Here is a 121,896-nt window from a genome sequence, read left to right as displayed (position 1 = left end):
TTTGCTCCCTCGAAATCAACAGCACCTGTGATCAGGTTCAATCAGGTAAAAAAGGTCTCACTCTGCTGACCTGAGGTCAACTGAACCACACCGCCCCCTAGTGGCACGGGGTAAAATTACACAGACAAAGCACATTTGATATGGCTCCTACACAGGTAATTAGGAAAATGTTTACTGAGGTAATAAATCAAGTGAGAAGTAGGCTCATTTTCTCATTGACTTCTATACAATCTGACTTCTATTTGGAGCCAGTGGAGTCGCCCCCGGCTGGACATTAGAAATAATGCAGGTTTAAAGTACTTCGACATTGGCTTCACTTTTCAGGCCCAGGAGGCTACGTCCATCTCTATTACAGTCTATGGTCTCTACCAACTCCAGAGAGAAATATCTGTTTCTTTAGCTGAATGCTCCACTGTGTTCTTCCCTGTATCTGGGGCATGGTAGAGGACAGTGGGTTGCTTAGAGCGTTTAATTTGGAAAAAAATATTGATTAATGGAACCTAAATGCTAAAATGCATCATGTAGCACCTGTAAGCAGCCAAGACGGACACTAAACGAAATATCATTAATGAATAAATAAATAAAATTTATAGGCTGGTATATACCGTAATCATCCACTGCATCTTCATTGTTGAAGCCACAGGTGCTTTGTATCCCTTCAGAAATAAGTCTATATACACAGTCTTTGAGACTTTTGTTCAATTTGTTGAACTTTGTTCTCATTGCATATGTAGTGCAAATATTCCTCTGTATATGCAACAGAAGAAAGACATTCAGGTGTCCACCAGCTCCAACTCTGAGACTATTTTTTGTCAGGATGACCATACCTATCCTGTTCCATGTGTGTATACATTTGGCATGGTAATCTACATATTGTGCATAGTGTCGTTTAGTTTCTTTAAAAATGTCCTCTCACTTTTGAAAGATGCTGAAGTTCTTCTACTGGTGTGAGTCAAAGAAAATATGTGTGAGTCCAGAAAAGATCAAGGGTAAATTCTTTCAATGCATACTGTTCAGTTAATAGTTTCTGGCAAAATGCTGGTTTCTGCACTGAATACAACAAACTGTGAATTCTATTCATACTGGGCAGCTGTGAGTCAAGAGGTAGTGGGTCGTCAATTAACTGGAAGATTATCGATCCCCGGTTCTTCCATACCTTGTGTCAGAGTGTCCTTGGGCACTCATCAGAACACACACACACACACACACACACACACACACACACACACACACACACACACACACGATACTGAACCACAAATTACTCCCAAAGGCCATCAGTGTATGAAAGGTTGAATGTGACATGTAAAGTAGAAAAAGGCGTTATATATCATTTACTGCTACAATGACTTCACACATTCATTTGATGGGAGTAATTAAATCATTTGTCTGCAAATCATTCAATTTAAGGGAGAAATTTGAACTTTAGTGAGCACAAATGATTAAATGTGGTGGTTTTGGATGTCTAATCTTCCGCCAGATTCTGCACCTTTGCCAAATTAAGATAGTCTGGCTCCAGTAACAAGGATAGCAGTAACACTAGAGACGAGGCTTTGAAACTCTTCTTCAGATACCTGCCGTGTAAGAACCATGTTTTTATGTTCTTCTAATGTATGTGGGACTACCAGCCATTTTAGTTGTTTTATCTACAAACGGTGCTTTATTCTCTGGGCCAATGAGTACAATGTAAATCGAATATGGCCATAGGCACTGAGTGAATAGAGCATTCTGCCTTGTCCTGTGTGCTTCCTAGCTGGTGACCTTCTTGCGGGGCAGGTAGGAATTGGTGATCTGGTTCATCACCACCAAGGCAGGGAAGAGGGGAAGCAGGAGGAAGGCCCACCAGGCCACCCCTTTCACCATGGCCTGGAACCAGTCTGAGAACATGGCCGACACCATGGTCACCGTGGCCAGCAGGTAGACCACCAGGCCGAAGGTGGCGTGGTACAGCTTCAGTTTCAGCCTCAGCAGAGAGGAGGACAGACACAGCAGATTGGGAAAGCTCAAGCAGAAACCACAAGCTGCTTGGAGCATGGTGGCAGCCAAGGTGCCCATGCCCAGCAAACTGTGCCAGGTGACCAGGTGGGGGAGCTCTGACACATTCTTGCTGGCCACGATAAAGCCCAGCCCAGTGGCCGCAGCTATCAGTCCCAGAGACTGACAGAACCAGTGGAGACGGACTTTACCCTTCCGAGATTTGAAGCAAAAGGGGGATCCTTCAGCCGAGAAGAGGAGGATGCCTTCAGTGATACACAGGCAGTACTGCAGAAGGGGAGAAAAGAAAGATATTTATTGACCTAATCTATTTTCTGTTTTTAAAAGCATGCAGACATTGTGTGTGTAAGAACCCCAAAAGAGATGTTTTCCTGATGTAAGAAAATTAAGCATTAGATGGAGGACCCATCCTGTGCATTATGGCAGTTACATACAATGGCCACTTATCAAAGGAGAAAATAGATACTGTGTTTAAATCATGGTGCATTTTTGTTGTAGTAACTTCTGCTCATATTTAGGTTACTATAACCCAACTGAATTCATGAATAATTTGCCAGTTTATTACAACCTGGCTCTTGTTTTCTAATTTTTTTCTTGTTTGTAATTTATATCGGTTATGATAAAATACCGTTCCCACTAAAGTATTAATAAGATCTGGGATATGCTGCAACAAAGACTGATAGAAAGTGCAGACAGGTTGTTCACAAACCAGTTTATCCAGATGATCTAATCCACTTTATTTTGAGGTCAAACTGAGTGCAACTAAAATGTAGGTAATAATCCCTTGTACAGGAAAACTATGGTAAGTAAGTTAGGTCATAGTTGAACCAGGAGAAACGAAGCACCAACAGCGTAGTTAACAAATGCAGAGTTTACTAAAAGAGTGTTTTTAAAGACTACACGAAAAAAACTGTCTCGATGGCTTATTTGATGTGTGTAAGATGCCGCTGCGTGAGTGGCAGCCTGTTACAGCAGCTCTCGCTCACTTTTGAGCTTTTTCCTCTTTTTATATTTCTTTTGCATTTTGTTTAACTATTCTTTCTTAACACCCTTTTGAGCTCTCTCTTGGGCAGTATGGAGACCAGACTAGCGTACTTCGTTCTGGTCTCAATACTTATTTTTTCAACTTTTTCCGTTGTGTCCGGGGAGCCTGTACGCAGCCCTGTTGTTTACAGTAGGGATCAGCTGTTGGCCCTCAGTAGCGCTGCGGTGCAGACGCACGAGCGGCCTGATGTCTCCCGCGAGCTGAGGAGGAGGAGACGCGGGGGCCGTTCCGGAGCCGCTCGCCTTCGCAGGGAGACACACTACAGACCTGTCCTCCCGTCTGTCATCATGGGGAATATACGATCTCTTCCCAACAAGATGGACGAGCTAACGGCGCTGACCCGGCATCAGAGGGACTACCGCGAGTGCAGCATCATAGTGCTCACTGAGACGTGGCTAACGGAGCAGACCCCCGACACGGACGCTAACCTGGACGGGTTATGATTATGGCGGGCAGACAGGACGGCAGAGAGCAGTAAGAGGAAAGGAGGAGGGCTGGCTGTGTTTGTTAATGACAGTTGGTGCAACTCTGGGCACATCACTGTTAAAGAGCAAGTCTGCAATAAGGACATCGAACTTTTAGCTGTTAGCATGAGGCCGTACTACCTCCCGAGGGAGTTCACACAGGTGATTGTGTTAGCTGTGTACATCCCCCCCTCTGCTAACGCTGATGCAGCTTGTGATGTTCTTCATTCAGTCTCAAGCTCACTGCAGACACAGCACCCACAGGCCCTCTTACTCATCTCTGGGGACTTTAATCATGCCTCTCTGTCCTCTACTCTGCCCACATTCACACAGTATGTCACCTGCCACACCAGAGACAATAAAACGCTGGACTTATTGTACGTCAACATCAAGGAGGCATACAATTCATCCCCCCTAGCTCCCCTGGGAAGATCTGACCACAACCTGGTGCATCTTCTGCCTGTGTACAAGCCCCTCGTAAACAGGCAACCAGTGGAAGTCCGCACAGTTAAAGCATGGACTAAGGAGTCTGAGGAGGCTCTGAGGGACTGCTTTGACTCAACTGTGCGGGAAGAACTGTGTGTTTCTCATGGGGAGGACATTGACAGCTTAACAGACTGCATAACGGACTACATAAACTTTTTGTGTTGATAACACTGTACCACTACCTCATCAAGGCCGTGCCCCAGGGCAAACAGGGAGCATGGATTCGCTGGTAGGATACCATCAACAGAGTCATAACCTGGGCCGACATCTGGCGAACCCCACAGTCACGGCTCAGTTTCCTCGTAAGGGCTGCGTATGACACCCTACCATGCCCTCGAAACCTCGCCCAATGGTTCGGAAGCAAGGGCAAGTACTTCCTGTGCAGCAAAGACAATGCAGGTCTCCAACACATGCTGTCAGGGTGCAACATCGCGCTGTCGCAGGGGCGCTTCCGGTGGCGACACAATCAGGTGCTGAGGAAGCTGGCTGAGCAGCTGGAGAGATGCAGAGTCGGGGCGAACAACTCCTCGGATCCCCGTCGCCAAAACATCACCTTCATCAAACCAGGGGAGGCAGCGCAGAAGACAAAGGCGGGGAGGTCGGCACGTCTGCTTACCCCTGGGAAGAGCTGGGACATGTGCGTCGACCTGGACAAGAGATCACACAGACAACCCTAAGGCCAGACGTTGTGATGTGGTCCACAGCTGCCAAGAAAGTTCTAATCATCAAACTGACTGTGCCCTGGGAGGAGGGAATACCAGCAGCACATGAGTTCAAGCAGGCGAAGTACAGCGACCTGGCGGAGGAGTGCAGAGGTGGAGGCTGGTCTGCGACCATTCACCCGGTGGAGGTCGAATGCAGGGGCTTCGTGGGGGGGTCTGCGATCCGTCTCCTCCGTGCTGCGGGAATGACCGGATGCAGCCTGAAAAAGGCCATAAAGGAGTTGGCGGAGGAGGCCGAGAAAGCAAGTTTCTGGATGTGGTTAAGGAGGAGGGACAGTACTTGGGGCTCAACACCCCACTGAGGCCAGTTGCAGGGAGTGGCGTGGGGAGACGTCCCCACAGTGCCACTGCCCCCCTTCCGCGAGGTGTCCTGGCTTTGTCCCAGTGTTGGGATCAGGAAGCAGAGTCGCAGTTTAATACACCTCTCTGCGCTGCCCTTATCGCAGGTGCCCAGGAAGCAGAGTGGCAGTCTTACACACCTCTCTGCGCTCCCTGTGGAGCATTTTCCAGCTCAGTTTAGTATACTAACACTGTCTGCCCCACGATCATTTAAATTAAACAGATCAAAAATGAACAGAAGAGGAGCTATAAAGAAAAACTTGATACAAATCAACGCAAAATCTGCGACAATGCAACAATATCAGAAAATAAAATGTGGACTTTTAAACATTAGATCTCTGTCATCTAAAGCTGTATTAGTAAACGATCTGATATCAGATAACCATATTGATTTACTCTGTCTGACTGAAACCTGGCAGTGTCCTGAAGAATATGTTAGCCTAAATGAATCCACTCCTCCCAGTCATATTAATACTCATATTCCTCGAGGCAGTGGTCGAGGAGGAGGCGTTGCAGCTATTTATGATTCAGGCCTATTAATAAACCCTAAACCTAAACTAAATTATAATTCATTTGAAAGTCTTGTTCTTAGTCTTTCACATTCAACCTGGAAAACTGTGCAGCCAATTATACTTGTTATAGTGTACTGTGCTCCTGGTCCGTACTCTGAATTTCTGTCTGAATTCTCAGAGTTTCTGTCAAATTTAGTCCTTAAATCTGACAAAGTAATCATTGTAGGTGATTTTAATATTCATGTGGACAGCGATAATAATAGTCTCAGTATCGCGTTTATCTCTCTATTAGATTCGATTGGTTTTAGTCAGAGTATACATAAACCTACTCACTGTTTTAATCACACCCTCGACCTTATTTTGGTTTATGGTGTGGAAATTGATGACTTAATAGTCTTTCCACAGAATCCTATTTTATCAGACCATTTTTTAATAACTTTTGAATTCATATTACAGGACTACTCACCTCTGGGCAAAAGTGTCTACACTAGATGTTTATCTGATAGTGCTATAACTAAATTTAAGGAAGCGATTCCATCTGCATTTACTTTAATGCCTCATCCTAATATTCAAGACTCCTGCACTAACGTTAGTTTCTCTGAAATTGATCACCTTGTTGAAAGTGTTGCAGGCTCTCTAAGAACAACACTCGACTCTGTTGCTCCTTTAAAAAAGAAGATAATGAAACAGAGGAAGTTAGCTCCATGGTATAACTCACAAACCCGTGAATTAAAACAAACATCGCGAAAGTTGGAAAGTAAATGGTGCTCTACTAAAACGGAGGAATCTTACTTAGTTTGGCAAGAAAGTCTTAAAACCTATAGGAAGGACCTCCGTAATGCCAGAGCAGCATATTACTCATCTTTAATAGAGGAGAATAAGAACAATCCTAGATTTCTTTTCAGCACTGTAGCCAGGCTGACAGAGAGCCACAGCTCTATTGAGCCATGTATTCCTATAACCCTGAGTAGTAACGACTTCATGACCTTCTTTAATGAAAAAATTATAACTATTAGAGACAAAATCAACTCGCTTGGCACTATTTTTTCATCAAACCCAGGAACCTTACAAACTGTACGACCTGATATATTCTTGGACTGCTTTTCTACAGTCGACCTTAACAAATTAACCTCTACTATTTCAGCATCAAAACCTTCTACTTGTCTCCTAGACTCTATTCCAACTAGGTTACTTAAAGAAGTGTTACCTTTAATTAGCACTCCTGTATTAGATATGATTAACATGTCTTTATCAGCAGGTTATGTACCACAGTCTTTTAAAGTAGATGTAATTAAACCTCTTCTTAAAAAGCCCAGTCTTGATCCTGAGGTACTAGCCAACTATAGACCTATATCTAACCTTCCTTTTCTCTCTGAGATCCTCAAGAAATTAGTTGCCAATCAGCTGTGTGACGTTTTACATAATAATGAGTTATTTGAGGATTTCCAGTCAGGATTTAGAGCAAATCATAGCACTGAGACAGCACTGGTGAAAATTACTAACGACCTTCTAATAGCTTCAGACAAAGGACTTGTCTCTGTACTTGTCTTACTAGATCTTAGTGCTGCCTTCGACACTATTGACCATCACATCCTGCTACAGAGACTGGAGCATCTAATTGGCATTAAAGGAACCGCACTGAGCTGGTTTAAGTCATATTTATCAGATAGATCTCAGTTTGTACATGTTAATGACAAATCCTCCATGCACACAAAAGTTAGTCACGGAGTCCCACAGGGTTCTGTCCTTGGACCGATTCTTTTCACCTTATATATGCTTCCCTTAGGAAATATAAGGAAGCACTCCATAAATTTTAATTGTTATGCTGATGATACACAATTATATTTGTCGATCAAACCAGAAGAAACCCATCAGTTAGATAAACTTCAAATGTGCATTAAGGAAATAAAAAGCTGGATGACCTGCAATTTCCTGAAGTTAAACTCAGACAAAACTGAAGTTATTGTACTTGGCCCCAAAGGCCTCCGAAACTCAATAGCTAAAGACATTGTTACTCCGGATGATGTTGTGTTGTCCTCCAGCACCACAGTAAGGAATCTGGGTGTTATTTTTGATCAGGATATGTCCTTCGGTTCTCACATAAAACTAATAACAAGGACTGCATATTTTCACCTGCGTAATATTGCAAAAATTAGGAACATTGTGTCTCAGAAAGATGCAGAGAAACTTGTTCATGCATTTGTTACTTCTAGGCTGGACTATTGCAATTCCTTATTACCAGGCTGCTCCAATAAGTCTGTTAAGAGTCTCCAGTTTGTCCAAAATGCTGCAGCTCGTGTACTAACTAAAACAAATAGAATGTGAGGTGTTGGTTCACCCCTGGTCGGTCTCACACTGTCCTCCCGGACCGAGACCCGGACTTTAGGGTACTTGTCCCCCCTCCCTCTCCCCCCCGCGCCCCAGCCCCGTTTGTACTCACACTGCCAGGGCCTCGGCCAATACTTTTTGCTGTCCATACGCCATCACGCCGTAACACGTCACACGCATTGATCGCGTGTGTGTGGCTTTGTTTACAAATCTTTCAATAGACTGTTTTTGAATATTTTCATCCGACCAAATCTGCAGTAAACACTCCACCTCCGCACCACACCAACGTGAACCTTTCACCACCATTGTTGTTGTTGTTAAATGTCCGCGCATGGTCCGTCCTTCTATTTACATGTCCGAACAGGCGGACATAACGCTACTGCCGTAGGGCTCGTGCTCGTGCTCGTACACGTGCGCACGCTCGTGCTCGTACATGTGCAAACGGCTCCGCTAAAGCCCACCTCTTTCAAGCGGGCCGTGGACGGTCCGTTGGCCGCAGTTGAGCGCGGAGCGGGTGCACTCACATGGCTTAAAGGTACTAGACTTTAGCTGAAATACCGGTTTTGGCCGCGGCCAAAAGGACAGTGTGATCACGCCCTAAGGGCAGAGGACACCAGGCTCCCAGGCTGCGGGGGATCAGACGTGGGTGAACAACGTGAACCTGTTTTTCAACAGGTTTGATCAGACAAGGGCCACCCCTCCCCCGGCCCAGCCATCTCTGCTACCCCCCACCACCTCTCCCATCCCTCCTGTTTATTGCCCCGTTATCACCTCTACCTCCCTCTCCACGGCTTTCATGCCACAGCCTCCCCCCACCGCCCCCAATGAAATTCATCCTCCCCCCATATCCGACACTCACTGCCCCGTTATCACCTCTACACCTCTATCCCTCTCCACGGCTCTCATGCCACAGACTTCCCCCACCGCCCCCCCTGACATTCACCCTCCCCCCATACCCGACACTCAGCCCCCCTGCTCCACTCTGTCCCTCTCGTCTCTCCAGGTGAGGAATGACCTGAGGAAGATGAAGGTGAAGAAGGCTACGGGTCCAGGTGGGATCAGCTCCAGGCTGCTCAAGTCCTGTGCAGACCAGCTGTGCAGGATTGTAGAGCACATCTTTAACATGAGCCTGAAGCTGGGAAAAGTGCCACTGCTGTGGAAAACCTCCTGTGTGGTACCTGTACCAAAGATCCCTCACCCAAAAGACTTCAACAGCTACAGACCAGTTGCTCTCACTTCACACCTGATGAAGACCCTGGAGCGGCTGGTCATCATCCATCTCCGTCCTCTGGTGGGCCCCTTTTGGACCCTCTCCAGTTCGCATATCAACCCAGCATTGGAGTGGACGACGCCATCATCTTCTTCCTGGACAGATCACTGTCTCACCTGGAGAAGGCTGGAAACACTGTGAGGATTATGTTCTTTGATTTCTCCAGTGCCTTTAACACCATCCACCCTGCACTTCTGGGGGAGAAGCTGGAGCTGGCAGGGGTGAACCAACACCTCACATCCTGGATCCTGGATTACCTCACTAACTGGCCACAGTATGTGAGGACTCGGGACTATGTGTCGGACACAATAATCTGCAGTACGGGGGCCCCACAGGGAACGGTCCTGGCTCCTTTCCTGTTCACCCTGTACACCGCAGACTTCTACCACCAATCCCCTCACTGCCGTCTACAAAAGTTCTCTGACGACTCTGCTATCATCGGCCTCATCAGGGACGGTGACGACGGAGCCTACAGAGAACTTATTCAGGACTTTGTGGACCGGTGCCGGCGGAACCACCTCCAGCTCAATGCCGGGAAGACCAAAGAGCTGGTGGTGGATTTCCGCAGGCTCAAACAACCCTGCACACAGATGAACATCCGGGGAATGGACATTGAGATGGTGACATCTTACAAGTACCTGGGAGTTCACCTGAACAATAAACTGGACTGGTCTGACCACACTGCAGCAACATATAAGAAAGGTCAGAGCAGACTGTACCTTCTGAGGAAGCTCAGGTCCTTTGGAGTGCAAGGGGCACTCCTGACCTCCTTCTATGACTCTGTGGTGGCATCAGCCATTTTCTATGGAGTAGTCTGCTGGAGCAGCAGCATATCAGCCGCAGACAGGAGGAGACTTGATAAACTTATCAAGAAGGCCGGCTCCATCCTGGGATGCCCTGTGGACTGCAGGTGGTGGGAGAGAGCAGGATGCTGGACAAGCTGTCATCCCTGCTGGTACAGGAGTCCCACCCCCTGCAGGTCACTCTCACAGCACTGGGCAGCTCCTTCAGCAACAGACTGACTCACCCTAAGTGTGCGAAGGAGAGGTATCGCAGGTCCTTCCTTCCTGCTGCTGTCAGACTTTACAATCAGCACTGCTCCCAATAGACTATTGACCTCATCCTGTACCCTGTACCCTGCACTGTGCAATATGCCTGTACTATGGGCACTTCTGTTTTTTGCACTATTTGAACATATTTAATCATATTTATTCACTCCATATTACATTATTACAAACAAACAAAACAAGAACAACTGCACTATATCATGTGAATATGTATATATGTCTATTTCCATTTCTTCCCTTTTTAAATTTAACTTTATTGCTTATTTTTGCTATTTTTTTATCTTATTTTGTCATATTCTGTTGCTGCTGTGACAAAAGAATTTCACCGTCTGCGGGACATTAAAGGTTTTCTGATTCTGATTCTAAATGCTGAAAAAGACCATGGGCTGATTTTGCGCCAAAATTACACTTTAAGTTTAAAGTAAATCATTCCAGTCAATCATAGTACTGACTGCACATTATGATGGAACAACATAACAGTTCAAAACTCGATAAGAGTAGCTGGTTGTAGTCTGGGGAGGTCTCAAAAAGCATGCCTGAAGTCAGACAGCTCAGAGTTGGCTTGCCTTGACTTGCAGTGGTGGAAGTATTGATCTTCGTTGCAGTTGAACAGGCGAGAGCAAACTATTAGAGTCCCTTCACATCTGCAAACATGAAAGGCAAACTGTCAACACATTGTACCAATGAGCTTTACTGACTAGTGACACACCAGAAGTCTACTAGTTGCACTGTTCAGAATTGACTGCTGCATATCTCCTTGACAAAACAACAGTCTATGGTAGGTGTTTTTCAATGTCAATTGAAAAACATTTTCATATTGAAGAGGGCAGTTAACATTGCTGACCAGACGTAATGTTTCGAGTCTGACATCAGGCTGAACAACACTTTAATCACACTTCATACTTCTGAGTTGACAACACCTACTTAAGGAATTGAGCTCCAGAGTTGTAGATGTGGCTGGAATAAAGTAACATCCTATGCAGGCCTGAGAAGACACCAAGACTTGAAAAATGCTTGATGTCAGAGCAACAGGGAACTCGCATTGACTGCTTATTCTTACGTAGCAGATCGAGTAAGTCAAGTGAAGTTCCACTTCACGTAAAGGAGCACAACCAAAGTCTGCAGAGCGTCAATCCCCCTGTTTGAGAAGAAGAGGATGATCCAAGCATTGCTGTGCCTCACAAGCCCAACCAGTCACAGCCTGCAACCGAGAACAAGATCCAAGGGCAAAACCACAAATCAGGTGGCCAAAAGCCTGTTAGAAAAAGGAGTGGGAGACGAGTGACACAGACATCAGCAAACTCCTGGGACAACTGAGGGGAACTGCAGTCAAGAAGTTGGAGAGAATGGGAGATCTGATTTACAACTATGGTGCAGAGTGCTTTGGAACTGCAGAAAGGAGGAAGACATCATTAATCATTGAAGTCCAGGAGACAGCGGAAGATTTAATGGTTAGTGAAGCAAAGACGGCGGCTCAAAAAACAATGGAGAAAAGCTCCAGAGGAGGAGAAGGAGGGAATTAACCTGCTACAGGCAGAAATCAAGAACTGACTGTTAACCTTGAGAATCTGAGAAAGAGGCGTAAAAGGCAGGAGCAAACAAGATCAAACTTCTTCAAAATTCAATTCAAGTTCAAGTTTGCAAAAAGCCTTTCCACAAAGGACAAAAACGCACATAATAACAGAAAGATCTCGAAGCTTACCTTAAACGGAACCACACTGACAGCGGTGCGGACTGACAACTCTTCCACATAATATGCCACCAATACAGTCCCCAGAACATCAGCTGGACACCAGTCCCCCCCAAGTGGAGCGAAGTTAAGAGAATTGTAAGTGGGGCAAGAGCTTCACCCTCCCCTGGGCCCAGTGGAGTCCCATATCGGCTTAAAAGAACACAACAGAGGTGTTACGCTTTCTAAGAGGTTAATGAAGGTGGTGTGGCAGAAACAAGCAATTCCAACTGCATGGCAGAGGGCAGGAGGCATCTTAATCCCCAAGAAAAGGACTCCATGGACGTCAACCAGTTTGGCCAAATCCGCCTCCTAAACGTTGAAGGCAAAATCTTTGTCAGTGTAGTGGCTCACAGGCTGGCAGTCTACTTTGAAAAGAGCCACTACATTGATACCATGGTGCAGAAAGATGGGATTCGAGGCTTCTCTGGTTGTTGGAGCACACGGACATGAAGGATGGAACAGATGTCCAAGTTGTGTCCCTGGACCTCGCGAATGCCTTTGGGTCAGTTCTGCACAATCTCCTCTGGACGTCATTCCACTATTTCAGTGTTCCAGAATCAATCACCAGCCTCCTCGGAACCGACTTCCAAGACCTACAGCTCTGCGTAACAGCCATAGACTGTATAATGAATGGAAGGAGCTACAGTGACGTCACTCAGATTTGCGAACCACCGAAAAGAAACCTACTCGGACGCTGCCATCTTCTTTTTTCTATGTCCACGGGCACTGCCATCTTTAAAGTTTCAGGAAAGAGAGGAACTTGGGGGGACGAGGGTGCATCGATTGGATCCTGAGTTGAACCTCACGAGGGGTCCATGTGCACGCCCACTTCTATCAGCAACCTGACGTGTCTGAGCCGCTGCTGCTGCTAACAACATTAGCTTGGATAATCAGAGGTAAGCTCTGCTGCTAACTCAACCTTCATTACTGAAGTAGAACTACTTACTACTCACCATGGCATGTAATTCCGCTCTATGTGAGTAATAAGTTACTTTTCTATTGCTATTTAATGTAAAACAGTACAGCAGACATTTTACTTTTTATAACTAAGGCTTTTCCTCTACAGCCTACAATATGATCCATTTGTCACCATTACAATGTTTTCCATCCATCCAGCCAGTGTGTGGATTATAGGAGACTATGTCCGGTGATGGGCTGACAGAGCTACAGAGAACAGGGGAACAGCCTTGGCATTGAGGGAGCTGACATACTGCATATTGTATTTACTGTATGTATTTTTACATAGATACACTTGAATGTAAATTTTGCACTGAATTTATTATTTATTATATTCTTCTGTACACATTTAAGTATGATCTTTACAGGGCTTACATGGATAATATACTGTAATTGTTGAAATTAATTCAGATTTTAATGTCTAATAAAAGTTCTTATGAAGGTCTTGCCAAAAGTTTGTTGATGTTTTTTTATGGTGCAGATCTGGTATGAATTGTAACATTAGCAACATGTACGGTATTGTAATCAGACAAGAACACATTGATCAAAGTTTTTGCCACAACTTGTAATCAGTTACAATGCTCTTTATACAGTATGTTAGCTTTTATCAACATTATAGAAAAGTGTCTTGTGATTAACCAAGCAAGAATATTCTGCAGTTCATGTTAATACACTCAGTACTGTAAAATCACAGCAGGAAAACAGAAAACTAGGATCATCATTTATTACATTTTTCATTTACAATAACTGTGGATATGAATAAAAGTATTGTGCACATTAAGGACAGAGAATAATAAATAAATTGCAATAACTGCAGTGGGTGATTTAAAGGGTTAAACATTAACAGAGCCTGGTGAGCATCAGTGATTTGGTGATAAACCTCCTTCACAATAAAAAATATTTTCTCTTGTGTAGCATAAAACGAATACAATTTGCATTTAATTGTGCAACCCTGTGTCATAGAATCACATATAAATGACCATCCATTCATCATAACCACACATTTGAGAACTAAAAATGTTGTCCATGCAGTCGCCCTTCTCTACAACCAGATGACTGACACCAAATCTGCTCCTCCACAGATGAGCTTTTCCTTCTGTTGGCACCAGTCACTCTCTGTGTGGAGACTCTTTACAGATGTAGCAAAAAGACATTAAATCAATAAATTAAACCATAATAATTAAAGAGAAAACCTCAAACATTACCAGATGTTAGTTTTTACATTAACCACTAAGTATTGATACATTTACTGTGTGATCAGTGCATCATAAAGCATCTGTCTACCTTCTTGTCTAAGGAGCACTCATCCTCCTCAGAGTGTGTATTGCACAGACCTGACGTGTCTGATGGGTCCAGTTGTCTCCTCATGTTCACCAACCACTCCATCAGCCTGCCACCATCACCTGAAGGAAATCTGTTTGAAAAAACATCTTTACTGTTGGGCTTTCAGACTCTTCATTATAGTATAACGTGTATATTCACATTAGGTTTTCCCACTAACATGACCACATCTGCAATATGCATCTGCAATGAATATGAGGATTGTTTATGACAGCTGCATTTTACAAAAACATGTGCAAATAAAATGTATAAACTAACAACTTACTTATCTGCAATATGCATCTGCTATTAAACTGAACTTGTTTATGTTTATTTAAGACGTGAAAATTCATATCTGTAAATTTGTTTAAGCACTTGAATAAATCATATAGATGTGAGAGATTCAGCTATACAGGCTAATTTTAATTTGCAAAACATTAACAGCGCATACTCACAGAGAAACAGCAAAACTATGCTACTAAGCGTTACTGGCAACAAGCAGCTATTGGCACATAAATGACGAAGCTAATATCTAGTTGACATTAATGTGCTTCCATGTTAACTGTGATATTAGCTGACATGCTAACTTCGGTTAGCGAGAGTTAAGGCTTAAAATAATATGTAACGTTACTTACCGGATAAACTGCTTGGAGTGTCTTTAGTTCAACCGGTTAAACTGAAAACAAACTGCGAACACTGAAGAACAACATCACAGCTGCAGGTTTCCACAGCTGATGGAACTTTAGGTTTGAGTGTCAAGATCTCTGAGACCTGTCAATCACAAGTAAGCCACGCCCACAGTGCATCCCCTGCTTTATCGTCTATTTGTCTCGAACTGGGACTGAATTTGAAAAAACGAACACCAGTGAGTATTGTAAAAGGCATTAAACTAATGATAGAGACAATAAAAACCTCTGTAACTGGCTTACCGTAGCCACGGAGCAAGTTAGAAGTATCTCCCCCTGCTGGCCACTGGCTAGAATACAGGCTTAAGGCACTTCCGCGTTAGTTAGTTTCCTTTTTCCGACCCGGTCGCTCCGTCCATTCATTTATACTGTCTATTGTAACAACTGGAAATAGGAATAATGGCAGGATGCACCATCTGGCCGCTAGCTTTCATGATGGCTATGGAGGTCATTATCCGGGCCTCTCGTGGGTGGTAGGAGGTCAGTTGCTGAAATCTGGTTTTCGTCTCCCTCCCATCAGAGCCTATATGAACGATATGACCATTCTTACCACAACCAAAGCGTGTATCAGGCGGCTGCCGAACAAGCTGCAGGAGACCATCCAGTGGGCCCAGATGGAAGTAAAGGTGAGCAAGTCCAGGAGCATTTCAGTCGTTAAGGGGAAGCTGTCGGAATATCGGTTTTACATAGGCAAGGAGTCTATACCAACAGTATCAGAGAAGCCAGTCAAGAGTCGTTGAGGACGTCTGCCGCAGGCAACGTGGTGTGCAAAGGCTGTTTCACAAGGACAGTGAATGAGATTGGAGGGAGTTGAGGGGAGAAAGTTCTCTTGGAGGAGGTTGTTGGGCATGGAGGCATTTCACGGTTTGTTGCTGGTGAACTACCGAACACAATAAACACAGACATGATGGGGATCGCCATCTTTACTTCTCATTCACATCCTCTGTTCACCTCATCTTCTCTGTTATGAACACAACATTTTCCCCTTTTTAGTAAAGCTAACTTCTTCCATAACATAACATTTCAAAACTACTCATTCAGAATAACAACATTCTCAATGCTGCACTGGGCCTAACACAGTAAATAGTTTAACCAGCCTTTTGAATCAAGAGCATACATGAACATCTATCAGGAGTAAGGAGTTATGTAATAGCTGTCAACAACTGAGCAAAGCTAATGCATAAATAATAACAATATTAGTAACCAACAGTATCAATATGTAAAATTATCTTCTGTTCTTTTTTTCTCCAACATTTCAACTGAAACAGCTCTTGGCCTATGTAGGCAGGTGGCCCCTGTTAGGTCTACCCCAGAACATAGTCTTTGGTCCAAGCAGGGGAATTTCTATCTCTGTCAGGTCTACATTGTTCAGTAATCTCTAGGCGAGCATGGGCGACCTGCTGGGGATTTCCCTTGTCTCTGTCCATGCTCACTGCAGTGTCTAACGCTGGTATTGCTACGCATTCCACGTCCTCCCATCATCAAGCAGATATGTGTTAGGGCCTTTCTGTCTCACCAAAGTTCGTGGATGTGTGAACTTTTGTTCTCCTTTCCTTACTTCCCAGGGTTTTCTGACCCGAACCTGGTCACCTGGGTAAAAGTGCTGGTGTTTTGCACTTCTCTTCACATCGGTGTATTGTTTCGATTGTCTCGAAGGGCTGACTCCTGTAGTTGCATGAGGGGTTGCTCTGTAATCCATAAGAAAGGATTGTAAGAATGATTTCCAAGGTGAATCTTATATTGAAGCAGTCTGCAAAAAAGTCTTTCAGCACTCTGTTGAACAGTTCCACTCCATTAGCACGGGGATAGTACACAGATGTTCTGGAGTGCACAATTTCTCTTTGCTTGAGAAATTCCTTGAATTCAGCAGAGGTTAACTATGTACCATTGTCACTCTCTAGCTCCCTTGGGTTCCCATCTTGTGAAAATATGGCTGTCAGAAACTGGATAATTGTTGTTGTATCAATGTGTGTGGCAAAAGCAACTTCTGGCCATTTGCTGTAGTAATCCACTAGTGTGACCATAAACCTGAAGTGTCTCGGTGCTGTCTCAAAAGGACCAACGATGTCAATGCCAACCTTCTCCCAAGCAGCTACTGGTAATGGAATTGGTAGTAGTGGTGCATTGTGGGTCACAGCTGACTTATCATTATTTCTACATGTAGCACACACCTTGATGAGAGCTTCCACCTGACTGCCCATTCCTGGCCACCAGTACAGTTCTCTCAGGCGTTGTTTGGTGCAAGCAATTCCCTGATGGGTCTCATGAGCAATGTCAATCAGGTGTCTCTGGAGGGACTTTGGTACAACAAGACAGTAAGTGCCTCTGACAACACACTCATCCACAATAGACAGTTCATCACGCATCATGTAATAAGGCTGTAAGTCAGGATCAACAGCAGTCTTTTTCACTGGCCATGTTTTTGGAATTTGTGCACGGAGCTTGGTAAGAACAGGGCAGGAGTGGCATTCAGCTTCAAAGTGTTCCATAGAAATTGCATTGGTGTCTGTCATTATTGCTGCAACTGACTCCACAGTTTCTGTGTAATCCATGACAGGTGGTGTGGGGGCATCCAGGATTGCTTTGAGATGGAAATCATTAGGCTCCAAGCCATCAGGTGAGAGTCTATAGCCAAGGGAGTCCAGTGTAGTCTGGCGGAAGAGGCATTTTTCTGTATTTAATTTCAGACCAGCATCCTGAACGCGGCGTAGGACAGCCTCCAGATTGACATCATGATCTGCTTGTGAGGAGCCATATGCGATGACGTCGTCCAAGTAGCATCTTTTGGAATGCAGCAGGGGTGGAGCTTAGACCATAGGGCACTCTGCGGTACTGATATAGACCTTCATGCGTAATTAAAGCTGTGAGCCCTCTACTTTCCTTGTGCAATTCCAGTTGATGGTAGGCACTCTTCGGGTCCAAAGTGGCGTACATTCCAGATCCACACAGCTCTGACAGCAAGTCCTCAATCAGTGGCAGGGGGTGGCTGTCAGGCACCACTGCTTTGTTAGGTTCCCTCATATCCCCGCACATGCAGATCTTTCCATTTCTCCTACTGGTGACAACATTGGGGGACACCCATTCAGAAGAGTCAATTTTATCAATGATGCTCTCTTGCTCTTCTAGTTCATTCAGTTCTTTGGTTACAGCCTCCCTCACTGAAAGGGGCAAGCGCCGGAGCTTTTGCTGTACAATTGTCACCTCTGGCTGGATTTGTACTTTATGCACAAAGTTCTTGGCGTGTCCAATTTCCTCCTCCACTCTGCGAGCTGTTGATGAGAACAGTGGTTCTGGTGGGGAAATCATTGCACAATCCATTATGGAGTCAGGTGGAGGTCCCACCAAACGTCCTCCTTTTATCTCAATGTCAAGGGCTTCACACAAATCCAGCCCAATAAGTGGTATGCCAGACTTGACAACATTGAAAAATCCAGTGACACGTTTATTGTGGTAAGTGACTGTAGCTTTAAGGCGTCCAAGTACTCACAGTCTGTGTTTTGAGTATGTCTGCAGTTGTGGGTGGGCTGAGTTCGCTTTTCTTGAAGTGTGCCATGTATATGTGTTTGGGAATTATTGAAGCACCAGATCCAGTGTCAACTAGCACATTACAAGTATAGCTTTGAGACTGTAATGTGGCTTCAGTGAAATTTCCACACAATTTCCTTTTAACTGCCTTTCTGTTGACACATAGTACTGTCACTTCAGGTAAATCCACTTAATTTACCGATATAGTAGATGATTTGCAAATATGAGCAAAATGGCCTGTTTTCCCACACTTTTTGCATTTGACATTCCTTGCAGGGCAAGACTGGTCATTAGCAAGGTGACTAGGTGAGCCACATCTGTAACACTGGCTGTTCTCCCTTTGTTTGTCCTCCTTCTGTTTCACAGGCATCTTATTCCCTTGTCTGTACACTGCATTAACATGCTTCGTTTCAGCATCCATGAACGTTTTGGCATCAATCAGGGCAGTTTCTATCATTCTGGCCACGGCAAGTGTTAATTCAGGTTCTATTAACATTCTTTCATGTATACAAGGTGTGCATGTCTTCTCAACTATTTGGCCACGCAGCATATTACCTTCCATAGCGCCAAAGTTGCATGTTTTGGCAAGCTCACACAGCGCTGCCAAATAGTGATCAATTTACTCACCCACAGCTTGAGCATGCTGCCTAAAACGGTACATCTCAGCAACGACGTTGACTTTTGGAGTGAAAAAAGGTCTCTAGAGCCAGTACGGATCCATCGTACGTATCAGCAGGAAGGGGTAAAGTATTATAAAGTATCTGTCCCTCTGTTCCCAGACAGTGAATTAGGAGCCCTCTTTTCCTCTCTGCAGAAAAGGCAGATCCACCGATAGCGAGCAGGTAGTTATCAAACAACTTTTTCCAAGCGCCGAACGCTACTTTCGGCTCTCCCGGGCACTCAAGGAACGCATGAGGGGGTTGTAGTCGGAGCAGAGCCATCTTCGCTTGCTTTAAAAAAAAATGTTTTATCCTCGTCGCCACTTGTTATGCTGGTGACTTACCGAATACAATAAACACGACACGTACGGGGATCGCCATCTTCACTTCTCATTCACATCCTCTGTTCACCTCTTTTTCTCCTTTTCTCCCTTCACCGTCCCTCTAGCGCCTCTAACGGCCGGATGTTATAACTATTGATCACATTCTGTTTGTTATGAACACAACACCAATGGCTGCAAGACGAGCCTGTCACAAGGCCGTTACACCTGGCAGCACAACCACTTCCTGAAGTGCCTAGCAGCTTCTTTGAAGACCAGACAGGTAGAGATCAATGGCCTGCTTACTCCATCATTCCATCCTACAGCTGCATCCGAGAAGGTGCAAAGTCAGCCAAAGTCCATACAACATTGGACATCGGCCAGCTCGGAGGGGCTTGTGACTGGAAGCTGGCTGGATCTGAACCAAAGGCTCTGCTTTCCTTCTGAGATTGCTACAACAAACGTCAGACCAGACCTTGTGCTTTGGTCCTCCTCACTCCATACCATGTAAATCATAGAGCTTACCATTCCCTGGGAGGCTGCTGTGGAGAAGGCATTAGAACGTAAGAGCTTTAAGTACACTGAGTTGGCAGCGGATGCTTGGCAGCGGATGCTAGGCAACGCGGAGGGAGAGCCCTGGTTTGCCCAGTGGAAGTTTGCTGCAGAGGCTTTGTAGGCAAGTCAACCATCAGGCTGCTTAAGGACTTGGGAGTTCGAGGCCAATCCATCAAAGCCCTCTCGGGTGCAGCAGGAGAAGCAAGTCGGTAGTTATGAGTGAAGAGGCGAGACAACACCTGGAGCGCTACTAACACCTGCAGAACATAGGGGTTGGAAAGCAGAGGGGGGCACCCCCCATCTAACTCAATCAGACCCGTCACCATCACATTGCTGAAACAGCTTGATGGATGCATCTCACCATCATGTTGTTATTGGCATTCAATTTCTCTTAGGGCGTACTCACACTGTCCTTCTGGCCGGGGCCAAAACCGGTTTTTCAGCTAAAGCCTAGTACCTTTAAGCAGTGTGAGTGCACCCGTTCCGCGCATAACTGCGGCCAGCTGGCCGTCCACGGCCCGCTTGAAAGAGGTGGGCTTTAGCGGAGCCGTTTGCACATGTACGAGCACGAGCGTGCGCACGTGTACGAGCACGAGCACGAGCCCTACGGAAGTAGCGTCATGTCCGCCTGTTCGGACATGTAAATAGAAGGACGGACCATGCGCGGACATTTAACAACAACAACAATGGCGGTGAAAGTTTCACGTTGGTGTGATGCGGAGGTGGAGTGTTTACTGCAGATTTGGTCGGATGAAAAGATTCAAAAACAGTCGACAAGACGCACAAAAACTCAGAGGTCTGTGGAAAGATTTGTAAACAAAGCCACACACACGCGATCAATGCGTGTGACGTGCTACGGCGTAATGGCGTATGGACAGCAAGAAGCAATGGCCGGCCCTGGCAGTGTGAGTACAAACGGGGCTGGGGCGCGGGGGGGAGAGGGAGGGGGGACAAGTACCCTAAAGCCCGGGTCGCGGTCTGGAAGGACAGTGTGAGTACGCCCTTAGAGCCTCCATGTCCGGGGCCTAAGCTGATTTTGCTATGCTTACTTCTGCTGCTATAGGCCTAGTCTGCCAGGGGGTGGGCCAATCATTGAAACACCAGTGAAGGAGGGTGCCCACCTGATGACCCCAATGAAGCTGCCAACCACCCTATCTAATTCAATGAGACCCGTCACCATCACATTGCTGAAACCGCTTGATGGATTTATCGCCATCATTCGTATCTCAGGGTTAATTTTTTAAAAGGGGATTGTTTCATCTAGTCCTAAAATCTAACTTACTAACCTAATTACCACATCAATCAAAGATTTACAGCTCAAAGGGAAGGGTTGTTTCTCGAGTTTGTACAGTAAGTTCATAGCTGACAGATGGTGATGATGCATCCACATGCTGTACTGCCATTTGCCGTGACGAAGAAAACCTAAATATCAATCTGTAAACTGTTCTCACCTACATATTCTAGGTCAGTCTGTAACAAAATAGCTGAGGCAGTGATGTAACACAGTTGTTTGTGTTAGCATTTCCTCCTCCCAACCCTGTTATCTATTATTCACAGTGGAAAGAAGATGGAGACACAAAGACAAGCGCATGTGAGGATAAAGGTATGTTGAGTGTTTATAGGAGGTTAATATTCAATTTACACTAGTTCAATAATTTACTGTATTCATTCATTGCATCCAAAAAACTCAACTAATTTGAAAAATAATATTATGATTTGATTAAAAGAATAGCCTAGAGTAGGTCCTAACTTGCTGATTTAAAAAATAAGAGGCGATTCACTCCTAATTTTAGGAATCCTAACTTTAAGATAAATGTAATTCATAAAGCATTTCAGCGCTTAAAGTAGTCTGAAACACATTTGTTTTGGTTTATAAAAAATAGAAACAGTGCTTAGTACGATATATTCAAGAACAGTGGAAACCTAACATTGCAAAAATAATTAGAATAATATCTTTGGCATAAAATAAACAGTTTAACATAGAGTGCTTTTTCTCCATGTTTTCAAAAACAAAGAAACAAGGAGCAGGAGCTTTGTCTGTGCTAACGTTAGCTGCAGTCTGTGCTAACTTTAGCTGCAGCATGTTCAGCCTTGTCTGTGCTAACATTAGCTGCAGCCTGTGCTAACTTTAGCTGCAGCATCTTCAGCGTTGCCTGTACTAATGTTAGCTGCAGCATGGTCAGCATTGTCTGTGCTAACATTAGCTGCAGCATGTTCTGTGTTGTCTGTGCTAACTTTAGCTGCAGCATGTTCAGCGTTGTCTGTGCTAAAGTTAGCTGCAGCATGTTCAGTGTTGTCTGTGCTAACTTTAGCTGCAGCATGTTCAGTGTTGTCTGTGCTAACTTTGGCTTCAGCATGTTCAGCGTTGTCTGTGCTAACGTTAGCTGCAGCATGTTCAGCGTTGGAGTGGAGCGGAGGCTGAAGAGCTCCGGTGGGAGGTGGATTTTTACACAGCCGTGCTCTTGTCCATGTTTCCACTTGGTTGTTTCTTGATATACACCTTAATTAATGAATACACAATGATTTTAAACAACAAAATGCCTTCATTTTTTATCAGTGAGCACTAACTTTTTGTAACAGTGTTCTATACTTAGTCTGTAGTGAAGTGTCCTGAGATAACTTTTGTTATGATTTGGCACTATAAATAAAATTGAATTGAATTAAACTTTAACGTCTGAAACACATTTGTTTTGGTTTATAAAAAATAGACAGTGTGCTATATTGTGATATATTTCATTATTGGGATATGCAATGATTTTGGTCATATCACCCAGCCCTACGGTGGAATCAGGAGTGACTAGAAGGTGACAAAAAATTTTGAAGTCTTGCGAATGTTTAGGTTTAGGGACCTCAAATGTTGAAGATTAGATGGATTGGGTTAGGCATCGAACTCAAATAGTTGTGGTTAGACAAGGTTAGCCATCAAAATTGAATGGTTAAGGTCTGTATAGGTGGTTGGGAAGAAGGTTTTTTCGAGTTTTCGATAATCTTGGGTTACCATCTACACACAACCCCTCTTCCCCCATCACCTTCAACAGGATGCTGACTAGTTCACTAATGGCCACCAATGTCACAAATAACAAACCTTTAATGGACCACAGTGAGGTCAGAATCGTCCAACCCATTACCATGGTCATTTCGCAAATAAAAATAAATGAAGACCATTTATTTATATTTTCATGCTTTTTTTGCAATCAAAATCTACATTTTTTTTAACAGTAACTTTGTGAAGGTTTGACTAATACCTGGAACAATCATTCACATTCCATAAGGTTCTTATACAATACAAATGCTGTTCACTGCTCCAGTAAATAGGACATACCTTAGATTGGACTTGGCAACAGGAGATATTTCTATTTGGCCATTTTCACAGCATTTTCCATATGAAGATATGACCTAAACATACAGACTAGAATGTTTTTATACCAAAACAAGGTATTTGATGACACTGAAAAGAAATGTCACAGAGTCGGTTGGAAGTTGGAACTGGTGAAGAAATAAGACGTCACTGATAGAAGCTGCACACATAAATACACCATCATGCTTATTACAGTGAAGAATGAAAGGGCAGCCAACTGCATGCAAGCTGAGACAATCTTAACTCATGATCAGATCACACTAATGAAGAAAGACTTTTCACTGTGTGTGTGTGTGTGTGTGTGTGTGTGTGTGTGTGTGTGTGTGTGTGTGTGTGTGTGTGTCTGTGTGTGTGTGTGTGTTTGTGTGTGTGTTTAGGAAAGAAGGGGAAGTCAATATGGACTGCAAACTTACTGCAACGGACATACACACTGGATGCCAAGAAAAGAGACCTGGAAGAAGACAGAGAAACAGCCGTGAGCATCGTACTACTCAAAACTATCCAGAGATAATTAATGGATGTTGGAAGTTTATTCATGTAAAAACTGTGGAGCAAGTAGTAGGCTTCAAGTTGGCCCAGCTATAACCTTAGTTAGTTTGTATCCAGTCTCTATTGCTTCCATGCAAAGTGATTATATATTAAACTGAAAATTATCCAATATTCAGAATCTGAGGACACAGCTGAAGGAAACAGCAGGAGCAGATACTACTCAACTGAAATTAACTGGATGACAGTGCTGATCGTTAAATTGTTTGTGAGGATTTCAGAAGCTGTTTCACCTCATTTCAAATATCACAGTGAGCATTTATCATTAGACATTTTTGAGATGGAACAATCATTCCGTTTGAAAAATTCATAGATTTATTTGTTAAAACATCACTATGTGCTACCCTAGTATATATTTCAATAGTAATATTACACAAATACACAAATGTAGTAGTATAAGTATTTTAACTTCTGTAATATTTACAGAACATACACTGCTCCGGTAATCCTTAAAATCGTTTAGGTATCAGGAGAGTACATTCATTTTACATTGTTCTTTAAGAATGACCCCTTATGTTCAGGTCGGACACTTGACAAATAAAAGCCGTGTTACATATTTTAAAATGCTCCTGGTCTTTTCCCTAAATTATAAAACATTAGTACATGCATTTACATTAGTAACCCAAATAACCAAACAGAAAGCAATGAATTACTCGAGCGTCGGGCCCCAACATACTCACTGGTTCCGGGTCTTGACAGCAGGGAGATGACGAGGGTCAGGCCCAGGCCGGTGACATGAGCCGCTATCACCGCCGCCCTCCGCAGCCACACATACAGCCAGAACTCCCGCATTCCCAGCCCCTCTCCCACCGGGCTGTATTCCACATCGGACGACATACCCGTGAAGTACCTGTCCGGCTACCTGCCGACCGCGGCGGGTGTAAACGGTGCGCTGAAACGGAGAGAAGTGTTGGGTGTACTCTCTGAAGATTGAACGAGCTCCATAACCATTTAGTTGAGGACGATGAAGCGGACAGCGACAGTTCAGACGTGAGAGCCGATAAACGCAGTCAAGCGACTCTATTGGTACTTCCGGTATGCAGATTTTCAAAGTCCGTGTCCAAGTAAAGCAACTGCGGTCAAGCCAGCCGACCCAGGTTTTTGCTGTACGTGTACATACTAGTTATTACGGTTATAGCGTCTTAGAACTGATTTCAAAATAAAAGCATTCCTCGACCGAAAGACGGTCAATAAAAGAAAATACTGTCGAAGGCAATGTACGGACGTTGTGATATGTACTTTCAAAATAAAAGGGCAACTAAATGACAAATGTAAGCTAACGCCAATAGACTTTATTGGAATTTTAACAATGCTCTGTTTCCAGACATTAATTCAAAATCAGGGTTATATAACACAACCCAATAGTGTCACCCAGGAACTTTCGATATTTTCAAAATAAAAGCCCACCAAAGATTAAAATATGAGTTGTATTCATAGAATTTGGGATTTAAAAAAAAGTGAAATATTTAATTGTTAAAGGGTGTAATGCTGAAGTTAATAGGGAAATTGCCGTCGCTCAAGGCCAGATTAACTATATGTTGCAGCAGTTGCCCAGGGGCCCACGACCTCTAAAGGGCCCAGGGCAGTGGGGGCACAAGCCAAAGATCTGGTTATATCTCGCTTAAAGGGTAAACTGTCCACCGGAACTGTTGCGCTGGTCTTATACGGTCTATGTGCTGCTCATAATCTCTGCCCCTGGCTGACTGTGAGCTGAGACCCTCCCCTTATTGGTCAGTCCACGAGGCAGGCATAGGCAGGTGAAGGGTGACTCCAATCCACGTGCCCTGAGCAGGTCGCGTGACGTCCAGCGCCGCTACACAACACAACTCAAAAAATACAAACATGGAGAAGCTAAGTGGGAGCGCTAAACGGAAATTAAAAAAGGAGACGGATATCAGGAACGCAGAAAATTTTAAATATTTACTTAAAAAAGAGAATTTCTTCACGCTACTAAACGTGAGCAACGGTTCAGCTGAGGCAGCATCTGTCAACAAGGACAGCTCAGCTAGCCAGGCGCTAGCTATGTTCACAGGCCCGAGAGCGAAGAGCCCCCGGCAGTCAACTGACGGCCCGGATTTTACTGTCAGTGCGACTGTTGAGGTAAGCGGTGATGGGTCTCCAGTCTCACCGCCATCTGAACCGCTCGTCCAGTCTGCTAGCAGCCCCTGTACCTCAACGCCTCTAACGTTACTCCCTGGGGATCCTGCACTGTGGGGGCCAGTTACGGAGCAGCTCCGGGAAGAGGTGATCTTCCAAGGGCCTGCAGCTTCGCTGTCATCCCCAGACTTGTCGTCTACAAATACCGCTCTGCACTTTCTCTCTTGGCCATTGAACATGAACTTGTTAGTGCCCTTGATTTTGAAGATATTGTACACCAGTTTTCCCATTCAAAGTCCAGAAAAATGCCAGTGTAACATGTGTTTGCCAAATTAAATAAGCAATTCAAATTTTAACATGCACTTTCCAGTTATTTAGGACTTAAATTGTGTATTTTTTTTCCAGATTTCAGCATTTATTCTTGTCTTGTCTAATTGAGAGAAATTGACAGATTTCCAAATGTTTATCTTGCACTAAAATGTTTACCCCTTGCTTGTCTTGTTGAACTGTGATGTGACGGGTTGTTTCTGTTTTAAAAAAAGTTTAAAATGAGTGTAAGAGCAGATGATACTGCATTTTATTTATTTTTCCTTGTGGTGGCTCCATGAACATGCTGTACATTGTTTATTGTTGTTGAGAGAAAACAGCAGATTTCCAAATGTATATATTGCACTATAACTTGATTGTCCTGTTGAATTTTGTTTGAAATGAGCTGAGGACCAAAATGCTACTTGATTCTTGGAGATTTTGGATTTTATGGAGTTTGTGTCTTGTCTGTGGACTTCTCTCAATTATAAATAGGTGTTGTTAAATATCGGATCCTTTAAAAGTGGCTGCTTTTGTGAAAATGGACACCGCCTTCCCTCTCTATGTAGTTAGTCAATTTTGCCAGATTATACTGTTGCCGATTCCTTTATTTTTTTTCCCATAACATCATATGTGAGTAAGCGGCCTTGACAAAAGAACATAATAGTTCATTTGTAGTTCTATGAGAATTTCAACACCTGTACATTCAAAAATGCATTTGACAGTTATTGAAATATTGAGTATATTTACTGTATAGTACTGTAATTTATTCTGTATTTAGCCAGATTATGGTGATCCTGGGGTCGTGATGATGGGGCCCTTGAAAATTGTTGCCCAGGGTACAGTGAAGCGTTAATCTGGCCTTTCCTTTGTTGTGTAGTTTGTTGTCCTGCCCAAGGAGGTTGCGTTTGTCTATCAAAAGCCGGTTTTGCATTAGATGTCCATTTTACTGTTCAGTGCACTTAAAGAGTTGTTTTGAAGGAGTCCTAGTTTTCACCGATTTAGCGAAGCAAAATAATATGGAGCTGTAATCCCTCTGAGGCAAATAGGTGCATTTAAAACTAGGTTATAAATATCATCAGGATGTGTCCTCAGGTTTCATGTACGCACGCACGCACACACACACGCTTTTTTTTAATCACATCCCGGTTTGCACGCCGCAGAAGAGTAAGAAAGAAGTGGGATGAGTCCCCTCCATTTCCTGCTTTTCAAGTCAGTCCTGTTTTTAAGACAGATGGTCTGGTCTTCAAGGACAATCTGTGGTATGGTTACCTCTTCACAGCATGCTCAAAACTGCCAATAGCATTTACTCCAAGTGTGTACCTCTCATGTCTATAATGAATGATAATGCGTCAGGTATTATCACAGTGATTGACACTAGGGCTTCATTTTAACCATGTCAAAGCTGCAATAGTCAGCTATATCCTATTCAGAGGTTTGAGTTTTATTTTTAAAAGTCTAATTGTTTTCCCTACCATTTAAAAAAAATAGATCACTCCTGTTGTTGCACAAAACAACTCATCACACTGAACAAACAGTTTTAAAACATAACTCCAACAGAAGCAAGTTGGGGTATATTACATTAACAACATAACATAAAATCAAAGAATCAGAAATCAGCTGCAACACCACAGCAGTAATGATAATTTAATTTAATAGATGTTACAGCAGGTTGGGGGCATTGAACCGGAGTGGGCAATGTTCAAAGCTTCCATTGTTGAAGCTGCAGCGGTGAGCTGTGGCCTCAAGGTCTTAGGTGCCTCAAGGTGCGGTAACCCTCGAACACTGTGGTGGACACCGGTGGTCAGGGAAGCTGTCCGACTGAAGAAGGAGGCCTTCCGGGATGTGCTTTCCCAGAAGACTCCGGAGGCAGTCGCAAGGTACCGACAGGCCAGAAGGGCTGCAGCCTCTGCTGTGTCAGAGGCAAAGCAGCGGGTGTGGGAGGAGTTCAGAGAAGCCATGGAAAAGGACTTTCGGGCGGCACCAAGGTGCTTCTGGAAAACCATTCGACATCTCAGGAGGGGGAAGCGGGGAACCGTCCAAGCTGTTTACAGTAAGGACGGGACGCTGGTGACCTCAGCCGATGAGGTAATCGGGCGGTGGAAGGAGCACTTTGAGGAACTCATTAATCCGACTAACAAGCCCTCTTTTGTAGAGGCAGAGCTGGAGGCTGATGGGGAATCATTGTCAATATCCAAGGTGGAAGTCACTGAGGTAGTCAAACAACTCCACAGTGGCAAAGCCCCAGGGGTTGATGAGATTCGTCCAGAAATGCTGAAAGCTTTGGGTTGGGAGGGGCGGTTGACACGCCTCTTCAACATTGCGTGGAAGTCTGGGACAGTGCCAAGGGAGTGGAAGACCGGGGTGGTGGTTCCTCTTTTTAAAAAGGGGGACCAGAGGGTGTGTGCCAATTACAGGGGTATCACACTACTCAGCCTCCCTGGTAAAGTCTAATCCAAGGTGCTGGAAAGGAGGGTTCGTCCTATAGTCGAACCTCAGATTGAAGAGGAACAATGTGGATTCCGTCCTGGACGTGGAACAACAGACCAGCTCTTCATTCTCGCAAGGATCCTGGAGGGGGCCTGGGAGTATGCTCATCCAGTCTACATGTGTTTTGTGGAGCTGGAGAAGGCATATGACCGGGTTCCTCGGGAGATGCTACGGGAGTATGGGGTGAGGGGGTCACTTCTGTGGGCCATCCAATCTCTGTACACCCAAAGCGAGAGCTGTGTCCGGATCCTCGGCAGTAAGTCGGATTCGTTTCCGGTGGGGGTTGACCTCCGCCAGGGGTGCGCTTTGTCACCAATCCTGTTCGTGATTTTCATGGACAGGATATCAAGGCGTAGTCGTGGTGAGAAAGGGGTTGCAGTTCGGTGGGCTAAGGATCTCGTCTCTGCTTTTCGCAGATGATGTGGTCCTGATGGCATCGTTGGTCAGTGACCTTCAGCACTCACTGGATCGGTTCGCAGCCGAGTGTGAAACGGCTGGGATGAGGATCAGCATCTCTAAATCTGAGGCCATGGCTCTTAGCAGGAAACCGGTGGATTGCTTACTCCAGGTAGGGAATGAGTCCTTACCCCAAGTGAAGGAGTTCAAGTACCTCGGGATCATGTTCATGAGTGAGGGGACGATGGAGCGTGAGTTTGGCGGGAGAATCGGAGCAGTGGGGGGCGGTGTTGCAGTCGCTCTACCGCACCGTTGTGACGAAAAGAGAACTGAGCCGGAAGGCAAAGCTCTCGATCTACCGGTCAATCTTCGTTCCTACCCTCACCTATGGTCATGAAAGCTAGGTCATGACCGAAAGAACGAGGTCGCGGGTACAAGCGGCCGAAATGGGTTTTCTCAGGAGGGTGGCTGGAGTCTCCCTTAGAGATAGGGTGAGAAGTTCAGCCATCCGTGAGGAACTCGGAGTAGAGCCGCTGCTCCTTAGTGTTGAAAGGAGCCAGTTGAGGTGGTTTGGGCGTCTAGTAAGGATGCCCCCTGGGCGCCTCCCTAGGGAGGTGTTCCAGGCACGTCCAGCTGGGAGGCGGCCTCGGGGAAGACCCAGGACTAGGTGGAGAGATTATATCTCCACACTGGCCTGGGAATGCCTCGGGATCCCCCAGTGAGAGCTGGTTAATGTGGCCTGGGAAAGGGAAGTTTGGGGTCCCCTGCTAAAGCTGCTGCCCCCGCGACCCGACCCCGGATAAGCGGATGAAGATGAGATGAGATGCTACAGCAGTAGTGGGGTTCCATTATTCCAAGCTCATGTTGTGTATCAAGAACTGTTCAAAGCTAAAGTGAAAATATTTTTAAAGTGTGCATAGTCTGCTCATTTTCTGGTTCATACTTTTCTGTGTTTCTACTAGAACATGTTTACATGCATCAATGTTCAAAAAAACCTTTTTAATTTTCTCATCCTGTATGAATATAACTGTCTGTAACACTTTGTTTTAGCACCTGTCTCCTTAAGAAAAGCCCAGTGTGCTCTGGTTGGCTTGCAAGACAAATCAAGGAGCACCTTTGCAAAGGTAGGTGTCGAGCATTGGGTGTAGATACTCAGATGGGGCTGCGGTATATTCTCATGAGCCTGCATGTGACAGGAAGTGGAGCCAAATCAGAATTCTGATCTAGGCAGCTCACTTAAAACTGACTGGTAGTCGCATTTCACAGTATGGGGGTGGGTGGACACTCCACATACTCAAATGTCTAATTTCTTATCATGTGTCATTATGTCCCCTTTAAGTTCTACTGGGGATCCAAAAGCTTCCAGATGCTAAATATGTCAGGCTGAATTTGGGGGTAATCTGAAATTAAATGATACCCAAGAAGTGTCACATACGTGAGCATCATATAGAGTCAATGAAGTGTTGTAACCAGCAGATACAGATCATTCTTTAGATACCCCCAAACACTGTGGAGAGTTTACTAAATGTGGAGGAAATGGGAAGTTTAAGAGGAAAATATTATCGAGCTGAAATATAACAGCCTTTAAAAATAAGTCACAGAAACCAAGTGTAAAGGACATTTTTAATACATTTTCATAAACTGAAATATTTAATTTAGCAGCATAACCAGATGGTCTTGAGGTATTTCTAAATCCATACTCTGAATTTCACCCCCCCAGTTCTCCCTCAAACATTCACACTCACCCAGCTGTGATTCACACAACACATCCATACTGCACTGACCACACACGCACACACGCACATGCTTGAGTCCTGTTGCCTCAGTTTTAGACTGAGCAGAGCTGGCTCCCCTCTTAGTGGCTTGTAAGGCAGGCACACTTAATGGTGCAGTTTTTGCTGTGGAACAGAAGAAAAATGGGAAATTGTTACTTTCATTTTTTTGATACCAGTCTGATATTTACTTCAGAACTGTACAAAATGGGGTCAAATAAATTTAATTTGGGGGATTTAGAGCTACAGTAGAGTACTGCACCAAAATCAAGGAGTGTACCGTTAAATATGACCAAGTGCTCTGTATTTCTGGGTAGTTTTCCATTTAAAATACATACTTGTTTAAGCTTCAGCTTAGCGCTGCTAACTTCAGTTACACCGTTAACTCCAACAGAGTATGGCCCTGACAGAGAGAGTCCAAACACAAGGTGCACCGCACTGCCTTTTTTATTGAAGATGCCCTTTTAAAAACATTTTTTGCTACTAGTCCACCACCGAATCACTCGTCCTCAGTCTTTATCTTGCTGTGAATCTACGTATATAACGTTTGACACTTTTCTGTTCAGAGTGGAACTCTTTTCAACTGGAGGTCTTCAGGGTGCTCTTGTAAAAACGTGAGGCGCTCAGCAACACAAAAACAGGGAGCACAATGTTTTACTCTCATTGAAACAATTACAAAAAAATCACCCAAGGCTGCTAAAATGCACTCTGTCAGTTCGGACAGTTACTCAGGCTTTTTAAACGGAAGATAAACATCTCAAGATGGGTGTTTTGAAGATTCTCAGATGTCACTGATTATTTCCATGGAAAAAGAGCTCTCAACGGAAAGACAGCCCAGTGACAAACATTTTAGACCTAAAGTTGACTTGTGACTGACTGACTTGTGTTGGACTACTCTAAAAGCAGAACTAATGCTTTTATTATACATGAGTAGTGACTGATTTTAGACGATTCTGATTTTGACACTTATGTGGTTACACAGCAGGTATAGTTCTATATACTGCATTTATAATTTTAAGAAACAATTTATTTGTTGTTTTCTTTGGGGGGGCCCATTGTTCTTATTTTCTCCACTGTTGTGCAAAGGATTGGATAAAAGTCTCTGGGCTGATGGTGGCCAGTTGGAAAATTTTAAGATATCACCAAACCCTACAATACCGTCCAGCTTGGAGAAATGCATATTACAACGTAAACTCTCACATCATTTTTTTCCTGTCACCCTGCTTTTCTCTCCTCCAAACTCACCTTCTGTATGCCCAGTTTCTTCTCCACGCCCCCAGCCAGCCCCCCACCTTTGCTTTCCTTCCAGGGGTAAAAGTTAGAGCGTGGAGAGGAGGAGGAAGTGGCAGAGCTGGAAGAGGAGGAGGGCAGTCGGTGTGCTGAGGGTTTAAAGGGCAGCGAATGCTCATCCATGCTGCCCCCTTTCCGTTTCTTCACAATCGCCTGGTGCCCAAAGCCCCCCACACCGCCCCTGCTGTGGGAGTTGTTGGTTGCAGAGGATGGGTCTGGGGGTGATGAATGACCCAGAGGAGTATGTGTCCGTCTGAAGGTCCAGACCGCCTTCACGGCTGGTGAATGGGACTCTGAGGGAGAGGGCTGGGGGCGAGGTTTGCTGCTGGGAGAAAGCGTGCCATTGGTCTGTCCATGTGGGAGAGGCGAGGAAATGGGGGGTTTAGAAGAAGAAGATGATGAGGAGGAAGAGGCAGCAGAAGGTGGGCGGCCCCGATCTTGGAGGATGATGCAGTTCCTGTCTGGTCCTGAGTGCTCCCCTTCCTGCGACGGGGCTTTACGTTTGCGGAGGGCAGCGGCAGCAGCGGCCTCCTCTCGCAGCTTCAGCATCTGCTTGCTAGGACGCCCCACAGGGTTCTTTGGTCGCCCGGGACCTCCCTGACGCACCGCCACAGGCATTCCTGGAGACACCAGATGGCCACCAGCGATGCTGCTTCCACTGCCCCCAGAGTTCTCTGATCGTATGACTGTTGACGGTCTCCCTGGACAACGACTGGATGAGTAGGAAGTGGAAGCAGTTTTAAGAGAGGAGCTGATGAGACTTCCTGTTCGGACCTTAGAATTTAATGAGAAGGAGGAAGTGGCGGAGGAGGGTGACGAGGAAGCAATGGTCTTGGCTGAAGGAGGTGGAGTTTGAAGGTCTGTGGCCTGAGGTATTTTCCTGGATTGAAAAAGAATAAGTCCATAAAGTCCATCAATCAAACTGACATTAGATCAGAGCAAAACTTGCCAACACTGTTCTACAGGACCACACAAATTGAATTGATTACAACTGATCACGGGATGCTAATGCCCTTTGACTACCCACATAACTGTGTCCACCGCGGCAAGTCTTGTCAACTTATTCTTTGATTCGATACTGTATTTCTTAAATTAAATCTTAATATTGTTAATCATATAATGTGTATTTATTTATGTTTTTATTTTACATCTATTGTATAAAATTCCACTTTGGTAGGTTGACAAGAGTCTAGTTAAATTATACAAACAGAACTTATGCTTGGTGCTACGTTACCAGTTACCTCTCACTGGTTTAACCTCTGACCATGAGTTAAACTTACTAAAACATTTAGAAATTGGTCTGTGATTTAAACACGGCTTCTGTTTTCGCACCCAGACAATAACCAAATTGGCTAAACCGAAGAATGCAACAAGAAAAAAAACGCGGAAGCTTCACTTTTGCATCATGCATTACTATAACACATCATAACGTATTGTTGTGTATTATAGCTTACTGCAAATTCTTGTATACTATTCATATCAAGACAACAATAAACACATGCATCAGACCTCGGCTTCCCATGGACACCAAAGGTCTCGATACAGAACTGATCTGACTACATAAAATATGTAACAATACAAACTGAAAAATAAAATGTGATTCATTAGTTGGATCTCAGTTGGTTTTTGTGCTTGGTTATAAGTTTATATTTCATTGCTTTGGTTGCATAACCATCTCTACTACGGCTGTTTGGAGACATACGATTTATACTCTGCATATATCGTTAATTTAAAAAATACAACTAAGACTTAATACAGTTAATATTAATTATAGGTCAAATTAAGCGTTGCAAGACCTCCACAGTTTACCCAATAAAAGCAATTTTACATCGCACTGCATGTGAAGATGGCGCCGCGGATGGCTGCCTCGATTTGTTGGTGCGCTTTGTTTTGTCTTGTTTTGTTTGTAAACAGTGTTTTTTGTCTGGATTCACGGCTGTCTTTCACCAGAGAACAGCTCATGAACATTCGGGTAACAACTCCGCGGGATTTGTTTCCCGAATTTCTGGCTCCCACATCAGTTCTGGTGAACTTTTTAGTCCAAGGTGCCCTCGCCTTTACAACTTTACGCCGTCGCAGGGGGAAACGAGCCGGTGCGCTTGCACGCCTTCGGGCCTCTAACGTGCGCTCACTGGGCAATAAAATGGACGAACTTCAGCTCCTGTTGAGGAGAGACAAGGACTTTAATTCATCCTCTGTTTTGTGCTTCACCGAGTCATGGCTGTGTGAGAACATCCCGGACTCTGCGCTACAGAGGGACGCTAAACAGCTATACTCCAAGAAGCTACAACATCAGTTCTTCTCTGACGACTCTGCCTCTGTCTGGAGGGGGCTCAGGCAGATCACCAACTACAAGCCAAGAGCCCCCCCTGCTGCTAACGATCAACGACTTGCCAACAACCTCAACGACTTCTACTGTCGCTTTGAAGATCACCTGGACAGTACTTACACCACCCCCCACCACACTACCCACCAGCTCCAGCCCATCAGCCCTTCTCCCCCCACCACCACAATAGAGACTGGGGCGTACTCACACTGTCCTTCTGGCCGGGGCCAAAACCGGTTTTTCAGCAAAAGCCTAGTACCGAGATCAATGCGTGTGACGTGTTACGGCTTGATGGCGTATGGACAGCAAGAAGCATTGGCCGAGGCCCAGGCAGTGTGAGTACAAACGGGGCTGGGGCGCGGGGGGGAGAGGGAGGGGGGACAAGTACCCTAAAGTCCGGGTCGTGGTCCGGGAGGACAGTGTGAGCAGACCCTAAAACTCTCTAAACCTGTGGTGAGGACATCAAAGCAGTGGACCAGTGAAGCTGCAGACGACTTAAAGGCGTGTCTGGACTGTGCTGACTGGGATGTTTTCAGGACTGCTTCCGCCAGTCTGGATGAGTACACAGAAGCTGTGACCTCATACATCAGCTTCTGTGAGGACTGCTGTGCACCAACACGCACCAGGGTGACTTATAACAATGACAAGCCCTGGTTCACACCCAGACTAGTACTAGAGTACAAAGAGGCCAAGTACAGGTTTAGCAGGGCGGCGAGGGACGCTAAACAGCTGTACTCCAAGAAGCTACAACATCAGTTCTTCTCTGACGACTCTGCCTCTGTCTGGAGGGGGCTCAGGCAGATCACCAACTACAAGCCAAGAGCCCCCCCTGCTGCTAACGATCAACGGGGACAAGTACCCTAAAGCCCGGGTCGCGGTGCGGAAGGACAGTGTGAGTACGCTCTAAACCTCCTACCACCACAGCTGCCCCTCCCCACCCCCCCTCCACCGACACCTCTGTCTGTCCTTGAGAGAAACGTTAACAGGCTCTTCAAGAGACAGAACCCCCGCAAAGCTGCTGGGCCAGATTCCGTGTCGCCATCCTGCCTGAAGCACTGTGCAGACCAGCTGTCTCCTCTGTTCACGGACATCTTCAACACCTCACTGGAGACATGCCGTGTGCCAGCTTGCTTCAAGGCCTCCACCATCATACCAGTCCCCAAAAAACCAGGACCCACTGGATTAAACGATTACAGACCTGTCGCCCTGACCTCTGTCGTCATGAAATCCTTTGAGCGCCTGGTTTTGTCCCACCTCAAATCCATCACAGACTCACTCCTGGACCCCCTGCAGTTTGCCTACAGAGCCAACAGGTCTGTAGACGATGCTGTTAACATGGCTACACACTTCATCCTCCAGCATCTGGACTCTGCAGGATCCTACGTCAGGATCCTGTCTGTGGACTTCAGCTCTGCATTCAACACAATCATCCCGGCTCGTCTGCAGGACAAGCTTTCTCAACTCAACGTGCCAGACTCCACCTGCAGGTGGATCACTGACTTCCTGACTGACAGGAAGCAGCACTTGAGGCTGGGAAGCCTCACCTCGGACTCCAGGACGATCACAACCGGCTCTCCGCAGGGCTGTGTTCTTTCTCCCCTGCTCTTCTCCCTGTACACTAACAACTGCACCTCCAGTCACCAGTCCGTCAAGCTCCTTAAGTTCGCGGATGACACCACCCTCATTGGACTCATCTGTGGTGGGGATGAGTCTGCCTGCAGATGGGAGATCGACCAACTGGTGACTTGGTGCAGGGAGAACAACCTGGAGCTAAATGCTTCAAAAACAGTGGAGATGACTATAGACTTCAGGAAGAGCACAGCCCCACCCTCCCCCATCATCCTGTGTGACTCTCCAGTGGACACTGTGGAGTCCTTCCGCTTCCTGGGAACCATCATCTCCCAGGACCTCAGGTGGGAGCCAAACATCAGCTCCCTCATCAAGAAGGCTCAGCAGAGGATGTACTTCCTGAGGCAGCTGAAGAAGTTCAATCTACTGCGGACAATGCTGGTCCACTTCTACACCGCCATCATCGAGTCCATCCTCACCTCCTCCATCACCGTCTGGCACGCTGCTGCCTCTGCCAAGGACAGGTGCAGACTGCAGCGTATCATACGTTCCGCAGAAAAGATGATTGGCTGCAACCTCCCTTCTCTCCCAGAACTCTACTCTTCAAGGACCCTGAGGAGAGCATGGAAGATAGCTGCTGATCCCTCCCATCCTGGACACCATCTGTTTGAGTCTCTCCCCTCATCAGGACCAAAACCTCCCGCCACAAGAACGGTTTCTTCCCCTCTGCCATCAGGCTCTGGAATTCTGTTAAAGACACTTAACTGTCATTCGTTATATTAACGACATCTGGAACTCATACGTTATATTAACGTACCCAAATCACAGGTGTTATATTAACACCCCCCTTCCCCCCTTTTTCACTGGACACTTTAACTTGCACATTACCACCTGCACTGGTCATACAAATACAGTCACTTATATTTCATGTATATAATTCAATGCCATATGTTTAGTTTTGCTTGTGTTCATGTTTATATTTATGTAGGCACTGTCAAATCAAGTCAAATTCCTTGCAATGAAAATTGTCTGGCAATAAACCTGATTCTGATTCTGATGCATGTAAACAGTCAGTGCTGGAAATATTTTTTTGGTCTCTATAATTTTACTTGAAAAAGTTATGTTTATTTCACACTAAAGTTGTAACTTTGAGAAAATACTCAGTACTTTTCAATAGTCAAGTGTTCACACAGGAATATACAATATATGATTTACCCTGTGGTTATATTACATAGACTATTTATTTATTGAATTACCAAAAAAAAATGCTATAGCGTGATATATATTGTTATCCAGACATGAAATTACCTATATCACGATATAAGATTTTGACCCATTACCAAGCCCTAGTAGTGGGTAGGGGAAATGTTATAACTAACTAGCTATACTGAAGCACAGATGTGCTAATAACTAGGTTGACTGCAGGGCTACGATGATCTGAACCCATTGGTTTCCAGCTTTTTCCTGTGTGCATGTTAACAGTCAGTTTCCATCTTACTGCTGAAATCATAACAAAAGTTATCAAAAGACACTTTCATCATAGAGCAGGTGGGTAAGACACGAGAACCAATACCTTTCGATTCTAATATAAAAAAAACACAGTCAATGCACATTTTTTTTGAGGCTCCGTAAGTTTCAGTGCTGTGACTCTTCCAGAACTAAGAGCGTGATCACACTATCCTTTTGGCCGCGGCCAAAACCGTTTTTTCAGCTACAGTCTAGTACCTTTAAGTAGTGTGAGCGCACCCGCTCCGCGCTCAACTGCGGCCAGCTGGCCCTCCACGGCCCGCTTGAAAGAGGTGGGCTTTAGCGGAGCCGTTTGCACATGTACGAGCACGAGCGTGCGCATGTGCACGCGCACGAGCCCTATGGCAGTAGCGTTATGTCCGCCTGTTCGGACATGTAAATAGAAGGACGGACCATGCGCGGACATTTAACAACAACAACAATGGTGGTGAAAGGTTCATGTTGGTGTGGTGCGGAGGTGGAGTGTTTACTGCAGATTTGGTCGGATGAAAATATTCAAAAACAGTCGACAAGACGCACAAAAACTCCGAGGTCTATGGAAAGATTTGTAAACAAAGCCACACACGTGATCAATGCGTGTGACGTGTTACGGCTTGAAGGCGTATGGACAGCAAGAAGTATTGGCCGAGGCCCTGGTAGTGTGAGTACAAACGGGGCTGGGGCGCGGGGGGGAGAGGGAGGGGGGACAAGTACCCTAAAGTCCGGGTCTCGGTCCGGGAGGACAGTGTGATCACGCCCTAATAGGGGCAGTATAGCGAGTGTTCTAGTCATACTTTCATTCAGAAGTAGGAGATCACGAAGAAGTGGAACTCACAGGCATAACAAACCACATGAGGAAGTTAACTGCAGCAATCGCTTCACCCCGACACGTTGATAAAAAAGTCACCAAGAGTCATGTATGGAAGTACTTTGCACGCATGTGAGGCAGATGACCGTGGAGTTATTATCAAGAAGTCACGATGCGAAAGATGTTGAAACAAAACAGATAACGGCCGAACATGTGGACAATTAAGTTAGCTTGACATCTATTTCATCTATAAGAAACAGGTAAAATGACAATTCCGTTTTTTAAAATCAGATCAGTTCCAACAACGGGGAACACGGCACTGTGGTGTTGGAGAAATACGAGGCTTGGACGGGCTTGGACCCGGAAATCATATTTTGAAATACATAGCGTCTTAACAACCTAATTGAGCTCTTGTGTAAAAGCATCATAGCCACCTATCTTCTCTGTCATTTCCTCTTCGGTTCAGTCAAACCAGGAATGTGCCGCCACATTCTCTGTGCTCATGTAAACACCATAATCTGAATATGATCACAAGCCTCATAAACTGGATATTCATGAACATGTGAACACACTTGTTTGTGAATGTGCAGAGATCTCAGCTTCTCAAAATATAGATATGCTGATATAACTTAAAAAATGCAATTCACAAAGAAGAATTCACAAGGAACACAGGCCAAGCCTTAGTTTCTTTGTTTTTAATTCAATTATTGCTTTTGTTATATATTATATAAAAATATATTGTATATGTTCAGTTTAACTTTTACAAAGAAAAGGAAATGTGCACTGTTCTGCAATTTATAACTCAGAAATAATCATTCTTTCATTTGAAAAAGAAAAGAGAAGAGAATAGCCTATATATTTTGTAGATTTGATCATTTTTTTTACAAACATCGTATTGTTAACTCAGTATAGTGAATCAAATCCAATCGTGAGTTCAGTCATTGTCATAAAAGCAGTTCACATATCTGTTGTCAGAGTCTGCACAGGGGAGAGATCAGAGCCCCTGCCCCTCAAAAGGTCTCCGTACGGCCCTACACCACACATTGCTACCTGCTCTGTAGGAAACACTGCAGTGCGACACACTGGTTTAGCGCTAAGGTTTGCTACCGTCTTAATTTATCATTTTATAGTTACTACCATGTTTTGCTATATCATGCAGAATTTATTGCACGAGCATGACCATTGGGACAAACATGGCATGGAGCCCTCTGAAATTAAGTTGCATGGGAATATTTTATATGCTTTTGGCAAGTGGCGACCACTAGTTTACAGCCCTAAATATCTTTAATAAAAATAATACCAATAATTTTAAATTATAATAATAACCTTGTGGCATTACTTTCAGAATTTCACTTTTCATCTTATTTTGTTCAACTGATAAATGGGTCTGTGTTGAAAAATAGATTCATACTTAAAAACAGGATGGAAAAATGCCCAGTTGTGGTATCAGTAGCAAAACGTGTATTGTTACCTTCAAAACCTTTTGAAACCGTATTTTCAGTCACAGAAGGAAAAGAAACATTTAGAAAAGGAGAAAATATTAAGTAGTTTTACTATATGAATACCAGTGACAAAATTATTTTTTCTTTTTAAAGAATCTTAAGAATTAGCCCCATAAAAGATGATCAAAGCTGTAAAGCCAAGCAGTAATGCAAGGTCAAGTTTCTTACTTCCAAAGGTGGGCGCTGATGTGCTGCTCTAGCATGCTGCTGAGAGCTGACCTCAGGTGATGAAGTCTCCTGTCAAACGTGTAGATGCCGTGACCCAACGCATGGCTGCCAAATGAACATATCTGGAGAGAGAAGGCTTGTTGTAAATGTGTTACAGGCAAATGTTTGTTTTGTGTGTTCTTTGCATGACTGGAGCTTTTTACAAGCATGTTCTGTTATTTGAAAATGCTTAATGCCAATTCAAGCAACTTTAAAAAAAATTTAAAAACTGCACTCTCCTTAAAAGTCCTCAAGCCGAAATATCAAAGATTTGGCCAGCTTTAATACATAATGTAATGTCTGAATTCACTAGTGCCCCTTTCCTATAATTGTTTAACCTAAGTACAAAGTGCTCACCGCTAGAGGTCTGGGATATGTAGCAGAAGATGAGAACTCAACGGGCTCCTTGGGTCCTTCTGCCTCACTTTCATCACTGGAGATTCGACCATGGACGAGAGGTGAAGGGGCTTGGAGACTTTCCTCCTCCTGACGCTGTTTCTCCTCCTCTGGGTTGCTCTCTGATACAGCCATAGGTCGACTGGAAAAAAAAAATCAACTTTTCTCTTCTTTTTTTAGTTAATATACAATAATATACCAAACCTTCTCTCTATTGGAAGGAAAGGGTGCGGAGGGGTATTGCAGTGATTGGTGATTTTAAAAATATCAGGACCTCAAACCCTTCAATGAATTACATGCCCAATTTAAATTGGAATCAAAGCATCCATCCATCCATCTTCAACCACTTGTCCCTATCGGAATGAAAGCAATTAAAAAAAAAAACCTCAGCCCCTCCAAACTGCAGAGACTCCTCTTTTATTATTTCAAGCTATGGTAAGGGCCTGAAGCATCACTTTACTACTCAATGTTATTGCAGAAATATAGATCTACTGGTTCCTTGAAGAATTACATTTACAGAAAATGAATGGGCCAACATCCTGCGTTATATCAAGTGCATGTCACGTAATGTTCACAATAGGTTAATTGTTAATGAAGCTTAAAAGTGATCCCAGGTGCTGAAAATGCCCTGACAAAGACGCATTAACTCATGTCTTATGGTACTGCTCTAAGGTACAGGGTTCTTTTTCCAACTTCGTTCGGTGTTTCACTATGGGAATCGCCTTGGCGTGACCAACTATGGAAGCTCCAATGACACAACGTCTGTCTATGACAGACAGGTCAAACTGTGCAGGGGTCACGCCCCCTCATACTACCACAGATGACCGGCCCCTCCTAAATCATTCTCGCTTTCTTCCCATGAAGAATCCTTGTAAGCTCCCTCAGCTTATCTAGGCTAGCTTGGCTATCTGCTCAACTGTGAGCCATTTGGCTGAACCACTCAGGCTTGAGCGATGCACAGAATGCAGAGGTTATGGACGCAGCATACGACCCCACCAAAGGTCTTTTCGGTCCAGCTCTGGAAAAGATGCGGGAGACTAGCACTCTCAGAAAAAAAGAAGGTGAAGCCTTTGACCTCTGCCTGCCCCGGAAACAAATCCCTCAAGCCCCCTCTGTTCCAAGGGCGGGCTATGCCGCTGCGGCCGCAGCAGCAAGGGGGAGACAGGGTGGTGCAGGACCACAGAGACAGGCAGCTGTTACGCAGTCTAACCCTCCTGCAAAGAAGAGGGGAAGGGAGATGCAACAAAGCCCTGCAGTTTGTTGTTCAGAGACCCTGGTAGGTTCCAGTTCTCCAGGTGTGGGCTCTCATTTTCTCTCCCTTCATGTTCATGGAGAAGAGACTCAGGGGCAACGAGTAACACAGTGTCACCAAGTACTTCCACAGTGTTCCAAAATAAAACATGCACTTTCGCAGCCAGGCCCAGAGCTAAGGGCGAAGTGCTTTCCCCAAAACAAAATAAAAACCAAAGACTGTCATGGCCTTTTAGTCCCTGCAGGGGGAGCTTGCGCTCCTCAGGAGGGAGACATCTCCCTCCGGCTACCGGGCGTGACGTCACTGCAGTGCGACTACAGGGGCCCACTACCCGTCTGTGCAGACCACTGGCGCGCATGCGCAGTTCACCCATGGTTTCTGTCCACTATTTCACAAGGGTACAGGCTTCAGTTCGCCATGAAACCACCCAGAATCAACAGTGTGTTAGATTCAGTGGTCAGGGGAGACTCAGCACGTGTCTTAGAGGACGGAATAACGTCCCTGTTACACAAACACCCCTACACAAACAAGCTATCAGAGCGGTCCCGAGCGCGGAGGCTCAGCGAGGGTTTTACTCCCGTTACTTTCTCATTCCGAAGAAGGGGAGCTCATCCCTCCGTCACATTTTAGATCTCCGTGTGTTAAACAAACACCTATGAAAATACACATTAAGGATGTTGACACACAGGGTGCTTTGTCGATCTATTCGTCCGGGAGACTGATTTGTAATGATCGATCTCTTGGACGCCTTTCACCTTGCCATCTATCCTGCACACAGGAAGTTTCTCAGGTTTGCTTATCAGGGCAAAGCCTACGAATACCAAGCAATCCCGTTCGTGCTGTCATTAGCCCCAAAGGGTGTTCAGCAAGTGTGTGGAGGCGGTTCTGTCTCCGTTACGGAACAGCAGCATCAGAATATTTTCGTACATAGACGACTATCTCATATGCTCCCACTCTGGGGAGCAGGCAGTCAAAGATTCCGCTACGGTGATAAATCACCGACCTTCTGTCCCGAGGGGACCCCCTGTACGGAGAATGGACTCTCCACCCACAGGTGGTAGAGCAGCTCTGGCAGAAATACGGCCAGGCAGCCGTAGATCTCTTCGCCTCGCAGGAAAACGCTCAGTGTCCACTGTTTTCCTCCATGTCTGACATAAATGCACCTCTGGGTGTGGATGCTCTGGCCCACCCGTGGCCGAGAGGGCTGCTACATGCATTGTTAAACGAAAAGAATACAAACTTTTACTGCGGCTCAACAACAACTTTATTCGCCATCCCCGTTCCCAACTAACACAACAACTGTCTTTTCAACCCCTACATCCGGTCCCTTCACAATAAAGGTTATCTTTTCCATACTGGTTGATATTTGTTTAACTGAATATATTAGAACAGTGCAACAGTACACAGTAAGTTAACAAACTCACTGTCCTTTAAAAAAAAAAAAATTAAACCAATGTACTCCTAGTATGCAACTGGAGCCCTATTAACATATTTTTAACACGCACATACACATTCTTGTTTAAAACAGATGTACCACAACATTGATGACATAAATCATAACATACCACCTAAAAAAAAATAACTGTGTGTTTGTTTGGACGTTTAATCAAGTTCCCATTGTCCATCATTAAGTGCCTTCAGTTGCTGTAGAGCCGAAGCTCCTTTCTTTGTGAGACAGTCCGCAAGTTGTTCTCTTGTGCTGTACCAAAGGACCCGCTCAACCTTTTTGGTTTGAATAAGTTCTTTGATGCTGCTTATCTCCAGATGCAATCTTTTTTCAGTGACTGACTTTGTAGACTGCAGTGCGTCTACCAGTGAATGATTGTCTGTGACAGGTTATTTTTGTGGGTTGTACAACATTACCAACAGTCAGTTCAGAAAAGAGTGTAGACAGAAAGATGGCATTGTCAATCCCATCCGACATTGCCAATGTTTCACCTGCAAGTGTACTGCGAACAACCCTCTTGACTCTCTTTGACTGCCCAGCAAGAGGTGAGAATTTTCCACTCTCCCCCATTAGGAAGATAAGGTGTCCTCCCTGAGTGCCTCCATCTGAGAGATTTCCAAATGAGGTATCACTGAACACGATCAGCCAAAGTGTATTATCACTACCTAAATGTTGGAAGTTCAGAACTACCTTCTTGGACTTCAATTTACACACTATTCTGTTTGCTTCATGAATAGTCTGTACAGTAGCCTTTTTTAGTCCTGACGCCAAGTTGCTAGCATCAAACATTACATCTGGCCTGCTCTGTCTTGCAACCCAAAGAATTTGGCCAATCTTAGATCTGAGCTGATCCTTTTCTTTCTCATTTAGGGGCAAGTCTTGTTCCACAGCTCGTGAATGGTCCATATGTATTGGCTGCAAATGCTGAATGTAGTTGTCCTGGTGTACTTGCACTCCTTTGTTAACAGCCCCAAAGTCCATCCCTACATAACAGAAGCTCCCATGCTCTTCACGCCCCACTTAAGGCAGATTTGAGCTGAGGTATCACTGTTGAGGAGAAATTTTGTTTGCCTCCCCATATGAAGTCATCCACATGGCAGGCCAGAACTCCAGTGACAGTACAGTCCTGATCTAGCCAATAGAAAACAGCTGGATCAACTTGAGACACTTTTCCTCCTGCTGTGAGTACTATTTCTTTTACTCTGTTGTACCAGTATAGGGAGGCATCAGCCAGACCATAGACACACTTGTTGAGTTTCCATAACATCCCTTTGCTCTCAGCTTCAGGTGGTGGCCTAATATAAATGTCCCGTGATAGCTGCATTCCCTGTAGGAATGCTGACTTTATGTCCATAGAGTTAATTGTCCACTGTCTTTGACAGATCACTGCCACAAGCAGCCGAAGAGACTCAGTAGCACATGTTGGAGAATCCTTTTGTAGCTCTGATGCTTCTAACTCCTCAAAACTCCGAGCAACAAGTCGTGCTTTGGGTACTGGCCCAGTGGGTGACTCTTTGAGAGTGCACACCCATCTGGTGGAAATGCACTTCTGTCCCTCATCTCTAACTTCCTCAAACACATTATTATGGTGCCAGTTTTTTTATTTCCTGGCATTTTGCTGAGTCAAATGAGACATCTTTAATTACAAATATGTCCTCACATATATCTGGGGTAGTCGTCTCAGTAACATGGGTTTCAACCTTAAGATCATCTACTCTCGACATATCGGCTGACTCGGTCGTCCCTGCAACATCACTAGGTTCAATATACTTTAAGTTGTACCAGTGTTTGTATTTACCTGTGGCTTTTCCTGCACGCCCTACAACTTTAGCGGTGTGTAAAATACCACTGTCTTTGTATTTCACAGTTTGTCCTGCCTTCAGACTGAGATCTGTTACATGCTCTATGTCACTTGTGAGATTTTCTTCTTCATTCTGCCCCCCTGTGGTCATTTCTGCAGGGTCTTTTTGCATGAACCTTTGTTGCACCTGTGGACCAGTGTGTTCTGTGTTATTTCCATTATTATCATCAATGTCCTGTCCTTGTTCAAAGTCTGTGTCATTGTCAACGTCATCCTCTGTGACATGTTGCTTCATGTTTGCTGCATTCACTTTTCTCAGTCTGAGATGATGTACCCGGATGCAGGTTCCTCCATGTCTGACAAATACCACAGCACCATCCTGACCGATGACGACTCCTGGCCCTTTCCACTCATGGCAGTCCACTCGCTTATAGTACACTTTGTCTCCAGCTTCTTATTTTTCATCTGTATTACGTGTTTGTTTTCTCAGCGCTCTACGTATTCTTTCTGAACACTCTGCTTCTGTGAAAGCTTTTCTTAATGCATGTAATGCAGAGATGTGTTTTGCTACCCATTCACTTTTTGTTGTGCCCTTTAAAGCTGGGGGTTTATCAGTGAGCACAGAGGGCAGGTTGGGATTTTGTCCAGAAAACCAACTGATGAGGACTGTAGCCATGCACATTTTGCATGGTATTCTTTGCCGTGAGGGCCCAGTCCATAGCAGTGCTCCAGTCACAACCATTGCTTTCCTTTACTTTCATTATGGTCTCAGTAAGCGTTTGATTGTGTCCCTCCAGAAGTCCATTACTCCATGGGCTGTAGGCAGCTGTTGTCTTAGAGCCTGCTCACACTGTCCTTTTGGCTGCGGCCAAAACCGTTTTTTCAGCTAAAGCCTAGTACCTTTAAGCAGTGTGAGTGGACCCGCTCCGCGCTCAACTGCGGCCAGCGGACCGTCCACGGCCCGCTTGAAAGAGGTGGGCTTTAGCGGAGCCATTTGCACATGTACGAGCACGAGCGTGCGCACTTGTACGAGCACGAGCACGAGCCCTACGGTAGTAGCGTTATGTCCGCCTGTTCGGACATGTAAATAGAAGGACGGACCATGCGCGGACATTTAACAACAACAACAATGGCGGTGAAAGGTTCACGTTGGTGTGGTGCAGAGGTGGAGTGTTTACTGCAGATTTGGTCGGATGAAAATATTCAAAAACAGTCGACAAGACGCACAAAAACTCCGAGGTCTATGGAAAGATTTGTAAACAAAGCCACACACACGCGATCAATGTGTGTGACGTGTTACGGCGTGATGGCGTATGGACAGCAAGAAGCATTGGCAGTGTGAGTACAAACGGGGCTGGGGCGCGGGGGGGAGAGGGAGGGGGGACAAGTACCCTAAAGTCCGGGTCTCGGTCCGGGAGGACAGTGTGAGTACGCTCTCAATCTCTATGTTAAAGTTCTCCGCCATATCTCTCACTTCATCATTGTTAAACTCTCCTCCGTTATCGCTGAATAGCTTCTGAGGTGGGCCATGCACACTTATCCAGTCATGGACAAAGTGTTTCACTATTTCTGAAGACTTCTTTGTGGTCAAAAAGCTGCCTGCACTAAATCGTGTGAACTGATCAATGATGTGGAGATACCACACACCTGGTATAAGTTCATGCAGATCTACAGCCACCGTCTCATTGTACTGAGATGCCAGTGGTAGACCGACAGCAGGCTTGGGTGCAGTCTTACTGTATCTTTGACATACATCACATTCACTTACAATTTTTTGCAGGATGCTGTGGCAGTGTGTATCGTTGTTTCCTGAGCTCTTTAGCAGCCGCTGTAACCTGTAAGCAGAAGCATGACCAAACTGTTTGTGCAGTTTCAGCAAGGTTTTTTGTTTTGTCACTGAACTCGTTTGCTCTGTGACTGCTCCTTTTTTCATACTCTTCCTTTTCTTCTGATGAAGTTTCATTTTCTGCAGTTGTCAACACATGTTCATCACACTGAATACTATTGTTTTTGTTGTTCATAAGGTTTACACAGTAATGACCAGAGCTTGTAAAGTCAAGTCTTACAGGTTTGTTGAACATCACTGCTCCGTCATTTTCCATATCTAGTATTGTCCCTGCTGTTTTCATTGAGTCCTTACTTAAAAGTAATGGAATGTCAGCTGGGACGACATCAGTTTCAATGTAACATCCAGTCTCTCCGATTTTTGCAGGAATTTTTTACTTTTTTGTGGAATGTATCACTTTTCCATCTCCAAATCTGAAGGGTCTTTGACTGTGTGTCTCTGTTTTCTTTATCTCATTTAACTCTCTCTCGCTTAGCTTAGTGATGTAGCTATCCAGCCATTGTTGACCACATACCGTCCGTGTGCATGCAGTGTCAATAATAGCTGAACCAAAACACTCTGTCACAAAGATTTCTGCTGCAGAGGGTAACTCTTTTGTGTACAGAGTGATATTGCACTCCTCAACTTGACCATTTACACGGTCCTCGGTTAACTTGACTTGCTCACTTTTATGTGGACAGTTCTTGGCCCAGTGAAATGTGGACTGACACACAGCACACTTTGATCTCCTGCCATACCTGTCCAGTGGGTTTGTGCCAGACAACGGTGCTCTCTGTTGATCCTTTTGTGGCCATGACTTGCCTCTCTCTCGTCTCTGCTCCGCGATATATACCGTTTCTTGGTTAATTCCCATGCTGGATGCACCAGCCGGATTACCGCCAAATATCCTCTTCAGTGCTGACTTCATTGATGCAAAAGTAAGATCTGTGCATGCTGTAAGGGCTAACTGTCGGTCTTTTGTGTCCAAACATGCAGTATCCAACAGTTTAAAAGCCAAAACAGCATCAGGAAGTTCCATCTTGTACTTGCGCATCCGAGAGTAACGTTGTTCAAAGTCTATCATGTAGTCCGCCATAGACGTACTGCCGTCTCTCTTAACCCGGTCGAAGCTTGAATACACATCATATGTTCGGTCTTTTTCTTCTTTAAGAAACAAATTGTCAAGTTTGTCTAACAAAGTCTTCATACCGGTATCTTCATTTAAGTTGTCTGCCGGTATCTCCATCCCCGTTTCCCTTGCTCTCCCGGACAGCGCCAAAACAACTGCAAGCGCTTGCTTGTCTTTGTCGAGCTCCGTGACTCTGGTCCAAATAGCAACTTCATTCTTCCAGCTTTCATACGGCTTTCCCTCGTCGAAGCCGGGAGGTACTTTGTAGTTACTAACCATCCTCTGCTACCAATGTTAAACGAAAAGAATGCAAACTTTTACTGCGGCTCAACAACAACTTTATTCGCCATCTTGGCCCGCTCCCAACTAACACAACAACCGTCTTTTCAACCCCTACATCCGGTCCCTTCACAATAAAGGTTCCTTCACAATAAAGGTTATCTTTTCCATACTGGTTGATATTTGTTTAACTGAATATATTAGAACAGTGCAACAGTACACAGTAAGTTAAAATGCATTCCCACCTCTCAGCCTGATCTCCCCTACTCTGGTGAGGGAGCAGGGCTTGTTGCTAATCCTGATAGCGCCACGATGGTCATCCAGGCATTGGGTAGCGGAAATAGTTCAGCTACTAGCAGGCGAGCCATCGCCTCTCCCCATACGCAGGGACCTTCTGTCCCAGGCACGTGGAGAGATCTACCACCCTCATCAAGATCGCATAGCTCTTTGGGCTTGGCCCGTGAGAGGTGGAACCTGAACATTGCAGGCCTGCATTGCCACCATTCAGAGTGCAAGGGCCCCGTCCACTCGCTCTCTTTAGAGTGGTAAGTGGCGGGTTTTTGAGGAATGGCGCGTCTCTAAGCACACCATTCCTTGTCAGTGCTCGGTGGTTGACCTGTTGTGTTTCCTGCAGGAATTAGTAGATAAGGGAAAGGCCTTCTCTACAATTAAAGTATACCTAGCGGCCATCTCAGCTTGTCATGTGGGCTTCGGAGAGAAGCCGGTGGGGCAGCATCCTTTAGTTGGTCGCTTCATGAAGGGTGCACGCCGCAAGCTTCCAGTTTCCAGGCCACTGGTTCCTTTGTGGGACCTGTCAGTTGTGTTGGATGCCCTCTCTCGGCACCCGTTGGAGCCCATAGAGGCAGTGAAGATGAAGTTTGTTTCTCTTAAAACAGTGTTGCTCTTTGCCTTGACCACAGCAAAGCGTGTGAGTGATATGCAGGCCTTTTCCATCCGCCCGTCCTGCCTGCAGTTTGCACCAGGAGTCACTTCCTGGGGATTATTCAGGGGAGTGTCTGTAAGGGACATCTGTGTTGCGGCGAGCTGGGCTACGCCTCACACTTTTGTTAAGTTTTACAGGCTGGATGTCACTGGACCTTCTTTGGCACAGGCTGTGCGGCGGGCTAACACGTCAGGGTCCCTGTAATAGTAACTTCCCAGCTCTGCTTTATTTATGGCTGCGGAAGATTGCATGCAATCCGGGAGGCATCTATATCTCCCATAGTGAAACACCTCACTCTGTTATCAAAGAACCGAGCTTACGTTAAGTAACCCAAAGTTTTTGGTCATCAGTTCATGACTGTATCCAGAAAAGTGTTGGTCAGGAAGTTCACTTTTGCATTTGCTTATTCCTGTTGGGGGATCCGTCCCCCCCTGACTGATACAACTTCTCTATATATATTGTTATCATGCTGGGTAGGAAAGTGCTTGGTCAACAAAGGAAGTCAGTCACGGACTGGCATAATCTATTTGCTAAGGTGGCAGTGTATGTGTTCTTCTGTTTGGAGTTTTCATGTTCTCCCCGTGCCTGCGGGTTCTCTGGCTTCCTCCAACAGTCCAAAGACATGCATGTGTTAGGTTAATTGATGACACTAAACTGCCTGTGTGAATGTGAGTGTGAATGGTTGTCTGTCTCTGTTTGTCTCTATGTGCCCTGTGATAGACTGGCGTCCTGTCCAGGGTGTACCCTGCCTCACGCCCGATGTCAGCTGGGATCGGCTCCAGCCAGCCGCGACCCCGACAAGGACAAGCGGTTGAAGATGGATAAATGGAGTTTAGTTGCATTGTAATTGTTTCTTTTTTGCCTGTTAATTGTCTTAGTTGGCAGTTTTAGTTAGTCATCTCACTGATGGTCTCAAAACGTCTTTAAAAAAAAAAAAAGAAAATGTACTCGTCCTCCTCATCCTCTTTTTGTTCTGTTGCAACAATATGCCGCCACATTTTATTTTTCTTCTCGTTTTTTATTTTGAAAGTCCAATAAAACAGCGGGGCTTGATCAGCAACAAAGGCTTGGCTAGCTGATTGGTCAACAACACTTGTGTTGTCTGTGTGTCTTATTGGCTAAACGGCAACGTGGCAGGTAGATTGGAGTCTGAACTGGTGTCCTGGAGTCACTGGAATAACATCAGAGTTGTCGGCCTACCTGAATCGGGGGGGCGGGGTATTAGGTATTAGTATAATACCTAATACTATTGGTTTCCAAAGGAACTCTGGGAGATGAAGTCCCAGAGACTCGCCTGCAGTTACATCTTACTCCCAAAGCGGACGCTAGACCCTCGTATCTTAATTCTCACGGAGTACAACTAATTAGTGGATGTATAGTGAATTTTACAATGAAACCCACGGAGAAATTACTTTTGCATTACTGCTACAAAAGTCATGTGAGGGGGACACCAGTTCTGAGCACTTAAAACATAATTTATGTGGTTTTTGCTCTTTACAGCTATTGCTGTTTGGCTGGTAAATTGATTGTATGAGCACTACAACAAAAATAAATACTGTCACAAAGTTAGTTCAGATTAAGATTAGACTGTGAATAGGAAGAAGACAGGAACATTTTTTATTTAAATCAACTACAAGAACACTTTAGGAACACTAAAATACATGGAGGTAGATTAACTTTATAAATTAACTAGGCGTGGAACGGTTTCTTAAAAAAATCTGTCTCGTTCAGTACGCTTGTCACGGTTCGTTTAAACGTTCGGTTTATGAGGTGCAACGTAGCGTAAGCCTTCATGACCACTGTCCTTTCTCATATCCGTCTCAGCGAGTCAAATACCGGCACGCTGGTTGACTTGCTCCCCGAGCTCCCTGTAGGCGGGCGGCCACAACGCTACGCTCACTCTCGCTACGCTCTTCTTCGTGAGTTTCTGAATCATCTTGGCAACAGCTCGCTAAGCTCCACTCTGTTGTTGTTTTCAATTGTTTCTGTCTGGTTAAATCTGTGGTTAAATTACCACCGCAATGTCTCTTTCTACTCTGAAAAAAGGAAAAGTTGTCACAGAAAACCGTTAGTTCACCAGAGAATGGACAGAGAAGTTTTAGATTCTGTCCCTGTGAAGCCTGTGTTTACTCTGCAGCCATAGCTGAGTGTAAAGAGGAGAAGTTAATAAAGCATTTTCAGAAAAATCATGCTAATTTCAACACCACTTTTCCACTGAACTGTAAAAAATACTGCATTAATGTTACTTAACTTTTTGTCAGTCTTGTTTTTGATGAATAAACTAATGTTTCATATGTGCTTGTAAGCCCGGTAAAGTAACTACTAACTGAAGTTATCCGATAAATGTAGTGGAGTAAAAAGTAAAATATTTCCACTGATTTGTAGTGGAGTAGAAGTATAAAGTAGCATGGAAATAAAATACTCAAGTAAAGGAGAAGAGCCTCAAACTTGTACGTTAGTCCAATAATTGAGTGTAAACCTCTAGTTCGCAGGTTTGTTCATTTAATAAGGATAGTTTTTGACAAGCTTGTTGCACTTTGAGGCCTATGGCTACTATTTATATTGATAAAATAAAGAATATATTTACTCCTATGTCGCTGCATTGTTTTACAATATCCATTAATGTGGTGCTCATATTTTTACAGCCTCTCATTTTGGATCATTTTCGTCAACCGGCTCTAATTCCACATTAACTGAACAACCCTGATGTAGCCTATTTCAGTCAGTTCAGTGATTGCAGTTTGTGCGTATTTTAGTGAAACAAAACCTATTTTCTTCATATTTTTTTTTAAAGATTTGAAAATGTAAAAGTGTTTATATTCTTACCTTTTTGCCAACTAAATATATAAAAGCGTAAATGCAGCAATGTTTCTTCTTCTGTTTCAAAATCTCACTTCACTTTCATTTAAGATTGTTACAGTAATCCATAAACAAGCTGCCTTATTATTTCAGTTTTTGCATGATTGCATGACATGTCCTTAAGAATATCTGATTACATTTTTTTAAATTATTAGGCTACAGATCTGATACAAAGTATTTTTAGAATCTAAAAGAAATAGAAAAAAAACAACCAAACTGAACCGAAAAACGTGACCCGAAAACCGTGATATGAACCGAACAGTGGATTTTGTGAACCGTTCCACCCCTAAAATTAATAGTGAGGACCAGCCTACACCTTGCTGAAAAAAATAGACAGACCAGACACTTTATTAATTCCAGCAGGAAAAGGCATTGGAGCGTTGAGTCTGTAGTTAAGCGATGACGGAGTGAGCAGTGTGCCAACTGAAAGCAGGTGATGGTCACCTTTGCACTCTGTGTAGCCATGTCTCCATGAAGCACATAACAGTGCATTCAAGAGACCGCAACATGTGACCGTGGCCATGGTCATAATGCTACTGTAAAAAACTGACCTCACAGACTCAAACTAAACTCAGAAGGACCCTGTGACTCTGTCCCAGACACTGCAAAATATTTGGTTTTGTTTTACACAAATTTGATCAAATTCATATGAAGATGAAGGATTAAAATGTCTAGAAATGCCATAGTTGCCACATATACACTTGTCACACATCACTAGCTAGATTCAGTAAAATTCACTAACCTGAAAGCAGGGAGGCTTGCCAGAGGTCTCCTGCAGTGTGGAGCCCCAGCATGTTCCCTGGGAGCCTCTGGGCTGGGGGATCGTCCAGAGTAGGAGAAGCCTCCCTCCAGGGACTGGGCTCCTTTCTCACGAACCTTAGTCTTCAGTTCTGCCACTAACTGGTCAAAATTCTTGCTGCGGCCCACCACCTTCCTCCGCTGGTGGATGGAATGGATCTGAAAAGCAGGGCACAGGACACATGCACCTCATCACCATTTTATTTTAACTGAATTAATTTCAAGTAGACGGCTAAAACTTGTATCTGGTGTTAAACAAAATGATTAACTGGTCCGCTGAGTCAGAAGTTTGGCTTCCAGCACAACATGATAAGCATTGTGATGCATAATCTGAGGGGTAAAGATGCTTTCAAACAGCACTGCTGTGACTGCTGCCCAGCAATATCAAGGTTCTGTATGTTGAACCGACTACAGCTGCTGCCTACCGCGAGTCCTACCAACAACCTGCAGCAGAGGCTACAGGTTCACCCCACTTTAAATCATAGTTACTTGTAGGTTAAAATAGAGGAAATGGAGAAGAAGAATGCATACTGAACTAATTTCTCATTTTTTACTTCTAGCTAATCATTTGAACTTCAGTCATTAGTTTTACTCTGTTAAACTTTTGTGCTCACTTGCCAACAAGTTTTCACACACTTAACTACAGAATGTTATGTTCAAGTGATACAGTTGACTTAATGTTAATATGTGGATATATTCTTTTGGTCAAATCATAACTTTTAGTTGTTTGAATTAGTGGAGTTCTCAACTATCTTTTCACATATCGCCTGGCAACTGAAGAAGTACACCCCTGGTGTACAAGTGCCCCTGGTTTGGAATCACTGCTGTAGTAAAACTGTCCATTTTACTGGCCATCATAATCATTAAAACCCCATTTTTTTTGTTAGCGCTTTAGGATTATTGCTATAACTCAAAGACATAAATACATCCTAAAGTGGCTGCTGTTCATTTTGTCAGCTCCCCGGTTCACCTGCGGGTCTCAGCTATGGGTCAGGAGACTGTTCTGTACTGAGTAAATGAAGCTGTGCCCTGGCACACAAAGGATGAATGATCATGAATGATGTTTTAAGTATTTGATCCTGTGTCCTCAATGGATTATGATTTGGCTCAGAAAATCACTTAACATATTGATTTATTTTTATATAATAACTGATTAAGAAGAAAAGCTGATTTAGTCTGTTAAATGACAGCAGAAAGTACACGACCATCACATTCCCAGCGTTATCAGTGATGTTTTCCACAAACCCAAATGAATTCCACATTAAATGAAATCAAATACAAAAAAAGAACCAGCTAATACTTTATATTATTTAAATGAGAAAAAATTCAGTCTGTCAGAAAACGAATCCATTAAATGGTTTGGCAGTGATTTACTGCACTAATTGTATAATTAGAAAAGCACATTCTAGAGGTTATATAAAGTAGAAATATTGCTATTCTAGAGCTAGAACGATACATCAATAATATTATCGGCCGATCAGAGATATGTGTATATATAAATATCAGCATATGTTTTCTGATATGCGGTGATATGAAAACCTCTTCACAGTACATAATGCAGAAAGTGATTTAGAAATGGTGTCATACTGTAGCTATTCATTGTATTTATTAATAACAAGCTGAAAAATGAGGCCTTGTTTAGATAAGTCATTTCAACTTCATGAATCAGCTCTTCGTCCATCGCGGCACTTTCAATATGCACGACAGGATAAATATAAATGGGGCACCCGTCAAAAGTTCAGCTGCAGCCAGTTAGGACAATCAAAAACATGTTCCCAAACTAATTTTATCGGACACCCGTTAGCGTCGTGTGCCGTGTGCCGTGAGGACACGGTGCTCCGTCTGCTGATCACATATATTATCCCTTGCTGAAGGGAAAACAGTCCTGCAATTTCATTTTTGAGTATCACACATTAACTTAACAGCAAACATACAGATTCCCTCAGAGACCGTTATGTGTTAGTGAGGCTACTTTACCTTCGTTAAAGAAACAGCATCAAACTATGTTTTTTTTTTATGAGCAGGCACACTGTTACAAGTCCAGTGCATTCTGTTCTTCGTTAGTTTGCTCTGTTAAAGGACATACAGTGATCTGACGTTAACATAAAGGGACATATTGTTTTATTTTTATCGATAATGTTTTGGTTTAAGAAAATAAACAATGAACTTAAATCGAAGCATTTTTGCCTATATTGTGTCTTTATATGATAACCAGACGTTCATTGGACTTTAAATATTTAAACTAATGGTGAGGAACAAACAGTCTAAAATAAGAGTGTGTTAGATGACTTGTCATTTTCATTTTCACTAAGACTATGACTAAATTTAAAATGGTTGTCAAAATAAACACTGGGTGATACGGGTCACTCATAACTGCTTCTTTGTCAAATCACATTTGAATTTTTAGCCGAGTAACTGTGCACAAAAGTACTGTATGTTAGTGATTGTTGCTGCTAGTGATGTCCAAATGAAGCTTTATGATGCATTCTCAATATACTCTTCTAGAGGAAGCTCTCTGTTCAACAAAGGCTCGAAAACACACTGAATCACCATTCACTGAGCCCTTTTCTTTAAACCAAGAGCTCCATCTAGTGAACTCAACAAATACAACTAATGCTTCATGAAGCTTCATTTGGACATCACTACCGTACGTACTTAAAGTAAAGTTTCGGCGTAAAATCGTCCCATGGTCTTTTTCAGCAAATACACTCATCAAATAAGTCATCAAGACAATTTTTTTTGTGTAAAAACTGTTAACAGAGAAATCCTGGAGAGTCGCTAACAGCCTGACGTGGCTAACACTGATTAGCTCGGGCAGTACAGTGAAGGCATTCAAACGTCTTTTTTAACCACTAATATTGCTGAAAATAACACCAAACCTCTGCAGTAGCATAAGAAGAGTCCTTACAGAAAACAAAGCAGCAAAACCATAGTTAGTGAACCCAGAGTTTATTAAAAGAGTGTTTTAAAGACTTACCTACTGGCCCCTGTACCAGCTCCTCTCATAGTTAAGTCCATTCAAGTGGATGGAAAGTCAAAGCCAAAGTCAATCCAAAAGGAAGGAGCCCGTTGGTGCTTTTAGTTCACTTTAAGTTCAAAGAGCCCTTCCTAGCAGGGTGCGCTTTGCAAGCTCACAATTTTTCCCCTGCACATGCACTTCACCTCCACTGCTACAACTCCCTCCTAGGGGAAACACTGCATTTGATTCCCATCCTCATGCATCAACATTTTTTAAATTAATCAAATTAATGGAAATTATGCTATACACCTATGGGAGAATTTGGGGCCACATGTTAAGCAGAACTTTCCCCCAGCATCGTCTAAACACCAAATTAACGTATATCTTATTGAAGAATGATGTTCATCCCTCCAGTAGAGTCCACACACGCTGTTCCAGAGGCTTAACTAAAAATGTTGATTGAAAAATTTACACTACTATATACTCTATAGCAGTGGTTCTTAACCTTGTTGGAGGTACCGAACCCCACCAGTTTCATATGCGCATTCACCGAACCCTTCTTCAGTGAAAAATAAAATGTGATTTTTTTCAAATTCAAGACATAGGTATATGTTTTTTTAACTGGTGCACAAAATGAACCGTGCATGAATATCACCTTGTTCAAAGAACAAAACCAACACAGTGCATGAACTCACAACAAATTACATACCTGCAAATCAGTGTGACTGCTGTTGCCTTTGAGAGACCAGTTCAGATATGCGTGTCTTCACCTTGGCAAAGTGTTTTTATGTCCAGCATCCTCGAAAAGGATTGCTCGGAAAGATATGTTGTAACAAATGGTATAAAAAAATTCCAGGGCTTTCTTAGCAATAACTGGATACTTCTCCATTTGTTGACATCAAAAAGTTGAGAGCGTTGTTCTGAAGAGTTGTTGTTGAACCTGGCTCTGCTGAATTTCAATGATTTCGTCGAAGTATTCATCATTGACATATGCTGTCTCAACAGCAAACGTGAACGGCTGTCTCACCCATGCTGGATATGACTCTCTTGTAGGGAAGTATCCGTCTAGAGAGTTTGCAAGCTCATCTAAGTGCGTAGCAATTGTTTGCTTCATTTCCATGGGTACATAATTTTGTCTCCGATTCCAGACACATCTTCGATCTTACTGACACAGTCGTCCAGAAGGGGAAAGTTTGCGAAGTTATTGTTCTCTGTTCGTCGTTTCCATAACGGTAGCTTTTTTTGAAAAACCTTCAGGTTTTCTTCCGCTTCCATGATGTTAACTCCACCACCCTGCATCTGCTGATTGAGATGATTGAGAGCTGCAAATATATCAGCCATGTATGCTAAAATGAGAATGAACTCAGAATTTTTGAAGCAATCTGCATGACAATGTTGGTGCTCTTGCAAAAACAGGGCTAATTCCACACGCATGGCAAAAACACGATTCAGCACCTGTCCCCGGGATAACCACCGAACATTAGAATGGTACAGAAGTACCTCAAATTCAGAGCCCATTTCTTTACACAGCTCACTGAAGATGCGGTGCCTCAGAGCACTATTTTGCACATAGTTCACACATTCCACTACAGTTTTTAATACTTCTACCAATTTTTGGAGGCAAGGTTTTTGTTGCCAACGCATGCCTGTGCAGAAAACAATGCGTAACAATGATGTGTGGTGCATCGGCTTTTACTGGCGTGCCAAAACCAGACTTTCTTCCCAGCATGACTGGAGCTCCGTCCGTACAAACTGCAGAAACCATATCCCAGGAAAGATTGTTGTCTCTGAAGAAGTCATCCACAAGCTTCTTCACATCGGCTGCCTTAGTTGTTGTTGTAAGAGGCTTACAAAATAAAAATTCTTCTTTTATAATGTCGTATTTCACATAGCGTACAAAAACAGCAAGCTGGCTTAGATTAGAAACATCTTTGGACACGTCGAGTTGAAGGCTGAATTTTGCCGGGCTTGAAATCAGATCTGCGACTACTTGAGCCAAGATGTCTTTACTCATATACTCTATTCTGTCGCTGATGGTGTCATTTGAAAGAGGAATTTGGGATAATTTACCTTCGGCCGCTGTTCAGAGTATCAGATTTGCCATCTTTAACGCAGCTGGTTTTATGAGTGTTTCACCAATGGTGTGTGGCTTGCCCTGCTTTGCGATCAAGTAAGCAGGAGGAACGTTTTGTTAATGGGTACACATCCAAAAGCAGGCAGAGTGGCCTTTTCATCGAATCTGGCTCTCTTCACCTTGAATTCAGCAAGCGTTGTGTTCTTGTATTCCCCATCTCCATGCAGCTTCAAGAAGTGTTCCTTTAGTTTTGCCGGTGCGAGACTAGAGTTGCTCAACTTGGCATTGCAAATCATGCAAATAGGACGCTGGGTCCCATCACGTTCGGTGATACATGTGAATCCATGTTGTACATATTCGTCCGACCACTTTCTTTTTTTTGCTCAACATAGTTAGTATGGATAAAAATATCAAGAAAGAAATCACAAGACGTACTACCACGACAGTCACACGTTGAATTGACACAATGAGTCGGGTGTGTCTTGACCTCCGCGGCGGAGGCTCCGCCGAACCCCTGAGACCGACTCACCATCTGTCCTCTGTGTCCAAGATTTGGACATTGTCCACTTACACCTCAAGGAGAAAGCCCAATCCTTTGATGACAACAATGTCCAAATCTTGGACAGAGAGGACAGATGGTTTGAAAGAGGAGTAAAAGAAGCCATCTATGTAAAAGTAGAAAAACCATCGCTAAACAGAGGAGGAGGGCTGAGACAGCCACTTATCTCCAATTTACAATGCAGCCCTTTCATTTCTTCAGGAGATTCAACAATCTAACCTCAAAGAACAACTGTTCACAAATGGCCTCCTGTGACCCCAATGACTGTCGATCAGACTCAATAGAGCACTAACGAAGTAGAAACCTACTTCCCACCAAAGGCTGCCACTGTAACGACGGCCGTTGGCACTTGGAGCACAAAGGGTTTCAGTGACATCATCGGCCTTGTGAGAGGTTTAATACCTGGATCTCACACCAGTTAGTTGGACCAGTCACAGCCTGGTCAGATGCGTACATGAACAGATGAAGCCTCTTGGATGAGAGGTGAAACGTCTTCCTAGACAAATAACCAAGTCCAGTTGCTTTTGACTGAAATTGCTTTGAGGATAACGATGACCTGGACGAACATTCACAGGCATATTGACATTGAAAAAGAATCATCAGTGCATCTCTCGAAAAAATATTGACGGTATTTCCCTGGGATCTAACAAGCATGATTGACAATAATAAAGAACATTAGCATGCAGATAAAAGGGCACTCCTTGTTAAAGTTAATATTATCCAGGGGATGTTAGTCCTCATAGTAGCCATTTCATTGTAGTGAGGGCATTTCATTGTATAAATTGAGCTGTTGCGACCTCTAGGATAATCACAGCCTCATGAAACTTTACAACCACAAACTAGAGACATAGAGCATTCAGAGGGTGGATGCTCTATCTTTGGCCCATGAACAAATGTAGTTAATGAGCCTTGAAGTAGGGTGAGTCTTAGGGGTGTGTGTGTGTGTGTGTGTGTGTGTGTGTGTGTGTGTGTGTGTGTGTGTGTGTGTGTGTGTGTGTGTGTGTGTGTGTGTGTGTGTGTGTGTGTGTGTGTGTGTAGCTTACATTGCATGTCAGGAGGCGAGTGCAGACCTTCTTCCTGTCAGGGTCAAGGACGCCGCAGTGTTTGTCCAAGTCACACTCCCTCTCTGAAGAAACAGAGAGAGCACCTCAGATCTACCCCCACATAGTGTTTTCAATATCACCAACAAACAAAACGTACAACAAAACAGCGTGTGTTTCAGCTGTGGTTTACACGTATAACCACAACTTGGGGCGTCGTTTTAGATTCAAGTCGATTTTCATCTGTTTTACATGCATAACTTCAGTGACTGTGCATAAGCTTGCAGTGCTGCCAAAATGTGAGTGACTACACGCGCAGTCTGTGAAGGCTCAGAATTTATTTTAAAAAGGAGAGAATTACTGCCTCACGGTTGTATGTCTCCACCAGTAAAGTCATCAAATTGTGGTTTACATCCACGTCTGTCGAGACATGTATAACATATGTAGCAAGGACTGAAGAAATGTTTTGGCAAAATGAAAAGTTATCACTATATTGACAGGCAGCAGTCTCCACAGGCTGGTCAGGAAGGCCAGTTAGATGATCAGGATGGAACTGGATAGTGTGGAGGCAGTGGCAGAGAGGATGAGGAGGGAAAGCCATCTTGGACAACCGTTCTCACCCTCTCCACAACAACCAGTGGCAGACTTGCAGCTTGTTGCGGAGAGAAGGATAAAGGAGATCAAAGCCTGGGAGTTGTTCCTCATCCAAGTCAAGGGTCTCAGGATAGAGGATGATGTTTGCTGCACCGATTGTAAAGCCTCTTGAGGCAATTTTTCTATTTGTGATATAAGGGCACACTCACATTGTCCATCCGTACCGTGCCCCGTGCTTTAGGGTACTTGTCCCCCCCCTGCCTCTCCCCCCGCGGCCCAGGCCTGTTTGTACTCACACTGCCTGGGCCTCGGCAGAATGCTTCTTGCTGCCTATACGTCATCACGCCGTAACACGTCACACGCATTGATGACATCATCGCGATACGTTTCTTTGTTTACAAATCTTTCCATAGACCTCAGAGTTTTGCGCGTTTTTTAATATTTTCATCTGACCAAATCTGCAGTAAACACTCCACCTCCACATCACACCAACGTGAACCTTTCACCGCCATTGTTTTAAATGTCTGTGCATGGTCCCTCCTTCTTTTTTCTATGTCCCGACAGGCGCACATAAAATGACGTCAGAACCGCCGTAGGCCTCATGCTCGTACATGTGCACACGTGCTTTACAAAAGCCCGCCTCTCCTAAGCGGGCCATGGACTGCAAGCGGGCCGCAGCTAGGCGCGGTACGGTTGGACTCACACTGGTCAAACGAACTAGACTTTAGCCGTGAAACATGCTTGGGCACGGTACAGCTAGACAGTGTGGGTGCGCCCTAAGAATACATAAATAAAACTGATGTGACATAACTGTCCACATTTGTTTTTCTTGTTCTGCTGTATGTCTATGAGTGTGTAAGTCCATTGAGAGAATAAAAAATCTGATTCAACAGATGTTAATGGACGAGTGAGTGCACCGTTCACATCTATCTCCATTTCTGAGCATGACCTGAGGACTGCTGTCAAGTGTGTGAACACCAGGAAAGCAGCAGGAACAGACAGTATCACTGGATGGGTCATCAGACTATGATGTGCTGACCAATCAGTGCCAGTTGTTTACAACGATATTCAACCTGTCACTGGCTCAGTCTGTCATGCCACGTGCCTCAAGTCCACCATCTTTACTGTGACCAAGAAAACAAGAACAACCTACCTGAATGACTGGCTTTTGGTGAGAGAGTTTTTGATAAGTAATGCATTCATAACAAATGCACATCTACAGCTGTCCACACTTCCAACTGCAGTGTATAAGTGAATAGCACTCTAAAACTGTGGAGCACCAATTTTATATTATGTAGCTTCAGTAATGATTAGTAGCACCAAATAATATTCAAAAGAGGTCTGGTTGGGAACCCATAGGTTCATGGATATTTCTCCTATTTGCCTAAAATATGACCAATGCATTTCGACTGTAGATAAGTCAATTTCACAGGATGGCGTGCTTCTGCTCCCAGGCAGAAAATGTCTCAGTTTCAGATAAATATTAATCCCTAATAGGACGGGCAAAAATAATGCCTCCAGCCACAGTTGTCATCTGCGTTTAATGAAACTGCAAAGCAGGGATACAGAAAGCCGAAAAAGCAGGGCCATGGTACATGCACACACCCATACCCGCTAGATTAAATTTGAAATATGAACAGGATTAGGCATAAGTTTACTTTGTGATTGTCAAAACAACAAAACAAAAAAATAATGTTGTTGTGATAACTTTCCAGAGTTGCTAAATCCTGCTCCATCGTTTTACAACAACTCTTTTCCTCTTAGAGTCCCACTCCAAACATGTGTTATAATAATAAAACAATACTCTAATATGATTCATATTTTGTTTAACATGGATTTCCCACATAGAAAGTACAAAAAACTCAGAGATGGAGATGAAAAGCTCATTTGCTGTTTCTGCCTACCCGGCATCGGTCAGATCTATACTCAGATGAATGGACTATGGAATATGTTGTCACTAAAATGGTGGACTCGCAGACGTATTAGAATGCTAAGTGTAGTTAGCATCTTTTATTAGTTTCTATTGTTTGTTAGCCTGTTAGCTTGTTTATCTTGTAACTGTCAGTGGCTGACAGCTGTAATGGCAGCGTGTTTTCTCTCTGTACTGACAGTTGGATCTGAGCTGGAGGTTTCAGGTTTCCTTGATGGTGTTGTGTTGAAGTTTTTCCCCCTTCGAATAGCGATTCACATATCGGACAGCGATTAGTTCATTTACTCGTGATGTTCCACCTAACGCTTGCCCTAATACATTTGAATCTCAGAGCTCAGTGCACAGACATATCCTCCTTCAGGAGAGGAATGTGAAAACACCTTTCTAGTGACAAAATCTGCTCAGATTCAAGTGACAATAATTAATGTGAGACATTTCAGAGGACATAAACAGAACCAAAACAGATTTTTGAGTGGAAGGGTAGTGAAGTCGGTGACTTTCAAAGAGAAAGTTTGTCCGGCCGGTCGGTGGGGCTTAGTTTTGGCTCGACTTGGTCACAAATGTTCTAATATTACAGCTAAACACCAATAAAATATGTTTCTGAAAAGTCTTTATGAGAGAAATATGCAATAAAGTAAGAGAATATTTAGTCATATTTGATCAGCACTACGTAGTTTAACAGTTTGATTGGAGTCCATGAGCAGTCATTGAGACTGTATTAGAGACTCTTCAGCTCTTATAGGTCATTTTAGGTAGGGCGCGGTGGGATCTAAGGTAGCAGCTGTTTGTCAACAGAATGGAAAGATGGCATACTCCGCGGCTTCATCGAGCAGTACCGATGCGCTCCTGTCTCAAAAAATAGCAAGTGCTCCATCACCTGCTGGATATGGTTGAAAAATAGAGCCACCTGGATGACAAGAAATACGGCGAGAGTGAGAGTGTTTTGCATGTGATACACTGCAGCTGTAAAGAAAGTGACTGTGTTCCTGTTTCTATGCAGAACTGTGTTGCACAGACATGTCGTCGTACAAATTGTGCCAATAGAAAAGAAAAAGAGGAAAGGGAAGATGACAACTGTCCTGACACTGACAGTGAGGACAAGAAGTGTCCTTAGTTCAACACTGACATCAAAAGGTTTCTGGTGTACACTCCATCCAAATTATTACTACCGTATTTTTGCGACTATAAGGCGCATATAAACGTCTTTTTTTTTCCTCAAAATGTGCGGCGCGCCCTATAGTGCGGCGCGCCCTATGTGTGTTGTTAATGTGGACGTTGTTGAGACCACCGTGAGAACTTTAAAGGGGGAAGTGTGGGCGTGGATTGTGTATAAAAGAACAGGTATGTGCTTTATGCAGAACATTGTTGTCTTAACAACCCTGAAAATGGCAAAGAGACACGCCTATGAAGCACAGTTTAAACTGAAGGCTATCAGCTATGCAGAGGAACATGGAAATCGAGCAGCCGCGAGAGAATTCAAGATTAATGAATGGATGGTTCGCAAGTGGAGGAAGATGGAAAACGAACTCCAACAGGTGAAGAAGACGCTGCTGAGTTTCCGCGGACATAAGGCGAGGTGGTCCGAGTTGGAGGAAAGACTCGAGCGGTGGATCATCGAGCAAAGAACGAGTGGGGCGAATGTTTCGACGGTCACTGTTCGACTAAAAGCAGTAACGCTGGCGGAAGAAATGAAAATTGAACATTTTCAAGGAGGTCCGTCGTGGTGCTTTCGTTTTATGAAACGGTGCCATTTTTCCATCCGGACCAGGACTACAGTAGCGCAGCAACGTCCGGCAGATTATAATGAAAAGCTGGCGAGCTTCCACTCCTACTGCAGCAAACACATCACTGACAAACGCATCCAGCCAAGCCACATCACCAACATGGACGAGGTGCCGCTCACTTTCGACATCCCGGTGAATCCCACGGTGGAGAAGAAGGGGACAAGAACGGTAGCGATACGCACAGTGGGGTATGAAAAAGCGTTGTTTACTGTTGTGCTTGGCTGCCACGCAAATGGACAGAAACTGGCGCCTATGGTGATTTTTAAGAGAAAGACTTTGCCTAAAGAGACTTTTCCAGCTGGAGTCGTTATTAAGGCAAATGAAAAGGGCTGGATGGATGAGGAGATGATGAAAGAGTGGCTGAGGGAGGTGTATGTAAGGAGACCAGGTGTTTTTTTCCACGCATCACCATCGCTGTTAATCTGTGACTCCATGCGTGCCCATCTCACAGCCGATGTGAAAAACAAGGTGGAACAAATGAACGCTGTGCTTGCTGTTATTCCGGGAGGTCTGACAAAGGAACTTCAACCGCTCGACATCGGTGTGAACCGGCCGTTCAAAGTAAGGCTGCGAGCGGCGTGGGAGCGATGGATGACCGACGGAGACCACAGTTTCACGAAAAGTTGAAGGCAGCGCCGGGCAAGTTACGCCACAGTTTGCGGATGGATTGTAGATGCTTGGGCTAACGTGTCTGCTGGCACTGTTGTTCGAGCTTTCGCAAAAGCCGGCATCATTTCCGAGGAGCCGCACGGCACGGAAAGTGACTCTGACAGCGAAGAAGGGGAAACTGGCATGTCTGATTTAGCGCAGCTGTTTAATTCAGAAACAGAGGATGATGACTTCGATGGGTTTGATTAATACTTTGTAATAAATACATGTAATAAATACACGAATAAAGCACAAACATACTCAGTTTTGCTCCCGCTCTATTTTTAAATACGCAGTAGAGGTATTTAAACGTAGTAGAGGATATGTACCGGTATATAAAACCCGCGCCCTATAATCCGGTGCGCCTTATGTGTGTGTTAAATACAGTAATGGCACACATAACTGAGACTGCGCCTTTTAGTACGGTGCGCCTTATGGTCGTGAAAATACGGTAAATGAAACAGTTCCAGACTGAGTATTTAATGTTATCTGTGCCTCTGTGTAGTAGCTCTGGGCTGTTCTGTTATCCCTAATTCTACTTTGTACAGTTTTATAATTCATGTGTTTAATAAAGATCTTTTTTTTATGGTTGATCAGTGTTGTTTTCATTTGTGGATGAATGAATGAACAAACAAATAGTCAGCTGTATAAATACAATTACTGGCTTTTATTGGTCTAAATGCCTTAAAATAAAAAGTTCACCGTATCATATATTCGCCTCTAAGTTTGCCTCTCTATGTATACAGCACTGTTTAAAATCCATTTGGCCCATTTAAAAGGATTTTCGAGTTTCTCCTCTCTGTCGGTAATGTTGAATCTAACCACTTACAAGTCACAATTGTAATCCAGGTGACTTGTAAGTTCCCATCCTCTATTTTCCAACCATATCCAGCAGGTGATGTAGCGCTTATATTTTTGTTCTTTGAGACAGGAGCGCATCGGTAATGCTCGATGAAGACGCCATCTTTCCATTCTGTTGACAAAAGGCAGCGAACTTATTGGGTTAGCGCAATCACATGTTGAACCGGACAACCAGCCGCGACCAAAATATTACTACACTCTGAAAGAAAATAGTTCTGCATAAAACATAGAAGTATTGATAATCGCCCGGAATTTCAGCAACAAACTTTATGGTAGTATATGAACTAAAGATTGTGTAGATGCCAGACTGTGGAGCAGGATGAACCAATAACAGGGTTTACCTTATGGCCTAATAGTGGTGTCAGGCTGTAGTGCCAATTTCAGCGAATATGAGAAAATAAATCTACATTCCATAGAAAGTCTCCAACTTTCTGGCTGCTCTGGTACGTGCTGACGTGTTACGGTGACGTATTACGTTATTTCCGGTGCTTGTGTGTTGGTCACTCGTTGTTGTTTCACTGTTAGCTGCTCTCGCTAAATTCAACTGTTTTTGCTATAATATTCACCACAGCGGCTAACTACCGCTTAACATTTAAACATCCACTAGTTCTACTCAAGCACTCACAGCTCTCCTTCTTTCAGCCGCTTTCTGGCTAATTAATCGTTACACGCTGTTAGCCACTTTAGCTTAGCAGTTAGCTTCACGGCTGGTGATGGCTTCCCCCGCTCTCTCTCCTGCTCTCTCTTGCTCGGAGTGTCGTATGTTTAGCTACTCTTCTGCCTCCTTTAGTGATAATGGTAAATGTAATAAGTGTAGTGTATTTGTAGCGCTGGAGGCGAGGCTCAGTGAGTTAGAGGCACGGCTCCGCACCATGGAAGCTCAGTCTTACGCTACAGTAGCTAGCCAGCCACCTATAACTTTAGCCGGTGCGAAGCCACATAGTGTAGCGTTAGCTCCTGCTAGCCCTCCCCCGGCAATCCCTGAGCAGCCAGGGTCCTCCTGGGTGACTGTGAGAGGAAAGCATAGTTCTAAATCGAAGCCCATGGTTAACCATCCGCCCGTTCACGTTTCAAACAAGTTTTCTCCACTCAGTGACACGCCTGCTGAGGAAACAACACTGGTTATTGGCAGCTCCATTTTGAGAAACGTGAACTTAGTGACACCAGGGACAAAAGTAAAATGCATCCCAGGGGCCAGAGCGGGCGACATTGAATCCTATTTGAAACTTCTGGCTAGGGATAGACGTAAATATGGTAGGATTGTTATTCACGTCGGCGGTAATGACACCCGATTACGTCAATCGGAGGTCACTAAAATTAATGTGCAGTCGGTGTGTTCTTATGCAAAAACTATGTCGGACTCCGTAATTTTCTCTGGTCCCCTGCCCAACTTGACTTGCGATGACATGTATAGCCGCATGTCATCATTCCGTCGCTGGCTGTCTGGATGGTGCCCGGTAAATAATGTGGGCTTCGTAGATAATTGGCAGTCTTTCTGGGGAAAACCTGGTCTTATTAGGAGAGATGGTATTCATCCTACTTTGGAGGGTGCCGCTCTCATATCTAAGAACCTGGACGCAGTTGTTAGCGGTCTAAAACCATGACAACCCAGTGTTGGGATCAGGAAGCAGAGTCGCAGTTTAATACACCTCTCTGCGCTGCCCTTATCGCAGGTACCCAGGAAGCAGAGTGGCAGTCTTACACACCTCTCTGCGCTCCCTGTGGAGCATTTTCCAGCTCAGTTTAGTATACAAACACTGTCTGCCCCACGATCATTTAAATTAAACAGATCAAAAATGAACAGAAGAGGAGCTATAAAGAAAAACTTGATACAAATCAACGCAAAATCTGCGACAATGCAACAATATCAGAAAATAAAATGTGGACTTTTAAACATTAGATCTCTCTCATCTAAAGCTGTATTAGTAAACGATCTGATATCAGACAACCATATTGATTTACTCTGTCTGACCGAAACCTGGCTGCGTCCCGAAGAATATGTTAGCCTAAATGAATCCACTCCTCCCAGTCATATTAATACTCATATTTCTCGAGGCAGTGGTCGAGGAGGAGGCGTTGCAGCTATTTATAATTCAGGCCTATTAATAAACCCTAAACCTAAACTAAATTATAATTCATTTGAAAGTCTTGTTCTTAGTCTTTCACATTCAACCTGGAAAACTGTGCAGTCAATTATATTTGTTATAGTGTACCGTGCTCCCGGTCCCTACTCTGAATTTCTGTCCGAATTCTCAGAGTTTCTGTCAAATTTAGTCCTTAAATCCGACAAAGTAATAATTGTAGGTGATTTTAATATTCATGTGGACAGCGATAATAATAGTCTCAGTATCGCGTTTATCCCTCTATTAGATTCGATTGGTTTTAGTCAGAGTGTACATAAACCTACTCACTGTTTTAATCACACCCTCGACCTTGTTTTGGTTTATGGTGTGGAAATTGATGACTTAATAGTCTTTCCACAGAATCCTATTTTATCAGACCATTATTTAATAACTTTTGAATTCATATTACAGGACTACTCACCACTGGGTAAAAGTGTCTACACCAGATGTTTATATGATAGTGCTATAACTAAATTTAAGGAAGCGATTCCATCTGCATTTACTTTAATGCCTTATCCTAATATTCAAGATTCCTGCACTAACGTTAGTTTCTCTGAAATTGATCACCTTGTTGAAAGTGTTGCAGGCTCTCTAAGAACAACACTTGACTCTGTTGCTCCTTTAAAAAAGAAGATAATAAAACAGAGGAAGTTAGCTCCGTGGTATAACTCACAAACCCGTGAATTAAAACAAATATCGCGAAAGTTGGAAAGTATATGGCGCTCCACTAAACTGGAGGAATCTCACTTAGTTTGGCAAGAAAGTCTTAAAACCTATAGGAAGGACCTCCGTAATGCGAGAGCAGCCTATTACTCATCTTTAATAGAGGAGAATAAGAACAATCCTAGATTTCTTTTTAGCACTGTAGCCAGGCTGACAGAGAGCCACAGCTCTATTGAGCCATGTATTCCTATAACCCTCAGCAGTAACGACTTCATGACCTTCTTTAATGACAAAATTATAACTATTAGAGACAAAATCAACTCGCTTGGCACTATTTGTTCATCAAACCCAGGAACCTTACAAACTGTACGACCTGAAATATTCTTGGACTGCTTTTCTACAGTCGACCTTAACAAATTAACATCTACTATTTCAGCATCAAAACCTTCTACTTGTCTTCTAGACTCTATTCCAACTAGGTTACTTAAAGAAGTGTTACCTTTAATTAGCACTCCTGTATTAGATATGATTAACATGTCTTTATCAGCAGGTTATGTACCACAGTCTTTTAAAGTAGCTGTAATTAAACCTCTTCTTAAAAAGCCCAGTCTTGATCCTGAGGTACTAGCCAACTATAGACCTATATCTAACCTTCCTTTTCTCTCTAAGATCCTCGAGAAATTAGTTGCCAATCAGTTGTGCGACTTTTTACATAATAATGAGTTATTTGAGGATTTCCAGTCAGGATTTAGAGCAAATCATAGCACTGAGACAGCACTGGTGAAAATTACTAACGACCTTCTAATAGCTTCAGACAAAGGACTTGTCTCTGTACTTGTCTTACTAGATCTTAGTGCTGCCTTCGACACTATTGACCATCACATCCTGCTACACAGACTAGAGCATCTGATCGGCATTAAAGGAACCGCACTGAGCTGGTTTAAGTCATATCTATCAGATAGATCTCAGTTTGTACATGTTAATGACAAATCCTCCATGCACACTAAAGTTAGTCACGGAGTCCCACAGGGTTCTGTCCTTGGACCGATTCTTTTCACCTTATATATGCTTCCCTTAGGAATTATTATAAGGAAGCACTCCATACATTTTCATTGTTATGCTGATGATACACAATTATATTTGTCGATCAAACCAGAAGAAACCCATCAGTTAGATAAACTTCAAATGTGCATTAAGGAAATAAAAAGCTGGATGACCTGCAATTTCCTGATGTTAAACTCAGACAAAACTGAAATTATTGTACTTGGCCCCAAAGGCCTCCGAAACTCAATAGCTAAAGACATTGTTACTCTGGATGATGTTGTGTTGTCCTCCAGCACCACAGTAAGGAGTCTGGGTGTTATTTTTGATCAGGATATGTCCTTAGATTCTCACATAAAATTTACAACAAGGACTGCATATTTTCACCTGCGTAATATTGCAAAAATTAGGAACATTGTGTCTCAGAAAGATGCAGAGAAACTTGTTCATGCATTTGTTACTTCTAGGCTGGACTATTGCAATTCCTTATTATCAGGCTGCTCCAATAAGTCTGTTAAGAGTCTCCAGTTAGTCCAAAATGCTGCAGCTCGTGTACTAACTAAAACAAATAGAAGAGAACATATTTCTCCTGTATTAGCTTCTCTGCACTGGCTACCTGTAAAATCTAGAATAGAATTTAAAATCCTTCTCCTTACGTACAAAGCTCTTATTGGTCAGGCTCCGTCGTATCTTAAAGAGCTCATAGTACCGTATTACCCGACTAGATCACTGCGCTCTGAGAATGCAGGGCTACTCGTCGTTCCTAGAGTCTCCAAAAGTAGAATGGGAGGCAGAGCCTTCAGCTACCAAGCTCCTCTCCTGTGGAACCAACTCCCAAATGTTATTCGGGAGGCAGACACTGTCCCCTTATTTAAGAGTAAACTTAAAACTTTCCTTTTTGATAAAGCTTACAGCTAGGGCTTACGATGAGACTTTATTCTGCTTAATTATGCTGCTATAGGCCTAGTCTGCCGGGGGATAATACTTTTGCTGATACTCTGAGCTTCTCTCCTCTCTGTCTGAATCATTCATGTCCCATCAATGCATGTTACTGATTCAGCTTCTTCCCCGGAGCTGTTTGTGCTTTGTCGTCTCGCAGGTCTCTGCTGATCGTGGTGGTGCTTGCTGCCGTGGTCCTACATGACGCTTCCTGCTGCTATTGTCACTGTTACTCATATATACTATCACTAGTTTAATAAACTATAAAATTTGTAGCTGTATTGTAGCTGCTATTGCCACTACTCATCATTGATCATGTTTGCCACCATAATTATTATCATTTTCATATTCTGTCACTTTAGCTGTGCTTGTTTCTACTATTCTGTTGTATTAACTGCCTTAACATATACGTCATATTCACATTACTATAAATATTATAGTTACTGCTTTGCTTGCATCTCTGGAAGTGTGTCTGTCTGTCTCTCCCTGTCCATCTGTGTGTCTTTTCTCTCTTTCTCTCTCCTTTTCTTCCTCCCCAACCGGTCAAGACAGATGGCCGTCCTCCACAGAGCTGGGTCTGTCTGACGTTCCTGCCTGTTATAGGGAAGGTTTTCGTTGCCACTGTACTCTACAGAGGAATTGTTGGGTCTATGTAAATCATAAATAAGTCATTGAGTGTGGTCTTTACCTACTCTGTAAAGTGTCCTGAGATAACTTTTGTTATGATTTGACACTATAAATAAAATTGAATTGAATTGAACTTCAGCTTTGAAGATTTTAAGTCTGTCTATGAGAAATAGCGCTCTGATTATTTAACAGCTAAAAATCAGTAGCTCAAACTACATGATAAGTATCCATCCTTCCTTCAACAACTTACTCTCTTTCTACAGAGTTTTTTACTCTTACACTTTCCACATTACCCAAATCGCTTGTAATTTGTACTCACTGGAGGCCACTTTGTTGTAGGGTCTGGGGATTCGGTGGCCTGGCACTGTAGAGGACAGAGGGGAATCCTTCCTCTGGCTCTGGGTGGGGGGCCTGTCATTGGGTGAAGGTCTACCGGGTGGGGTGCCTCCGTGCGGCCAGGGCGGATCTCTGAGTGATTGAGGTGGAGAGCTCATCGGAGGCTCCAGAGGTGGCGGTTGCTTAAATACTGATGACTCTGTGTGGCTGCTGTGGGAGGACTTCTCCAGCGGGGAATGTCTGGGTGATGGAAAAGGAAGAGCAAGTTGAAAATATTACAACAGCCAGAGTTTTATATGAAGCTGCAAAAATTGCTTGCCTTTTGAGACATTGAAACGTTGATGACGTCAACTCGATGCGTCGCTTTGTTTACAAATCTTTCCATAGACCTCAGAGTTTTTGTGCATCTTGTCCGACTGTTTTGGAATATTTTCATCTGACCAAATCTGCAGTAAACACTCCACCTACGCTTCACACCAACGTGAACCTTTCGCCGCCATTGTTTTAAATGCCGGCGCATGGTCCCTCTTTTTTTTTCTATGTCCAAATAGACGTACATAAAATTACGTCAGAGCCGCCGTAGCCCTTCCTGCTCATACACGTGCGCACGCTCGTGCTCGTACATGTGCAAACATGCTTTACAAAAGCCCACCTCTCCCAAACGGGCCGTGGCGGGCAAGCAGGCCGCAGCTAGTGTTGCTTTCGTCAACGAAAATGATGACGAAATATCTTCGTCAACGAACCTCTATCACGTGACGAAAACTAGACGAGACGAAACGAAAATGCTGGGCATGTGACGATGACTAAGACTAAATACATAATGCAATTTCGTTGACGAATAAAAACGAGACGAAATAACGTTGTTTCGTCTCGTTTAGTCACGTTATTATTATTATTTTGTAGTTTTCTCCCAGTCTGGCACACGCGCATTATTTGGATTCTGAAGCTGCCGCTGCTGTGGTCACAACACCAGGTCGTGTTTGAGAAGAAAAGAAGAAACACACGTCATTACATAGACGTGGAAAGCAAAACGGAATGTGTTGTGGAAAAAGAAAGAGATAAATGCAGCCAAAAAATCACAGGAAAAAACACCACGGATCTTAAGAGACACCTCAGGGCATCCCATAATGACATTTAGGTAAGTCAAGTCGTAACGTAACGATACTTTCTGTTTTAGAAAGCTCATGCGACATGAGGCTACGGTTAATGTGTTGGGTTTTAACGCTAGCTTTAGCGTTAGCCACTGGAGGTGTGTGTGTGTGTGTGTGTGTGTGTGTGTGAGCGCGCGCGCGGCTAGCGTGTGTATGTGTATTTATTTGTTAGAGAGTGTAAAGTGTGTTTTTAGTTCCTACCTGACTGCCTCACTCTATAAGTGCACTAAACTTCCCCTTGTTGGCCAAATACATTCACTAGTTTTGTATTTCACAGAGCAAATCACACTGAACTGAATTTAGCATCAACATGAATTGGATTACTTCTTCTAGACCTGTACATGCATGTAAACTAAAGATATCTGCATGGGTTTGGCTAAAAGAAAATGTTGGTTTCCTCAATACTACTAGGTACTTTTATTATATTGATTAAATATAATTGCATCACTAAAAAGAGACTAATATACAATTTTCTTTGACTAAAACTAGACTAAAATGCTCAGACTTTGAGTCGACTAAAACTAGACTAAAATGCTCAGACTTTTAGTCGACTAAAACTAGACTAAATCTCTCAGACTTTTAGTTGACTAAAACTCTCAGACTTTTAGTCGAATAAAACTAGACTAGACTAAAAGTAAAACAGGCCGCCAAAAACAACACTAGCCACAGCTAGGCTCGGTACAGTTGCAAACTCTCTCTCTCTCTCCCGCAGCCTGCGTGTGTGTGTGTGTGTGTGTGTGTGTGTGTGTGTGTGGGTGTGTGTGTGCTGACAGTCTGCGGCGTGTGCCCGCAGTTTCTCCCTCTAACTTCTGGTTGGTGCTAAAATCTGAGCTAGGGTTGGACCGATGCATCATGAGAGAGCTCAAATCTATTAAAATGTGCGCCGATTCAAAGTGGTTAAAATGAATCAGATGAATCAGATTTGACTTCGTTGACGTTCGAAGTTTGTCTCATTAGACAGCGAGGCAAAGATGGCGGCGGCCGCACGAGGACGCGCTGGTCTGTTTTATCCATGGGCATAGAAAAAAGAACGGCCACAGGACACAAAATGGCGCCCCATTCATTCCTATGGCAAGCTGCTCCGTGACGCAGGCTCATAGACATAGAAAAAAGAACGGGCAGAGGACACAAAATGGCGCCCCATTCATTCCTATGGAAAGCTGCTCAGTGGCGCAGGCTCCACTGAGGACGGCGCCATTTTACTTCTCGTGAACGAGGGAGGATTTGCCGGATGGAGACATGCACGAGCGCCAAGCACGAGCGAAGCCATATACGTAGTTGGAATATGTTTATGTATTTATTTAAATTAGCCAAAATAGTATATAATATATACTGGATTAACGGTTTGACTCAAGCAAAGTGATGTTTTTATTCTTTAATGGGCTTTTTTAAAATTTCAGTCCTATGACTAAAATGTGCCAAAATACCATCTAAAGAAAATAGAAATAGTAGTTTTACTTCCCTGTCCTAAGGACTATCTTGAATATAACAGTATATTCATATATTTTATTCATATATTTATTAGAAATAGTATGTCTACCAAGTACTAACTAAATCAAATACAAACACAAGTAGGCCTATTTAGTATGATGAGGTTTCACTATCCATAAGGTAATACACTTAAATTGTACACTGGCATAGACTACATGGCTAAAAAAATAAACAAGTGTAGTGTATCAAGTTATAATGTTTATGTTAGCCAACTAACAATGTTAGAAATCATCTCTTATAATCAATACGTCCGTGCCTGAAACAACATTTATCAGTTTCATGTAGGTCATGCTGCTAGAAAAACCTTTTATTGTGTCCATGAGTTAAACTATAGAAAAAACATTGGACACAATGTTTTAAAGTGTGAGCAGCAGAGTTCTGTCTCTGCCGGAGCCTTACACTGGGATTTTACGGAGACGGGAACTAAGCTGCTGAATGTGTTTCACTTTGGCTCTTTTTAGCCACGCACCCTCCTTCTCCTGCCCATAACTCCATTTTGGTCGGATCTAAAATGATGAAAACATACATTTTTTTAGTAGAGGGTCTGAAGATAATTATGAGCCTTTTGATTTGTATCTAAAATTTTCAGTACAGATCTCCTTTTCCCCGCATGTATGGGAGTGAATGGGTGAATATGCTTCTTAAACAGGCGAATGCTGCAGTACCGCGCTTGGCTGCTAAGACCATGGTGGCATACGATGAGAGCTCCGGTCCTGGGGACCTGGTTTTATCAGAGGCTCTAACTCAGTTTTGTCTTTTGGAAGTGAAGAAGTTGTGTATCTTCATCCACTGATTCCCTGTCCTACACGCTGTCAGTGACATAGGCTGGCAGCAGTGCGGAGCAAGTTGTTACGTGGGTCATTTCAGGAATAGTTCAGTATGCTAACGAGGCTAGTCCACGTGTGTGCAGGTGAAGAGAGAGACAGAGGATGAAGTCAGAGCAGACAGCTGTAGCTGGTGATGGTCAGAGCAGAGAGCAAATTATTGGTTAAGTTTTAGTAAATGTTTCATATTTCCTGACGCTGGTTTGTTTCTGTAAAAAACAGATATGCTGATAAAACTAAAAAAATGTAATTCACAAACTAGGAACAGAGGTCAAGCCTTAGTTGTTTTTAATTCAATATCCTTATGTATCCTTATGTATCTTTACATCCCTACTAATCAGTCTCGGTAAATTGGGTTCAGTAATAGCATTTCTGGTCCAGCTGCAGATTTGTTAGTCCCTGTTTTTGTAAGGCACCTGGCCTGGTTAAAGATTATCCAAACAAATACGTTGATAAAAGAAATGAAAGGGCAATGGTGTCTTTCATATCCGCCGTGGTGCCAGAAAGTTATTTCAGTCAAATAAAAAGGTGTTTCTGCAGATCAAAGGGACTGGGTGGCTCTAATGTGTCCCACATAAATATATACAAAATAAGATAGATGTATTAATCATGTAAATGTCAGCCTGACGATCACGCTATGAACTGTAAACACAATTGTGATTATTCCGTTGCAAAAACATTGAAGTTTAAAAAAAGACATATCTTTGCCATAGCCACGGACATATAGTTATGCATGTTTGCATATTATGATCCAGGTAAAAGCAATTCACGTGATACAGGTTAAACAGGCTGCGTCGTGGACTAAATCACTTTTTGACAGTTAACATGTTTGTTTTAAGAGTGCTGAAGCTAACATTTAGCTGAGCCCCCTAAAACCAGACCAGGTGCCTGGCAAAAAGAGGCCTGGTCGCAATACCGCAGCAGGACCAAGCGTGAATGCGCAAATTTGTTGATGACTGGAACGTTGAACTTCAATGGGTGCCGCATAAAGCAGAAGATGGTGTTTTCCTGTGCAAAGTCTGCATGTTGGTTTGATGTTGTAAAGCATGGATGCACGTACGTACGAGCATGAGCAATGACTGTTGTCCTGAGACTATTTATATTCAATTCAATTTTATTTATAGTGCCAAATGATAACAAAAGTTATCTCAGGACACTTTACAGACTAGGTATAGTCTGTTCTCCACGACAGACATTTAAAAAGATGCCGCCGAACGGTTCGTGGTGGTTTCATGTGGAGGTGAAGTGTTTACTGCAGATTTGGTCAGATGAAACGTCCAAAAACAGTCTGACAAAACTAAATATCGAGGGGTGATGACGTATGAGCAAAAAGCAATCGGGCAGCGGCCCAGATCAATTCAAGTAATGTGAGTGCAAGTGGGCCTGGGCTGTGGGGGAAGAGGGGGGACAATTACCCTAAACACGGGGCATGGTACGAATGGAGAGTGTGAGTATGACCTAAGATAAAAATACCATGATATAATACTGTTACCGTTTTGCTTCAAGTTATACCACAATAGGGCTGCAGCTATCGAATCTTTTTATTAACTGAGTATTCGACCCATTATTCCATCGATTGAGTAATCGGATAAAAAAAAAAAGATAACTTTGCGTAAAAAATTGTTATAATTTGTGTTATTTGCACAAAAATATACTATGTCCTGGGTAAGCCTATTTGGTGTGGTGACCTAACAGGGGTCTGTCTCGGCTTGTTTGTGTTAGTGTGTGCAAGCGTGCGCGAGAGGGAGAGAGAGAGAGAGAGACAAGGTGTGTGTGTGTGTGTGTGTGTGTGTGTGTGTTTGTGTATGCACGTGTGCGTCAGGGGGAGAGAGAGAGAGAGACGAGGTGTGTGTGTATGTGTGTGGCAATTTCCCATGAATAAGTTACTATTTAAACAATTCAAATTAGTGCATACAATTATCTGTGACACACGTGTTTACTCAAACAGGTTTAAAGACAAATAGATTCATTTAGAAAATGAATGAGAGATAGATATTATTAGGAAGAGAGAGTCGCTCTCTTCCTGTTTACTGTAACAACAAGCAACGAACAAAACTCCACTGACACATTTACTCAAACCAAACTATAAAGGCTGATCTGGGAGGTGACGTTATGTTTAACATTCATGAAAAACTGAACATGGAGGCATTCACGAGGAGGGCTAACGTTACGTATTCTCTTCCTGTTTCTCCGTAACTACGGCAACCGCCTCCTGAAAGCGGAACAGCAGAGCTGGGTGAAGTGGTGTTAACAACGGGCTGCTTTGGGCTCAGACAATGAATCATCGATGTAGTGCTGTTGTGGTAGAACAGTCCTCGTTAACAGTGGACACACTGAACCTTTTTGGCTTCTTTTTAAGTATGAAATGATCCCAAACGTATTCTCTGCCTTTTCTGGATGTAGTGGTGTGCATCCGCAAAAACGGTCAGTGTGGAACAATGATCCCTGTGCTGAACAGGCCGCAGAACGCACCAGATTATTAAGGAATTAAACGAATCATCGAGGCAGAGATTTTGCCCCAATGAATTTTTGTAATCAAGTAACTGGATTCAGTGTTTCAGCCCTATACCCTATAGCCCTACGTATTCCACTCACAGCTCAACAAACAGACATAACTTACATTTTTTATTAAATGTAAGCAAACTAAAGGAAGTATTGCTTTATTGTATCAAAACGTGAGACTACACTCCATTCTTTAAATCGTTTGTCTATTTTCTTGATGAAGTTCCATTCTGTAGGCCCTGAGCTTTCTTCCCAGCTTGCCACACCCTGTTCTTACCTTACTCCATCTTTGGAGTTTTTGGAGTGTCTGTACTGGGGTGGAGTGGAAGGCGAAGATGGGGCTGCCCGTAGCTGCCCGACGCTCTGGCCACGACTGTCCCAGGATGAAGCAGAAGCAGCACTGGTCCCGTGGGAAGGAGAATGGCCGTGGTGGGGCCTCTGCTGGGGCTGAGGAGCAGGGATGGGAGAACGAAGTCGGGTGTACAGCTTGGCCAGAGTACCATGGCGTCGCTCGCAGTGGTTTTCGAATGCCTGCGGCTTCACTACTTGGCCACAATGGCTGCACACCACCAGGTAGAAGTCATCATGGCCAGGGTAGAGGCCAAAGATGGACATGTCTTGAAGGAGGGGGAGAAGGGTGATTAGGTGACGAAATATAATAATGGATACATATCAGACTGCAGAAGAAGTACATGGCAATGTCATAGAAAGATGGTAGATCCTCTCACTTAAAAATAGTGATGTCCAAATAAAGATTTATGAAGCATTCTCATTATTTTCTGAGTCTTCTAGATGAAGCTCTCTGTTCAACAAAGGGTTGAAAAAACACTGAATCACCATTCACTGAGCCATTTTCTTTAAACCAAGAGCTCCATCTAGTGAACTCATCAAATACAACTAATGCTTCATGAAGCTTCATTTGGACATCACTATTTAAAAGTGCTGTTGAAGTATAGTGGTAGAAAATACATTTTTGGATGAAAAAATTCACAATTGTCTCTAAAATATGTTGAAATTGATTAACTTATTGGGTCTCCACAATTCTTTATTTCACTGTTAGAGTACAATCCTGATGCAAAGCATGAAAAAAACAGGCTATATTATTAATATTTGCGCACTTAGCTATGTTGTGGGAATGCATTATTATAGGTGGGTGCCAATCATGGCCAATCACTACTTTATTACTGACAAGTTGCAGTTTTTCTGCCCAGTAATAGAGGCCTGGAGGAAGCTCTCTATCTGCCAAAATCCAGTGATGTGGAGGCCAAAGAAATGTCTGTGTGCGCCCGCATGTGTGTGTATGTTTGCACGCGTGCATAGTGGGTGTAACGTCGCCATCTCTACAGAGAGCATAAGAGAACTGTAAACGCACGACCATGAAGGGACAAAACCCCCCACTAATATAATGGTAGGGGAAACACTGTACTGTCCTAAATATGGAACCAGGCTGCTACAGTCACTCTTACAGACCTCTACACACTCCAGACTGCTTGGTTATAATGCGACAGACATTTTTTTGTGTTTCTGCTCGATGGGCCTTGCTGCAGTGTTTCAGTGGAATTAATAAATTAGCAGCTAGTGGACTTCCTCTGCTCAGAATACTTTGGGGGGATACATGTTCAGTCTGTGACTCCAGCTGTCCGACAGAGCTGAACCGCTGCACACCACAAACGCAGCTAATCACTATTTTACATCAGTCTGATGCTGGTCGCACAAAATTTAAGCTCAGGTGTGACGTGCTGGATTGTGGCTTTGCGAAGGCGTTTTTAAGTAACCGGGCCTGTAACCACGTAATTCAGTGTCATCAGCCCCTGACATGAGAATTTCATCGCAACTTGGATCCCTTGCCTTTTTGAAATAGCTTATTGTTTATTGTGGAAAGCCTTTGGTAAACTTGCTATAGCTGTGTGGTTTATGGAACTAACTTCTTATTTACCTTTGGAAAACATTTATTTCTTTCGACAGGCAGGAGGTATTTAAAATTGTATGGGGTCATTTAATCAATTATAAAGTGACAATGATTTGTCACGCCTGATGGACGGGTCTGAATCAGTATAGGGGCCTTTCTTTGCACATTTGTACGATACTTTGCACATTATTACAGTACTTTTGATCTGTATATACATTGCCACTGTAATTTTGACGTTTTATATATCTATACTGTTTTATATTTCTGTTAAATATGTTGTTTGTATAGCTGAAATTTAAAACAAAAACAATTTCCCCCTGGGATGATTAAAGTATTTCTGATTCCGATTCTGCACGGTCCATTTTCCTCTTTTCCTACTTTCTGGACCATATGTCCGAGGCCACCAGACCATGTTTTTGTTTCATCTTGTTGGTAAGGTTGTGTGATGGAAATTACAATTTACATGTTTTGGGTTTTACAAAAACAAAACACACCCTTCCTCTACTTGTGATTCAGAAGTCCTTTATTTGGGCATACAATGTTCAGCTCTGTAAACACACAGAAACCTACATATCTGCATAAAGTATATCTTGTGAGATACTACACCACACTGCGCTTTTCCTTATCCTGTGATACAAGTATGACGAAGGTTACTGCCTATATGAATGGGACTTAAGATACTGCTCTACCTTGTATGTCACCCATCTAAATGCTGATGTATTCATGTTCTGTATAAAATGCAAACTGCCCTCAGCTCTGGGTCTGGTGTCTAATCTTTGTTGACGGACTTTATCCATAATAGTTGTATGGAGCAAGTGTGTATAGTGTGAAAAATTTGTTCAGACCGTGTTTGTTTGTACACTTCTGTACTTTTTTTACATACTCTGCTGTTATTTGTTCTTGTATTGGTCTTTTCTAAAAATGAAATTCCAATAAAGATAAAAAATATAAAAATAGCTAGTGTTGCTTAGCAACTTGCGACTATACATGCAGACACTGACACATAACAGCAGAATGAGTACTCAATTTAAAGAGGTTGAATGATTGCTTATTAGGTTTCAGGCACCAGTGACTCAACACAGGTGGATCATCTGCTTTAAATCCAATTATTTCCTGCCACTTATAAAAAACGGTGCCAATAATATTGTGGAGGCCATTTTTGGATTTATGTGTGCAATAAGCTAGGATTCAGTATTTTCTCAGCTTTTGTTTTGTTCCATTTCAAACTAAATAATTACATTATGTAAATACCAGAAGATGTGTCTTTCTACGATCTTCTGGAAGAAAGGGTGTGTTATTATTCCAATATATTCGGGCCATAACTGTACCAGTGGAATCAGTTTTCAGCTGGTGAACGATAACTTCCTGGATTCTGACATTATCAACAAGGAAATATCTGTAGTCATCTCCAGATAATAATATATTCACTTTATTTATTTTTTTATTAATGCACCATATAATAGCTACTAGGGGTGGGAATCTTTGGGTGTCTCACGATACGATTTGATTCCGATTCTTGGTGTCAGTTATGCGATTCAAAATCAATTTTCGATTCAAAAGATGTGAGCTAATAAAAGCAGTATGGCAGATAAAATCATGAAAGTATAAGATTATACTTTATTTTTTGAAAATGTGTCAACTGATTGCAGGAATTGAAACATATCTATGACCAAATGTAATTTATTCATGCTTTACTTTCTTTTTTTAGTATATCTCAATTCTCAGTGACTTCAAAATGTTAGTATTACTAACTTTCTTAGGGCGCACTCACACTGTCCATCTGTACCGTGCCCAAGCCCGTTTCACGGCTAAAGTCTAGTTCCTTTGACCAGTGTGAGTTCAACCAAACGGGCCTGGGCCGCGGGGGTAGAGGGAGGGGGGGACAAGTACCCTAAAGCACAGGGCACGGTATGGGCGTACAGTGTGAGTGGGTGTGCCTGTATTTTTTATATTTAAGTGTAAAGTATATTTGGAAATAACTTTTATTCTGAAATTCCACAGTGAAAAGTTACGAGGGGCTCCAAGGCCAGTGTGGAGATATAATCTCTCCACCCCGGTCTTCCACTCCCATGGCACTGTCCTGGACTTCCACGCAATTTAGAAAAGACGTGTCAACCAAGACAGCCCCTCCCAACCCAAAGCTTTCAGCATTTCTGGACGAATCTCATCAATCCCTGGGGCTTTGCCACTGTTGAGTTGTTTGACTACCTCAGTGACTTCCGCCAGAGATATTGACAATAATTCCCCATCAGCCTCCAGCTCTGCCTCTACGAAAGGGCGTTTTAGTCTGTTAAAGGAGTTCTTCACAGTTCTCCTTCCACTGCTCGATTACCTCATCAGCTGAGGTCACCAGCGTCCCGTCGTTACTGTAAACAGCTTGCACGGTCCCCTGTTTCCCCCACCTTGGTGCCGCCCGGAAGTCCTTCTCCTTAACTTCGCCGAACTTCTCCCACACCCGCTGCTTTTCCTCTGACATAGCAGAGGCTGCAGCCGTTCGGGCTTGTCTGTATCATGAAACCGCCTCCTTCTTTAGTCGGACAGCTTCCAGAAAAGCTCCCCCGAAGATGAATTTACCATAAATGTCAGAATACGGGCGCACTACAAATATAGGGCCAGCTGGTTTGACTTGGGCTCACTTGACCGGGCTTGACTGTGGGCGTTCGTAGTGTCGCTGAAGTACTTGACTTTCATTTTGATAACCTTGCATATTGAATGAGTCATCTCGCCGTCTTCCCTGGAGGTTGTGAAATGTGCACCCAAAGACTTGCCTTGAATGGCGGATGGACTGGCAGTGACTGAAGATCCGGTAGCTTACCCTAATAGCTACTAGAGGTGTGACAAGATCTCTTGATATCAAAACTGCTGCAGCAGTCAGCATGACGGAGTCTGGCTTTGACCTTGAAATAAGCATAGAAGATCCCTCCGCCACTTTTAAATAATTTGTGTGGCAGCATTGTGGATTTCCGTGGAAACAATAAACGGCAACAGATAGACAGACAAGACAAGAACAGTATGAAAGCACTGTAAGAAGATAGTGCCATACACAGCGGCTAACACAAGTACTATGCAAAGACACCTGCAGCACCACCACAGCTCTCTGCTAAAAATCAACCACTTCTGTAAAGAACATGCTGAAAAATAGTGTAAAGATATCGTCTTGTTCTTGTGAACCCAATACCGTGTATCGCCTTGTGAGCTTGGGTGTCTTGTCACAACCCAACCGCTACTTATGAAAGGCCAGTGCCGTGGTACATTGTATGTGTGTGACTGAGCCCAAAGTGTGATAATTTTCAGCATGCGAGTCTACGTTTAGGGCGCACTCACACTGTCCTTCCGTACCGTGCCCAAACAGGTTTTACGGGTAAAGCCTAGTTCGTTTGACCAGCTGGCCGTCAACGGCCCCTTTGAGAGGTGGGCTTTTGTAAAGTGTGTTTGCACATGTACGAGCACGAGCGTGCGCCATGTACGAGCACGAGCACGAGGCCTACGGCGGCTCTGACGTCATTTTTTTTTTTTTAAAAGACGGACCATGCGAGGACATTTAAAACAATGGCGGCGAAGGTTCCGTTGGTGTGATGCGGAGGTGGAGTGTTTACTGCAGATTTGGTCAGATGAAAATATTCAAATACAGTCGGACAAGACGCACAAAAACTCTGAGGTCTATGGAAAGATTTGTAAACAAAGCAACGCATCGCGATGACGTCAATCAATGCGTGTGACTTGTTACAGCGTGATAACGTACGGACAGGTACCCTAAAGCCCGGGGCACGGTACGGGCTGACAGTGTGAGTGCGCCCTTAGATGAGGTTTCTATCATGCAGCTTGCCTGAAACCGGAAGAAAGCAAACATCTGAGGATGAAGAAGGGAGATTTACATGAGGAAAGCAACAAAGATGTTTAAGTGGAGAGATGACGAGACTCAAGAACTTCTGTTGCTAAGGGCCGACACCAAAAACAGCAGACAAATTTGAGATTGAATTTAAGAAAAAGAGCCCCAGTTGTTAAATTATTACCAAATAACAAACCTGCTATGTACCAGTGTAATACGTGTCACCTCCTGACTTCCTGCATGCTCTACCCAGGCACCACACAGATTGGTTCTTAGCCATGATATCATAACCCCATAAAATGGCTACTACGTCTAATTCATACGCACAATTCAGTATCACTCTGCGTCTGAGAAAAAAACGTTTCCTTGCCGTCAGACAGTTCTTCCATGGCGGGGAATTGACACCGCTATCTATGCTTTTTTTTAAACCACCAGTCTCCATTGACAAAAACACTTATTTTACCTCACAGAACACAGGAGCTGCTGGCCTATTGCTGACTCGAACAGTTCGTTTTATTGCCAATACTAGCTGATGGTGTAGGCTATGATCTATAGCAACCACCTCGGTATGTGCAGGCAGCCAGCCAAGGAGGGCCTATTTTATTGTGAATCATAATCAATTTTATTTAATAATAAAAACCTATCTAAATAGGAATATCTCTAGACTTTTATACTACTGTACTGTTTTATAGTTTTATAAAAGCAATAGCTCACTTCAGGCTACGATATGTTGTGATTACATCACAGTACATGGTGTGACGAGACCCTCAGCTCACGACACCATACACGATATTGAGTTCACGACGCTATTTTAACACTATTCTTAACTTTCAGTGTCCATCTTGCAATTTTTGGATTTCAGCAAAAAATATACTGAAACAAATCCCTAAATAGGTATTAATTAGGAAAAACACTAATATTAAACTTAGAATGAACGCAAATATATGGACTCCAGCAGTCTTTCTTAATCATCACCTTGATTTTTGGTGATATTCCCATGGATTCCACATAGATGAAGCATGGGTGTGAGATGGTGCATGACACTTACACATGCATACTATCATGGTACTTCATGTGCTTTATGTCATGCTTTGGCACACACACACACACACACACACACACACACACACACACACACACACACACACACACACACACACACACACACACACACACAAGGGGGAGTGTCTGTCGGACAGCTGCTTCTACAGACAGCCAAGCTAGGTTCCAAAAGGTGCCTGATCACAACACTACCCAGCTTTAAAACCAGTATCTCCATTGTCTCTAGGCAATGGCTAGAGACCGAAGAGAAGCTGAGGCACAATTCATTGAGCCATTACAGGTCAATGTACATGCACAGTAATACAAGCGCACACAAGAGTAAGACTATCAGTTTTTGCTTCCTTGTTTTCAGATGTCCCAAGCAACATACTTTACTATGACTTGTAGATGACAGTGTGCAGACTTACCCTCCTTACTGAGTGACATGGCCTCTGCAGCCTTTTTGCCATTCTTGCTGCAGTCGTCCACATCAGGCCCTAAAACATCACACATCACATGCATGTTCAATAACCCCCTTGAGAGGTGAGATGTTTCCCAAAAGTTGGGAGTCAGGTTCATCTGCAAGTGTAGCCTAAACCTCATGGCACAAATTCAGAACATAAACAGGCCTTTCGGCTTTGTTATATAAAGATCTGATATGCAGGTCAACTGATTCTCTGCTGACTGCTGCTCATCTTTTTTTCTAGTCCTTTTTGTCAGTTTTCTAACAACAATAAGCATCTGAGGGTATTGTGTAGAGGAGGACTTTATTTGATAGTTAGGGACTAAGTAGTACTTGGAGGGATGCCAGACAATGAGTGAGCGCACATAGGCTACTTGGGAAGATGGGTAGGGCAAGAGCACTTTTTGTCAAAAGTCAAACATGAGATTTCCTGGTGCACACAGACATGTTAACATCAGTTAAATGGAGGCAGTGCCCCTGGCAACCACAGGAGAACATTGAAATGAAGCGAAAAGAACGCATAGTAACGTTAGCTCATGTCAAAGGCTGGGTCAGCATTTCATGGTGGCAACAGCACCAGACTCCTCCTCCGTCACCGGTCTCTACTCTCAGCCCTCCTAATGCTAGCATTAACATGCTAACGCTAACTGCTTCGCCGTCAGCGGCTAGTCTGGCTTGCTTGCAAGCTAGCCTAGCTTTCCACGGCAATAAGTTGTTTGCCCAACAATCCGCACTAGCCTCCTTCCGCTCTGATGCCACCGCTGCCCGGCTGGTTTCCCTAACCTGAAACGCAACTATTTAACACTGGGAGCTTGCTTCATCACGCACTGTAATGGCTATATTTTCACGACTATCACATATTTTTTTCTTAAAGACAACGTATGCAGTGGGACCTGGGGGAGAGCAACATGTTACCCACCCAGCACTAGGACCCGGCAGGGTCTTTGTTTGGGTAACATGGTTAGCTCTGTCCTCCGTTTCCACGAAAATAAACCCTGGTGCCTTGGTGAAATGGCTTCGTAGCTGCCAGTGTTTGCGTCAATGAGCTTCCTTACCATCCGCCGCTGTCACACCGGCCCACTCGGCCCAGGCAGTCCAGCTTTGACCCACGAAATCATCGAGGCTAGGCACTCGCCGATCCAGAGCAGCCATTACTTTTACTGCGCGTTCACGCACCGCCATCATCACTGCGCGGCAAGCAACTTACGTCATATCTCGCGCTCTCGACAGATAGGAACTTCCTGCGTGCGCGTTCTTGGGACAATCATAGGGGGCTGGAACAGAAAATCTCCATAGATTTATGGAAAACCTCTAAATTATGTATTTTTCTTTTCTAACTACTATAAAACATAAATATGGTGTGGTTTCTGAGTCTTAACACACAAAAACCGGTCAAGACAGATGGTCGTCCTCCACAGAGCTGGGTCTGTCTGACGTTCATGCCTGTAATAGGGAAGGTTTTCGTTGCCACCGTACTCTACGGGGAATTGTTGGGTCTATGTTTATCATAAATAAGTCATAGAGTGTGGTCTTTACCTACTCTGTAAAGTGTTCTGAGATAACTTTTGTTATGATTTGGCACTATAAATAGAATTGAATTGAATTGAATTGAAAAAGACACAAAGAAGAAATTACAGGAAATTAGGAAAACCCTTTATATTATTCAAATATTAAAGGGCAAAAATGCAGCAATTTTGGGGTTCATATCATTTTGATATACATATTTGGCTTAATATTATAGGGGCACTGGCCCTAAGTACAGTTCCCTTTAGGTAGACTAGACATTGTGGATTATTATAAACCCAGAGACCCAGAAAACAAGACAAAATTATTTAAGAGATGAACTATGTGAGCACAATATTCAATAAAATAGTTAAGGACTTTAAACAGCATTTCCATACAGGGTCCTTATATAAGACATGGCATCAGCATTAGCTCACAATTAAATAAAACAATCAGTTGACATACAAAGAAGGAAGTTACTCCCTTTCACCTAGTCTTCATAACTGATGTTGAGGAGTGAAGTGATAATTGTGTTTCTATATTTGATTCAATTTAGGACTTCCTTTGCTCACAATCTCCAAAGCTGCTTAGATTTTTTCGATCGATGCTCTAGTGGACGTCGTTAATATTTGGTTCTCTTCATGGTGGTAGATAAAATATTAAAATAGCCTACCTCTTAATGATCTAGTACACTACTACCACTAGCTGCAGACTCAGATGACCAAAAAGATTTTATGAAACATATGTGATGTTAATACAAATTTATTCTCACTGCAACCACCCCCCACCACAAACTGTAAGTATAGCTGCATTCTCCTCTGTGGCTCTGGCTATAAGTCCATTCTTGACAGCATTGTGAGTGAACTATTTATGTCCAAACACTCCTAAACTCATTTCCTGCTTCAGGCACACTCTTTATTTCTGCACACAGCAGGTGTGAGTCATTGAATTGATATTTACCTGTATGTGACTCATGTCATTAATCATCAGAGGCATGACTGAGGGTTGGGACCTCAAGTGTGGTTAAGTCTGTATGTATACATTTTTATATTCTGTCGACAGGACAAACACACTGCTGTTCACTGGTGGAGTGCAGCACAGGGAGCAAATTTTCTTAAGAGGTGATCAGAAGTCACAGGTCCACACACGTGAACACACCTTCCCCTTTCCTAATCCCTGTAAGTGATTAAGCCCCACACAGCGAGTCAGAGCCAAAACACAAGCACCATGCCCCTTGAAGACATCATGTAACTAAACATCACACGTCCACTGGGACCTATACTGTTTCCACATGAATCATATCATCATATATCAAACTCAGGAATCAAACGTGTGCATCTGAAAAAAAGTGTGGTTTGTTTGGCAAACAAGTTGTTGAACAACAATCTATTTTAATTGAGATGCATGGAATTAGTTGGGATGGTTACAACTAAATCCTATATAAATACACCTTACCATGTGATTAATATTGGAGACATGTCCAAATATAAAGGTCCTTCTCTATGGTTTGAAAGTTATTTTACCCGCCAAGCTAACTGCATCTATCACCTATTAAGAGCAAATGTACGCCCTTTTCAAAAAGTTTTAAGATCAGTGGCCAAGAGGCTTGGATATGGACATATCTACTGATCAGTGACATCAATACATTGCAGATAGAAATAGGAAATATAATAATCCAGCTGTTATATTATTAGATTTAATAGTAGCGAACCCTTGTTGGACATGTTGGAGTTGTGCTTCTATTGGACATGTCCTGTACTTGGAGAGATTAGTGGAATAATATCCAACACATTTTTTTTAAGTGTGACGTTGTTGCTGTTGTTGTTGTTGTTGTTGTTGTTTTGCAGTTGATGTTCTGCAAATTGTTCACAAACATTTTTAATGTCTATTTTAAAATAATAAATGCCCATTTATACTTTGCACATTGAGAGAGTTACTGATGCCTTCTAAGTGTAAATCCAATGTAAGAGGGGGAAAAATTCCACAGTCAAGTCTAGGTTCAAATGAGGTTTATATGAAGCTTCAGCAGTCTGAGTTTGACAAATCAAGTGTCTTCCAAATCACACTGTTTTAGCGCTAAATCCTCTCTTTCTGTTTTGTTTCATTGCCGAACTGCAGTCGGGGGATTGTAACGCACTGTACAATCGTTGGCCCCACAGAAGTCTATTGAGTTTGGATCATTAGGTTCTTAAATGCCCTGCAAAGTATCAGAATGGAATATAACTAAGTAGATTTAATGAAAACTGAACTACTTGTACTTTAATTTATTTTTTTATTTTTTTTACTTTAAATTTTAATTTTATGGTACATTATACTTGTACTCCACCACCCTATGCCCGGGCTATAGGATTAAAAAATGAATAGGAAGTGTAGAGGCCCCTTGTTTTGAATGACTTCAGCACATCTGCACCCACAGGACATCACTAGTTTCTCACACTGCTCTGGTTTGATCTGCGGCCATTCTGACTCAGTCTCTTCCACAGTTAAGTAACTGTAGTGGGTTTCTTAGACATTATTTTGTTGCCAAGGATTTTCCAGAGATTCTCAATGGGGTTTAGATCTGGACTCTGGGCTGGCCATTTCATTGTTTAAATATTCTTAGCTTCAATGAACTGCTTCACCTGTTTTACAGTTTCACGTGACATTGTCTTGCATGAAAATTGCAGCTGATTGGGAGACAATTCAATTCAATTCAATTTTATTTATAGTGTCGAATCATAACAAAAGTTATCTTAGGACACTTTACAGAGTAGGTAAAGACCACACTCAATGACTTATTTATGATTTACATAGACCCACAATTCCTCTGTAGAGTACGGCGGCAACGAAAACCTTCCCTTTAACAGGCAGGAAAGTCAGACAGACCCAGCTCTGTGGAGGACGGCCATCTGTCTTGACCGGTTGGGGAGGAAGAAAAGGAGAGAGAAAGAGAGAAAAGACACACAGATGGACAGAGAGAGACAGACAGACAAACTTCCAGAGATGCAAGCAAGCAAAGCCTAACAGTAAATATAATAATATCTATAGTAATGTGAATATGACGTATATGTTAAGACAGTTAATACAACAGAATAGTAGAAACAAGCACAGCTAAGGTGATAAAATATGACAATGATAATTGTAGTGAAGGTATTGCATGTTGCTGAAGGAGGTTCACATACACATTTGCATTCACCCTGCCATGTAGCTGAACAAGAGGGCCAACTCCTGCTGCAGAAAACATCCCCCAAACCATGACACTGCCTCCTCCAAATGTAACTGACTTCTTTACACACTTTGGGTTCAGACTTTCCCCAGTCCTACGCTGAACATAATGTTTCCCATCAGACCCAAATGAACTGAACGTCCTCTCATTACTGAATTCACTCTGGACCAGTTCTCCTCTGTCCACACAACTTGCTCCTCAGCAAAGGCAAGTCTAGCCTTTTTATTCTTTCTGCTGATGAGAGGTTTGGTCACTGCAGAGTGGGCTTTCACTCCAAAAAGTCTTAAACGACGAGACACTGTGTGCAGAGAAAGATCCTTGCCCTGTTCAGCACTGAACTGGAGTACAACTCCAGCTGCAGTGTTGAACTGATTCACCATTGAGAGTCTTCTCATAATCCTGTCCTCTCGTGCACTTGTTTTACATGGACGATCAGCCTTTTTGAGGGACTTAAATGAATCTGTGTCACAGAATGTGTATGCCCAACCTCTCTCTGATGGCTGAGAGGGTCATCCCTTTGGCCTTCATCTGGACAACCTGCTGTTCTCAGGGTTTCAGTCTCCCTAGAGCAGCTCGCCATCTTGCAAAGTAACCAGGAGAGCTGCCAGATAAATAGGGCGTGTCCAACAATGAAGTCAGTTGTCACCAGGTGAAGATTAACACCAATAACTGGGAGGGATCTGAAAGTGTTCTCTAATTTTGATCAAGGTTTTTGTTAGTGTCTTGGTTATTTAAAAAACATGCTAGTTCAACAGTGGTAATGTCACAGTAGATATTCTATCAAATTCTGAACAGTAAAAAATAACAATATTTCAGAATAAATCAACTATTAATGTGTTCTCTAATTTTGATGTTTGATGGTGTTAATGAAATGGTGCTCAAGCTATTGAGAGGGTAAAGTCCACAAAATTCTTTGGGGTGCATACAGTACCTATAGAACGTCATGATACCCTTTTGAAATAGTATTTTTTTTTTGTTTTACAGCCTGATATGATAATAAATAAAAAATTAAAGCTGAACCGGCCCTCACTCTTCCATGCAACGGGCCTGAGGGATGTCAGCATTGTAGCGTGAAGTAAGAAGAAAACAAGAAGGAGGAAAAAAATGCAATGTTTCGTAGCACTAAGCAGTTGTGGATGGGTTCGTTCAGTGGCGGTCCCTCATCACACATGTGATTTTGGGAGCAAATCGGACAAAGCATGAAGGAGATATGATAAGTTGATGGTTCATCCAACAGGGGACAGTAGGAGCATAACCAAACATGGCCTGGTGTGTTCAGGGGCAGACGTCATCACACATGTAAAGTTTTGAGGAAATCGGACAATGTCGATGTAAAACTGGCACTTCCTGTTTCCACAAGGGGGCGGCATGAGCGAGATCGCCTTCGACCATATGGAGGCGTAGAGGGCGGGCTGTTATCATGTGCATACATTTTAAAGCAATTCGGATGAAGTATGTGGGGGAGAGAGGTAGTTGAATTTGCATGGCGATGGATCCAAAATGGCGGCGGCATAGCAGTCACGCCCTTTGACTCACAGAGCACAATGATCAGATCAGCATGGTCTCTGGATGATCCGTAAAAAGTGAAGCGGATTGGATAAAATCCATAGTACTGGTTAGTTAAGATACAAGGTAATGGTAATCAGGCCAAAATGACAATGATGAATCTGTATTTTAAATATTAAAGGAGGCACTATAGAGGCATTTTTCTACGCTCATGGGTGTCGCAAATCAGATCAAAGACCTTGCCACCCTTGACCTGTGTATCAATTTTCATGATGATACGAGTACATTAAAGACATCAAAAAGTCAAATGTATTTTCTTGGCAAGGAACTGTCTTGCCACATGGACGCCATCACTCATAGCTTCACAGCATTCAAAATATAGCTTCACCAAGTTGTTCTGCATGTATCAGAAGTGGAATGAAATTGATGGGGTAGAGTATGTATTTTTTAATACATTTTAGTTCAATTCCTGTTAGCACGGGGGGGGGTGTTATTTTGAGCAGTATTAGTGGTTAAAAAAGACGTTTGAATGCATTCAACTCACCGCCATGAGCTAATCCGTGTTAGCCGCATTTGGCGGTTAGCGGCTGTTAGCGACTGTTAGCGTCTGTCCCGGATTTCTCTGATAGTAGTTTGTTGGCCTATTTGATGAATGTATTTACCTAAAAAGAGTCTTGGACGATTTCACACCAGAATTTGACTTTAATAAGATTAACCCAGCCTGCATAGGACAGGGGGAGGTCCGCCCATCTAGACAAGTCTGACTTGCATTTATTCAATAGCAGCTTGCAGTTCTTTTGAAAAAGGTCCTTGAAGGAGCTGGTGATAAACACCCCTAAATACTTGAACCCCTCATCAGCTGTTTTAAAGGGGAATGTGGATAGTAGAGGTGATCTCGAGTTAAGTTATTGACAAAGAATAACTCACTTTTCTAAATATTCAATTTATATCCCGATAGGTGTCCAAACTGATTAAGGATCAATAAAACTGGAGGGAGGATGTGGGGTTTGAAATAAATAAGAGAAGGTCATCAGCATATAAGGAGAGTTTGTGGACTAGCCTTAAACGAGTGATGCCTTCAAACTCATTCTGGTTTCTAAGCCAGATGGCTAACGGCTCGATGGCTATGTTGAACAACAAGGGTGAGAGCGGACAGCCCTACCGGGTCCCACGCCTGAGAGGGAAAGTTGTTCATGCCCTTAGTATTCCAGGAAATCAGACGCACTCCAGTACCTGTCTTTACAGCATTAGCCATAAGAACAATACAAACAAAACAAAACAAACAAAGAAAAAACAAAACAAATACAAAACAGAACAAAACAACAAAAAACCCCGAAATAAAACAATAACACTTGTGGCCGCTCTAAGGGCTACTCCCATAGCAAAGAACATCATCTAAGCTCCAGCTAAAAGCTAATCTGAGCTTCCAGGGTCTCTTCCTAGACAGTAACAGCATTTGACCCTTTAAGTCATAGAGAAAAAAGAATAAACAGCAAAAACCATGGAAAGTAAATTAGCCAGCCGAGGGCACCAAGATGTCTTAAGGCAGGCAGGCCGTGAAGCTATTCCTCTACATCAAACAAGAGCGCACTCACACTGTCCATCTGTACCGTGCCCAAGCATGCTTCACGGCTAAAGTCTAGTTCGTTTGACCAGTGTGAGTACAACTGTACCAAGCCTAGGTACGGCACACTTGCCGGCCACAGCACATTTGGGAGAGGTGGGCTTTTGTAAAGCACGTTTGTACATGTATGAGCACAAGCATGCACACGTATAAAGTCAGCGACATGGGACACCAGGTCAGCTTAGCATTGCTCTCACAGGAGGCCTCCAGTGTCGACAAAACTCATCTCATCTCATCTCATCTTCATCCGCTTATCCGGGGTCGGGTCGCGGGGGCAGCAGCTTTAGCAGTGGCTCTACTCCGAGTTCCCCACGGATGGCTGCACTTCTCACCCTATCTCTAAGGGAGACTCCAGCTACCCTCCTGAGAAAACCCATTTCGGTCATATGCCTTCTCCAGATCCACAAAACACATGTAGACTGGATGAGCATACTCCCAGGCCCCCTCCAGGATCCTTGCGAGAATGCAGAGCTGGTCCGTTGTTCCACGTCCAGGACGGAATCCACATTGTTCCTCTTCAATCTGAGGTTCGACTATAGGACGAACCCTCCTTTCCAGCACCTTGGTGTAGACTTTACCAGGGAGGCTGAGTAGTGTGATACCCCTGTAATTGGCACACACCCTCTGGTCCCCCTTTTTAAAAAGAGGAACCCCACCCCGGTCTTCCACTCCCTTGGCACTGTCCCAGACTTCCATGCAATGTTGAAGAGGCGTGTCAACCAAGACAGCCCCTCCAAACCCAAAGCTTTCAGCATTTTGGACGAATCTCATCAACCCCTGGGGCTTTGCCACTGTGGAGTTGTTTGACTACGTCAGTGACTTCCGCCAGGGATATTGACAATGATTCCCCATCAGCCTCCAGCTCTGCCTCTACAAAAGAGAGCATGTTAGTCGGATTAAGGAGTTCCTCAAAGTGCTCATTCCACCGCCTGATTACCTCATCGGCTGAGGTCACCAGCGTCCCGTCCTTACTGTAAACAGCTTGGACGGTTCCCCGTTTCCCCCTCCTGAGATGTCGAATGGTTTTCCAGAAGCACCTTGGTGCCGCCGGAAAGTCCTTCTCCATGACTTCTCCGAACTCGTCCCAAACCCGCTGCCTTGCCTCTGACACAGCAGAGGCTGCAGCCCTTCTTGCCTGTCGGTACCTTGCAACTGCCTCCGGAGTCTTCTGGGATAGCATATCCCGGAAGGCCTCCTTCTTCAGTCGGACAGCTTCCCTGACCACCAGTGTCCACCACGGTGTTCGAGGGTTACCGCCCATTGAGGCACCTAAGACCTTGAGGCCACAGCTCACTGCTGCAGCTTCAGCAATGGAAGCTGTGAACATTTCCCACTCCGGTTCAACCTCCACAGGGATGCCAGAAAAGCTCCGCTGGAGGTGTGAGTTGAAGATCTCTCGGACAGGGGCCTCCTCCAGACGTTCCCAGTTCACCCGCACTACTCGTTTGGGTTTACCTGGTCTGTCCAGAATCTTCCCCCATCCTCTGATCCAACTCATCACCAGATGGTGATCAGTTGACAGCTCTGCCCCTCTCTTCACTCGAATGTCCAAAACATAAAGCCTCAGATCAGATGATACAATCGATCATCGACCTTTGGCCTATGTTCGAACATGGTGTTAGATATAGATAATCCGTGACTAGCACAGAAGTCTAATAACTGACGACCACTCGGATTTAGATCAGGGAGGCCATTCCTCCCAATCACGCCTCTCCAGGTGTCTCCATCATAGCCCACGTCGGCGTTGAAGTCTCCCAGCAGAACTATGGAGTCCCCTACCGGAGCCCCATGCAGGACTCCATTCAGGGTCTCCAAGAAGACCGAATACTCTGAACTGCTGTTCGGTGAAATGCACAAACAACACTCAGAGTTTTCCCCCCCTACCACCCGCAGGCGTAAGGAGGTGACCCTCTCGTCCACCGGGGTAAACTCCAACACTGCAGCGCTCAGCCGGGGGTTTGTGAGTATCCCCACACCCGCCCGGCGCCTCACACCCTGGGCAACTCCAGAGAAGAATAGGGTCCAACCCCTATTCATCTTGTTTGATGGATACACCACCTAATTATGTCAACTTTTGATAATTTTACATCTCAGGACCCTGAAAGTCACAACAAATGGTTATATTCGTCTCTTTTGATGGATACACTACCTAATTATGTCAACTTTTGATAATTTCACGTTTTAGGGCCCTGAAAGTTTCAACCAATGGTAATATTCGACTTGTTTGATGGATACACCACCTAAATATGTATACTTTTGAAATTTCAAGTTTCAGGACCCTGAAAGTCACAACACATGGTAATATTCGTCTTGTTTGATGAATACACCACCTAACTTTATCAGCTTTTAATAATTTCACCTTTCAGAAACCCTGAAAGTCACAACAAATTGTAATATTCGTCTTGTTTGATGGATACACCACCCAATTATGTCAACTTTTGATCATTTTAAATCTCAGGACCCTGAAAGTCACAACAAATGGTTATATTCGTCTTGTTTGATGGATACACCACCTAAATATCTCAACTTTTTTTAATTTCACATTTCAGTACCCCGAAAGTCACAACAAATGGTAATATTCGTCTTGTTTGATGGATACACCAACTAAATATGTCAACTTTTGATAATTTCACGTTTCAGGGCCTTGAAAGTCACAACAAATGATATTATTCCTCTTGTTTGATGGATACACCATCTAAATATGTCAACTTTTGATAATTTCATGTTTCAGGACCCTTGAAAGTCACAACAAATGGTAATATTCGTCTTGTTTGATGGATACACCACCTAAATATGTGAACTTTTAATATTTTCACGTTTCAGGACCCTGAAAGTCACAATAAATGGGATATAACCGTCTAGTTTGATGGATACACAACCTAAATATGTCAACTTTTGATAATTTCACGTTTCAGGACTCTGAAAGTCACAACAAATGGTTCTATTCGGCCTATTTGATGGATACACCACCTAAATATGTCAACTTTTGATAATTTTATGTTTCCGGACCCTGAAAGTCACAACAAATGGTAATATTCATCTATGCTTGATGGATCACCACCTAAATATGTCATCTTTTGATAATTTCACGTTTAATGGCCCTGAAAGTCACAACAAATGGTAATATTCGTCTTGTTTGATGGATACACCACCTAAATATGTCACCTTTTGATAATTTCACGTTTCAGGACCCTGAAAGTCACAACTAATGGTAATTTCCGGTTTGCTTGATGGATCACCACCTAAATATGTCAACTTTTGATAATTTCATGTTTCAGGACCCTTGAGAGTCACAACAAAGGGTAATATTCGTCTTGTTTGATGGATACACCACCTAAATATGTCAACTTTTAATATTTTCACGTTTCAGGACCCTGGAAGTCACAATAAATGGTAATATTCCTCTTGTTTGATGAATACACCACCTAAATATGTCAACTTTTGAAAATTTCATGTTTCAGGACTCTGAAAGTCACAACAAATGGTAATTTTAATCATGTTTGATGGATACACCACCTAAATATATCAACTTTTGATAATTTCACTTTTCAGGACCCTGAAAGTCACAACAAATGGTGATATTCGTCTTGTTTGATGAATACACCACCTAACTATGACAACTTTTAATAATTTCACCTTTCAGGACCCTTAAAGATGACATATTTAGGTAGTGTATCCATCAAAAGAGATGAATATTACCATTTGTTTTAACTTTCAAGGTCCTGAAATGTGAAATTATCAAAAATTGATGTATTAAGATGTTGTATCCATCAAAAAGGATGAATATTACCATTTGTTGTGACTTTCAAGGTTCCTGAAACGTGAAATTATCAAAAGTTGACATATTTAGGTGGTGTATCCATCAAAAAAGACGAATATTACCATTTGTTGTGACTTTCAGGATTTCTGAAAGGTGAAATAATTAAAATCTGATAAAGTTAGGTGGTGTATTCATCAAACAAGACGAATATTACCATGTGTTGTGACTTTCAGGGCCCTGAAACGTGAAATTAACAAAAGTATACATATTTAGGTGGTGTATCCATTAAACAAGTCGAATATTACCATTGGTTGTAACTTTCAGGGCCCTAAAACGTGAAATTATCAAAAGTTGAAATATTTAGGTAGTGTATCCATCAAAAAAGATGAATATTACCATTTGTTGTAACTTTCAAGGTCCTCAAACGTGAAATTATCAAAAGTAAACATATTTAGGTGGTGTATCCATCAAAAAGGACGAATATTACCATTTGTTGTGACTTTCGGGGTCCTGAAACGTGAAATTATCCAAAGTTGACATATTTAGGTGGTGTTTCCATCAAACAAGACGAATATTACCATTTGTTGTGACTTTCAGGGTCCTGAGACGTAAAATTATCAAAAGTTGACATATTTAGGTGGTCTATCCATCAAACAAGACGAATATTATCATTTGTTGTGACTTTCAGGGTCCTGGAAGGTGAAATTATTAAAAGTTGTCATAGTTAGGTGGTGTATTCATTAAACAAGACGAATATTACCATATGTTTTGACTTTCAGGGTCCTGAAAAGTGAAATTATCAAAAGTTGATATATTTAGGTGGTGTATCCATCAAACAAGCAGAAAATTACCATTTGTTGTGACTTTGAGAGTCCTGAAACATGAAATTTTCAAAAGTTGACATATTTAGGTGGTGTATCCATCAAACAAGAGGAATATTATCATTTATTGTGACTTTCAGGGTCCTGAAACGTGAAAATATAAAAAATGACATATTTAGGTGGTGTATCCATCAAACAAGAGGAATATTACCATTTATTGTGACTTTCAGGGTCCTGAAACGTGAAAATATAAAAAATTGACATATTTAGGTGGTGTATCCATCAAACAAGACGAATAATACCATTTGTTGTGACTTTCAAGGACCTGAAACGTGAAATTATCAAAAGTTGACATATTTACTAGGTGTATCCATCAAACAAGACGAATATTACCATTTGTTGTGACTTTCAGGGTCCTGAAACGTGAAATTATGAAAGTTGACATATTTAGGTGGTGTATCCATCAAACAAGACGACTGTTACCATTTGTTGTGACTTTCAAGGACCTTCAAACGTGAAATTAACAAAAGTTGACATATTTACGTGGTTTATCCATTAAACAAGACGAATATTACCATTTGTAGTGACTTTCAGGGTCCTGAAACGTGAAATTATCAAAAGTTGACATATTTAGGTTGTGTATCCATCAAACAAGATGAATAAAAACATTTGTTGTGACTTTCAGGGTCCTGAAAAGAATTATCAAAAGTTGACATATTTAGGTGGTGTATTCATCAAATAAGACGAATATTACCATTTGTTGTGACTTTCAGGGTCCTGAAATGTGAAATTATCAAAAGTTGACATATTTAGATGGTGTATCCATCAAACATGACGAATATTACCATTTGTTGTGACTTTCAGGGTCCTGAAACATGAAATTATCAAAAGTTGACATATTTAGGTGGTGTATCCATCAAATAGGCCGAAAAGAACCACTTGACTTTCAGGGTCCTGAAACGTGAAATAATCAAAAGTTGACATTATTAGATGGTGTATCCATCTAACAAGACGAATAATACCATTTGTTGTGAATTTCAAGGCCCTGAAACGTGAAATTATCAAAAGTTGACATATTTAGGTGGTGTATCCATCAAACAAGACGAATATTACCATCTGTTGTGACTTTCAGGGTACTGAGACGTAAAATTATCAAAAGTTGAAATATTTTGGTGGTCTATCCATCAAACAAGACGAATATTACCATTTGTTGTGACTTTCAGGGTCCTGAAACATGAAATTTCCAAAAGTTGACATATTAAGTTGGTGTATCCATCAAACAAGACGAATATTACCATTTGTTGTGACTTTCAGGGTCCTGAAACGTGAAAATATTAAAAGTTGACATATTTAGGTGGTATATCCATCAAACAAGACAAATGTTACTATTTATTGTGACTTTCAGTGTCCTGAAACATGAAATTATAGAAAGTTGACTTATTAAGGTGGTGATCCATAAAACAAGACGAATATTATCATTAGTTGTGACTTTCAGGGTCCTGAAACGTGAAGTTATCAAAAGTTGTCATAGTTAGGTGGTGTATTCATCAAACAAGATGAATATTACCATTTGTTGTGACTTTCAGGGTCCTGAGACGTAAAATTATCAAAAGTTGAAATACTTAGGTTGTCTATCCATCAAACAAGACGAATATTACCATTTGTTTTGACTTTCAGGGTCCTGAAACGTGAAGTTATCATAAGTTGACATATTTAGGTGGTGTATCCATCAAACAAGACGAATATTTACATTTGTTGTGACTTTCAGGGTCCTGAAACGTGAAATTATACAAAGTTGACATATTAAGGTGGTTTATCCATCAAACAAGATGAATAATAACATTTGTTGTGACTTTCAGGGTCCTGAAACGTGAAGTTATCAAAAGTTGACATATTTAGGTGGTGTATCCATCAAACAAGACGAATATTACCATTTGTTGTGACTTTCAGGGTCCTGAAACGAGAAGTTATCAAAAGTTGACATATTTACGTGGTGTATCCATCAAACAAGACGAATATTACTATTTGTTGTGACTTTCAGGGTCCTGAAACGTGAAATTATCAAAAGTTGACATATTTAGGTGGTGTATCCATCAAAAAGATGAATTATTACATTTGTTGTGACTTTCAGGGTCCTGAAAGGTGAAGTTATCAAAAGTTGACATATTTAGGTGGTGTATCCATCAAACAAGACGAATATTACCATTTGTTGTGACTTTCAGTGTCCTGAAACGTGAAATTATCAAAAGTTGACATATTTAGATGGTGTATCCATCAAACAAGACAAATGTTACTATTTATTGTGACTTTCAGTTTCCTGAAACATGAAATTATAGAAAGTTGACTTATTAAGGTGGTGATCCATAAAACAAGACGAATATTATCATTAGTTGTGACTTTCAGGGTCCTGAAACGTGAAGTTATCAAAAGTTGTCATAGTTAGGTGGTGTATTCATCAAACAAGATGAATATTACCATTTGTTGTGACTTTCAGGGTCCTGAGACGTAAAATTATCAAAAGTTGAAATACTTAGGTTGTCTATCCACCAAACAAGACGAATATTACCATTTGTTTTGACTTTCAGGGTCCTGAAACGTGAAGTTATCATAAGTTGACATATTTAGGTGGTGTATCCATCAAACAAGACGAATATTTACATTTGTTGTGACTTTCAGGGTCCTGAAACGTGAAATTATACAAAGTTGACATATTAAGGTGGTTTATCCATCAAACAAGATGAATAATAACATTTGTTGTGACTTTCTGGGTCATGAAACGTGAAGTTATCAAAAGTTGACATATTTAGATGGTGTATCCATCAAAAAGATGATTTATAACATTTGTTGTGACTTTCAGGGTCCTGAAAGTTGAAGTTATCAAAAGTTGACATATTTAGGTGGTGTATCCATCAAACAAGACGAATATTACCATTTGTTGTGACTTTCAGTGTCCTGAAACGTGAAATTATCAAAAGTTGACATATTTAGATGGTGTATCCATCAAACATGACGAATATTACCTTTTGTTGTGACTTTCAGGTTCCTGAAACGTGAAATTATCAAAAGTTGATATATTTAGGTGGTGTATCCATCAAACAAGATGAATAATAACATTTGTTGTGACTTTCAGGGTCCTGAAACATGAAATTTCCAAAAGTTGACATATTAAGGTGGTGTATCCATCAAACAAGACGAATATTACCATTTGTTGTGACTTTCAGGGTCCAGAAACGTGAAAATATTAAAAGTTGACATATTTAGGTGGTATATCCATCAAACAAGACAAATGTTACTATTTATTGTGACTTTCAGTGTCCTGAAACATGAAATTATAGAAAGTTGACTTATTAAGGTGGTGATCCATAAAACAAGACGAATATTATCATTAGTTGTGACTTTCAGGGTCCTGAAACGTGAAGTTATCAAAAGTTGTCATAGTTAGGTGGTGTATTCATCAAACAAGATGAATATTACCATTTGTTTTGACTTTCAGGGTCCTGAGACGTAAAATTATCAAAAGTTGAAATACTTAGGTTGTCTATCCATCAAACAAGACGAATATTACCATTTGTTTTGACTTTCAGGGTCCTGAAACGTGAAGTTATCATAAGTTGACATATTTAGGTGGTGTATCCATCAAACAAGACGAATATTTACATTTGTTGTGACTTTCAGGGTCCTGAAACGTGAAATTGTACAAAGTTGACATATTAAGGTGGTTTATCCATCAAACAAGATGAATAATAACATTTGTTGTGACTTTCAGTGTCCTGAAACGTGAAGTTATCAAAAGTTGACATATTTAGGTGGTGTATCCATCAAACAAGACGAATATTACCGTTTGTTGTGACTTTCAGGGTCCTGAAACGAGAAGTTATCAAAAGTTGACATATTTACGTGGTGTATCCATCAAACAAGACGAATATTACTATTTGTTGTGACTTTCAGGGTCCTGAAACGTGAAATTATCAAAAGTTGACATATTTAGGTGGTGTATCCATCAAAAAGATGAATTATACATTTGTTGTGACTTTCAGGGTCCTGAAAGGTGAAGTTATCAAAAGTTGACATATTTAGGTGGTGTATCCATTGACAAGACGAATATTACCATTTGTTGTGACTTTCAGTGTCCTGAAACGTGAAATTATCAAAAGTTGACATATTTAGATGGTGTATCCATCAAACATGACGAATATTACCTTTTGTTGTGACTTTCAGGTTCCTGAAACGTGAAATTATCAAAAGTTGATATATTTAGGTGGTGTATCCATCAAACAAGATGAATAATAACATTTGTTGTGACTTCAGGGTCCTGAAACATGAAATTTCCAAAAGTTGACATATTAAGGTGGTGTATCCATCAAACAAGACGAATATTACCATTTGTTGTGACTTTCAGGGTCCAGAAACGTGAAAATATTAAAAGTTGACATATTTAGGTGGTATATCCATCAAACAAGACAAATGTTACTATTTATTGTGACTTTCAGTGTTCTGAAACATGAAATTATAGAAAGTTGACTTATTAAGGTGGTGATCCATCAAACAAGACGAATATTACCACTTGCAGTGAATTTCAGGGTCCTGAAACGTGAAGTTATCAAAAGTTGACATATTTAGGTGGTGTATCCATCAAACAAGACGAATATTACTATTTGTTGTGACTTTCAGGGTCCTGAAACGTGAAATTATCAAAAGTTGACATATTTAGGTGGTGTATCCATCAAAAAGATGAATTATAACATTTGTTGTGACTTTCAGGGTCCTGAAAGGTGAAGTTATCAAAAGTTGACATATTTAGGTGGTGTATCCATTGACAAGACGAATATTACCATTTGTTGTGACTTTCAGTGTCCTGAAACGTGAAATAATCAAAAGTTGACATATTTAGATGGTGTATCCATCAAACATGACGAATATTACCTTTTGTTGTGACTTTCAGGTTCCCGAAACGTGAAATTATCAAAAGTTGATATATTTATTTGGTGTATCCATCAAACAAGATGAATAATAACATTTGTTGTGACTTTCAGGGTCCTGAAACATGAAATTTCCAAAAGTTGACATATTAAGGTGGTGTATCCATCAAACAAGACGAATATTACCATTTGTTGTGACTTTCAGGGTCCAGAAACGTGAAAATATTAAAAGTTGACATATTTAGGTGGTATATCCATCAAACAAGACAAATGTTACTATTTATTGTGACTTTCAGTGTTCTGAAACATGAAATTATAGAAAGTTGACTTATTAAGGTGGTGATCCATAAAACAAGACGAATATTATCATTAGTTGAGACTTTCAGGGTCCTGAAACGTGAAGTTATCAAAAGTTGTCATATTTACGTGGTGTATCCATTAAACAAGACGAATATTACCACTTGCAGTGAATTTCAGGGTCCTGAAACGTGAAGTTATCAAAAGTTGACATATTTAGGTGGTGTATCCATCAAACAAGACGAATATTACCATTTGTTGTGACTTTAAGGGTCCTGAAACATGAAGTTTTCAAATGTTGACATATTTAGGTGGTGTATCCATCAAACAAGATGAATAATAACATTTGTTGTGACTTTCAGGGTCCTGAAACGTGAAATTATCAAAAGTTGACATATTTAGATGGTGTATCCATCAAACATGACGAATATTACCTTTTGTTGTGACTTTCAGGTTCCTGAAACGTGAAATTATCAAAAGTTGATATATTTAGGTGGTGTATCCATCAAACAAGATGAATAATAACATTTGTTGTGACTTTCAGGGTCCTGAAACATGAAATTTCCAAAAGTTGACATATTAAGGTGGTGTATCCATCAAACAAGACGAATATTACCATTTGTTGTGACTTTCAGGGTCCAGAAACGTGAAAATATTAAAAGTTGACATATTTAGGTGGTATATCCATCAAACAAGACAAATGTTACTATTTATTGTGACTTTCAGTGTCCTGAAACATGAAATTATAGAAAGTTGACTTATTAAGGTGGTGATCCATAAAACAAGACGAATATTATCATTAGTTGTGACTTTCAGGGTCCTGAAACGTGAAGTTATCAAAAGTTGTCATAGTTAGGTGGTGTATTCATCAAACAAGATGAATATTACCATTTGTTTTGACTTTCAGGGTCCTGAGACGTAAAATTATCAAAAGTTGAAATACTTAGGTTGTCTATCCATCAAACAAGACGAATATTACCATTTGTTTTGACTTTCAGGGTCCTGAAACGTGAAGTTATCATAAGTTGACATATTTAGGTGGTGTATCCATCAAACAAGACGAATATTTACATTTGTTGTGACTTTCAGGGTCCTGAAACGTGAAATTGTACAAAGTTGACATATTAAGGTGGTTTATCCATCAAACAAGATGAATAATAACATTTGTTGTGACTTTCAGGGTCCTGAAACGTGAAGTTATCAAAAGTTGACATATTTAGGTGGTGTATCCATCAAACAAGACGAATATTACCGTTTGTTGTGACTTTCAGGGTCCAGAAACGAGAAGTTATCAAAAGTTGACATATTTACGTGGTGTATCCATCAAACAAGACGAATATTACTATTTGTTGTGACTTTCAGGGTCCTGAAACGTGAAATTATCAAAAGTTGACATATTTAGGTGGTGTATCCATCAAAAAGATGAATTATAACATTTGTTGTGACTTTCAGGGTCCTGAAAGGTGAAGTTATCAAAAGTTGACATATTTAGGTGGTATATCCATCAAACAAGACAAATGTTACTATTTATTGTGACTTTCAGTGTCCTGAAACATGAAATTATAGAAAGTTGACTTATTAAGGTGGTGATCCATAAAACAAGACGAATATTATCATTAGTTGTGACTTTCAGGGTCCTGAAACGTGAAGTTATCATAAGTTGACATATTTAGGTGGTGTATCCATCAAACAAGACGAATATTTACATTTGTTGTGACTTTCAGGGTCCTGAAACGTGAAATTGTACAAAGTTGACATATTAAGGTGGTTTATCCATCAAACAAGATGAATAATAACATTTGTTGTGACTTTCAGGGTCCTGAAACGTGAAGTTATCAAAAGTTGACATATTTAGGTGGTGTATCCATCAAACAAGACGAATATTACCGTTTGTTGTGACTTTCAGGGTCCAGAAACGAGAAGTTATCAAAAGTTGACATATTTACGTGGTGTATCCATCAAACAAGACGAATATTACTATTTGTTGTGACTTTCAGGGTCCTGAAACGTGAAATTATCAAAAGTTGACATATTTAGGTGGTGTATCCATCAAAAAGATGAATTATAACATTTGTTGTGACTTTCAGGGTCCTGAAAGGTGAAGTTATCAAAAGTTGACATATTTAGGTGGTGTATCCATTGACAAGACGAATATTACCATTTGTTGTGACTTTCAGTGTCCTGAAACGTGAAATAATCAAAAGTTGACATATTTAGATGGTGTATCCATCAAACATGACGAATATTACCTTTTGTTGTGACTTTCAGGTTCCTGAAACGTGAAATTATCAAAAGTTGATATATTTAGGTGGTGTATCCATCAAACAAGATGAATAATAACATTTGTTGTGACTTTCAGGGTCCTGAAACATGAAATTTCCAAAAGTTGACATATTAAGGTGGTGTATCCATCAAACAAGACGAATATTACCATTTGTTGTGACTTTCAGGGTCCAGAAACGTGAAAATATTAAAAGTTGACATATTTAGGTGGTATATCCATCAAACAAGACAAATGTTACTATTTATTGTGACTTTCAGTGTTCTGAAACATGAAATTATAGAAAGTTGACTTATTAAGGTGGTGATCCATCAAACAAGACGAATATTACCACTTGCAGTGAATTTCAGGGTCCTGAAACGTGAAGTTATCAAAAGTTGACATATTTAGGTGGTGTATCCATCAAACAAGACGAATATTACTATTTGTTGTGACTTTCAGGGTCCTGAAACGTGAAATTATCAAAAGTTGACATATTTAGGTGGTGTATCCATCAAAAAGATGAATTATAACATTTGTTGTGACTTTCAGGGTCCTGAAAGGTGAAGTTATCAAAAGTTGACATATTTAGGTGGTGTATCCATTGACAAGACGAATATTACCACTTGCAGTGAATTTCAGGGTCCTGAAACGTGAAATAATCAAAAGTTGACATATTTAGATGGTGTATCCATCAAACATGACGAATATTACCTTTTGTTGTGACTTTCAGGTTCCTGAAACGTGAAATTATCAAAAGTTGATATATTTAGGTGGTGTATCCATCAAACAAGATGAATAATAACATTTGTTGTGACTTTCAGGGTCCTGAAACATGAAATTTCCAAAAGTTGACATATTAAGGTGGTGTATCCATCAAACAAGACGAATATTACCATTTGTTGTGACTTTCAGGGTCCAGAAACGTGAAAATATTAAAAGTTGACATATTTAGGTGGTATATCCATCAAACAAGACAAATGTTACTATTTATTGTGACTTTCAGTGTTCTGAAACATGAAATTATAGAAAGTTGACTTATTAAGGTGGTGATCCATAAAACAAGACGAATATTATCATTAGTTGAGACTTTCAGGGTCCTGAAACGTGAAGTTATCAAAAGTTGTCATATTTACGTGGTGTATCCATTAAACAAGACGAATATTACCACTTGCAGTGAATTTCAGGGTCCTGAAACGTGAAGTTATCAAAAGTTGACATATTTAGGTGGTGTATCCATCAAACAAGACGAATATTACCATTTGTTGTGACTTTAAGGGTCCTGAAACATGAAGTTTTCAAATGTTGACATATTTAGGTGGTGTATCCATCAAACAAGATGAATAATAACATTTGTTGTGACTTTCAGGGTCCTGAAACGTGAAATTATCAAAAGTTGACATATTTAGATGGTGTATCCATCAAACAAGACAAATATTACCAATTGTCGTAACTTTCAGGGTCCTGAAACGTGAAATTTTCTAAAGTTGACATATTTACGTGGTGTATCCATTAAACAAGACGAATATTACCACTTGCAGTGAATTTCAGGGTCCTGAAACGTGAAGTTATCAAAAGTTGACATATTTAGGTGGTGTATCCATCAAACAAGACGAATATTACCATTTGTTGTGACTTTAAGGGTCCTGAAACATGAAGTTATCAAATGTTGACATATTTACGTGGTGTATCCATCAAACAAGATGAATATTAACATTTGTTGTGACTTTCAGGGTCCTGAAACGTGAAATTATCAAAATTTGACATACTTAGACGGTGTATCCATCAAACAAGACGAATATTACGATTTGTTGTAACTTTCAGGGTCCTGAAATCTGAAATTATCAAAAGTTGACATATTTCCGTGGTGTATCCATTAAACCTGACGGACATTACCATTTGTTGTGACTTTCAGGGTCCTGAAACGTGAAATTATCAAAAGTTGACATATTTAGGTGGTGTATCCATCAAACAAGACGAATATTACCATTTGTTGTGACTTTCAGGGTCCTGAAACGTGAAATTATCAAAAGTTGACATATTTAGGTGGTGTATCCATCAAATAAGACGAATGTTACCATTTGTTGTGACTTTCAGGGTCCTGAAACGTGAAATTTTCAAAAGTTGACATATTTAGGTGGTGTATCCATCAAACAAAATATAACCATTTGTTGTGACTTTCAGGGTCCTGAAACGTGAAGTTATCAAAAGTTGACATATTTAGGTGGTGTATCCATTAAAAAAGACGAATATTAAGATTTGTTGCGACTTTCAGGGTCCTGAAACGTGAAGTTATCAAAAGTTGACATATTTAGGTGGTGTATCCATCAAACAAGACGAATATTACCGTTTGTTGTGACTTTCAGGGTCCTGAAACGAGAAGTTATCAAAAGTTGACATATTTACGTGGTGTATCCATCAAACAAGACGAATATTACTATTTGTTGTGACTTTCAGGGTCCTGAAACGTGAAATTATCAAAAGTTGATATATTTAGGTGGTGTATCCATCAAAAAGATGAATTATAACATTTGTTGTGACTTTCAGGGTCCTGAAAGGTGAAGTTATCAAAAGTTGACATATTTAGGTGGTGTATCCATTGACAAGACGAATATTACCATTTGTTGTGACTTTCAGTGTCCTGAAACGTGAAATTATCAAAAGTTGACATATTTAGATGGTGTATCCATCAAACATGACGAATATTACCTTTTGTTGTGACTTTCAGGTTCCTGAAACGTGAAATTATCAAAAGTTGATATATTTAGGTGGTGTATCCATCAAACAAGATGAATAATAACATTTGTTGTGACTTTCAGGGTCCTGAAACATGAAATTTCCAAAAGTTGACATATTAAGGTGGTGTATCCATCAAACAAGACGAATATTACCATTTGTTGTGACTTTCAGGGTCCAGAAACGTGAAAATATTAAAAGTTGACATATTTAGGTGGTATATCCATCAAACAAGACAAATGTTACTATTTATTGTGACTTTCAGTGTTCTGAAACATGAAATTATAGAAAGTTGACTTATTAAGGTGGTGATCCATCAAACAAGACGAATATTACCACTTGCAGTGAATTTCAGGGTCCTGAAACGTGAAGTTATCAAAAGTTGACATATTTAGGTGGTGTATCCATCAAACAAGACGAATATTACTATTTGTTGTGACTTTCAGGGTCCTGAAACGTGAAATTATCAAAAGTTGACATATTTAGGTGGTGTATCCATCAAAAAGATGAATTATAACATTTGTTGTGACTTTCAGGGTCCTGAAAGGTGAAGTTATCAAAAGTTGACATATTTAGGTGGTGTATCCATTGACAAGACGAATATTACCATTTGTTGTGACTTTCAGTGTCCTGAAACGTGAAATAATCAAAAGTTGACATATTTAGATGGTGTATCCATCAAACATGACGAATATTACCATTTGTTGTGACTTTCAGGTTCCTGAAACGTGAAATTATCAAAAGTTGATATATTTAGGTGGTGTATCCATCAAACAAGATGAATAATAACATTTGTTGTGACTTTCAGGGTCCTGAAACATGAAATTTCCAAAAGTTGACATATTAAGGTGGTGTATCCATCAAACAAGACGAATATTACCATTTGTTGTGACTTTCAGGGTCCAGAAACGTGAAAATATTAAAAGTTGACATATTTAGGTGGTATATCCATCAAACAAGACAAATGTTACTATTTATTGTGACTTTCAGTGTTCTGAAACATGAAATTATAGAAAGTTGACTTATTAAGGTGGTGATCCATAAAACAAGACGAATATTATCATTAGTTGAGACTTTCAGGGTCCTGAAACGTGAAGTTATCAAAAGTTGTCATATTTAGGTGGTGTATCCATTAAACAAGACGAATATTACCACTTGCAGTGAATTTCAGGGTCCTGAAACGTGAAGTTATCAAAAGTTGACATATTTAGGTGGTGTATCCATCAAACAAGACGAATATTACCATTTGTTGTGACTTTAAGGGTCCTGAAACATGAAGTTTTCAAATGTTGACATATTTAGGTGGTGTATCCATCAAACAAGATGAATAATAACATTTGTTGTGACTTTCAGGGTCCTGAAACGTGAAATTATCAAAAGTTGACATATTTAGATGGTGTATCCATCAAACATGACGAATATTACCTTTTGTTGTGACTTTCAGGTTCCTGAAACGTGAAATTATCAAAAGTTGATATATTTAGGTGGTGTATCCATCAAACAAGATGAATAATAACATTTTTTTGTGACTTTCAGGGTCCTGAAACATGAAATTTCCAAAAGTTGGCATATTAAGGTGGTGTATCCATCAAACAAGACGAATATTACCATTTGTTGTGACTTTCAGGGTCCAGAAACGTGAAAATATTAAAAGTTGACATATTTAGGTGGTATATCCATCAAACAAGACAAATGTTACTATTTATTGTGACTTTCAGTGTCCTGAAACATGAAATTATAGAAAGTTGACTTATTAAGGTGGTGATCCATAAAACAAGACGAATATTATCATTAGTTGTGACTTTCAGGGTCCTGAAACGTGAAGTTATCAAAAGTTGTCATAGTTAGGTGGTGTATTCATCAAACAAGATGAATATTACCATTTGTTTTGACTTTCAGGGTCCTGAGACGTAAAATTATCAAAAGTTGAAATACTTAGGTTGTCTATCCATCAAACAAGACGAACATTACCATTTGTTTTGACTTTCAGGGTCCTGAAACGTGAAGTTATCATAAGTTGACATATTTAGGTGGTGTATCCATCAAACAAGACGAATATTTACATTTGTTGTGACTTTCAGGGTCCTGAAACGTGAAATTGTACAAAGTTGACATATTAAGGTGGTTTATCCATCAAACAAGATGAATAATAACATTTGTTGTGACTTTCAGGGTCCTGAAACGTGAAGTTATCAAAAGTTGACATATTTAGGTGGTGTATCCATCAAACAAGACAAATGTTACTATTTATTGTGACTTTCAGTGTTCTGAAACATGAAATTATAGAAAGTTGTCATATTTACGTGGTGTATCCATTAAACAAGACGAATATTACCACTTGCAGTGAATTTCAGGGTCCTGAAACGTGAAGTTATCAAAAGTTGACATATTTAGGTGGTGTATCCATCAAACAAGACGAATATTACCATTTGTTGTGACTTTAAGGGTCCTGAAACATGAAGTTTTCAAATGTTGACATATTTAGGTGGTGTATCCATCAAACAAGATGAATAATAACATTTGTTGTGACTTTCAGGGTCCTGAAACGTGAAATTATCAAAAGTTGACATATTTAGATGGTGTATCCATCAAACATGACGAATATTACCTTTTGTTGTGACTTTCAGGTTCCTGAAACGTGAAATTATCAAAAGTTGATATATTTAGGTGGTGTATCCATCAAACAAGATGAATAATAACATTTGTTGTGACTTTCAGGGTCCTGAAACATGAAATTTCCAAAAGTTGACATATTAAGGTGGTGTATCCATCAAACAAGACGAATATTACCATTTGTTGTGACTTTCAGGGTCCTGAAACATGAAATTATAGAAAGTTGACTTATTAAGGTGGTGATCCATAAAACAAGACGAATATTATCATTAGTTGTGACTTTCAGGGTCCTGAAACGTGAAGTTATCAAAAGTTGTCATAGTTAGGTGGTGTATTCATCAAACAAGATGAATATTACCATTTGTTTTGACTTTCAGGGTCCTGAGACGTAAAATTATCAAAAGTTGAAATACTTAGGTTGTCTATCCATCAAACAAGACGAATATTACCATTTGTTTTGACTTTCAGGGTCCTGAAACGTGAAGTTATCATAAGTTGACATATTTAGGTGGTGTATCCATCAAACAAGACGAATATTTACATTTGTTGTGACTTTCAGGGTCCTGAAACGTGAAATTGTACAAAGTTGACATATTAAGGTGGTTTATCCATCAAACAAGATGAATAATAACATTTGTTGTGACTTTCAGGGTCCTGAAACGTGAAGTTATCAAAAGTTGACATATTTAGGTGGTGTATCCATCAAACAAGACGAATATTACCGTTTGTTGTGACTTTCAGGGTCCTGAAACGAGAAGTTATCAAAAGTTGACATATTTACGTGGTGTATCCATCAAACAAGATGAATATTACTATTTGTTGTGACTTTCAGGGTCCTGAAACGTGAAATTATCAAAAGTTGACATATTTAGGTGGTGTATCCATCAAAAAGATGAATTATAACATTTGTTGTGACTTTCAGGGTCCTGAAAGGTGAAGTTATCAAAAGTTGACATATTTAGGTGGTGTATCCATTGACAAGACGAATATTACCATTTGTTGTGACTTTCAGTGTCCTGAAACGTGAAATTATCAAAAGTTGACATATTTAGATGGTGTATCCATCAAACATGACGAATATTACCTTTTGTTGTGACTTTCAGGTTCCTGAAACGTGAAATTATCAAAAGTTGATATATTTAGGTGGTGTATCCATCAAACAAGATGAATAATAACATTTGTTGTGACTTTCAGGGTCCTGAAACATGAAATTTCCAAAAGTTGACATATTAAGGTGGTGTATCCATCAAACAAGACGAATATTACCATTTGTTGTGACTTTCAGGGTCCAGAAACGTGAAAATATTAAAAGTTGACATATTTAGGTGGTATATCCATCAAACAAGACAAATGTTACTATTTATTGTGACTTTCAGTGTTCTGAAACATGAAATTATAGAAAGTTGACTTATTAAGGTGGTGATCCATCAAACAAGACGAATATTACCACTTGCAGTGAATTTCAGGGTCCTGAAACGTGAAGTTATCAAAAGTTGACATATTTAGGTGGTGTATCCATCAAACAAGACGAATATTACTATTTGTTGTGACTTTCAGGGTCCTGAAACGTGAAATTATCAAAAGTTGACATATTTAGGTGGTGTATCCATCAAAAAGATGAATTATAACATTTGTTGTGACTTTCAGGGTCCTGAAAGGTGAAGTTATCAAAAGTTGACATATTTAGGTGGTGTATCCATTGACAAGACGAATATTACCATTTGTTGTGACTTTCAGTGTCCTGAAACGTGAAATAATCAAAAGTTGACATATTTAGATGGTGTATCCATCAAACATGACGAATATTACCTTTTGTTGTGACTTTCAGGTTCCTGAAACGTGAAATTATCAAAAGTTGATATATTTAGGTGGTGTATCCATCAAACAAGATGAATAATAACATTTGTTGTGACTTTCAGGGTCCTGAAACATGAAATTTCCAAAAGTTGACATATTAAGGTGGTGATCCATAAAACAAGACGAATATTATCATTAGTTGTGACTTTCAGGGTCCTGAAACGTGAAGTTATCAAAAGTTGTCATAGTTAGGTGGTGTATTCATCAAACAAGATGAATATTACCATTTGTTTTGACTTTCAGGGTCCTGAGACGTAAAATTATCAAAAGTTGAAATACTTAGGTTGTCTATCCATCAAACAAGACGAATATTACCATTTGTTTTGACTTTCAGGGTCCTGAAACGTGAAGTTATCATAAGTTGACATATTTAGGTGGTGTATCCATCAAACAAGACGAATATTTACATTTGTTGTGACTTTCAGGGTCCTGAAACGTGAAATTGTACAAAGTTGACATATTAAGGTGGTTTATCCATCAAACAAGATGAATAATAACATTTGTTGTGACTTTCAGGGTCCTGAAACGTGAAGTTATCAAAAGTTGACATATTTAGGTGGTGTATCCATCAAACAAGACGAATATTACCGTTTGTTGTGACTTTCAGGGTCCTGAAACGAGAAGTTATCAAAAGTTGACATATTTACGTGGTGTATCCATCAAACAAGATGAATATTACTATTTGTTGTGACTTTCAGGGTCCTGAAACGTGAAATTATCAAAAGTTGACATATTTAGGTGGTGTATCCATCAAAAAGATGAATTATAACATTTGTTGTGACTTTCAGGGTCCTGAAAGGTGAAGTTATCAAAAGTTGACATATTTAGGTGGTGTATCCATTGACAAGACGAATATTACCATTTGTTGTGACTTTCAGTGTCCTGAAACGTGAAATTATCAAAAGTTGACATATTTAGATGGTGTATCCATCAAACATGACGAATATTACCTTTTGTTGTGACTTTCAGGTTCCTGAAACGTGAAATTATCAAAAGTTGATATATTTAGGTGGTGTATCCATCAAACAAGATGAATAATAACATTTGTTGTGACTTTCAGGGTCCTGAAACATGAAATTTCCAAAAGTTGACATATTAAGGTGGTGTATCCATCAAACAAGACGAATATTACCATTTGTTGTGACTTTCAGGGTCCAGAAACGTGAAAATATTAAAAGTTGACATATTTAGGTGGTATATCCATCAAACAAGACAAATGTTACTATTTATTGTGACTTTCAGTGTTCTGAAACATGAAATTATAGAAAGTTGACTTATTAAGGTGGTGATCCATCAAACAAGACGAATATTACCACTTGCAGTGAATTTCAGGGTCCTGAAACGTGAAGTTATCAAAAGTTGACATATTTAGGTGGTGTATCCATCAAACAAGACGAATATTACTATTTGTTGTGACTTTCAGGGTCCTGAAACGTGAAATTATCAAAAGTTGACATATTTAGGTGGTGTATCCATCAAAAAGATGAATTATAACATTTGTTGTGACTTTCAGGGTCCTGAAAGGTGAAGTTATCAAAAGTTGACATATTTAGGTGGTGTATCCATTGACAAGACGAATATTACCATTTGTTGTGACTTTCAGTGTCCTGAAACGTGAAATAATCAAAAGTTGACATATTTAGATGGTGTATCCATCAAACATGACGAATATTACCTTTTGTTGTGACTTTCAGGTTCCTGAAACGTGAAATTATCAAAAGTTGATATATTTAGGTGGTGTATCCATCAAACAAGATGAATAATAACATTTGTTGTGACTTTCAGGGTCCTGAAACATGAAATTTCCAAAAGTTGACATATTAAGGTGGTGATCCATAAAACAAGACGAATATTATCATTAGTTGTGACTTTCAGGGTCCTGAAACGTGAAGTTATCAAAAGTTGTCATAGTTAGGTGGTGTATTCATCAAACAAGATGAATATTACCATTTGTTTTGACTTTCAGGGTCCTGAGACGTAAAATTATCAAAAGTTGAAATACTTAGGTTGTCTATCCATCAAACAAGACGAATATTACCATTTGTTTTGACTTTCAGGGTCCTGAAACGTGAAGTTATCATAAGTTGACATATTTAGGTGGTGTATCCATCAAACAAGACGAATATTTACATTTGTTGTGACTTTCAGGGTCCTGAAACGTGAAATTGTACAAAGTTGACATATTAAGGTGGTTTATCCATCAAACAAGATGAATAATAACATTTGTTGTGACTTTCAGGGTCCTGAAACGTGAAGTTATCAAAAGTTGACATATTTAGGTGGTGTATCCATCAAACAAGACGAATATTACCGTTTGTTGTGACTTTCAGGGTCCTGAAACGAGAAGTTATCAAAAGTTGACATATTTACGTGGTGTATCCATCAAACAAGATGAATATTACTATTTGTTGTGACTTTCAGGGTCCTGAAACGTGAAATTATCAAAAGTTGACATATTTAGGTGGTGTATCCATCAAAAAGATGAATTATAACATTTGTTGTGACTTTCAGGGTCCTGAAAGGTGAAGTTATCAAAAGTTGACATATTTAGGTGGTGTATCCATTGACAAGACGAATATTACCATTTGTTGTGACTTTCAGTGTCCTGAAACGTGAAATTATCAAAAGTTGACATATTTAGATGGTGTATCCATCAAACATGACGAATATTACCTTTTGTTGTGACTTTCAGGTTCCTGAAACGTGAAATTATCAAAAGTTGATATATTTAGGTGGTGTATCCATCAAACAAGATGAATAATAACATTTGTTGTGACTTTCAGGGTCCTGAAACATGAAATTTCCAAAAGTTGACATATTAAGGTGGTGTATCCATCAAACAAGACGAATATTACCATTTGTTGTGACTTTCAGGGTCCAGAAACGTGAAAATATTAAAAGTTGACATATTTAGGTGGTATATCCATCAAACAAGACAAATGTTACTATTTATTGTGACTTTCAGTGTTCTGAAACATGAAATTATAGAAAGTTGACTTATTAAGGTGGTGATCCATCAAACAAGACGAATATTACCACTTGCAGTGAATTTCAGGGTCCTGAAACGTGAAGTTATCAAAAGTTGACATATTTAGGTGGTGTATCCATCAAACAAGACGAATATTACTATTTGTTGTGACTTTCAGGGTCCTGAAACGTGAAATTATCAAAAGTTGACATATTTAGGTGGTGTATCCATCAAAAAGATGAATTATAACATTTGTTGTGACTTTCAGGGTCCTGAAAGGTGAAGTTATCAAAAGTTGACATATTTAGGTGGTGTATCCATTGACAAGACGAATATTACCATTTGTTGTGACTTTCAGTGTCCTGAAACGTGAAATAATCAAAAGTTGACATATTTAGATGGTGTATCCATCAAACATGACGAATATTACCTTTTGTTGTGACTTTCAGGTTCCTGAAACGTGAAATTATCAAAAGTTGATATATTTAGGTGGTGTATCCATCAAACAAGATGAATAATAACATTTGTTGTGACTTTCAGGGTCCTGAAACATGAAATTTCCAAAAGTTGACATATTAAGGTGGTGTATCCATCAAACAAGACGAATGTTACTATTTATTGTGACTTTCAGTGTTCTGAAACATGAAATTATAGAAAGTTGACTTATTAAGGTGGTGATCCATCAAACAAGACGAATATTATCATTAGTTGAGACTTTCAGGGTCCTGAAACGTGAAGTTATCAAAAGTTGTCATATTTACGTGGTGTATCCATTAAACAAGACGAATATTACCACTTGCAGTGAATTTCAGGGTCCTGAAACGTGAAGTTATCAAAAGTTGACATATTTAGGTGGTGTATCCATCAAACAAGACGAATATTACCATTTGTTGTGACTTTAAGGGTCCTGAAACATGAAGTTTTCAAATGTTGACATATTTAGGTGGTGTATCCATCAAACAAGATGAATAATAACATTTGTTGTGACTTTCAGGGTCCTGAAACGTGAAATTATCAAAAGTTGACATATTTAGATGGTGTATCCATCAAACAAGACAAATATTACCAATTGTCGTAACTTTCAGGGTCCTGAAACGTGAAATTTTCTAAAGTTGACATATTTACGTGGTGTATCCATTAAACAAGACGAATATTACCACTTGCAGTGAATTTCAGGGTCCTGAAACGTGAAGTTATCAAAAGTTGACATATTTAGGTGGTGTATCCATCAAACAAGACGAATATTACCATTTGTTGTGACTTTAAGGGTCCTGAAACATGAAGTTTTCAAATGTTGACATATTTAGGTGGTGTATCCATCAAACAAGATGAATAATAACATTTGTTGTGACTTTCAGGGTCCTGAAACGTGAAATTATCAAAATTTGACTTATTTAGATGGTGTATCCATCAAACATGACGAATATTACCATTTGTTGTGACTTTCAGGGTCCTGAAACGTGAAGTTATCAAAAGTTGACATACTTAGACGGTGTATCCATCAAACAAGACGAATATTACGATTTGTTGTAACTTTCAGGGTCCTGAAATCTGAAATTATCAAAAGTTGACATATTTCCGTGGTGTATCCATTAAACATGACGGACATTACCATTTGTTGTGACTTTCAGGGTCCTGAAACGTGAAATTATCAAAATTTGACATATTTAGGTGGTGTATTCATCAAACAAGACGAATATTACCATTTGTTGTGACTTTCAGGGTCCTGAAACGTGAAGTTATCAAAAGTTGACATATTTAGGTGGTGTATCCATCAAACAAGACGAATATTACTATTTGTTGTGACTTTCAGGGTCCTGAAACGTGAAATTATCAAAAGTTGACATATTTAGGTGGTGTATCCATCAAATAAGACGAATGTTACCATTTGTTGTGACTTTCAGGGTCCTGAAACGTGAAATTTTCAAAAGTTGACATATTTAGGTGGTGTATCCATCAAACAAAATATAACCATTTGTTGTGACTTTCAGGGTCCTGAAACGTGAAGTTATCAAAAGTTGACATATTTAGGTGGTGTATCCATTAAAAAAGACGAATATTAAGATTTGTTGCGACTTTCAGGGTCCTGAAACTTGAAATTATCAAAAGTTGACATATTTAGATGGTGTATCCACCAAACAAGACAAATATTACCATTTGTTGTAACTTTCAGGGTCCTGAAACGTGAAATTTTCAAAAGTTGACATATTTACGTGGTGTATGCATTAAACAAGACGAATATTACCACTTGCAGTGAATTTCAGGGTCCTGAAACAGGAAGTTATCAAAAGTTGACATATTTAGGTGGTGTACCATCAAACAAGACGAATATTACCATTTGTTGTGACTTTCAGGGTCCTGAAACGTGAAATTTTCAAAAGTTGACATATTTAGGTGGTGTATTCATCAAATAAGACGAATATTACCATTTGTTGTGACTTTCAGGGTCCTGAAACGTGAAATCATCAAAAGTTGACATATTTAGGTGGTGTATCCATCAAACAAGACGACTATTACCATTTGTTGTGACTTTCAGAGTCCTGAAAGGTGAAATCATCAAAAGTTGACATATTTAGGTGGTGTATCCATTAAACAAGACGAATATTACCATTTGCAGTGACTTTCAGAGTCCTGAACAGTTAAAATATCAAAAGTTTACATATTTAGGTGGTGTATCCATCAAACAAGATGAATAATAACATTTGTTGTGACTTTCAGGGTCCTGAAACGTGAAATTATCAAAAGTTGACATATTTGGGTGGTGTATTCATCAATTAAGACGAATATTACCATTTGCTGTGAATTTCAGGGTCCTGAAACGTGAAATGATCAAATGTTGACATGTTTAGGTGGTGTATTCATCAAATAAGACGAATGTTACCATTTGTTGTGACTTTCAGGGTCCTGAAACGTGAAATTATCAAAAGTTGACATATTTAGGTGGTGTATCCATCAAACAAAATATAACCATTTGTTGTGACTTTCAGGGTCCTGAAACGTGAAGTTATCAAAAGTTGACATATTTAGGTGGTGTATCCATTAAAAAAGACGAATATTAAGATTTGTTGCGACTTTCAGGGTCCTGAAACTTGAAATTATCAAAAGTTGACATATTTAGATGGTGTATCCATCAAACATGACGAATATTACCATTTGTTGTAACTTTCAGGGTCCTGAAACGTGAAATTTTCAAAAGTTGACATATTTACGTGGTGTATGCATTAAACAAGACGAATATTACCACTTGCAGTGAATTTCAGGGTCCCTGAAACAGGAAGTTATCAAAAGTTGACATATTTAGGTGGTGTACCATCAAACAAGACGAATATTACCATTTGTTGTGACTTTCAGGGTCCTGAAACGTGAAATTTTCAAAAGTTGACATATTTAGGTTGTGTCTTCATCAAATAAGACGAATATTACCATTTGTTGTGACTTTCAGGGTCCTGAAAGGTGAAATTATCAAAAGTTGACATATTTACGTGGTGTATCCATTAAACAAGACGAATATTACCATTTGCAGTGACTTTCAGAGTCATGAACAGTTAAAATATCAAAAGTTGACATATTTAGGTGGTGTATTCATCAAATAAGACGAATATTACCATTTGTTGTGACTTTTAGGGTCCTGAAACGTGAAATCATCAAAAGTTGACATATTTAGGTGGTGTATCCATTAAAAAAGACGAATATTAAGATTAGTTGCGACTTTCAGGGTCCTGAAAGGTGAAATTATCAAAAGTTGACATATTTACGTGGTGTATCCATTAAACAAGAAGAATATTACCATTTGCAGTGACTTTCAGAGTCCTGAACAGTTAAAATATCAAAAGTTGACATATTTAGGTGGTGTATCCATCAAACAAGACGACTATTACCATTTGTCGTAACTTTCAGGCTCCTGAAGCGTGAAATTATCAAAAGTTGACATGTTTAGATGGTGTTTCCATCAAACAAGACGAATATTACCATTTGCTTTGACTTTCAGGGTCTTGAAACGTGAATTTATCAAATGTTGACATGTTTAGGTGGTGTATTCATCAAATAAGACGAATATTACCATTTGTTGTGACTTTCAGGGTCCTGAAACGTGAAATTATCAAAAGTTGACATATTTAGGTGGTGTATCCATCAAACGAAATATAACCATTTGTTGTGACTTTCAGGGTCCTGAAACGTGAAGTTATCAAAAGTTGAGATATTTAGACGGTGTATCCATCAAACAAGACGAATATTACCATTTGTTATGACTTTCAGGGTCCTGAAACGTGAAATTATCAAAAGTTGACATATTTAGGTGGTGTATCCATCAAACAAGACGAAAATTACCATTTGTTGTGACTTTCAGGGTCCTGAAACGTGAAGTTATCAAAAGTTGACATATTTAGGTGGTGTATCCATCAAACAAGACGAATATTACCATTTGTTGTGACTTTCAGGGTCCTGAAATGTGAAATTATCAAAAGTTGACATATTTAGATGGTGTATCCATCAAACATGACGAATATTACCATTTGTGGTGACTTTCAGGGTCCTGAAACGTGAAATTATCAAAAGTTGACATATTTAGGTGGTGTATCCATCAAACACGACGACTATTACCATTTGTCGTAACTTTCAGGGTCCTGAAACGTGAAATTATCAAAAGTTGACTTATTTAGATGGTGTATCCATCAAACATGACGAATATTACCATTTGTTGTGACTTTCAGGGTCCTGAAACGTGAAGTTATCAAAAGTTGACATATTTAGATGGTGTATCCATCAAACAAGACGAATTTTACCATTTGTTGTAACTTTCAGGGTCCTGAAACGTGAAATTATCAAAAGTTGACATATTTACGTGGTGTATCCATTAAACAAGACGAATATTACCATATGTCTTGACTTTCAGGGTCCTGAAACATGAAATTATCAAAAGTTGACATATTTAGGTGGTATGTCCATCAAAAAAGACGAATATTACCATTTGTCGTAACTTTCAGGGTCCTGAAACGTGAAATTATCAAAAGTTGACTTATTTAGATGGTGTATCCATCAAACATGACGAATATTACCATTTGTTTTGACTTTCAGGGTCCTGAAACGTGAAGTTATCAAAAATTGACATATTTAGATGGTGTATCCATCAAACAAGACGAATATCACCATTTGTTGTGACTTTCAGGGTCCTGAAACGTGAAATTATAAAAGTTGACATATTTAGGTGGTGTATCCATGAAACAAGACGACTGTTACCATTTGTTGTGACTTTCAAGGACCTTCAAACGTGAAATTAACAAAAGTTGACATATTTACGTGGTTTATCCATTAAACAAGACGAATATTACCATTTGCAGTGACTTTCAGGGTCCTGAAACGTGAAATTATCAAAAGTTGACATATTTAGGTGGTGTATCCATCAAACAAGATGAATAAAAACATTTGTTGTGACTTTCAGGGTCCTGAAAAGAATTATCAAAAGTTGACATATTTAGGTGGTGTATTCATCAAATAAGACGAATATTACCATTTGTTGTGACTTTCAGGGTCCTGAAACATGAAGTTATCAAAAGTTGACTTATTTAGGTGGTGTATCCATCAAACAAGACGAATATTACCATTTGTTGTGACTTTCAGGGTCCTGAAATGTGAAATTATCAAAAGTTGACATATTTAGATGGTGTATCCATCAAACATGACGAATATTACCATTTGTTGTGACTTTCAGGGTCCTGAAACGTGAAATTATCAAAAGTTGACATATTTAGGTGGTGTATCCATCAAACAAGACGACTATTACCATTTGTCGTAACTTTCAGGGTCCTGAAACGTGAAATTATCAAATGTTGACTTATTTAGATGGTGTATCCATCCAACATGACGAATATTACCATTTGTTGTGACTTTCAGGGTCCTGAAACGTGAAGTTATCAAAAGTTGACATATTTACGTGGTGTATCCATTAAACAAGACGAATATTACCATTTGTTGTGACTTTCAGGGTCCTGAAACGTGAAATTATCAAAAGTTGACATATTTAGGTGGTGTATCCATCAAACAAGACGAATATTAACATTTGTTGTGACTTTCAGGGTCCTGAAACGTGAAATTATCAAAAGTTGACATATTTAGGTGGTGTATCCATCAAACAAGACGAAAATTACCATTTGTTGTGACTTTCAGGGTCCTGAAACGTGAAATTATAAAAGTTGACATATTTAGGTGGTGTATCCATGAAACAAGACGACTGTTACCATTTGTTGTGACTTTCAAGGACCTTCAAACGTGAAATTAACAAAAGTTGACATATTTACGTGGTTTATCCATTAAACAAGACGAATATTACCATTTGCAGTGACTTTCAGGGTCCTGAAACGTGAAATTATCAAAAGTTGACATATTTAGGTGGTGTATCCATCAAACAAGATGAATAAAAACATTTGTTGTGACTTTCAGGGTCCAAAATTTTTTTTTCAAAAGTTGACATATTTAGGTGGTGTATTCATCACATAAGACGAATATTAACATTTGTTGTGACTTTCAGGGATTTGAAACGTGAAATTATCAAAAGTTGACATATTTAGGTGGTGTATACATCAAACATGACGAATATTACCATTTGTTGTGATTTTCAGGGTCCTGAAACGTGAAATTATCAAAAGTTGACATATTTACGTGGTATGTCCATCAAACAAGACGAATATTACCATTTGTCGTAACTTTCAGGGTCCTGAAACGTGAAATTATCAAAAGTTGACTTATTTAGATGGTGTATCCATCAAACATGACGAATATTACCATTTGTTGTGACTTTCAGGGTCCTGAAACGTGAAGTTATCAAAAGTTGATATATTTACGTGGTTTTACCATTAAACAAGACAAATATTACCATTTGTAGTGACTTTCAGGGTCCTGAAACGTGAAATTATCAAAAGTTGACATATTTAGGTGGTGTATCCATCAAACAAGATGAATAAAAACATTTGTTGTGACTTTCAGGGTCCTGAAAAGAATAATCAAAAGTTGACATATTTAGGTGGTGTATTCATCAAATAAGACGAATATTACCATTTGTTGTGACTTTCAGGGTCCTGAAACATGAAGTTATCAAAAGTTGACATATTTAGGTGGTGTATCATTTTAACAGGACGAATATTACCATTTGTTGTGACTTTCAGGGTCCTGAAATGTGAAATTATCAAAAGTTGACATATTTAGATGGTGTATCCATCAAACATGACGAATATTACTATTTGTTGTGGCTTTCAGGGTCCTGAAACGTGAAATTATCAAAAGTTGACATATTTAGGTGGTGTATCCATCAAACAAGACGACTATTACCATTTGTCGTAACTTTCAGGGTCCTGAATCGTGAAATTATCAAAAGTTGACTTATTTAGATGGTGTATCCATCCAACATGACGAATATTACCATTTGTTGTGACTTTCAAGGTCCTGAAACGTGAAGTTATCAAAAGTTGATATATTTACGTGGTGTATCCATTAAACAAGACGAATATTACCATTTGTTGTGACTTTCAGGGTCCTGAAACGTGAAATTATCAAAAGTTGA

At 41.4% G+C, this 121,896-nt stretch overlaps 2 protein-coding genes across 3 annotated transcripts; both read right to left on the bottom strand.

The window, feature by feature from the left end:
- Positions 1-839: 839 nt before the first annotated feature.
- Positions 840-24,982, bottom strand: cyb561d1 (cytochrome b561 family, member D1). The gene is made up of 3 exons (XM_083939972.1): positions 24,567-24,982; positions 23,754-23,791; positions 840-2,262 (listed from the first exon to the last, which is right to left on the bottom strand). The coding sequence occupies exons 1-3, from the start codon at positions 24,721-24,723 to the stop codon at positions 1,750-1,752; spliced, it is 708 nt and encodes a 235-aa protein (XP_083796098.1). The 5' UTR covers positions 24,724-24,982; the 3' UTR covers positions 840-1,749.
- Positions 24,983-30,795: 5,813 nt separating this feature from the next.
- On the bottom strand, positions 30,796-85,457 carry atxn7l2a (ataxin 7-like 2a; the record flags this gene model as incomplete). Of its 2 annotated transcripts, XM_083938807.1 has the most annotated exons (10): positions 30,796-31,073; positions 32,193-33,117; positions 40,117-40,238; positions 40,513-40,693; positions 52,829-53,043; positions 59,520-59,602; positions 71,046-71,302; positions 77,308-77,647; positions 84,238-84,306; positions 85,328-85,457. In XM_083938807.1, 10 exons carry the CDS (start codon positions 85,455-85,457, stop codon positions 31,056-31,058), a joined length of 2,340 nt encoding a protein of 779 aa, XP_083794933.1. In that variant the 3' UTR covers positions 30,796-31,055. The 2 variants fall into 2 exon arrangements, with proteins under 2 accessions (XP_083794933.1, XP_083794932.1); XM_083938806.1 differs by lacking the exon at positions 30,796-31,073 and having other exon boundaries at positions 32,149-33,117.
- Between the last annotated feature and the right edge of the window lie 36,439 nt (positions 85,458-121,896).

Source organism: Echiichthys vipera (assembly GCF_963691815.1).
Source record: "Echiichthys vipera genome assembly, chromosome: X".
In the NCBI taxonomy this organism is placed as follows: domain Eukaryota; kingdom Metazoa; phylum Chordata; class Actinopteri; order Perciformes; family Trachinidae; genus Echiichthys; species Echiichthys vipera.
The sequence above is the reverse complement of the archived record's forward strand: the minus strand, read 5'-3'. Positions and strand labels throughout refer to the sequence as shown.

Bases quoted from the DNA above. Each gene is read 5' to 3' on its own strand.
- cyb561d1 (XM_083939972.1), bottom strand. From the start codon at position 24,723: ATGTCGTCCGATGTGGAATACAGCCCGGTGGGAGAGGGGCTGGGAATG. The intron at 23,792-24,566 runs GTGAGTATGTTG...GTCTTCTTCCAG, and splicing joins GCTGTCAAGACCCGGAACCA to GTCTCTTTTCTTGGCATCCA. The intron at 2,263-23,753 runs GTAAGTTTGCAG...CCCCTTCTGCAG, and splicing joins CAGTGTGTATGTCCGTTGCA to TACTGCCTGTGTATCACTGA.